Source organism: Chelonia mydas, chromosome 4 (assembly GCF_015237465.2).
Source record: "Chelonia mydas isolate rCheMyd1 chromosome 4, rCheMyd1.pri.v2, whole genome shotgun sequence".
In the NCBI taxonomy this organism is placed as follows: Eukaryota; Metazoa; Chordata; order Testudines; family Cheloniidae; genus Chelonia; species Chelonia mydas.
In genome coordinates this window covers 55,362,913-55,484,808 of record NC_057852.1, presented here as the reverse complement: position 1 = coordinate 55,484,808, position 121,896 = coordinate 55,362,913, and the positions used below count along the sequence as shown (strand labels likewise).

General features: G+C 42.3%; 2 protein-coding genes across 7 annotated transcripts in view; one reads left to right on the top strand and one right to left on the bottom strand.

Moving 5' to 3' along the window:
* Window positions 1-289: 289 nt before the first annotated feature.
* On the bottom strand, window positions 290-70,902 carry SMAD1 (SMAD family member 1). 6 transcript variants are annotated; one of them, XM_043545766.1, is made up of 9 exons: window positions 70,745-70,902; window positions 41,649-41,919; window positions 41,369-41,454; window positions 38,682-39,296; window positions 17,452-17,709; window positions 14,779-14,895; window positions 10,779-11,000; window positions 5,792-6,048; window positions 290-1,689 (listed from the first exon to the last, which is right to left on the bottom strand). In XM_043545766.1, the coding sequence occupies exons 4-9, from the start codon at window positions 39,079-39,081 to the stop codon at window positions 1,546-1,548; spliced, it is 1,398 nt and encodes a 465-aa protein (XP_043401701.1). In that variant the 5' UTR covers window positions 39,082-39,296; window positions 41,369-41,454; window positions 41,649-41,919; window positions 70,745-70,902; the 3' UTR covers window positions 290-1,545. The 6 variants fall into 6 exon arrangements, with proteins under 6 accessions (XP_043401701.1, XP_027688146.1, XP_037753272.1 ...); XM_027832345.3 differs by lacking the exon at window positions 70,745-70,902 and adding an exon at window positions 70,548-70,729; XM_037897344.2 differs by lacking the exon at window positions 41,649-41,919 and having other exon boundaries at window positions 70,548-70,812.
* A 40,737-nt stretch (window positions 70,903-111,639) lies between these two features.
* Window positions 111,640-121,896, top strand: part of LOC122465470 — a 13,370-nt gene continuing 3,113 nt past the window's right edge. The window contains exons 1-2 of the mRNA XM_043545323.1: window positions 111,640-111,943; window positions 112,615-112,916. Of these exons, the coding sequence (XP_043401258.1) occupies window positions 111,763-111,943; window positions 112,615-112,916 (483 nt within the window). The 5' untranslated portion in view covers window positions 111,640-111,762. The remainder of the gene's footprint in view (window positions 111,944-112,614; window positions 112,917-121,896) is intronic.

The following is a 121,896-nucleotide window of genomic DNA, read 5'->3' as shown; positions in this document are numbered from 1 at the left end:
TATTCCATACTTGGGGAAGGGGGGGGCAAAGGGAAATCAGTGAAAGTCTATTAAGTTATATGGGCACATTAGTTCTACTGAATCTATTCTATTCTCACCTAATGAAGAAATCCATCTCCCCCACAAAAATCTCTCATCACCAGTACTGACTTAACATTGCTACCAAGCTGCATCAGAAGTTAAAACGCAGAGTAAATTTTTTTTTCCATTTGAAGCAGTATTATCCAAGAGAATCTTTTTTTCTGGGTTGTTATAAAGCTGCCAAGAAGTAGACAAGACAAGGCATTAATCAAAGTAAGCAATAACAATGGTTTTATTTAAAACTTCCAGTAAAGAAGACCCACTAGTTTTGGAATAAAAGTACTTAAAGTACTACAGAGTAAGTGAATATAAAAGATTAGCAGAAAACAAAAACAAAACAAAAAAAATCAGTAAAAAAATTAAAAATATTTTTTTAAAAAAAGTTTGAAATAGATCCAAACAGGGTTTTTAAATCCTCCAAACATTTAACAGTTACTAGGTTTGGCAAAACAAAATTCTTTTACACAATTAAAAGTCTACTTCTTTTATGTAAACTGCCTAAAATTGCTCAATAATTCAAGAACAGACTGTACAATTTGTCTTGAAATATACAGAGCTGCAGTCTCAGGACCGCAGGAATGATTAATTTTGCCTTCTTCTCAACTATATGAATTAACCAGCTACATAAACTGTTTTTGGGGGGAGGGAGGAGGCAAAAATAATCAGAGTTAACAAGATAAAGCCACTATAAAAAAAATTAATGAAATGCACAGCAAAGTTCAGACCTCTGTTTCATTTCTTTAAACTAACAAGCTACGTTTACAGTATATTCTGCATGTCAATTGCCATTTCCCCCTCCCCTTTTCCCCACTCAAATATTCCTAAATCCTCTAGTCCAAGCGAATTAATTCTAAACTTTCAAATACACTGTACATACATTTAGCAAAGAGCATACCTAACATTATTCTTACAGCAGTATGGTCAGTACACAATTTCATAAAGATTATTACACATGACCATGATTAAACCTCCCACCCCATTATTTCTTTCTTTCAAGAGAACAGCAAACTATTACTAGACAAATGGTTTTAAAATATTTTGTAGAAAGCCTGTGGAAAGCAGACTTCATCAATATGGGCTATCAACCCCAGAGAACATAATGAATGCTGAACATATAAAAGAAAGGTAACCTCAGAGTGCCAAGGAAGATCCCTTGGGAACACTGTCTAAAAGATTATTAGCTTGGTCATCCCTAACTATTACACAAAGTCCTGCTAAACAATTTGCATGTATCAATTTTACAAGAGACGGGTACAATGTAAACTGAAATTTTTGACACCAACAGTGTGTTAAAGGCTTTTTTTTTTTTGCGCTTTTTCCCTGAATCCAAAAGTTGGTCACAGAGGTCAAGTATTATCAAGGCTCTTATTCAGCTGCTGCCAGTTCATAAATGTGTCTGACTCATACATCCTTCAAGTACATGCAAGGCTCAATAGTTTCCAAACTGCAGAAGCTTGGGACCCTTTAAGACACAGAGGAAATAGGATTATGAGGTGAGCCCATCTGAGTAAGAACTTTATCCAGCCACTGAAGGGGACCATGCAGGTGTATCTCAATCCAGCATGGAGTGCTCGTTACATCCTGGCGATGATATTCGGCTCCCCAACCCTACAAACAAAAATCACATAGAAAAGTTATTACTTTTACCTTATTTTACCATGTCAAGGAAGTGGAAAATGCTTCTCTCTCATTTTATATAGTACAAAGGCAACAGATATAATCTAGCCTCACAGGTGGAGGTTACCACGGTTGAGGAACCATTTTTGCATGAGTTATGTTACCACATTTCCCCATGTGAATCTGAAGCAGATTTAAGAGAATCTGGGTTAGGTGACAGACAGACACTTGAAAACTGAAGTCTCACTTCAAATTTGGCAATGGTAATGCATGCTTCCCCATATCGCCCAGCCAGTATGCCCCTGTGTTGCCCTTGAGACACCACTCTTCCGGATTCCATCTACACTAGGGAAGCGACCTATGAACAATCTCTCCCCACTCCCCCGCCAATGACCTTGGTACTGAACAGTTCAGGTACCACTGCATGTGGGGACCAGAACATTTTTGAACACCATGGCAGAAAGCGTTCTGTAATGAAAGTGGTGCACACCTTCTGACATGGGTGTTAAAAATGGTTTGGCCTTACAGGCAGACAATCTGACTATTAGAGTATGTGGGGCCAAACCATTTTTAATACCATGGCAGAAAGTGTGCACTACTTTCATAATAGAATGTTAGAATGCTATAGCATTAAAAACAGTTTGGCTCAACATATACTAGTAGTCAAACTGTTTTCAACACCTGTCGAGGAGCTAGGGGCCCTTTGGGGGGTTTGTTGACCAAGTTACCAACCTGAGGTTATTTTCCTAGGGCAAACAAACAGGGTGAGTGGACAGCTCAGTCCCCATGCCTTTTTGGTCCTTGCCTTCTCTAGTGTGACTGCCACAAGGGTGTAATTAGTGCAAAGTCTGAGGCTGGATTTTTTTTTTTGATTTTTTTTTTTAACTAATGGACATCTGTGCACTAGGAACTGGATTAAGCCCACAAACTCAGGTCCATCAGCCAGTGAACATCATCTTCAGCTTTCACTCAGTACTGACCTGGGCTGAATAGGAAATAGTAACCTAGAAGAGGAAAGGCTCCATGTGTCCCACTATGAATCCCAAAGCAAATATTGCTTTTGATTTTTTCACAAGGTGACATTCATTTTCACACCTGTTTATACTGACTCAAAGGGGAGTCCTATAGCAGATTCATATAGCAATGCATTTTGCAGAACTAACATTAAAATGCAAGGAAGCTCTTTGACTCCCAAACCCATGGCTCTTGTGTTGCCCATGGTAGTCCTAGTCCTACTGAAGATTCCCCGCAAGTCTCTCCTCTTTCAGAGGACATGGAGGGAGGCAGGATGCAGTATTCTCTTGGAGGAGAGGGAAGTATAACTGATTAAAAACAATGAAATACAAACAGGATTGAGGCTACCACGTTTGTGTATTTTTGCACTTCTGGAGAGGTACAGGTAAAAGGATTGAAGATAAGGGCTACTGGAATCCCATAAAGCCTCTAGAAAAAAAGACTGAAGAAACCTCATGTACTAAGGCTAAAAAGAGTGAGATGGGAAGATACACTGCCAAACAAATTAATAGGCATAAAAACAAGACATCATGGATCAACATTAAGGTGGGAACTCTACTCCATGCAGCTAGGGCCAAGGTTTCTTTACAGGAAGGATGGGAGTACTGAAACAGATAAAGCTTCCCAAAACATCTCGGGCACTCTTGTAGCTATAAAAACAGCCAATGGAAGAAAGTAGTGTACACAAGAAGAAGGTGTTGTTAAACTGGACAATTTTGGGGGAGAGAGGTGGCACTGGTCATATCCTAGACGGGCTGATGATATTTCCTAAATTAACAGGTCGAGCACCGATGGGTTCTCTTTTAGCTAAAACTGAGTCAGCTATAAGATTTACTAATTATCTGGAAAGAAATCTAACAAAGTTCATTGTGTAGTTTGATAAAGTAAATTATCTTTTTTGGGACGGGCTGTGGGGCAGTAGATGGACCACAGGAATCAAGAGTAAAAAAAATATTTTGTATTAACCTCAGATTAACCCATAAGGCATGTGCACAAAGAAGTCACCTTATCCCTTTAAGCCACCATTTTAGGATACTGCACAATTAATTTGGCAGTCTTGAAATATTTGACTGATCCACATTTCTGTCCCTCACACCACTGATCCTTTTATCCCGATCCACATTTCTGTCCCTCACATCATTGCTACAATCCTTACACGTACCCTGAGAACAGAACGGTATGCACTTTGTTTATAGAATTTCTAATCACCAGACAGACCCCAGGGAACAAAGCTACCCATCTTCCCAATCACTAACATGACAGTCCCAGCTATTCTGTGCAAGAAATGCCCACTACTTCACAATTTTGATCCTTCGGACAGTAGGAGATTGTTACTGAATACAATGTGGTTATTTGAAGGGCATGGAAAAGACAAAGCCTGGAAAAGTTGCTTGTTAATTACCAAACTTTAACTTGACCCACTGTGCATCAACTCTGTTCATAAATACTCTTGGAGAAGTGGACTAAACACTGGGTAAATGGAGAGGAGCGCCACAAAAATGCTAAAAATTCAGAAAACCTGACCAATGAGAAAAGGTTAAAAAACTGTGCATGTTTAGTGTTGTGTAAAAAGACAACTGAGGGGGACCTGATAACTATTTTCAAATATGTTAAAGGCTGTTAGATGACAGATCAATTGTTCTCCACATCCACTGACAGTAGGACAAATAGCAAGGGGCTTAATCTGCTGCAAAGGAGATTTAGGTTAGACATTAGGAAAAACTTTCTAACCATAAGGGTAGTTAAGCACTGGAATAGTCCTCCAAGGGAAGCTGTGGAATCCGCATCCTTGGGAGGTTTTTAAGAAGTCAGAGGAACCTGTTTAAGAACCTGTCACAGACATTTAGGTTTAGCTGGTCCTGCCTCAGTGCAGGGGGCTGAAGTGATGACCTCTCAGGGTCCCTTCTCACCCCTACATTTCTATGATTCTAATGCAGGGGTGGGCAAACTGTGGCCCATGGGCTGGATCCGGCCCGTCAGGGCTTTGGATCTGGCCCACGGGATTGCCACCCCCGTGGCGCTGCGGGGCTAAGGCAGGCTCCCTGCCTGCCCTGGCCCCGTGCCGCTCCCGGAAGCGGCTGGCACTATGTCCCTATGGGCCCTGGAGGAGGCGGCGGGGGAGGCAGAGGGTTCTGTGCACTGCCCTTGCCTGCAGGCGCCGCCCCCCACAGCTCCCATTGGCCAGGAACAGGGAACCATGGGCAATGGGAGCTTCGGGGGTGGTACCCACAGGCAAGGGCAGGGAGGAGCCGCCTGCCCCGCCCCATCCCCAGGAACCACTGCCGGACAAGCTGGCCACTTCTGGGAGCAGCGTGGGACCAGGGCAGGCAGGGAGACTGCCTTAGCCCTGCTGCGTGCTGCTGCCACCCTGGAGCCACTCAAGGTAAGTGGCACCGGGCCGGAGCCCGCACCCCAAATCCCACACCCAGAATCCCTCCTGCACCCCAACCCCCTACCCTGAGCCCCCTTCCACACTCTCTCCTGCGCCCCAACCCCCTGCCCTGAGCCCCCTTGTACACCCCGCACCCCTCCTGTGCCCCAACCCCTTGTCCTGAGCCCCTTCCTGCACACCGCACCCCCTCCCACACCCCAACCCCCTGCCCCAGCCCTACATTCATGGCCCTGCATGCAATTTCCCCATCCAGATGTGGCCCTCAGGCCAAAAAGTTTGCCCACCCCTCTTTTAATGTAACATTCTATTGAGGCAGTAAGAATAGTTGCTAGGTATGATGGAAACTACTTAACTGTGCCATTATCAAACCTACAAAAAAATGTAATGGGGAGAAATCTGAAACCAAGAACCTACAGAATGTACCTTTGATTTTAAAATTCTGTACACCAACAAAATGATGTTTGTCCAAACGGATAGCTTTGTATGTTTAAGGACATGCATACAGCTTTTGTTTTATAGAAAAAGTGTTTATCAAATATAACACACATTTACAATCAATGTAATTGTTGATAGGGGAACTTCTCCAATATAAGGCATGGAGCTGTTTGCACTAGGATTATTGAATAAAATTCAAAAGGGAATATTCTTTTGCTTACAAAACACAAGCCCAATTGAACTCTTACCTACCTTTACAAAACTCATACGGATAGTGCACATCTTAGTAAGCTCGTACACTGTTTCAAAGCCATGGTTCACTGATTGAGCCAGAAGCTGCGCAAACTCTTGGTTGTTGAAAATTTTCAAACTGCAGCCACTGGGAATTTTACAAACTGTGGTTGGATGGAACCCATGGTGGTAGTTGCAGTTTCGACTTTGAACAAAAATACTGCTGTCACTAAGGCATTCAGCATACACTTCTCCCCCAACATAATAGAGGTGAACTCCTAAGAGGAAAAAGTATTTGTTACGGAGAGGTCAAATGAATTCATATCACATGCACAGTCTGGCACACATCTTTGTGGAGATGCTTTTGTGCTTCTCCAGTTTAAAGAGAAACATTATATTTCACTCACTAGTAGGACTCTCTTAAAGCTTTGTTGTACCTGTCCCTCCAGATTCCACGAAAGTTTGTTTTTCAAATCAACCGTTCATTAGAGTTTTACTTCTTGTAAACTGCACAGAAGAAAACTACTGTAACAGTACAAGATGACAGATTTACAGGGCCAGAACATCTGCTCAGATCCCATGGGTTCATATTTGGGGGACAGAAGATTGACTGGGCCCAGGGTAGGGAGAACAGACATTGTTCCCCTTCCAGCAGCACAAAGAATCCTCAGAAAATAGTAATACAGCTCCAAGACAGATTCTCCTCCAGCATGTACTAGCTAGGATGAGTCTCGGTTAGGATAGCTTCAACAGATGTGCACTTCCAGGGAGCCGGAGCACAGTGCTGTGTCCAGAGGAACAGCTTAACGCCGCATGAATCCAATGGTTTCTCATGGACCACTCAAGACCTGAGCCCATGCCTTCAGCGTTTTCTATAGGGGACAGCAAACCCCTCTGGGATATTGGTGGGGGGTGGGGAATCTCCAGAGATCTCTCCCCCCAGAACCCTATACACAGGCTTTTAAACTTTACGAACTTTGGGGTTCAAGTTCTCCACTGTTGGAATAATCAGTGTGAAATAGCAAAACCAGAAAAAACACACAGAAGGTATTAAAGTAAATCAAATTCCGAGAAAGAAAATCTTGATGGCATTTAATAGTATGGTCCATGTAAAATTTTGCTGAGGACATAACTCCCATATCATCTTAACAACAAAACAATCTGTGGCCACGTCTTCAAGCTGTGAATCTGTTCTTCTTACAAAGGGGGAGATTTAAATGGCGTTTCTATGTAAGAACATGAAAACAGAAGAATGGCCATACTGGGTCAGATCAATGGTCCATCTCACCCAGCATCCTGTCTCCAACAGTGGCTAATACAGAGCTTCAGGGGAACGGTCTTAAACAGGGCAGTTGGAGTGATCCTTCCCTATGTTCCCCCTCCTGGTTTCTGGCAATCAGAGGTTTAGGGTCACCCTAAGCCTGGGGTTGCATCCTTGACTATCTTGGCTAATAGCCATCAACAGACCTATCCTCAGTGAACTTATTTAACTCTTTTTTTTAACCCAGCTATACTTTTGCCATTACAACATTCCATGGCAATGAGTTCCACAGGTTAATTGTGCGTTGTGTGGAAAAAGTACTTCATCTTGTTTGTACTAAACCTGCTCCCTATTAATTTCATTGGGTGACCCTGATTTTTGCATTGTGGGAAAGGTTAAATGCTTCTCTATTCAGTTTTTCCACAGCATTCATGTTTTTATAGAGCTCTATCATAGCCTCCCTTCGTCATATAGTTTCTAAAACTGAACAGCCCTAATCTTTTTAGTCCCTCCTCGTAGGGAAGCCATTCCATACTCTTATCTTAGTTGCCCTTTTCTGAATCTTTCCAGTTCCACTATATCCTTTTTGAGATGGGTGACTATAATTGGACACAATATTCAAGGTATGGGCACCCCAGGGATTTATATAGTGGACTTATATTTTCAGTCTTATTTTCTATCCCTTCCTAAATAGTTCCTAACATTCCATTAGCCTTTTTGACTGCTGCTGTGCAGTGAGCTGAAATTTTCAGAGAATTATCCACGGTGACTCCAAGATCTCTTTACTGAGTGGTAACAGCTAATTTAGAACCCATCCTTGTATATGTGTAGTTGGGATTTTTTTCCCCAGCATTCATTACTTTGTACTTCTCAACCTAGAATTTCACGTGCCATTATGTTGTTCAGTTACCCAGTATTGTGATATCCCTTTGCAACTCTTCCCAGTCAGCTTTGGATTTAACTACCTTGAATAATTTTTCATCATTTGCAAACTTTGCCACATCACTGTTCTCTCCCTTTTCCAGGTCATTAATGAATATGCTGAACAGCACAGGTTCTAGTACAGATCCTTGGGGGACCCTGCTGTTTACCTCTTCATTCGTAAAACTATTTATTCCTACTCTTTGTTTCCCATCTTTCAACCAGTATGAGAGGCGCTTTCCTGTTAGGCCATAACTACTTAGTTTTCTTAGGAGCCTTTGGTGAGGGATCTTGTCAAAGGCTTTCTGAAAATCCAAGTACACTATATCAACTTGATCACCCTTACCCACAGGCTTGCTGACACACTCAAAGAATTCTAGTAGACTGGTGAGGCATAACTTCTCTTTACAAAAGCCATGTTGACTTTTCCCAACAAATCATGTTTATCTCTTGATAAGTTTATGGAGGAGATGGTATGATGGGATAACATGGTTTTGGTAATTAAATATTCATGGTAAATAGGCCCAATGGCCTGTGATGGGATATTAGATGGGGTGGGATCTGAGTTACTACAGAAAATTCTTTCCTGGGTATCTGGCTGATGAACCTTGCCCATATGCTCAGGGTTTAGCTGATCGCCATATTTGGGGTCGGGAAGGAACTTTCCTCCAGGGCAGATTGGAAGAGGCCCTGGAGGTTTTTCGCTTTCCTCTGTAGCATGGGGCACGGGTCACTTGCTGGAGGATTCTCTGCACCTTGAAGTCTTTAAACCACGATTTGAGGACTTCAATAGCACAGACATAGGTGAGAGGTTTCTCGCAGGAGTGGTGGGTGAAATTCTGTGGCCTGCGTTGTGCAGGAGGTCAGACTAGATGATCATAATGGTCTCTTCTGACCTAAATATCTATGAATCTATGAATCCCTGTGTCTGATAGAAACTATAGTAAATAACTGAACTACCAATTTGCGCAGTACTAAAGTTAGGTTTACCAGCCTGCAATTGCCAGACTCACCTCTGGAGCCCTTTTTTAAAAAACAGGTGTTACACTCACTACCTTCTAGTCATCTGGTTGAGAGGTTTTATTTCCAGCAATAGGTTACATACTGCAGTTAGTAGTTCTGCAATTTCATTTGAGTTCCTTCAGAACTCTGGGTGAATACCATCTGGTCCTGGTAACTTATTACAGTTCAATTTATCAGTTTGTTCTAAAACATTCTCTATGGACACATTGATGTGGGACAGTACTTCAGATGTGTCACCCAAAAAGGATAATTCTGATGTGAGATCTCACCCACATCCTGTGCAGTGAAGACCAATGCAAATAATTCACTTAGCTTCTGTGCAATGGCCTCGTCTTCCTAGCATGCTCCTTTAACACCTTAGTTGTTTAGTGGCACCTGTTTGGCAAACTTCCTGTTTCTGATGTAAATATCTTACTGTTAGAACTTGTTAAAGAGACAAAAACTTTCCTGGCCTGCCTTATTATACTTTTACACTTAAGTTGTAAAAGAGTTTGTGTACCTTCTTATTATCCTCACTAGGATCTGACTTCCAATTTTTGAAGGATTGGTATCTGGTACAGTTAATGTTATAGCACCTCTGGTATCTGTACAGTTAATGTTTCAGTAGAACTTTGCTTGCAACGAGGCTGCTTTTAAAAGTTTACTTTTATAGTTTTAAATGGAAAATGAACAAAGTGTTATATAAAGTACATAGATACTTTCTGGGGTGGGGGAAAAAAAAAAAGAAGGAACAAGACTTAGTGGCACAACCTCTGAGTATGAACCTGGGAGCAGCACAGGTACTGGCATGGAAAAAGCTTCTCTTAGCTAAAGGTTGCTTTTCAGAATAATAAACTGTATGAAAACTAATCTCCCTGAGGCTCCAGATCAGTTTCAAAACTGTTTCCTGTGAGATCCAGAACAACATCACTGTAAGAAACTGATCTCCAAGCATAAAAAAAAGAGTAGGGAGACATTCAAAGACAGCTTTCCCTCTAAACCCATTTCATAGGGCATCAATATAAAAAAGGCAATATAACCCTTCCCCTGAAATACATTTTTTTGGTTACAAAGCTCTAAGGACCTCTCTCTGGGAAAAAAAAAAAAAAAAATCTTCAGAATTTTTTCCCTGCCTAAAGATGGGAACAAAGTACTTTTACAATACCACTGCTAGGTGCTGTACAAACACAACATTTGCTACCACAAAAATTAAAATAAAGTTAATCTGGATTTAATTTACATGACAACATTCCCCTCAAAATGGACTATTATGAAGCTAAATTAAAAACATAACGATCAATTCTTTTGGGAGAAGACTGTCAAAGGCACGAAAACAGGAATACCATGAACTATCCTTTGGACTTCTGAAAATCCCTTCTTTAAACTGTATTTGGAATATTACTTTAGCAGGCCTATACTCCTTTAAGGGAGTTTAAGGGCCAGACAATTTAGATCTCTTTAATCAAGAAAAAAAAAGATTTTGTTCAGAGAGCTGTCTGCAGTTATATAGTTCAGCTTTCCAGAATCATCAACAGCCAGGCTGTGTGTGAGAAAGCAACTGCCTTAAACTGTTGTGCTAATTAAAATTAAAATTGATGAGAGTCTGCAGACAATCAAAAAAACTGGTTAGAAGATAGAAAGCTTCCTGCAATTATACAACAGGTGAGAACGTACAAGAGTACAGGACTTGACAAAGAAATTATGTATTTGCCAGTGTTCATTAGAACATGACTTCATAACGTATATGATAGTCTGTCCTTGAGGCAAGAAGCCCAGATTGCCGCGTTTAGCTAGAAAGCAAAACAAGAGAAAAACTAAATGCACCTTTGCCAATATGCCGCCTGGTGTTCTCAATGGTGGAATTCCGGTTAACATTAGAGAGCAGCCCAAGGCAAAATCTGTTCTTGTTGTTTGAAGGATCAGTAAAACCATCTACCAATACGCTGGTGGAGGAGGCATGAAATGCTTCCCCAACACGATTGTTCAGCTCATAGTAGACAATAGAACACCAGTGTTTTGGCTCTTCATAAGCAACTGCCTGAACATCTGGAAAGAAACAAAGAAAAGGTTACAATCAATGGCACTGCAACTAATATGTTACTGAACTTTAAAGATCTGCAACCTGTAGGCTTTGGCTTAAGATCACAGAGAGAAATTCTGGATAAATAACTGCTAATTAAGTGCCATCTTCTATGGAGTTCATTTATCATTTAATTATTAAAAAAAGAACAAAAAAAACACTTTTCAGAGCCAAAGAAAGAATTTGGACAAATACAAGTTAAGATAAAATTACTCGCAAAACTTCAGACATAGGAAAAAAAATATCAGAGCTGGCAACAGGTACTTAAGTAAGAGAACATGTTATGGGCTCAACTACCACACCTATCAAGCACCCCTGCGTTCTTTGCAACATATGACCTAGATCAGCACTACCTTGAGTGTTGACAAATCAGTGAAGTACTCCCTCAGTTTATTTTACAGAGCTACCAACTTCTAAAATATTATACGTTACAAAATTCTTTATTAACAATGAGAAATCACATAGCAGAAATTGTCAGAACAGCTGGAGGTTTTCACAACTGCCTAGGAGACAGCGGGGATTTTGGCCATGCAGGCAGGAGTGACACATGGCTTGGGTTTTTGGTATCCAGATGGCAGATTAATCTTTTGTATATGGGAAGGCAATGCATCTCTCCCCCCCCCCCCCCCCCCTCACCTACTGGGCAGGTGCAGAAATTACTTTAAAATTTGGGAAGGGGATGTTTGAGTTCTTCATTTCCCTGCCCTACAGACCACAGGGTTGGTTCACAGCGACCTTCCCCAGTATCAGCCACTACATCCAACAACAAAAAATATGTACATTACAGTTGACGGTTCTATTAAAGTGATCAGCAATGAAATAGTCAGCGTGCATGTAGTTGCTAGATTTCAGGGTTAACACCCTAATGAGATGCATAAACAAATTTCACATCTCAGAGCATTTGTTTCATACTCTTTGCAAACTCAAGCAGACCGTACTGCTTCAGTTTAGATTCTGCAGATTTGTTCCCCCACAATCAGAAGGCTAGGAGGCTTTTCTAAAAAGAAAAAATAAATGAAAGCTTAGACTTTGGACCATAATTATGCAACAATTTAAAAATAATATGGAATCGGGAATTTACAAGGCTATGAGATTACATTATACACAGGAAGTGGAATATAGGAGGTTTATAGGAATAAAAGAGGTTGAAGAGGAGATAGGATGTGGCTGTTCTGTGTATGAGGGTTTTAAAGTGAAGAGGATGACTATTTATGTGCTTAGTACACAGTTTAGGAATCTGAGATAGCAGCTCTGCAGATCACAGCTCTAAATGCAAGTCGAAGTGCTAAAATGACAATGACGTTGCAGGAATTTGTTTCTCCTTTCAGCGCATTCTCAATGCCAACATTAACTTTAAGACCAACATTCTATACTTTCCTTTGCTTAGAAAAATGTTTCTCATACACCGATTTTTTTCTGATAAAAAGGGACATGAGCAGAATTTAAAAAATTTAAAACGTGATTATCTAGCTGATATAAATAGTAGGAAAGTATGTAGCCTACGCAACGGCAACGACGAAAACGGTGTGAGACAAAAATCTTGGTGCAGGGTTTTTCTAGTGTGATGTCCATTGCTGACCAAGAATATGCTGGGAAATGCTCATGAAAAGGGGTTTAACTTCTGTAAAGCCACAGTATTGTTAAGCCTTTTCAAATCATTGTAAAGAAAAGAAGCCTTTAATTATTAGTAAGGGGTTACTACACTTTGCTTTCAAATTAAGTTGCCAGTAACTACCAAAGCTACTGCTTTGCCCCAGTTCTCAAACTCAGGAAGAAATCTTGCCAGCTGGCCATTCTTACAGAATGAATCATATCTCTCTCACACAGATTTCATACTAACTTCCTTACGTTTGCTTTAAGTCATGCAGAGCAGGTGCGTTTTGTCTCTCCATTCCCAGCATGGGCCAACAATGGAAATTACCCAGCTTCAGTGACAGGATGCAGCTTGTTAAGTCAAATCTCTTAAGACTAACAAATCTCCATAAAGAACATGCTTCTAAACATTTGCAACTAAAATGTTTAACATAAAAGTTTATTGAAACAACTGTTTTTATACAACTACAGCAGACCTTTTAGGAGGGCAATTAGACACTGGATAGTCACAGCAAACAGACAGGAGCTCAAAGAATGAGCAGACAGATATAAGCATAAGCAAAGAAATAACTGTCTTTTTCCCCTCACTCAAGAAACAGTGAATTAAAAGAGACTATTCAACTTACTAGCAAGAAAAAAAGATTTAAAAAACAAACACAAAGTAGAAAGCTCTTTTAAGATGAAAAGAAAAACGCAAGCCATTCCCTCTGGTTGTTACGGGTCTCAGATGTGATGCAAAAATTCCGCAGCAGAGATAGAGCATATTTACAAGGGGAAAAAATGTGCAGAAGTCTGCAGAGTTAGGTATAAACACTGATAAATGCACTTTGGGCCTTCATCAGCTGCAGAGGCCAGTACGCAGTCGTGTACAGATCAGCAAAACAACAGACAATGCCAAAGATGGTGCTGATCAAATGCAAGCTCACTCTGAAGGAGGAAAATAAGTGAACACAGAACCGATATAAATTATATTAGAAGAGCAGATATATTTGTGAGCCCAGACATTTTAAGCTTAACAACAAAACTCAAATGAAATTAAACAATAGCTGAAGTGTTCATATGCTTGTAATCTTTATAATCATTCTGGCACAGCGTTCAACTTGCTACTCTCTCTCCTGGCTGGATGCACGGCACTGTGAGCCTAAGTGTTCTCAGAGGGGGCTATTTCTCACCATGTGTTGAATGCACTAAATCCTTTACTCAGCAGTTTATATTTGCAATGTGTTTAAAAAGCTGCATATAAAAAGTTGTCTGTGCCATAAGATGTAAAACAAAATGAAAAGAATTTAACACATCTTCCCTGCAGCAATACCACCTCACGCTGCAATCTCACGAGCTAAGCAGGGTCATGCCAGGTCACTACTTACATGGGAAAGGAAACATTCCTACCCCAAGCTCCCAGGAAAAACCCAAGGTGCTGCAGGAAGGAGTGCTGGCAATTCAGTGTCATGCTCTTCTCTAGAAATCAGAGCTAAGCCAGTGCAATATCATGGTGGTTAAGAGGCACTTCGGTTGGATATGCTGTGTTTCAGAAGACAAAGCATACTGAGACCCTGACCATTTTTATTAAAGTATTCATAGTACTTTTCACAAGTGTAAAGATGTTAGTGCCAGTGTCCTGACCAAATCTCAGTTTAGGCAGCTATATTCCCTGCTCTAAATTCACCCACCCACCAATTGGATATCAACCATACAACATCAAGCACTGTCTCAATAGTCACTATAATCATAATAGATACCTTTCACTGCCTGTTAACAGGTGTGCTTGTGCCATTACACACAATTACTATGCTTTACCATAAGAACAGTTTAACTTCAGTGATTGTTACAGATGAGAGTTTGTAATATGCTTTTGGATTCTTCTGATTGGAAGTCAACATTTAAAACATGGCGATGCCTTAATTTAGTCATGTACGGTCACTTAGACTTTTTTAGACCCAGAGGCTCATAAGAGTGTATAATTTCACCCCCAGCGGGGGTGGGGGAAAAGGAAACCACATTCCCTGTAGTTTTTCTTATTGTCTACAGTTACATATTTCCATTAAATAATATGAATCCAGATCAATATTCAGCTTAAAAAAAAATTATGAGACTCTTTGCACTTTAGAAACCAAGCAGAAAAAAAAAAAAACACATATAGAAGCCTTTTACCTCCTCTGTTTATTTCTGGGGGAATTGAGGGTGCCATCATGTTGGTGTCCATTGGCTGTGAGCCATCCTGTGTCATCTGATCTTCCGGAGGCAGGTAAGCAGGAGGGGGAGTATCAGCTAAATATAGAGAAGGCAGAGATACAATTCCTTCCCTCTCTTTAAAATGTACATATATATCCACAAACACTTCAGCGTTAACTTGGAAATACTTTCAGCCTGACTCAGCCATAACTTCCACCCACTCATCAGAATATCTGAGAAAGCAATCATGGACCTTGATTCAGGGAAGCAGAGGATTATTGTGTATGAAATAGTAGTAATTTTTATTGTAGTTATAACTATCAATCCACAAGCAAAAGCTTGACTGCATTTCTGTCAGTGCTTCACAAGTTCAAGGCACTGGATATACATTAATGTCTCCATGCTCAGCACCATCAGCCCTACATTCATATAGAACATGAACAGACCACGAGCCCAGGATTTGGAGTCTAGAGGTTCTAATCTCATTGATGTTGTTTCCAATGTGGCCCTCCATCAGTGTAGCATCTGAACGTACCGCAAGTGTTAATGAATTTCTCCTCAGCATCCCGGTGAAATATCACCACCAGTTTATAAATGGGGAACTGAAGGACAGAGATTTAGGCCCAGATTTTTAAAAGGTATTTAGGCATTGCTGTGCTCACTGTTGCAGTGCTTAAAATGATTTAACAGCATAAGTCTCATGGTCTAAAGGGATTTAGGCTCTTAGGAGTGCTTAAAAAAAAGTCTTCCTGACCCCCACAGACTTTTTGCCCTGGTGCATGAGATTTGATTACTACCATTCTACACCAGAGAGCAAGCAGGCAGCCTATGTAGCACTGTTATCTCCATCAACAAGTGAGTCATCAACTATTATGACAAGTAACCAAAAGGCAAACAGGCCAATAACTACACCATGTCTTTCATGCAACTTTCTGGTCTTCAAAATCTCAAGCTAGTTAAAGTTAGCAATACAAAGCTCTCAACTAAAGCATTACAGTAATACTACAGCTATGTTTTTCCAATTGTCACTATCCTTTTCCACTTGACCTTACAAACAGTCCCCTTTATGGAGGGTGGGCAGGCATGCACCATGGAATAAGTTTGTGGGGTGAGGATCAAAATTTTGATTCCTTATTAGGCCTCTAATGAGCTATGAGACATTTGTGTAATTGAAATTGTTATGCTACTGTCATGCATATGAGAAAGTACTGTGGGAAGGCCAGCACATGTAAAATTTTCACATTTCTAGATATAGTACTGCTCCCCTTTATATTTTCACAACTGGGTCTCCTTCTGCCCTACTAACTCAAAATGGGTGTCTGCCAAGAGACCTATCTCAAGGCAATGACTCAGAATACTGAGTCAGGGCTAAGAGGGCCTCAAGATGGATGCCTTTTCATCTTTTCCACCACAACGCCCTCTAATTCAGTTTCTCCACTGCAGCTGCTGACTCTGCTTTACCTCTAGCCAGGAATGCAAGCAAAAATAGGACTCCTCAGAAACCAAATCCAATGACCTACCATAAAACATCTGGCATGGGGATACTGTAGGAGACCTTTCCCATTACAGACCAAGCATAGGACCTCTGTGACCTGATCTGTATCCACTGGGACAGGGAGCCCCAGAGCCTAAAGTCATAATCAGCAGTCTCTCAAGCTTTTATTCTATAGTTTCTTAAATAAAATGTGTGTATGTGTGTGGGGGAGACAGGACCATAAAATTTACTGATTTCTCAGAAGAAATTACAAAACACATGCACGCAGCGCATACAGTTCAGTAGTCTTTACCCACCAAGGGAAATTTTCGAAGACAGACAGCTATCAGTAGCTAACTTCAGTGAACACCCCCTTGACACAAGAAATTACATGTATATTTTTGCAAATCTCTCTCCCCCTTCCCTCCTCCAGCCCCAAAGGAAGGAAGGCAGCACGCCATTTGCCCAGGCTCCTTCTCCCCGCAGCAGAAAGTTAAATCAAAAACATCTTTCAGAGGCTGCTTTCTTCACGATACTTAGTCATGGACAAACCAGGAAAAAAGATGACATTTCTGTAAAAACCTTATAGCCAACCATCAAAACAGAAATAAAAGGCAATTGTTCCACTGTCTTTAAGACAGACATGCTGAAGGTTTCTTTCCAGGGCCTCTGCTGAGAGACTGTTTTGCAGCTGAAGCGTTTGTTTCTTGGGATTACATCACCATTTGAATGAATTTAATCAAGTGGTGGTAGTGTGATCCCCTTGGGAAACATCTTTTATAGAACCATAACCTAATGCTGAATTTAAGAGTAGGTCTCTTTCCTGAACAAGGACATTCTGTAGCAATATTTGTTTGTCACAACATTAGCTGTGCATAACACCCCTCTGCCCCCACACTATACCAGGACTCAATGCTGCAATAATACACTATTCCCCCCACCCCTTGAAATGCAGCTGATTTGTAAAACAAAAACAAAGCATTTTACCTGCATTAGAAAGAATACTGTACTAAAAATTGAACATTATTGCTAGGCAGCCTGATTTAGTCACCATGTTACCTAACATCTCTTCAACTGGCTACTGAATATACTTAAGTGCTGGCTGATGACGCTTTTGCTTAACGATACTTGCAATATCTAGCTATACTCTCCTTAACTCTTACAGAAGGTGAACTTACCTGGCATCTGGAAAGGACTTCCTGGGTCTGAGCTAGCAGGAGAGTGTGGATAGGTGCTACTGCTGCTTCCAGGAGAGTTGGGATAACTACTGTTAGGGGAATGGGGGAATGGATGACTGTTGGGTTGCTGGAAAGAGTCCGGGAAAGTGGCATTATGTGGCATGTGAGGCTCATTTTGTCCCAAGTTGCGGAATTGAGCCAAGAGACTGTGCTGAGGGTTGTATTCACTGTGTCTTGGAACCAGCACTGGAGGAAGAACTAGAAGGGGAAAAAAAAAGAAAAACAACATTGAAGATCTGATCCTTAAGGGTTACATTATGCAGAGACATTTATACTTGGATGAAGTAAAAAGGAGTTCTTCAGAGTCCCTTATGCCATATAGAGGTGTGTCAGAAATGAGGTAGTCACATTCTAGGAACATATGTCTAGGCAAGAACCCTTTCCTTGTATCCTGTTACTGCATAATTTAAATTCACAATGATCACACTAGTTGTCTGGATCCCCCGCCATAAGCTTGTTTTTATGGAGGGCCAGTGTAGAAGAATAAAGGGACAAGCTATAACAACCTTTTCTTTTTTAATTAAATAAATTATCACAGAGATGCAATGTAACAGCATTTCACAACTTAATGCTGACATGTAGTTCATGTCAGTGCACTTGGTTCCCATGCTAATCGTTTAATGGTCTGTAACCCAAAACCCTGCTAATAAGGACAGATTTTTTTGAACACAATGTTAATACTACACGGGCCTTGAACTAATCCTGATTCCAACAGCTGTAATTTTATTTTTAGCCTATGCAACGTACTTACGGGTTAATTAAAAAAAGGTTATAGTTTAACCCTCTATGCCAATTTTACCATCAAATGCCTAATTTAGATAGGGTTATATAATATAATTAAAACAGAGCAATCTGGCAAACTAAAATCCTACCCTGTGTTGTTATGGGACAAGCGAGATACAGGTCAGAACTTGCTAGATCACACTCCCAAGATCCATACACTCCAGGGAAACAAATTTCTTTTTAATTCATTTTTACGGAGGAAATGAACAGGACACCAGATGTGTTAAAGTATAATAATCTTAGTCAGCTCTTTCAGCCCAGCATCTTTGCCTCCAAACTCCTTATAGCAGAGGCTGAACCGCTCAGATCATCATCCAGCTCTTTTAAAAGCACAGCTGTAGGTTTTTATTTTGGGAAGGGGTGGAAGGAAGAGAACCGTGGGGGAAAGGCACACACAACAGTGGGAGACACATGAAACATGATTCCTTTTGTTCCACCCCACTTCACTCCCTGGCTAAGGAAAACTGGAAAAAAAAATCCCTTTTGGAGCCTGCCGAGAAAGGAGGAGAATGGTGGGAGGGAAGGGAAGAAACTACAGTGTCTTACCCCAGAGGCTTAGTTGCTGCCTCTCAAGTCAGTTTGGCCACGTGAGGAACCGTCTAAGACCCAGATGCAAATTATGTATGTGGCACTTTGAACAAAGGCCTTCTCATTCCTGTGTTTAGAACTCTCTCTCTGTGATGAAAGCAGCTCAGCTGTTTACCTCAACTGCAGGAGATGCCACAAGAGTGTTTGCAGTGTTTCTTGACTTTGATATATCCAGGAGAGGTTTTATTTAGAAAAGCTAGCCTAAACCTGCAACTCTTCACTCACTCAAGCAGTCCTGACAACATGGGGAATTTATACTTCGAGAAAGGGTTGCAGGATCAGACCCTTGGACTTTAAGGTCAAGCTGCAAGTCAAATCAGTACCAATTTTACATATACATCCAATTTCACCGACAGCAGCTTGAGCAGAGTTTTCATTATATTTACAATCCTTAAGCCAGGGTGTCATTACTTAAATGGACTGCTTCATAGTTAACTGTGTTCATTTTATGAGTGGAATGTCACACTAGAGGATGAATGTATGCTATGAGATGAGGTATCTTCATCTTCCACATGCTGGAAGTTCTTGCTCTTTGGCCTAATACATCACCAGGCAAATGAGTAGGAGAAACATGTTCATTCTATCATGCATATTCCTTGCTTCTAAGGAACTATTTCAATAATTAACTGGAGAAAGTCATTTAGATTTACCCCAACATTCACCTCAATGTTTCAAATCTTACCAGTTGCAATACAGCACACGTCAAATTCCAATTCCTCTGAATATTAGGATTCCTCTTTTCATTAAAATTTGCTCTGAAAAACTTTTGGGTTTTTGAGCACTTCTTATTCAATAAAGTTCAAATAGTGTATTACTTGCCATAGCAAACATGCCATAGCAAACATAAATAAGAAGTGAAAAGGGTAACAATGAGAGCCTATGTTTAAAGATATTTTTCCCTTTCCTGTCTTTATAATTCTTCCTTACTTTTCTGGGCATTAAAACACTGCTTCCCTGTATCTCTATTTCCTGCAGATGAAGGTCAAACTTTTCTAAGTTAATTTCTGAAAAACAAAGTACATCATCTACCTTTCCCACCCCTACAATGACATACATGACATCACAGGAAGCCATGTGATTTATAGCATTTTTTAAAATAGCTGGAGGAACAGGATATTTTCAATATGGTTTTAGCAATTAAAAAAAAGCAGTATCAGATTTTCCCAAGGAGTGCACACTATCTCCAGTTGGAACTGAGCCCTTCATAAAGAAACAGGAATATGTATGGATGTAAATTCTACATTTCTCCCTACATGTCTTCCCTTTCTCTTGCACCCAAACCATTCCCAGGTACAGAATATGGCTTTGGCGGGTGGAGAAGAGAAAAGATCTCGCAAAAAATATTATTATATTACACCATAATTTAAGCGTTTTTCTAAATTGTAAAAGAGTTTGGAAGATGTAAAACATTACTGTGAAGAAGCACAGAAACTGACGCCTGGCACAGCACGGGTTAAAGAAAACCTGTGGCCTCAGCTAGTCCCACCCTGCTATATCTGCAGCCAATGCCAGGCCAAGAAGGGCACGGAAAGAAGGGAGCCAGGCTCAGTTGGGGGCTGACTGGCAGGAGTTTTCGCAGCTACAGGAGATAAATCAGCCTTGCCCTGCCAAGGGGAGCCTGCAACTCAGCCCCAACTGTGGGATAATTGAACTAGAAGGGCCCGGCCACAGATTAGAGAGACTTTAATAGGAAGTAGCCCAGGGAAACAGGTCTTGAAAGCCACCCCAGCAGACAGGCAGAGCCATCAATCCCTGTTTAGGGGTCAAACTACACCAGGTCCGGGGGAGGGTCTGGGTCCCCCTCCAAACCCTCTGACCAACAATCTAGCCACTAGGCCACCTGGCCACCAAAGGCTCTATCACAAGTGGTAGAGAATGCAGGCAATGCCCTAGTCCCTGCCGAAGGGAATTTAAAAACAAAACAAAACCCAAAACAAAAAGAAAGCTCTTGAATGGAGACAGAACAGATGCTGAAATGGATGGCTGAGCAAAACACCCACCATCAACAGCAGCAATTCCTGCAGCAGACAGCCATGCAGCAGCAAATCCACGAATTGGCAGCCCAGCAGCAGCAGCTGGCCTCCATACTGCGACCCAGTGCTCCAGCAGAATCGACTAATGTGCCCCATCAGGCTTACCAAGTTGGGGCCTGATGATGATCCTAAGCTTTCTTAGAAACTTTTGAGAGGGTAGCCACAGTAGCCCTGAGACCAACTGGCTGCAGTGCCGGCCCCATACTTAATCAGAGTAGCACACACCACATATCATGCTTTAGACGCTGCAGCCACCAAGGAACATGCCCGGCTTAAGGCAGCGATACTCGATGCCCTAGACATGTCGGAGGGGACATTCTGTCAGTGCTTCCAGGGGGAGCGGTATCCACCGGGAACCTGACCCCATCTGGTCACCCAGAAGCTTGAGATGGCTCAAGCCCGAGGCAAAGTCGGGAGCGCAGGTCGTTGAACTGGTCCTGTTAGAGCAGTTTGTCCAGATCCTGCCCCTTGGGGGAAGAGAGTGGATGTTGCTGTACCATCTGGAGACTATGACAGATGCCATCCAGCTCACTGAGAATTACCTAGCTGCCAAGTCCCCCATGACGACATCCCCCCAGGGACTGGCCGGGACCAAGAGCCCCATACTACCAAAGGATGGAACCTTCCATGGACTCCGGTCCCTTGAGCGGCATAGACATGCTCCCCCTCTTTCCAGAGCCCCAGGGGGCCCAAGGACCAAAATGCCCAGAGGTTCCCCAAACGAGAGCCCCAGAACCATTTGCTCACACCCCAAGTCAAGGAACCACTGGCCCATTGGAGGTTCAGAAGGTGGTCCAGAACTCAGGGAGGCCCATTGGGAAGAGACCACCCAGATACCCAGACAGGGAGCCACTCGCACCACCCAAGATCCAGATCAGTATTTCACATATGGCTGTTCTGGGCATTGATCCAGAGATTGTCCTTATATGGAATGCAGCTTTCAGAAGATCTGGACCCCACAGACCCAAGCACGTCAAGGCAACCCAACTAAACTGACCATCCCGGTGTGGGTAAATGGGAGAGAAGTAGTGGGGCTGGTGGATTCGGGGTGTGCCCAGACCCTTGTACCGAAGCACGGTGGTTATTAACTCAGGGCACCATCATGCTACAGTGTGTTCATGGGGACATGAGGGCCCCCACACGGAAGTAACATTGACGGTGGGGAGACAGGAGGAGTCCATGATGGTCGGTCTGGCCCCGACGCTCACCTACCCACTGATTCTAGGCAGAGATCGCAGCTATTCTGGGGAGTTGTTAACAGAGCTGGTAAGACCCACTTCTGACGGACAGAACGCCCTTCCTCTGGCCACAGGCTGGCCTAAAGCCGCAACCCTTGTGGGCACGGAGGAGGCTGCAGACCCTGGTGAGGGGATCTCTCAGTCTTCAGTACCAACCTAGCCAGACTAGGGATGTAAATACCATTTAAAAAGTTAACCATTTAAACAATAATGTTTGTTTAAGCGGTTAACCAATTAAAGGGTCGGCTGGTGCAGGGCTGCTGGGGCAGGGCAGGGCAGGACGGCCTGGGGGCTAATAGTTAAGGCGGGTTAACCAGTAAGACTAATGCTTACCAGTTAACAGTCAACATTTTATACCCCTAAACCAGACTAGCCCCACTCCCAGCCAGCTAAGGAACTGTTCCCACTACCCAAGTCTGAGATTCTGACGCACCTCTCTGACTTTGTGGAAGGGCAACGGGCTGACGACACACTGAGCCAAGCATATGCCCAGGTGGTAGCAATAAATGGGGAAACCGTTAAGCCCCATCAAGCAGGACAGTTTCCCCACTTTAAGATTCAGGGTAACTGTCTATACTGCTTAGAGAAAGACCAGCAGACCAAAGAGGTTCGACATCAGCTCTCGGTGCCCCGCCCTTAGCTGAAGGAGGTTATGCGACTCACCCATGCCATATCTGCTGCTGGGCACCTGGGAAGGGAAAAGACGCTAACCCAGGTTCTGGCCCGGATCTTTTGGCCAGGGGTCTACAGAAACATGGTGGATTTCTGTGTCTCCTGCCCAGAGTGCCAGCTCACCACACCTCAGCCAGCTGAGAAAGCACCACTGATCTCCCTCCCACTCATAAGTGTGCCTTTTGACTGAACTGGAGTCAACATAGTCAGCCCTCTGGACACCGGTTTATTCTTGTTGTAGTAAACTATGCAACCCAGTACCTGGAAGCTGTGCCATTACGCTCCATGAATGCAAAAACAGTGGCTACAGAGCTTATGAGTATCTTTGCTTGAGTCAGGGTGCCCTGGGAGATCTTGACAGACCAAAAAACAAATTTTATGTCTCAGACGACGAAACAACGCTGCCATTTACTAAAAATCAAGACTCTACAAACATCCATATACCACCCCCAAACAGACGGCCTGGTGGAGTGCTGTCACAGAACCCTAAAAACAATGTCCCAAAGGTTTGTCCTGATGGATGTCTGACATTGGGACCAACTACACCCTCCTCTTCTATTCACGGTCCGAGAAGTTCCCCAGTCTTCCACTGGCTTCTTGCTATTCAAGCTTTTCTATGGAAAGCATCCCCAAGGAATTTTAGACCTTGTTCGGGAAATGTGGGAAAAGCAGCCATCTTGAGCCGACAACATAGTTTGGTATGTCTTAAGCCTGTGGAAGAAACTTGAGGCTTTAGGTTCATTTGCCAGAGAGAACCTCTTAGGTTATGTCTACATTACATGAATAATGTAGCTGGAGTTGACATACCTTAGGTCGAGTTACTGCGGGGGTCGACGGGAGAAAAATCTCCTGTTGACTTACCTTACTCTTCTCATCAGGGGTAGAGCACAGGGGTCGACTGCAGACTGATCTGCAGTCGATCTGGCAGGTCTTTATTAGACTCGCTGGAGCGATCTCAGAGTGTCAATCCTGGCTGTAGTGTAGACCTGCCCTTACATGCCCAAGACACCCAGGAAGCTGCGTACAATAAACTAGCATGCCTCCGGGAGTTTCAGTCCGTTGATTGGGTACTGTTGTTATTGCCCAGCTTGGAGTCGAAGCTCCTAGCCTGCTGGCAGGGAGCTCTATGAGGTGAACAGGTGAACTAAGAAATCAGGCAACCTGACAAGCATAAGGTACAACAAATCTACCATGTGAACTTTTAAAACGTGGAAAGCCCAAGAAAGCTTATTAATAAACTTCCTACCCACCAGAGCCTGAATGAGGCCCTTGGGCTGCAGAGGTCTCAATGTCAAGTGTGGTCAAGACTGGGGACAACCTTACCCCTGAGCAGAGAGACCAGGCATAACAACTGATCACTGCCTTCTCTTCTGTGTTCTCTACCTGACCAGGGCGGACTCACCTGATAACTCATCAGATTCAGATGGAACCGGGAGTTAAGGTCAGGGAAAACCCTCGGTCCCGGCCCAAGAAGTTAAGGGCGATCGTGAAACAGGAATTCCACTCGATGCTAGCGTTGGGAGTGATCGAGGAGTCTTTCAGTGACTGGAGAAGCCCTGTGGTACTGGTACCTAAATCCAATGGGACCACTCAATTTTGGATCAACTTCTGCAAGGTCAATGCAGTATCAAAATTCTACACATACCTGATGCCACACAGATGAGCCACTCTGGACTTACAGGGATATTGGCAGATCCCCCTCACATCTGAGTCCAGGGAAAAGACAGCTTTCTTCACCCCCTTCCGGCTCTTTCAATTCCAGACCATGCCCTTGAGATTGCACGGGGTCCCAGGCACATTTCAGCAACTAATGGACCCAGTCCTTCGCCCCCATAGCCGGTATGCAGCTGCATACCTAGATGATGTGGTGATCTATAGTCACTACTGGTAGACAGTCTCTTGAGGCTAGCCTGAAAGCGAGCCCCACTAAATGTCACCTCGGTAAGGATGAGACCACCTATCTCGGGTACACCTTGGGAAAGGGCACAAACTGACCCTTGATTAGCAAGGTCCAGGCCCTCCAGATATACTCCCCACTTTCCTCGAAGAAGCAAGTACGCCAGTTTCTAGGTCTGGCCCGATACTACCACGGCTTTATTCCAGGGTTCTCATCCACTGCAGCCCCTCTTTCTGATCTACTCAAGAATGAGAGCCCCAAAAAGGATCCAGTGGACCAGAGTCCTGTCAGGAGACTTTTCAAACCCTGAAAGCCCAGCTTTGTTGAGTCTTTTATAGCCCCAACTTCACCAAGGAGTTTTGTTACAGGAGCCATGGGGCTGTTTTATCCGCATCTTATACATTAGCCGGAAGTTGGTCTCGAAGGAGGAGCCCCACTCTCTAATCGAGAAAGAAGTCTTAGCAGTAAAGTGGGCTGTGGATTCACTCTTATTACCTTCGGGGTGCACCCTTCAGACTAGTCACTGGCCATATCCCTCTCCGCTGGTCACATGCCATGAAGGATACAAACCCCCAAATTATGAGCTGGTACCTCTCCCTCCAGCCCTTCTCCTTCTGCATTCAGCACCGAGCTGGAAGAGCCCATCTGAATACCAACTTCTTCTCACAGGATAGTGAAGAGCAGTTGAGGGAGGGGAGGCAGAGCCCAAATGGTGTCCTAAGGGGGAAGGGATGTGTGAAGGAGCAGAGTATGTGCCGCCTTGCGCAGCAAGGGTTAAAGAAAACCTGTGGGCTCAGCTAGCCCTGCCCCTCTATACCTGCAGCCAATGCCAGGCCTGAAGGGGGAAGAAAAGAAGGGAGCCTGGTTCAGTTAGGGGCTGACTGGCGAGGAGGCTGGAGCTCTCTGTTTGGCTGCCTTAAAGTAAGCCTTCCCCTGCCAAGGGGAGCCTGCAGCTAAGCCCCAAACTGTGGGGTAACTGAACTAGAAGGGCCCTTCCCCAGATTAAAGAAACTTAAATAGGAAGTTACCAGGGAAACAGGTCTTGAAAGCCACCCCGGCAGAGAGGCAGACCCATCAACCCCAGTTTAGAGATCAAACTATACAGGGCTCCGGGGAGCATCCAGCTCCCCCTCCAACCCTTCTGACCAATGATCTAGCCACTAGGCCGCCTGTCTACCAAAGGCTCCATTACAACAACATAAAGGCCAATTATTTCTTCAGAATGTTTTAAAAATTCAGTCTAAAGGGTAGACAAAAGCAAAGCAAAGCAGGTCCATCTAACTGCAAAGTTAGAGTTATAACTCAGTGTTATCCCTAATTCAAGTCCCCCCGCCCCATACCCTTCACCCCAAAATCCCTTAAGTCAAGTGGTGCTTTTAATGGGAGTCGGCTGGCCCATCAGGCTACAGCTTGAGTTAGCACAACCTAGCAGCTCCTAACACACACTATACAGTTGGAGTGTTATTTCACAGTGAGAGCTGCCAACTCAAAAGAGGAGTTAACTCCAGTTATCTGCACTCAAGTTAACTGTGCAGGGAAGACATGGCCAGAGATTGTTCAGAAGTATGGAGGAATGGGTAACAGTTCAAAATGTTACTGTGAACACAAACTATTCTTACTCCCCAGTTTAAGTCTGTGAGCTTCTGGTCACGCTGAAGACCTGAACCATATGGAACAACAAATTACCGAGGCTCAGTGCAGCAGAAGAGGAGGTTGATCTCTGTAGCAGCCGCTAGCCCCCGAAAGAAGTAATTGAAGGGGAGAAAGCATGTGAGAGTGTGTTATTCAGTGTTAAGCCAGCACAAATGTTGCTATAAAATAATCAAGTAGGGCACATCTTTGCTGTGGAGAACCCTGAAGGACACTGCTCTAGGTGATAGCTTGTGGAAGAAATGTCTCCCTTCTCCTTTCTCAGTGAAGAACAGATACAGTGAGAAGCAATAATATTAATTTTACCTGAGACAATTTTAACTTGTCTCTTTTTAATACAGATATCACTATTTAATGAGGGAAATATGTATTCATTAAGTGCTTTTCAGAAAAATGACTAACAAAAGATACCATCTAAACTCAACAGATCTGAGAGTTACATCTATCTGCTTCATTAAAGTAAGGGTTTTAACCATCAATTAGAGCAATAGCTCAACAAAGCAACAAAACAAAAGCTAGATTCTATACCTTCTCAAACACCAGATTTTATTTTTTTATTTTTTATTTTTTTTTAAACTCCAGGTCTAAAATTTGGTCCTTAGTTAATCTACGCAACCCCACTGAAAACTGCGGACAGTTTCTGGAGTCTGGGGGTTGTACATGTCTAATTAAGGACATAAAATATAGGTTCTACAGGCCAAATTATTACCACTCAATGCATAAAAAAAGGAGTTAGAGGGGGGACTGACTTGACTTTCAGATTTCAGTTTAAGTTTGCAGAGCTGCAGCTAGAAAAACATCTTATTCGTAAATGGTAAATTTGCATCTGGAGCCAGACACTGATATTTACATATTGATTTACAGAGACGCTATTCAGAGTAAATAAGTGTTATGACCACATTCAGTTGCAAGTGTGAGCTTGGTGCTGTACAAAGTGCAGCGACAGGGCCATTTCATCAAAGAGCCTACAGCACCAACACACAAAATCTAACAAGCAAGATGCCATAAATGGCCAGATGAAATTTCTAATTACAGAGTATTTTTTACTTCATTAGTAATGGTAGTCTTTGTGGAAGTAGTTTAGGGGAAACCTATGAGTCCCTATTCTTTGTGCCCTGTTTTTCTGTATGTTAAGTCTCCCCATTACTTGATTCTGTTGTCCAACCAATAGCAGTGGAATAATCTGGAAGCAGCGCATACTTCTAACACCCAGAGGAGAGTGATATATGTATGCAATTCTAATCAGTTTCAACTTTATTTCTGAAACACAAAACCGAACAAAATGGGTGGAGTAAGCAAAAAATCTTCATGTTTAGAAGTGTAAAAATTAATCCAATTGAAGGACTTGTAACATTTTCAAGTTAGGGCATGTTTTCTCCCTCATTTGGTTTCGCCATCATCCTACATGAGCGCAGATTAAACGGTTTAGTTCCCTTGCCACCCGTAGTTTTGTATTTATCTCCACCTGCTAGCAACTAAAGTTTAGTAAACTTCTCTCTTCTGTTTGAGACAGAATCTCAGAAGCCAGGAAGAACTGAGTGGAGGAGACGGGAGGAAGGGAGAAGTGGAAGAGGAAGGAGTGATACTTCGATCATCCTTCCTCCAGGATGTTAAACTACTTCTTGAAATCCAGGTACATATGCAAATTCCAATTTTTCCATAAAAATTATGAATAAGATGAACTGCTGTTGCATTTTCACTATTGACTCCGGGTGGAATTCTGTGCCAAAAAATTAAATTCTGCGCACTATATTTTCAAATTCTGCAAAATCTGTATACTTTGTCAAAACAACACAATATAATCACACCAGTTTCAATTGTTTTGGGTAATTTATTTCAAAATACCTGTCAGCAAGTATGTCTGTAACAATACAGACAACAAAAAAGATTCAGTAAATATTTTTTGACAAAGATTCCTTACTAGGCATGTTAATACAGAGCTCTGAGTAATAATTCATTTAAACTACAATAGAGAACCATATTTCACTCATCCCCCAGAAACAGTGCAACGGCTGGGGGAAAGTCAGGTAATGGAGGAGCTGAGGGAGAGGGAAATAATTGCTGGGTGTGAACTTGGAAGGTTGTTGGGTATGGATGGGAAAAGTATGGAACAGGTTTTTTGGGGGGTGGGGAGGGACTGTTAGAGAGCTTCCCCCATGCAGACCCTGGCTGACCCCTAGCCTCTCCCATTCAGTCAGGCACATATGTTTCTCCATCCCTACTCAGACACACACTCCCCCCAGCCCCATGTGGCCCTGCACCCCTCCCTGTCCCCATGTGTCTCTGTGCCCCCACTCGGCCACTCCCCCATCTCTACGTGGCTCTGTGTCTCCACTCCCATTCTGTCCTTGCCCACTAGCCCTTATGAGCCTTTCTGACCAGCCAGCAGCCCCACACTGTCCATCTCCCCATAGCCCCTGTCTCCTGACCTGGCCCTAAAGGTGCTGTGAAGGCAGCTCTGCAGGCTCTCTCTTCCCTAGCTGGCTGGGAGTGGCTGCTTTGTTCTATTGCCACAGTGCCCTCTGGTGGGCAAGAGGTAGAACTGCAGCGCCTTTTCAACAGAAGCTTTTTCTGCTCAAAAAATTAAAAATGTGCACAGCTCATTAATTATGCGCACTCACAGTGGCACAGAATTTCCCCAGGAGTAACTATTAAGATTGACTGTACCAGGACTTGACAGACGCACACTACAAAGGAGCATTTGTGCAATTCCTGCCACATTGGGGCCCCCATCCCAAATCGGGGTCTCTGGGCAGTACCATATATTTTTTTTATATATATAAAAACATACATACACACACACACGCTTTCAAGAGCATTTACCCACAGTCACTTGCTGTTATATTTGAAAGGTTCAATTAAAAATTAAACTGTAGGTTTTGTTCCAAACAAAGAGAAATATCAATAGCTAAGGGAAAATAGAAATGTGGGGCTTGCGTTCAGAATTCAAGATGGAAAATCTTGTATGGATGAAGTGGCAAAAGAAAGATCTGGAATGAGAAGGAAATCCATATGGTAACAGTTTTAGCCTATAAAACTCTAAAAGGGTTTAGGTCTTAGATTAAAAACCCCCCACATCTCCCTCCTATTTGATTCCTCAGCAGTTGAAATCAGCTGTGATATACTGGCTAGCAGCCCCCCAGTTTAAATAGAGATGGGTTTAGTGCATTTTAAGTTGAGGACTCAAGTTGAATTTGCTTGACTCTCTTTGACAACTGTAGTGTTAAAACAGTTGATGTGAGTGTACTGGTTGGAACCTTTTGCCAGGAACCCTCTTCTCCTTGCAAAGGTTAAACATTGAGTGGAAAGTAAGTTTTGATGCACTTATGTTTCAGATAGTGCAAGAGAACAAGACTCTCCTTGGCAAGCATAAGTAGTCTTTAACCACAGGACATGTTCCCAAATACAAAGACACTTACATTTCTACACTGTGGATTAAGTTGCTCTTAACAATAACTAATATTGTTATGTCCAAAGCTGGTCTCAGAGGACCTAGCTACATTATGCTGTTCTACCACCACCTGGTTCAAACAAGGTTTTTCTATGCCATGTGGTGGTGAAACTTTGCTTTACTGTTTCTCAGAAGCAGAAGTGCCAAGATTTTAGCTGTTTGCTTCAATAGGACTTAAGTTACAGTAACTGTAAATGGAAAGGCTCAATAATAGCCATCCAGCAGTCTGTTCTGGGTGACTATGATCAGACAGGCAAACATTCCAGGCTATTCATTCAAGAGACAGCTGAGAGTCTGGTTTTCTTAACTTTATTTCTCAATTTCAGTAGACCTCACAGCTTGATTTGTATTTTGTATATTTGCTACTGAAGACTTTATTTAAAAACATTTGTTGCTTCATTTACTGTAATTTTAAAATCAGACATCTGGCATAACACATTTGGCAAGTAATATTAGTAAGTTTCCTGCATTATAATGCTCAGCTAACATTAGAAGCTTTACTTGGATGCCCACTGATTCATGAAATTGACATTTGTTCCAAGTGCCTCCAGAATTCAGCACTAATTACATGCCTACGATTAAAGCAACACTTACTAGTTTATGGCAAAAGTAATTTTGACAGTTCTGCAGAGGATAGCTAATAGTTTGACAGTGCATTTTAACTTGAGGACATTTGAAGTGATCAAACTTCTCATTACACCTGTAAGCAGCACTACCATGTTGCCATATAGGAGAAAAGATTTGCAACTTCAAGTCTGGAGTGACATTTGACAGGAATTTGGTTAATTTTTAAAAGGATTTAGTCTCATTGACAAATCCATCAATAATGGGATCCCCTTCTCCGGTTCACACTGGAGAAGGGCAAAAATATTCCCCCAAATTGTGTTCTCTTCCAATTGTTTTCCGTGGTGCATTTTAGTGGTGCACTGAAATTGGCAAAAATTAGATGAAGAAAGCTCAATACCACTTGCCAAACAAACTGACAGTTGTCTGCTATTTTGGGGAAACATCCTAGAATTGTACACACCTGTTGTAGCATGCTATTTTTAAAGCTACGCCCAACAGTAACATTATGAAGCAATATGACAAATCCTCTCACCAGTGACACTTTGCAGTCTCCCATCCCTGAACTTGCAGAGCTATAGGATGCCTAATAGAAAAACAAAGTCTAGAAACAAGAATTTCACTAACACAATTCAGACAGTTTTTTCCTTTCCTTGTTTAAGTCAGCGAGTGACTAACTCCCTGTCTCCAACCCCCCTTTCCATCCCTTTCTTCTTCCACCTCTAATTCATCCAGTCTCCATTTTCTTGTCTCCTCTTGGATGATTTCCACTCAATTTATCTTCGCTGTCTTTGAAAAGGACACTTCATTTTTTTTCCTCTCCATTCTCCAGACTGGAGCAGCAACAGCTTCTCCTTTGCCCTTGTTCTTTTATAGTCTCTCCCCATTGCTTTCCTCCCCCTCCTCTAATTCTATTACTGTCTAATGTTCCCCTCAAAAAGTGCTGGCAGTATGGGAGTATTGCACACAGCTGTTCCACTCTGCTCCCTCTAGTCTTCCTGATCAAAGCTTTCCCATCTGGCCGGAAACAGACCAGAGAACTGAGTGCTGATCAGAGTTCTCCCAGGTGTTGGATGGAGGACAGAGTTACTGATCAGTCCTGGAATCCTTACACTAGCCAGATAGGTCACAAGATAGTAGTGTTTAAGAGTAAGTTTGCCAATTATTATAACTCCTGTCTTAGTCCCAAATTCAATTCTGAAACGATTTAGCAGCTGTTACCTTGAGAACCACTAGAAAAACCACACTAACAAAAACTGCATACCAAGTATGGAACCCAAGGTTCAAATGATAAAGCACTAATTTTAGTGATCTAATTTAAGTTTGGCTAAAACTGTATCAGAATTGAAGTGCCGTGAAAAAAGCAAGATGATAGGTAAGAATGAAATGATATTTAAAGGGCCAGAAACAGTTTCAGGACCAGTAAAGTTTTCTAAATACTGGTACAAAGGACCAGAGAGAAAACGTTTCAAATCCCCATAAGGTGGATGGGGAAAAAATGTAATCCAGTTTGGGTACAAATTTCAGAGGCACAGCACAAGTTTCTTTCATTCTTTTTAACACATACATAAACAAGTTTTTAATGAAACATGATACGAAATGCAAGCTAGGGACACATTTTAAAGGGGATTTATCTTAGGACAGCATGGATCTCAAAGTGGCTTGGCCAAGACTGTTATCACTTAAGGGTTTTCTCCTCTGGTGAATCGCAGGGTTGCCTTTGTGATCAGAAAAATATACTTTTTCACTCTAACACAACACACCCCGCATCTGTGTCTGATTATACAGGCTCGATTTAGACAGCAAGTTACTCAAGAAAATGATCAAGCCAAATCTGAAAAACCATGCTGAGGGCATGAGAGGAGTCCATGCTGGGGATGAAGACAGCATGACATGGCTACTGTTTCTCAGAGTCAGACCTCTGCTGCTTAGGCAGCAAGAAGCCTCCTATACATTTAGTGTGTTACTTCCTACACTCAACTGACCTGCACTTTGAATCCCAGGCGTGCTAACTGACTGGAACATCAGTCTTCAGACTGAAAATAAAAACTGGCCTCTTACTTCAGTTTCCCAGTAAATGCCACTGAATGGCAGTTGTGCTTCATATGGCAATTTGGGCACAGCACGTGCACTACTAGTCATATCAGCTCTCCTCAGCGTAAGGCATAGGCCATAACTGGCTGCACAGACTCCGTCCACTTGTTATTGGTAATTACAAGGAAACTGGAGCAGGAGCAGACCAGTTATTTTCAGCCTCAGATTGGATGCAACAGTGAGCCAGTCAATGCCTATAGGATTTTTGAAGTTCAGATCAGCAATTTGTGCAACTAATTGCGAGTAATTATATTTTATACCACCCTTTCACTATGTGTGCATCAACAGTGCCTAATTCAACAGGGCATCAACTGCTTTTGCAAACTACTGCAATAAAATATCACCGCCACCAACTACCACATCATTCAGAGCAGGAACTGAGTTTGCTTGGATTACTGGACAATACGTTTTTTCCTAGCCTGACTGCATGTTAAATTCTCAACAGTCCTTAGAATTTGATGGTCACCTCAGGTTTGGAGAAAGCCTGATGTGCAAGGGATCGCCAAAAAGGAAGACTGTGTATTGTACATTACCACCCTACTTCACATGAGTAAATATCAGAAAAAAGTTAAATTGTAAAATTATGGATTAGAAATTTCTGCTAGCAAATTAATTAGCTTGGATTCTCAAACTCATTCAGCTGTTTTACTTTCCATTCCTGTTCCCATTCACGTAATTAGACATTCTAGTTATACTCATGGTATAGAATAACCATGAGACATGACTACAGTTTTTAAAATTTCAGAATGATGTATAAAGACAACCTAAAGTTTGTTTTTTTAAACCATTCTTTCTGCTTGTTTTTAAAATACATTAGAAATTCAGGTTCTGTCTAGCTTGGATGACTATGATGACCAAAAAACTAGTGAAATGAAAATGCAAGAGACAAGATAGTAAAAGTGATTTTCGGTCCAACTGTTTCCAGTTTAAAAAACCAAAAAGTTTTAAAACCCCATATAACTCAGAAGACTAAGTAACAATTGGGAAAAATGAAGCTTTGGTTAAAGATTCATTACGCCGCTCCTCCTTCAGTTAAGGCAAGAGAGTTGACAACAGGCTCCAAGATCCCACAAACAAGTTCCCCAAGCAAAACTTGAGATGTCATTCCTGATATTTCCAAGGGAAGGAAAAAATAAACCCGTGACCTTCTCTCTCCCCTTCCTGCCACATAAAAAACCATGCATAATCCCAGTTTTTAGAACAGCCTTTGGATCACCTTTAAATTTCACTCCTTGATTAAGTTAAAAGAGGCAAACAGACTGAGTCATACTAAATATGCCAGCCAGATTTTTTCAAAAAGTTCTTAAATAAAAGTTCTGTGCAAGTTTTAAAAGCTTTGCCTTGCCCTGCCAAAAGCAGCCAGTCAGATTTGATATAGCCATTAACGAGACCATTGTCTTCACTAGCAAATGTGCAGCATACAAATGACTCTGCATAAAACAGTTGAGCTATTCCAACATGTTTGTAGAAGGTACTTCTTTCCGACTATATCTGTTTGCCAGATGACAAGCTTCCCTCAGCATTTTCTTCCATATACCACCATATGTATTCAGCAGTTTATGAAGCAGCATGCTTTCAACAAAGCCTAGATTCTCCAGGCTTGAAATTCCCAGGAGCCTCCTCTCCTGCCCTTCCCCCAGCATCTCATTACAGCTAACTTATGTTTTCAGCCTCCTGTGTATTGCTAATAAATAAATAAATAAAATTTGAATGTGATTTTTTAATTTTAAAAAGTAAAAAAATTAGATCTGGAATTAGAATTGAGATTTTCTAAAATCTCTGCGTTCATCTTGTGTACAAGAGATGAGTATCACTTTAGCACCACAAGTTTTAAAAAGCAGACGTGTCCAAAAAAAAAAAAAAAAGTGTGGCCTTCGTTCCCCAGTGTAGAGTGCTATGTGATTTTACATATCAAGGGTAGATTTTTTTTTTTTTTTTATTATGAACCAGCTTTTCAAAAAACCCCAAACAGAATAGCGAAATGGAAAATGTAACAAAACATATATACCCACTTTGCATCTTGTCCATATGAGTAAAAGCCTCCACAGTCATTTTAGAGGAAGGGTATCAAAACATATGACCCAGCGGCCAGATCAGCTCACAAGAGGTAGTGAAATTTTGATCCAGCTTACATTTCATCGTCAACTATTAATTCCTGAGAATTTTAGCAGATGAAACAGGGAAAATGAGAGTGAAAACTTTAAAGGAGTAGGAACTGAAGATAGCTACAGGGAAGAAAATGAAGAGGGAACAACTGAGGAAACCTTACAGACAGAAGAGGACAGAAATAGAGAAAGGAAAGGAAACAAAGGTTCAGACAAAAAACAACCAAACCACTGAGAGTACTGAATGTGCCAATAAGATACTGAATAAAATACAACTTCAATTGATACAGAAAAGCTGCATTCTCCCTTAGATCTCTGTGCAAACATCCCACAAACATTAGTGGGACATCAACTGTGGATTGAGGAGAGTACAACCGCCCACCAACTGTAATAAAACATGAAATCTGTCCCTCTGCCTCCTGACACCCCAGTGCTAGAGTTTTTATACTAGCATGTCTAGACATTGCACAGGTCTCAGAACAGTGCTCTATTTTAATTATAAACTGCCAGTTCTCCCACTCCCATTCTCTTCACCTCTACTTAACTCCATTCCTGTCTGTCCTTACCCTCTCCTCCCCTGCACTGCTCCCCTCACTCCCACTTCCCTTGGCTTTCCATTTAACTGATCCCCTCCTAAGTCCTCCACCCCCAAAAACAGTGGAACTAACATACCATTTATCACCATTACATTGCTCACTCAGCTAGTGTATTTTACACCTTCCCCCACCCCATGGCCGTCTTGAATGTTTAGACAACATTGTCTCATTGTTTCATTGTACTCTCCCATCTCTCTGTATCCATCTGTTGTCTCTTGTCTTTTACTTGGATTGTAAGCTCTTTGGGGCAAGGACTGTATTTTTGTTCTACTGTGTTGGTACAGAGCTGAGCTCAAAGGGGTCTTGGTCCATGAGTAGGCGTCTTCGGTGCTACTGTAATATTACTACTCCTGATGACAATGATAATAAAATGCTTAGTTTCCTCGTGTCCATCATAATTTTATTTCCTTTTATAACTGGGGAAGAGTGGAAGGGACATCTGCCCATTTTACAGATGGGAAACTGAAGCTCAGGGAGAAGAAGGGCCTGATCCAAATTCCACCAAAGACTAAGGATATATCTAAACAATGATTAAACAGCCGCAGCTGGCCCAGGTCAGCTGACTTGGGCTTGCGGGGCTCGGGCTGTAGGTCTGTAAAACTGAAGGGTAGATGTTTGGGCTCAGACTTCAGCCCAAGCCCCGCAGCCCAAGCCCCACAAACCAAAGTCAGCTGACCCAGGCCTGCCATGGGTGAGTAATTGCTACGTAGACATATGCTAATTCAGTGGCTCTCAACCTTTCCAGAGTACTGTACACCTTTCAGGAGTCTGATTTGTCTTGTGTACATGCAAGTATCACCTCACTTAAAAACTAACTGCTTACAAAAACCAGACATTAAAAATATAAGTGTGTCAGCAAACTATTACTGAAAAATTGCTTAACTTTCTTATTTTTACCATATCAATTATAAAATAGACTGGAATATAAATATTGTACTTACATTTCAGCGTATAGTATACAGAGCAGTATAAACAAGTCATTGTCTGTATGAAATTTTAGTTTGTACTGACTTTGCTAGTGCTTTTTATGTAGCGTGTTGTAAAACTAGGCAGAATATCTAGATGCATTGATGTACCTCCTGGGAGACCTCTGCGTACCCCCAGGGGTATGTATACCCTTGTTTGAGAACCACTGCCCTAGCTGACTTCGGTGGCCTTTAGATCAGGCCCTAAAGCCTCAACTCAGCAAAACATTTAAGCACAAGTTCAAGTCAAAACTACACTCTGTTCAGCAGTTATTTCCAGAATATTTTGATTGAGAGGACTGCACTAGACTTTTGTGAACTTTTGAACATTTCCAAGGCCTCCTCAGTATTTGAATATATTCTGTCCTCCCTTTAGCTGTGAAAATGCCCTAAAAAACTGGAGCCTACCAGGTGATTCAATAAGAGTGTAGTTTTTCCTCAGGATGAGAACTCTAGAAAAGTAAAATGGGTTTTTTTTTTCCTTTCTTTCTTCTTTTTACTGCTCAACTAAAATCTTTGCATTCAAATATTTAATTGTACCTGGATAGCTTCTCTTTAAATGAGTATCCAGGAGTCAGAATGTGTAATATTAGCTTTATTTCCTTAAGACACTATTTAAAACAACAAAACTGAATAAAAGTGACAATGACACTAAATCCAGGAAGATAAGTAAATGGATGGTTTACAAGCTACCAGATACAACCGTGATGACATATTTTAGATGTTAAAATATACAGTAAGCCCTCTAATGTATTTGCCTATCTTGCTGCAGCATCATGAAGTTTTTGTAGTTTTTTTTAAAATACCGTGCAACAAGATGAGAACATTCTCAAACACCAAACCAGTAAGCTGCTGCCAAGATTAAATCAAGAAGAGTTAGCACAACGTTAAGTAACATGTTCTAATAGCAAATGTCTTATTGTTGCTCAATGACTTAAGATTTTTTTTTTTTTTTTTTTTTAAAGGAATCCAAGCCTTCAGCACATTCGGATACACCTGATCCAGCTGTCTATGCATAAAGGACAGAGTCAGAGACAACTGCTCATTTTAATGTCTCACATCTAAAGAACAGGAAACTGTGAAGAGGACATTCCTTTAAGCTTCTGCTGCACAAAATGTGCATGTTGTGGTATTAGTTTAGCTGTTTGGATTGTTTCCAAATTAATACTTAAATGATGAAAGGAAATATTATATAGCACCATAAATATGCATTGCACGTTACAAAACAGAGCTGCAAAAAACCGTGAACTATAAGGCCTTGTCTACAGTGTAGTTTTTAGCTATCTATGTAGCTATGCAAGTATAATTGCTCCGTTACAAATCCCTAGTATAGATGCACTGCACAAATATAAGCCATGATGAACTAGTGCATGGCAGCCACACTAGGGATTGTCACTGGTGCAACTACATCTGTACAGCTACACCAGTGGTGACTAAAGCCTCCTGTGTAGACAAGCCCCAAATAATTAAGCATATGCATAACTGAATTCATGTGAATATTTCCAGTGAACTGAATTGGACTACTCACACAAGCAAATAAAGCCTGTGCGTAAGAAGTGTTCGCAGGATTAGTGCCTTAAGAAGGCAAGAAGAGAAGGAGGTGGTGCCAAACAAGGATTTTACATTTTAAGAGTGGAAAAATGGGGGGAAAAAACCAACATCTGTAAAGTGCATGAAATGGATTTTAAAATTCTGTATGTGTATTTAGAAAGTAACAGACTATTGGTCACTAAAGCAGTATAAGCCAAATTGTGAACCTTTCTAGAAAGAATACAGAAATGCAACTACAGAACTATAGTAAAGTCTGTGCCAGTAGCTAGAATTCAACTCTGATCTGGAAGGTCCAAATCACTGCTGTGAAGTTTGTACACGTATATGCCACATCTTCCCACAGCACTACATTGTACAAAAAGACACTTTGCTGCCCTAAAGTGCTATTCCACTGATAAATATAACGATTATTTTGTGGAATCACCTAGTAATAGCCACATACCATCCTCCTAATTGGTTATCCCACTTCTAAACCTCAAGGATATAAAGATGAAAGGATCTCTTTGAGAATGAAAATTCTGACTTGGCCAAATGGTTGCCTATATTTTAATTTTTTTGTGAAAATTACAAGTCTGCACATCCAGCCATATTTGCAAAAAAGAGTTACCTGACTGTAATTTTGACTTTCAGAGCACTTTATGATTCATTAATCTGCAAGTCTGTATAAAACTTGTATGGAGAGGGTGAATGACTTACCTAATATTACACTCAGTGGCCAAGCTAGGAGAAGCCAGGCCTCCTGACTCCCAGTCCTGTGTTCAGACCACCCTTCCCTATAGCCATAGAACACGTTTACACACATTTATAGTCCCCAGCATGTGAAAGAGCAAGCTACTGTATCATCACTTCTCTTTGAAATTATGAGGAGTCTGAGATGTGACATTCATATTTGCTTAAGTTTAAGAGGATACCAGCCATCTGATCACTTTAATTACTAGACTTGTATGTTACTGTCTAGATAAGATTTGAGAGAGGGAACTTACCAGGACTCTCCACTCGTTTGTAGTGGTAGGGATTGATGCAAACCTCCTTCTGTTTTGAACCGAAGGGAAACTCACAGCATTCCAGTGGTTTCAGTTCATGATGGCTCTGGAGGTCTGGCCAGCGCCACACTCTACAGTAAATTACATGTGGTAGCCCTTTCCGGTGCGAAACCTGAAGCCTGCCATCCAGGGAACGAGGAATTGTAACACAGTTGCTGGGCTGACCTGGACAGCTTAATGCTTTTTCCAGTTCCTCCATAGCACCTTTTTTCTTCTTTAATTTTTTAACTAATGCATCAACAGCTTTCTCTGCCCATTTTTCTTCTTCATCCCCCTGCTTCCATCCCAGCAGCCTCTTAACTGCTGGGCTTGTGAAGGAGAATAAGCTTGTCACATTCATGGTGATCAACTCAGTCACACTGGATACTGAAGAAACCAGAAAAGATTGCCCCCTGAAAAATGGACACAGCAGATCCTGTATGTAAATGGACACCAAAGGTTTGCCTGAATTTATACTGTTCCCTTTGGCTTTCTGATTCTGAAGTCTTGAGAAACTGAAACTAACATTCCAGCTTGACAGAAGGGATCTTTGTGTTCCAAACTGAAGTCCAGCACCTAGAGGGAGGGGGAGGGGGGAAGGAGGGGAAGAGAAGAGAAACAATTTGTTTTTAGTAAGTGACAACAAATAAACATGTCTAGATGTGAAAGTGGAATGATAAAACACAAACAAAAAACCCCACATATCCAAGCGCTGACAGCCTTCAGAATCTGACTAAACTGGCAGCATCCAAATTATTACAGATCACAGATCCATCGATTTGTGCACATGATGCTGGAAGAGGGGTTCTCAAATACTTGAGCGTGAACCACATCTTGACAGGGAGTGAGTTTCACAGACCACTTCTCTTACCATTTACAATTGCACACGTTTCCCTTTTTAAAATAAATCTAAATAAAATTAAATCTGAAATTATGACAACTTGTGTTAAGGCCTAAACTCACTATGATTATCAGTTACATTAAATTTAATACTGCACTGTACATGTGTGCTGCTGAAGTTTTTTAGAAAGTCAAATCACTGAACCAGTAGGAGTCACTGGATAAGCACTAGGACCCAGAGTTTGCTGAAGTTCTAAACCAGCTTAAAAATTATTATTAATAATAGCAGCAGCCGCCTGTTTTGCAGGTCCAAAAGAATATTTTCTTCATTTTAGTTTATTCAACTAGTTCAGTTCAATGACTACTTCATTCAAAAATTAAGAAAATCAAATGGGAGTTTGAGAAAGCAGGAAAGTTTTTCTTCTTCTTATGTCGAAGGAAAAAAAAAAAAACAACCTGGTGTGCGCTGATGAGATTTACTAGTTCTAAAAAATCTTGAAGGACATAGTAACCAGAAACAATCAGTTCAATTCACTACCTACAGATATCTCCTCCGTTTATTAAAATCAGTTTTAAATTAAAAAAAACATGTTTTGATTAGCTTTTGCCCCCTTTTGTGTATCCAGCATATTTAAAGTGATTTTACTGAATACAAAAAATAAAAAATGTTGCATTTTAGTGCATTTTAAAAGAATTCCTATTTCCACCCAAACAGCATGTTGCAAATCAAATCACAAGTAAAAAATTAATCTAGTAAATTAATCATTCACCATTTTCTAACATAGTAAAAATATAAACGATAAGAACCTGAATAAATCTGTTAAACTATATAACTGCTTAAATAAATGTGTATAGATACAGTATATCTTCCTGGTTAGCAAAAAAGTACCAAATTTAGTGTAAAGGCTATGTTTAGTTGCAAATCAATGTTTTAATGTTACCAGCCAATGAGAATCAACCTTTCTTTATAAAACAAAAAAAGTGAAAATGCAAAACACAACTACAATACATTATTTAAATCAAGGTTTCCTTCTTGCTGATTTACATCATGATTAAAATGATTTAAATCAACCCAGCCTGCCTTCCATTCACAAATTTAACAGCCCTATGGAATTTATAGCAAATGGTTAGGTGGAAAAAGTATTTTTAGCGGTCTTCAGTTTAGCAGCTGATAACAAGGAGAGTCAGTAGCACATGACCATCCAGCATTCTGCAGACCACCAGCAATACAGGGACCAGTTTGAAAACCACTGCAACTAGAGTTTGTGAATACTGTGACCTGAAATAAATTAGGTCAGCTTGTTCATCTCAATACGTTATTTTTCGTTTAAAAAACTAACTAAAACCTTAACAAAAGATTTAAAACCAAGGATCTCTTTGTCAAGACCCATGTCACATTTAAAAAAAAAATGCAAGCCACACACGCAGGCTATAGGAAGTAGCCATCATGACTTCATATGGACCCCCTCCCAGGGGCCACATGACAGTTTCAGGTTCTTATTTTAAATCATGAAGTTCAGCAGAAAAGTTATGATGAAAAGACAATTTTAGATAACTGGGGTAACCTGTTGCGATCCAGAAAAAAAAAGAAACAAAATTAAAAGCAACAAGATGTAATCACATGCAGTTTTGAACAGAATCATACACCGAGTCTTCAACATTAATTTGTAGTATCTAACAAGAGATATCTTTAAAGTGACAGAAGCGATGTGTTACCAGATATATTTTTACATTTATTTTCTGGACTCTGCCAGAATGAGGATTTGTCACCAGTTTATTCAGTGGTTTTGCCATATCTATCAACATACCTGGAGTACTTTCAATTAAAATGAAACACCGTAAAGTATTTTGTCATGAAAATGTTATCAGATAACAATGTTGCTCTTGAAGTTATCTGAAATACAAAAAATGGAAAAAAATTATGTCAACACCGTTTATAACTAATCCATGTCTGTTTATACTTGGTGCTAGTTTATCCCACTCTTAAGAAAACTTTAAGAATTCAAGTAATCAAATTTTGTACAATATTGTCAATGAAATGGAAGATTTTCATGAGCCTGGAGCAAATTTAAGAATATATTCAGTTACCTGGACATTTGCTGTATTATTTCATGAACTCAAACTCAATTACCACCACTGAATGTGCTCTGGATATGATTTATCCTTATGTGTACTGTGAAGTGCTCCATTAAGTGCTGTGGTGAGTTAAGAACCTCATCAGTAGAGCGCCACGTGTGGTTAGAGTATAACGGGCAAGTCATGGAAGTCAGTCTTGACTCTCAGAATACTCTCCAATATGTAAAAATAAGTGTTATATTGCTCTGATCAGATTTCCAAAACTCCACAGACTAAAGCTTTCCTTAAAAAAAGAAACATAACAGGTTAAAAGTTTCAATTTAAAAAAAGCCTTCTCTATGTTACTACAAGCTTAGTTTATTCCTCATGAAATAATTTTAAAAGTTAATATTCCACTCTTTGTGTCAATCCTTCCAGATTGGACAATGAAAACACACATCAATTTCACTTTTATTTATAGTCTGCTTTCAGAGTCACATCCACTAGCACAATACTACAAGTTTCAAATGGCTAAATAAATAAAAATAAAAGAAATTGTTTTTAATTTATTTAGGTAACTGTTTCCATTAGAATGGAAAGATTTTAAGCTATACAATTTTATTTTTACAAGTCCTAAATCTTGGGCCTACATGTAAGCGGGGGAATAGTCCCGCTGTTGTGGGGAACTTTCCTGGCTTCTGCACTACCCCGGTGAAGTGGGCTAGTGGAATTGGGAGCGAGGACTCAGATCCTCTCTTTACCCAGTGGCCTCCCTGCCCTTGAGGACTCCCCGTCCACTCTCCTGTCTGGCAGAGTCCTCATAACCCCAACAAGGCTGGGCCCAGGATTCCTGGGGGGCTCAACCCCCAACCCTGCTGTGGTCACCTAGGACAGGGGCTAGGGTGTCCCCGCTCTGGGGTACTCTCTCTGCACTGGGCAATTCTCTGACCCACTGACCATTACATACAAGTTAAAGCAAATGCAAGTTATTTAATCAACAATTAATTTTAAAAAGAATAAGGAAAAATGGGAAAGGTTAAAGGAAACACATCAACCCGCTCTATGGCAGGGAACATCACAAATAGTGTCTCTGGAACGTCAGGGCAGTTCACAGTCTGTTCCTTGTAAGTCCCAGGCCGCCTTCTCAGGCCCTGGCTGTGCTGTAGGGATGCTGTCGTGCTCTGGTGGCGGCCACACGCTCTCAGGCTCTAAGTGGTAGGACCCTTCTTCCCAGTGTCACCCCCGCCCTGTCGGGGTCATGATCCAAGCCTGACCTGCAAAGCCTCTTGGCTGAGGTGTCTCCCTGTGCTGGGCCCGCTGCCCAGGGTCCCCCTTGGTTTCCTCAGCTGCTCACCGCACCCAGCTCTAGACTGCTCCAGCCCAGCTCCAGCACTCTGTCTCAGCACTGCTGCTCTGCCTTCAGCTCCCTGGGCTGCTTCTTTGGCCCCTCTGCCTCTGGTTGCTACAGCTCTGCTCCCAGGGCAAGTCTGCTCTCTCTGGGCTGTGCCTCTGGCTTTGGGGCTGCAGCTCTGCTCCCAGGACAGGGTCTGCTCTCTCCGGATCTGGCACAGCTCTGCTCCCTAGCTTAGCCTGGGCCCCTGCTTTCTCCTTAGTTCAGCCCCACTCTGTCTGACCCAGGCAAATCCAGCTCACGGGACCTCCCTGGCCTCCTGACTCCCTGATTAACCTGCCCGCCCTGTCATTCAGGCTGACCTGGAGCATTGGCCTCTCCCCATTGTTCCTGGGGACTGTCAGTCTCAGGGTCCCGATTTCCCATCGACCCTTCCCCCTTTTTAGTACTGGGAACTAGCAACTAAAACACCCCCACTGAATGTTAGTAAGGGGGCAACAGTCCCCTTACGTACATAATGGTGTCCTTTTAATGTCAGTTGCTGAACATTAACTAGCTGTGGGTATCTTTTCATTTGGGCTTCATTTATTGTTATTGAACTGCTTTAACACAATAGGTCAAATCCTGTTTGCCTTTCACAAACTAGTAGTCTCACTGATTCTAATGGGACTAATGTGGAAGGCGAACAAGATTTGCAATTTTTTCTTGTTTTCAAAAATAACTCCATCATGGTTTTAAAAGGTAAGTGTCATATCAAGGTATTCTGTACATTTAGTTGTGGCTAAAGACAAATACTTTATAGAAGCAAGGACTTATACACTAGTTCTACAAGACTCAACAGGACTTTCAAAAACATCCAGATGTGGCCTAGCCCAGCACCATGCGCAGAAATAGGTTAGTGCTAAGAACTCTTGAAAATCCCACATTTATATTTCACCCATCTATGCTACACTGCATAACAGCACAGTCTAGAGCAGGGTTTTATGAACCACATTTCTACCCCTTCAAAATTCCTTTACGTCCCTGTGGCAACTGCACAGAAAAATATTAGAAAAGCCTGTATTTTTAGCCATCATTGAAGTGCATGAAATTTAGCAGCTGGAAATGCCAGCATCATATGACTAGCCAGCTCTCTATGGACATGCACCATAGTTGGCTTTAGTATTGCTTTTTTTAAAGTTACTTACATTTTGCTACGCTGGATAATCTATTCAAAATAAATGGGACAAAGACAACACACATTTCTAAATTAATTGTGTTGAAACTGCTATACACCAAAGTCTGCTATGAACTGCTCTAACGCAGAATTCCAATGTCAAGACAGTATTAAACTAAAAAAAGATAGCGTAGGTGGAGTTTTTTCATTTCCAAGAATTATAAAGTGTATCCATGGTTCTGAGCTTTTGCCAGTACATTCCGTTTTCCTTTCTGCCACTTTTGGTTTTTGCAATGCATCATTTCCTGTATTGCTTTTACACAAAGTGGTCTTATCAGTTTAAAGTGCAAAATAAAGATTAACACATGAGTCAGCAGATGACAGATTTTCTCCTCTCTTCCGCAGAAAATACACATGCCCTTCTGGGGGAAAAAAAAAAAAAAAAGGGTATGCGCTCCTAGTAGCTAAGTCACTACCAGTCCTTGAAGATAAATATGTTTATCCACAAGGTATTGTACAATCAGAAAAATAAGATGATCTCCATGTGATCTTGACCCTGGTTTAAAGGAAATCTAGTTCCTGGCCAGTTAGCAACCACTCCTTATGTCAAACCACACATACCTTTATTGTGTATTCTGAAGCTGAAATCAAACTTATTTCAAATGCAACTACCTCTCTGTATTTTTTTTCTTCACTTTAGCTAGCTTTAGTGTTTAGTCTTTGGACCTTACAGAAATACTTAAAAAACAAACAGTTTAAAACAAAACTGCCACAAACAGCTGTGTTACTTGCTTTGTATTTAAACAAAACTCAGCTAGGCAGCTTCCCGAACAATGAGATTATTTTTCTTTCTAGCCTCCAATGAAGAGACAATTATAACTAAAAATCTGTCAGCAACACTGAGTGGCTAGTTTGATGGTGAATATTTTACTGCCTTCAAATGCCCACAAGACAGTCTGTAGGAATCTATCCTCATTTGGATAAGAGGTTGTTTTTTGGCAGGTGGGGAGAGGGGTCAGGACAATCAAATTACCACCACTGATGGAGGAAGGGAACCAACTCCTAGCCCCAGGTTCAAACAAACAAGGAGGTAGCTTTGACTCTTGTACTGACTTTAGTGTTTACTTTAATGCTCAGTGGGGCAGACAAAATAAAGAATTCCAGTAAAAAGGTTTTAAAATGTGTACAACTCAAAAAAAAATAAAAAAAATTCAGGCATAAAAATTGTGAGAGTGCCAAGGGGGAATGGAAATCAAGAGAATCCACACAACTGCTAAGAGAGGTTTTTTTCCATTCATTTTTCCACACTTAGTTCCATGGTTCTTTTCTCAATCTTCATTAGTTATTAATGGCATAAAGAAATAATAGGACAAGGGATTTTAATTTGCTTCTTAGAAAATAGTAATTTGATTCACTTCTCTGAAAGAAGCTCACATCTTCACAGCAATTCATTTCTTTCAATACAATATTTAGCGCTTGCAACAGAAATCAGAGTGGCTCCTCCCTGCTTTTGGTTCCCACTTTGCTCCCTGCAAAAATATTTTCCCACACAAGACTATGCCCTGGTCTACATTTAAAATTTAGAGCGACCTAGTTACAGCACTCAAGGGGGTGAAAAATTCATACACCACGCTGAGTGCTGTAGTTAAGTAGGCCGAACCCCAGGTAATGTAGACCTGGCTAGGTCAACAAAAGAATTCTTCTTTTGCCCCCCATTCTTGCAGCAACCAGTGAAAAGATTTGTTTTTTCATGTTGGAACTAGGTCATGGGAGAATTGAATGTCACTGATTCAATTATAACTGTAGTATAGATGGGGTATAAACTATTATTACAAGTACCATGGATCAGAGTATTGCACTATAATGGACCACAGAATTTCTCCCAGTAAGTTTTACCAATTTGTATATTAATTTTTGTTTGGAACCTTACAGAAAACAGACCAATTTTCACACCTTTAAGTATGACCAACTATGCATATCCAATCTTCCTTCAGTGGGAGCTGAGAGAAGTCCTCAAAGTGGGCAACAAGAGATTTTATTGTTGGTAACACCAGTTTACCCTTCTGAACTACAGATTCTGATAACTTTACTTACACTAAAGAGCAACTTCACAAGTGCTCCTGGTGAAGTCACTGAGATTACTCAGGGAGTGAAGTACCATCCAATGGGCTCAAATTAATAGCAAACACAAGCTAAGTCCTGAAAGAACAGAAAAGCCTCTAAACCAAATAATTTGGACTACAGCCTATCTTTTTTACATAGTTCAGATAAACTCCATTTATGACCATTTTATAATTTAAAAAAAAAAAAGTCAGCTTCTAACAAGCTTGTAAATCACAAGATAAGCATTTTAGATGCCAAATTCAGTACTAAAAAAATAAAAAAAAATCAAGAGGTAAAAAGGGGGAAATGTGTCTTTCCTTTTTATCATAAAGCCCCGATGTGATTTTTTTAAGTAAACACAGAGCATTCCCTTTCCTGACAGTATGAACTGTCTTTAAAAAACAGGTGTTGTTTACAACAAACACCACCACACACACACACAATCTGTGTGGGTGTGTTAATACACACAAAGGCAGGATAGCTGAAACCTCTTCCTATATTTAGATCTGTCTGGTCAGCTGTAATTGCATAATTTAATCAGGACCCTCTACAGCGGAAATACATCCATATTCATCACAGGCATCAAAGGAAACATCTTTACAACTATATCCTTTTACAAACCAATGCATGGTCCCACGCCATTCTCCCAATTGTTGAATTCCTCCTTTGGGAAGAGCATGGAATTTTATTTCTTTTGATCAGTTGAAAAAAATCACTTCCCTCTAATTCTGCACAGTAGGGCAGGAGGGGTTTCCTTCACAGGTGAGCTGTTGATTTGTCTCTTTCAGGAATTTTTATTTTTTAATGGTTAAAATGCACATTTAAAATGCAAAGGAAAATTTGAGAAGCTAGATCATCATATGTTAAAATCAAGTTTGTAAGACAAAATTTATTTTGTCTTTTATTCCGGAAGGCAGCACAGTCCAGTGCATATGACATGGGACTGGGAGATAGAATAGAACCATAATCTGCTGGTCTATTTTAGGATTTGCCTACAATGGGGTATTTTGCATCAGAATAGCTATATCAAATGCAAACCCAGTGAAGCTGCAATGACACAAGTGTCTTCACGAAGGGTTTGCACTCATGCCTCTATACAGGTAGCAAAAACAAAGAGAGAGTGTAGAAAAGCCCTAGAATTAAAGTCTGATCCTGATCTCATGTATCTGAGATTAAGTCATTTATCTCTGCATCTCAGCCTCCTCATCTCTAAAATGTGGATAGACAATGCTTTACCAAAGTACACAAGACAAAATCTGAAGGAAAAAATAAAATTTATACAGTAAGATATGTTTTAATCAAAGCTCAGCAACACAGAAACTGGCTCCTCAAAACCAAGCCAATATTATTTTAAATAATCATTTAAAATATCTGCTTTTAATAATTATCTTTACAAACTCTTGAAATAGCTCCTTCCCTTTCATTTTACTACTAAAAAAAATTTCCACAGCTACATGCATAACATTTACCTCCAAAGCATTTCTTGGCAAGAAAATTCTCTAATTTTTTTTTTCAATTTATAGAATCAATTTTATAAAACTTTAAATCACCTTTATATTAAATACAATATAGACCAATCATTACTTTATCTCCTCAGCTACTTCATTTTAAAGAAAGATCTGAGTTTTATTAAATTCTTTGGTTAAAATTGTCCAGCAGTCCCTTTAAGTGTTGTAATAAGAACCCATCTGACCCACAAATGTAGCATTCTGAACAAAGAAAGTGTTTAAAGACAATATAGCTTCAAAAGCCAAGTTTATACAACCACTGAAATAAACATCAAGATCTGCCAGATTTCCACCCTCCAATGAAAGTCTGTTTAACTACTGCATGCCATTAGTGGTCTCTTGAAAACCAGGTCTGGACTTCCACATTACATTAGACCAGCTCAGTCTGGGCTTACAGAATAATCAGTGACCAGCAGCTACACTTTCAAATTGCAGGAAGTGCTCTTTGGCGCTCTCTTTTATTCAATATTTGTCAACCCACCTGAGTATGCCATACTCTTAAACAAAAGAGGCAAAGATGGGAAAGTCTGGAATTTCTTTATAGCTCACAAACTGAAGATTTTTTTTTTAATTGGAGATTTACAGGAGAAAGAGCATATCTATGCATCCTACAGTGGTTGGTAGACTCAGGAAAGACCAGATCAGAAAGCTTAGCTATTCATATTCAGATTGTTTATAAACAAACAAAATCTCAAAAAAACAAAAACAAAAAACTAATAATCACAAAACCAAACAAACCAGCCTACTCGATCCCAGGTGGTAGTGACCAAAACTCATGTTGTGTGATGTGAGAACAAACACGTTGGGCTTGTCTACACTAGAAAGTTACATCGTTTTAACTATACCAGCATAATCCCCCTAATATAGATGCTGTTTGTCAGTATAAAGTGCCTTACACCATGTGGAAGGGGAAATAAATATACTTGATATAAGCCACCTTTATACCAGTATAAATGCAGAAACACTAGGGCTTTTACCAGTATAAATACTGGTTTCACACACACACACACACACACACATACACAACCTGAACCAAAACAGTTATACTGGTTAAACTGAAGTATAGATCACTGTTATCAGTTTATCCCCAAACTGGCAAATGACCCCCGGACACAAAGACACCATTTGAGACTGGTACCCTTGTTGATATCAAGGACAAAGACTGAATAGGTGGGAAAAATCAAGACAGTCTCATTCCTTGAGGTGGTCCCTCCACATAAGTTTAATGCCTTAACTCTCAGGTCTGGTCTATACTTAACTGTTTTACTAGCATAGTTATGCAGGTTAGGAAAACAATTTTTTTACATTTACATAGTTATGCCAGTAAAAGCCCTAGACTAGATGCAGTGATAGAGGCAGTGTTACCTAATGGCTAAGAACTTGGAAGACCTGGGTTCTATTCCCAGCTCTGCCAAAGACCTGCTGGGTGACCTTCGGCAAATGATTTCACCCGTGCCTCAGTTTACCCACCTTTAAAATAGGGATAGTGATACTTTATAAAGTGCTATGAGATCTACTGATGAAAAACGCTATACAAAAGCTAGATATTATTATACCTTATGCTGGTGCCCTGAAATGGCATAAGCTATCCCTGCATAAACACTTGCATACTGCTATAATTGCATCCACACTAGAGGCTTCTATCAGTAGAGCTATACAAGTAAAATTACACCAGCAAAACCCTTACTATTGCCCCAACCAACTGTCCCACACCATGCAGGGGGGTGGCAACACAGCTATAGGCAATTTGGCATGGACAAGAATCATGCTGCTATTGCTGCAGGGCCCAAGGGCAAGCACTCTCAGGCTGAAACCCGCAGCACAAGCCCATACTACTCTCACTGATCTCAACCAGTCCTATGACAAATGGAGACTTCGTAATCACTGCCTCCAAGGAATGATACAGCAAGGATCCAGGAACCTTGGATGTGCTCCTCCTTTTTAAAAATCACAAAAAAGAAAGACATGGGCCTAAATTTGAGGAATAAAATAAAGCTAGAAAATTGATGAATGAAGCAAAAATAGCTAGCACACCTTGAAATCAAGGTATTTATACACAATTGCATGCCTACTGTTTTCTTCTGTCCCGAACATTAAGGCCTTGGAGGATTTTGCTCCAAGGGTTGGAGGCACTGAAATACAGACAGTAGCGAACAGATCACACAGCACACTATAACAGGATAATTTTAAAGGAAGTGAAAAAACATGACCCTACTATGCTTACAGGAAATACAGATGTTTTATAATAAAAGGAAACTGTTACAGTATATTCTCCTGGTCTTCTGGTTGCTTCTGTGGGTTATTTTGTTTATGCCCTAGAACAGAAATCAAGACAAGTAAAAGTCACTAGGTATCATTTTCTTATCTGAGCTTCTCCATTATTAATGTGCCCTACATTATTCTAAACCAAGAAATATTACTTGGGGTGATGGGTGCATTTGCACCTTTTTCACACTAATTGACTGAGAGCAGATAATCAGTTCTCCAGGACAACTGCAGAACTTCAGTGAGCTCCACTAACATGTAATTAGTTACTGACATTTTCTAACTTAGCTAGGAATAGTCACATGCCAAATCAGGTCCTCTCTCCTTTGCAGATAGACCATATAAAGCTAAGGACAAGAACTGAACTGCATGAGTTTTTGGTAACTGGTCATGCCAATATCTTTTCTGCGCCACCACCACCACACATGCTGACAACTTGTGCTTAAAAAATAAATAAATGAACAAAACAAAAACACTTTTATAGTAAACAGGTGGTGTTCAAGAGGATGTACTCTGTGCGGATCCCACTGTAGGTGTACATACACCCCGCATGCGCAAGATCACAGACTTGTGACCAGCAGTGTCTGTTGAGGCCATGCAACGCCCCCTCATTCTCCTCTCTCATACAAGAGCATAAAGGACGGGGCAGTTGCAACAATCTCTCAGGGTAGTTAAGAACTGCAAAATAAACAAGTGTGGCGATAGCCTGGTCCTATCTACACAAGAAAACAACCTCCTGAAGCATGTGTAGTAGTTTCTTCTTCTGGTGGTGGTTTCAGCAAGAGGACAGGAAGCTTGATCGACAGTTTAGATAAAAACTGAGAACACTTTAGGAAAGAACTTCAGGTGAGGTCTTGGCACGACCTTGTTCCTGTGGAGAGTTGTAATGGAGATTTAGCCATAAGCATTTGAAGCTCGCTCACTCACTCGGCTGAAGTCAGAGCCCACCAATAAAAACAAGCTTCAGAGCGAGGTCGTGTGTGGAACATTCTGAGAAGGACCACACTGAAGTCCCAGGTTCTCTGATTGGTGATGTAAAAGTTCCTTGATAAACTTTAATACCATGGAGTGAGACACAACCAAACAACTATACAGGCTGGTGGCAAGGTGAAATTGCCGTGAGGTAGCCCAAATAGAGCTGAGTGGAAGCGCAGCCTGTTTCAAGCATAAGAGGTAGTCATGGGTGTTAGGTACTAAGGTCTGAGCAGGGTCCAGACCATGCTTGGCCACCTGTATGGAGAATCTCTTCCATGACTACGTCCATCTGATAAATATTTCCCTATTCTGAACAACAATTTCCTGGACCTGGAGGGAGTAGACAGTATCTGTGGTACTCAGCCAACCAACAGCTGTACTGTCAGATGCAGTGACCCCGGGTCTGGATACAGTATTAGGCAGTGGTGCTGTGAGATCAGGTCCAGATGGCCCAGAAGCTGGCTTGGTGACTGAATGGATATTTAAGAGATCTGTCAGCCAAAATTGTCTTGGCCAATAGAGAGGCAATCAGAATGACATGACCTTATCTCTGCTGATGTTGGAGATCACACTGGGAATTAGGTGAACAGGTAGAAAGGCATGGAGCAAACCTCCATCCCACTGTAGGAATGGGCTTATTCCACATATGGAACAAAATTTCTAATATATGACATTGTCCTTGCTGGCAAACAAGTCTATCAGGAAAATCCTCAAAGACAGAATATCAGCTCCACTATCGATCTGTGCAACGACCATTCATGGTTGGTCACAGATTGACTGCTCAGGACATCCACTAGGTTGTTGTTGACTCTCAGGAGGTGAAGGGCCATTGGTGTCACCTTGTTCTGGTGACATCAAGTCCGAAACTAGATGGCCTCCCAGACCACAGGGGTGAGAAGAAGGTGCCCTTTTTTTGTATGTAGTGCATATCTGTGTTGTCCATGAAGATCTGCACTACCAAATTCCAGAAGACATGCTGGAGCTCCACACAGGCCAGCCTGATAGCTCTGTGCTCCAGGACAGTCATCTGTCTCCAGAAAAGTCTATGGATCAGGTCCTTTGAATTTGTAGATGGTCCAATGAGCTCCCCAGCCTGCCCCGACACCTCCATGATCAGGGTCTTTGTCAGGGAGGCGACTGAAAAGGATACTTCTCTTAGTGTGTTTGTTGGGTCCACCCGCCAAGCCAGCTCTGCAATGACATGCTGGGAGCACTGAAACCATCCTGTCTAATATCTTGCTGGGGAACAGACTGACCTGGAGGGGCCACAGATGAAGTCCAGTAAGCTGTGGTGTCATGTATGTGCATGCTGACATGTGGCTAACATTGCGAGACAAGTCCATGCTGTTGTAGTCTGTTTTAATGTCAGCTGAAGATTGAATGGCTGTAACGTCTGGAACCTGTCCTCCTAAGGCAGATATGCATTTTCAGATCTGGAGTTCATCATGGTTCCTATGAGGGAGCAAGAGATGATTTTCATTATTCACTAGCAGGCCCAACTGAGCGAACAGGCATATAGCGCATTCCAAACTTGCTGCAGTCTCCTGCTGTGATCTCCCTCTGAGCAGCTGGTCATCCGGATAGGGGTAGAAGTGGGCCTTCTCAGGTGGGCCACTATCACCAGCAGGCATTTTGTGAAGATTCTTGGTGCTGTGGAGAGCTTGAATGACAGTATCTTGTACAGGTAATGAGTTTGGTCCCCCCACAATGTGGTTCCCCAGTGATCTCAGGGTGGCCCTAGCATCCTTTAAGGAGTGGAGCGATCATCAGTTCTTTTATTAAAGATCTCCACCTCCCTCAAATGGGAGGTCTTGTATGGTGTCCTGGATCTTTTCTGATATTCCTGATGCTAAAAGCCAGGAGGCCCGCCTCATGGGTATAGCCAGTGCCATCAGTCTGACCACCACATCAGCAGCATCGATGGCTGCCTGTAAGGCTGTTCTGGCAAGCATCTGGCTTTCTCTAATGATCTCCTTTAAACTCCTCCCCAGCATCCTGCGGCACTTGCTCCAAGAAGAGAGGGATCTCTGGCAAGCTCTAGGGTCACTCAAAGAATAGCGAGGTAGTATCCCTGCTTGATGCTGGGAGGAAGGTATAGTGTGATGGTGGTGGTGAGGAGTAGTATTCTTTAAACACTGGAGCTGAGGGGTGATTTCTCTGCTTCAGAGCCCAGTGCTGTTAAGGTGCCAATGATGCCCCCACACAGGATCTTGATGACTCTGGGGGGGGGGGGGGGGGGGGTGGACCTTGGTCCCATAATTATCACCACAGTAAATACTTCATCCGTGCCACCCTCCAGGCACAGATTTAGGCATCCTGTCCTTGGAAGAGTGATTTATTTTCTCCTTTCTCTGGGCAGTGCCTCTCTATGCTGGGAGCTGTGTCTGGCTCTGCTTGGCCCTTCTTTTCAGCCTTACCTTTGTGTTGAGGCACCAGTGCAAGACCCAACAATAGCTGTGCTGTTGACTGAGGAGCCAGTGCAGAGGCCGAGGCCAGTGCTGAGTTATTGGCACTGATGTCAGAATGGTAACAGTGTTGGGGTTGAGATAGCAGCAGTTGGTAGAGAACCACTGGCATCGGCTATGCCCATTGACAAGGGATATAAGTCCATAAAAGGTAAGAAAGGGCTTCAAATCTTTGAAAGCTGAGAGTCCAACATGGCAGTTCGCTCAAGACACGTCACCCAGTTGTACCGGAGGAAATGGGGAAAATCCTCCTGTTTGTTGGGTGGTTTTTGTTTGTTTTATTCTTTGTTTTTTGTCAGAAATTTCCAAACAATACAGTTAATCAGAGATAAGGGTGAATAAGTATTTCTTCAAACTACGCATAAAAGAGGAGTCTGAAGTAAAAGAAGGGTAGCAGGTCAAACAGTCACCAGGTTCCATCTTGCTGCCATGGGCAGTAAGGGGGAACTGCAGTAGGGTCGAGGCTGCTCTACCCTTTATCCCCTTGAACAGGAGCATGAGGTGGCACAGGTCACATTCATGGTGCTGACAGCAACACCTAGTTAAAAAAAAAAAATTCCAATCTTTGGGCACCTAAATACTCAAAGAGCCACCTAAGCTTTCATTTACACAAAACAAATAACTCCCTCACCCAACAGTTCAGTCCCCATATGCACAAAGATGGCTTTAGATAATAAAATCGAAGGTTTGGTCTACATTAGATAACTAGTTTGTTCCCCCTCAATCACTTGAAATAAATGTACTTTACATTCATACAAAGTGCTTCTTCCTGCAATAATCGGGGCTCTAAGCAGTGATGAGCTGCCAAAAGCTTAACAACCGGTTCCCTCCTCACCCCACGAGGGGGTCGTGGCCCGCCCCCACCCCTGCCTCATCCAACCTCCTCCCCTGTTCCCTGACTGCTCCTGGAACCGAGCAGGAGGGTCTCGTGGGCCACTACGTTACCCTGCCCCTAAGAGAGGTGGGGAGTCCTGGCGGTGCTTACCTGGGGTGGCTCCTGGGAAGCATCCAGCAGGTCCCTCTGGCTTCTAGGGGCAGGAAGCGGCCGCTCCCCCCACTGATCACATCAAAAGTGGCGCCTTAGGCACCGACTCCGTGGGGGCTCCGGGTCTGGAACACCCACGGGAAAAATTTGGTGGGTGCAGAGCTGACTATGGGTGCCGCTCCCCGCCCCATGCCCAGCCCCAGCTCACCTCCGCTCTGCCTCCGCCTCCTCCCCACTCTGCTTCTCTGCCCCCCACCCCCGGCTTCCCACGAATCATTTGTTTGTGAGGGAAGTCCTGGGAGGGCTGAGAAGCAGGCGGTGGCTTCACGCTCAGGCCCAGGGAGGCAGAGGCGAGCTGGGGCAGGGAGCGGTTCCCCTGCGCGCCTCCCGCCCTCCTCTCCCCCAGTTACCTGCTGCGGTGTAGGTGGCCCTCCTCGCGCCCCCCGCCCCAGCTCGCCTCCGCCTCCTGTGCCTGAGCGCAAAGCCGCTGCCTGCTTCTCAGCCCTCCCCGGCTTCCCGCACGAACACCTGATTCGCAGGAAGCCGGGGGGGGGAGGGAGGGAGGGCCGGGCGTGGAGAAGCAGAGCGGGGCGGAGCGTAACTCAGGGGCAAAGGCGAGCTGGGGCCAGGGCAGGGAGCTGCCGGTGGGTGCTCTGCACCCACCAAATTTTCCCCGTTGGTGCTCCAACCCCGGAGCACCCACAGAGTCAGTGCCTAAGGCGCCACTTTTGGCCGGTTCTAAAAGGGCGTCTAAATTTAACAATCGGTTCCAGTGAACCGGCTCCAGCTCGCCACTGGCTCTAAGGGATGTTCCAAACAGGCCTTGATTTTTAGGGATAAACAACTGAGTCTGAATCATTTCAATGCCCATGCAGATCAAGCTGCTTGATAAAGTGTTTAAAATAGTTCTCCCACCATTGGGGGGCAGGGAATGCTGGGAATAGAGCTATCAGCTGAAGCTCACAGCTGCCTCTGCCAACAAACCTTCTGCAGTTCACCAGCTCAACACTCCTGCCATTCCACTCTCCACCTATTGAAATACTAGCCACTCCATAGGTCTCTTCAGCTCTTCCTCCAACCCCCAAACTCGTGTCCACGGCTGTTCAGCCACCTGTGGTTTGGTGACCGCAAGCCCCATTCTGACGGTTCACTTGGGGTTGATCAAATTGTGACCTGTAGTTACTAAGCCAGGGGTAGTCTATTTTTTTGTCAATGTCCAAGATCTCTTGATCAAGGTATAGTCAAGGTCCAGAAAAAAATAATAAAACAACAAAAATAATAAATAATAAGTAAATAAAAAGATTTTGGGGTCCATTCAAAAACAACTGGCAGTCTGGATTTGGCCCCCAGTCTGCCTATGACTACCCCTGTACTAAGCCAGCTGTGGTTTGCCAGCTGGTGATAGCATTAGCATGATGATAAAGGTCAATTCTAGGAGATATCAGTCCAAGATGGCTCCACTGTCCCTTGCCCCATTACTGACTCCCAGCCTCAGGAAGGTGCCCACCCTCCCTGCTACAGCTCTGTTCTATTAAAGAGGGCAAGCACTAATTGAACAACATCCTGCCACCCAAAAAAAGGCAGAGACCCCAGTCTTCCCACCTGCCAGTTAGCCAGGAGATTGAGAAGGGGGAATGCTGGTGGAGAAATAGGGCCTTTTCTGTGGGAACATTATGAGGGGCTTAGGTGCTCCTCCCCTCACCTTCCCCCACTGCTCTCCGTCCACATGCCACAGGTCATCTGCCAGATGAGGACACAAATGGGTAGCATTTCTGGTTGGGAGAATGGGAAGAAGTGGAAGTGGGTGAATGGTCAGGAAGGGACTCTCAGCCAGTAAGCTATGGGAAATTCACTGGCAGATTTGTCTGAGGTTTTAGGACAGTTACATCAAGGCTAGGTTCTAGGTGCGCTACAAATGTTAATGATGGTGTACCCAACTATGTCACGTACCCGATTACATCTGACAGGGCTTTATGCAGTTCTATATACACAGCAGGATATATAAGCCAGGGACATACTTATGAACCATCTGTTAACAATAAGAACGGATTGGAAGAAAAGGAAAAAAAACTGAAAATTTTCAAAAGTCAATACTTTTTCCATTGGAAATAAAGGACATATTTTCCAGTCAGCTCAACTGACTGTTACATGGAAAATAGCTGTGTGTGGATTCAGCCATATTATTACCTTCTTACAAATTCAATAAGAAAAAAAGTGGTTCAGCCATTTTACAGCTACTTGTGAACAAAAGCAGTTAATTCAATTTTTTTTCTCAAAACTATCTTGAACAAGTTATTCACCTCAAACAAACAAGTCAATAGGTCTGAAACTGAACTGATAGGGGACTAGAGAAGTTCTGTGATGCTTCTAAGACTGTCTAGTCCAACAATTCAATTCATCAGGATAGTAACTGTACTGGTTACCCTAAAACTACATCCAAACAAAACACATAGCCAGTTTAAAATACAAGTAGACGTTTTTCCTAATCACTGACACAATTACCTTTTGCAACACTTAAATGGCAAGCACTTGTAGACGTGTAGAATGACTATTACAATAAGACAGCACTGCAATACAATTGTGTATTTATATACAAAAACGTTTCAGTCATCAAAATACATGGTCCACATCCATATTTTAATAATAATTATAGGCGAACATGATTTCTCTGAAATGATTCAGAGGGACTAGTAGTGGCAAATCCTGTCATATAAAGATGGCTTCACTGTGTAGAGAGAAAAATGGGGAGGGAAGTCACACCTTTCTGGGGGGTTTTTTGTTTTGTGTTTTTATTTATTTTAATATCTAATCTCAGGTTCTCCCTTCTCTCTCTTAGCTAGAAACTCTGGCATATTCGGTACTGTAACAAAGATCTCCCTTCCAGCAAATAGAGGTATAAAAAGTATTCTTTTTAAACTGGCGGTTCATTCAAATGCCCCAATCAGGATCAGGATCCTGTGTTAGGAGAGGTGCAAATACACGGGATGACACTACATCTGGCCTAAAGAGTTTACAATTGCAAATTATTAGACAAAATTTCAAGGAAGCAGAAAATATATTTAAATAAATTTGAGGCCATTTTCACAGATAACAAGTGGCAAAAAAGTGTTACTTTAAAGGTGACCTAAAAAGCAAGAGTGATTGCTTCCTAAATTTCCTTATGAGAAAAATCTAAAAGGCCTTGAAAAAGGTAGGTGGTGGTTTATCAATTCCCTGGACTCTGCAGTACTTGATAGTCATTAGCTTACAGTGGTATATCATCATCAAACGTCTTACTCCTCCCTCTTTCCTTCATTAGCAGATGTTTGTAGTAAAGCCAGCCTTTGTTTTTAAGAGGACTCTGAAATGGATTCTTAAAAGTTCTGCCAGCAACTTTAAAATTAGTTTCCCCTTTCTTTTAAGTAGCAAGAGAAAAGCTTTTCTACCAATCACAAGTCATCAAATAAATGTAACAGTATTATTCTGAAAAAAGAGTAAATATGTTCTACTTTAGTCTAGGTCCACACATGGAAGCTTCTTGTAGCAAAACTGCACTTTTACCAGTACAGTTATATCAGTTCCATTTAGGCTATGTCTACACTGCGCTTTCATCACTATAAGTTTTGTTGCTCAAGGGTGTGAAACCGCCCCCCCCCGAACAACAAAAGTTGACACGAAAAGCACCAGTGTGGACAGCGCTTTGCGGGCGGGAGACACTCTCCTGGTGACGAAGCTACCATCTCTCATTCAGGGTGGTCATTTTGTCGCCGGGAGAGCACAGCTGCACCATTGGAAGGTGCGCAGCATAGACATAGCACTACACCTCGTCATATCTCGGATAGACGTAGCTATGCCAGCAGAAGTCTGCAGTATTGACCTGCCTCAGTAGATGTTTTAAGGAGCTGCAGTACTCCTGACTGAAATATTCATCTCTGACTAGATAATTCCTGTAGCTGTATCCAAATATGACAGAGTGCTAGCAGCAGCACCCTGATCACCCTGATGGTGCTGCAGCATGAAATAGGCTGCAGGCTCAGCTATGAACAATTAAATACTTTCTACTGCAGGAATGTGAGCACCTGGGTGGTAATTACCGGGCTCATGATGAAATTAGGAGGCTACAGGTAGAAGGAAGAGGCAGCAAGGGGGAGCTTTCTACAGCGTTAAATCTGTCCGCAGAAATGATATTCTTAACGAAATATTACAGCTAGCCACAGAACTTGTGCAATTGGCTATAGCTACTGTAATAGTAGGGATGCTGGTGCATATAGAGATAGCAGGCAACAAATTGGTGGACAAAGGCAAAAGGTAACATTAATCATGAACAAGTTGACCTAGTAATCCCCTTAGCAAACTGGAATTTAAACACCTAATCAAAAATGAGCTAAGGAAGGAACGTCAAGAACATTGGGCAAATTAAACAAAAAGGGATAAATTCCGAGAAGTATGTCCTACATTTGACAATGTTGACATAATCAAAGGCCCTGAGAGGAAGAACAAAGTGGTTCTATTTAGAATTATATCAGGGCATTGTAGTAATTTATTTCTAATTAACATGCACAAAAAATAAATTATGTATGACATGTAAAGGTCCAGGAAACAATAGATCCTTTTGGATTGTAAAGACCACACCAATGATAGGAGGTGTTTATATAGAAAAATAAAAAGCCTTAAAGTAACAACATTTTCCTTGCAACATTTATGAAAAATACAAGGAAAATGGGGCTCAATAGTAAAAGCTTTTCTGCAATTCTTTAAGAACACCAGGAAAGGCGTGAGAACCTAAGTCATGAAAAAGATATAAAAGTACAGTGCATTCGGGGATCGAGAACGAAGTCTGCTACTCCATAAAACCAAAGTAGCAGCTCAGACAGGAAGCTTAGCTTGTCTACATTACCAGCTGGATCACGGGCAGCGATCAATCCAGCGGGGGTCGATTTATCGTGTCTGGTCTAGACACGATAAATCGACCGCCACGCACGCTCCCGTCGACTCCGGAACTCCACCGGAGCGAGAGGCACAGGCGGAGTACACAGGGGAGCGTCAGCTGTCAACTTACTGCAGTGAAGACACCACAGTAAATACGTAAATCTAAGTACGATTGATTGATTCCCCTCCCCGTGTAGGCCAGGCCTCAGAAAGTGAGCTGTACTGAAGAGGGAGGCTGCATGGAAAAAAGCTCTTCCTCCAAGATGCCTGTGTTATGTTTGGTTTCAGAGTAGCAGCCGTGTTAGTTTGTATTCGCAAAACGAAAAGGAGTACTTGTGGCACCTTAGAGACTAACCAATTTATTTGAGCATAAGCTTTCGTGAGCTACAGCTCACTTCATCGGATGCATGTTTAGCAAACAGTTTAGCAAACACCTGAGCCCTCCTAAGCTACTATTGTTTTTTGATCTGGGTTACTAAAGGTTAAACTTTTGTTTTTGTAAGTGATCTCTCACCTATCTGTCCAGAAAGCATGCTTCAAGGCTTGAAACTAATATCAGTTTTAAATGTTTCAAAAGAGACTTCTCTAGATTAAGTCTAATGCTAGAAGTTACACAACCTATAACTTACATGCTTCAGGTAATACAGACAAAAGACTTTTCCTCTGCCTCCTACATCCCAAATGGAAGGACTGAACACACCAACACCAACAGGAATAATAAAGGGCCTATTAAGGATGCTATGCTGCAAAACCAGCAATGGGCAAAATTCAAAACAAGAAGCTGTAATCGCTGAGACGGTAATCTACACATAACTAGATTTCCTGAGGTATTCAATAAAGTCAAAATTTACACCTTTTAGAAAAAAGTACAGTTCTTCATTGTATTCACCAAGTCTTCATTCTACATAGTTCTACTAAACAGGTCACTGATATAGTAATATCCTCTATGAACCAACGTAGGTCCCATCCTCATTAGCAAAAAGCTAATGGAGTTAGATGTCTAGAGATCAGAGAAGGAGACCGCAAATCAGGAAACCCTCATCCAATGTAAATCGACATCAACTTCAATGGCATTCATCTATGCAAGCTGAAGAGCTGGTTACACAACTCTGATTTTAAAGTTGATTTAGCTAAACTGTTGGTCTTGAATCCAGTGAGAAAGTTTCTCCAGCATAGACAGGCCCTAGGCATTATCTTTCCATCTAGGACAACAGAAGCACAATACAGAAAACCAAAGAAAGTGAGCTAATAAATACAAGGACTTCAGGCTCGTTGTATATCAAAAACAGTAAGACCCAAAGACCTTCGAAGAATATGGTGTTTTCACAAGTAAGACAAACCCCATAGTTCACAGAGATTTTGAACTGTTAATCATTTAAGAATTCAAACTGCTTTACAAGAACAGGTTCTCTCTCTGTTTCCTAGTTTTGATCAAGTCAAAAAATATCATTAGAATGGCCCTTCACCTTACTCGGCTTCTTGCCAAAAATGAGGAGGAGCACAAAAAATAACCAAAACTTCTTAAGGCTGTAAAAGTTGAACGGGCTTGCTCATCCCATCTCTTCATTCTTTATGTTCTCGACGTTTCTCTGAGATGTCTGTGCTTAAGGGAACAAAGCTGTCATTTGCCATCATTTTCCCTCCTCGCATCATATACATCCCTGTGAGGAAACCCTCATTTTCTAACTGTCCTACCGCTTTGGTGAGTGACTGAAGGACCAGATAAGAAGAGAGAGACTATTACACTGTACCTGTAATTGTACTATCTTAGAAAGAGAAAGTATTAAAAAAAAAATCTACCAGCTCTCCACACTAAACTACATTCCCGTTCAAAAAAAAAAAAAAAAAAGCTACAGAAGTGACAAACAATGTATACAAACTTTGCAACAAAAAATGAAGTCTTTAGTCTCAAAAGAGAAAAAAAACACTGTTTATGCATTTGTCTTATCTTCTTTGGTGTACAACTCCACACACCCCATAATAGTAGGAATGGGACCAGAATCTTTCCTAATTTAAGATAATGGTCTAGCAGAAGACTAGCTAACACCTTTCTTGTCTCTCACAAAACTGCTCAGCAACTTTAAAAGCACAATTGAGCAAAGAATAAGCAAAAAAATTGTTTTGCAAGCCATTTTTCTTTGTAAAGAAACATGAATGCAAATGTGTTTTGTGATTCTCTGGTATGCCGGGGACAGTGGCGGATTAAAGATTTTGCCGCCCCTAGGCCCTGAAATAATTGCATCCCCCCACCCCAACTCACCTCCGCACCGCCTCCTCCCCTGAGCGCGCCGCCAGGTCCTGCTTCTCCCTGCTCCCTGCCAGTGTTTGTGTGCGAAACAGCTTTGCAACTGATGGGGGAAGTGGGGGTAACAGGGCACGCTCAGGAGAGGAGGCGGGGCCAGGGCGGGGATTTGGGGAATGGGTGGAGTTGCGGTGGGGCCGGGGGCCCATGAACCAGCACCAGGGGAAGCAGCCTCTGGCTGCTATTATAAATTTGTCGGCCTAGGCATCAATACGCCGCTGGCTGGGGATGGCCAGTGGAAAGGGGAGTGAGAAAAAGCCTTTTACTCTTCACTATCTTTGTGTGTCATACCTAGAGAGACTGATAGAAACTCAGTCTTGCCCCCAAGTTTACAGAAAATTACTAAAAAAAAAAAGATCAGGAAGAACAGCAAGAGATTTAACAGTTTCAGCCAGTCCTAGATTCACTTCTTGCTCACCTATGCTTTGGAAACAAATATGAGAGCCTCCTTTCCACTGTATCTAGGAAATAAGCAAGTTGCAACCTGTATATTTTTTATCCATTAATCAAAGCTGCTTTACATGAGAGTCTTTAGCCATGGGTGCATGCAAGGTAGGAAGCTTTCAATTTTAACTACTTTCCACCTCAAGCCACACTGAAACCTAATTACATAAAGAGTGCAATGTATTGGTAGAATAAAGATAAATATGCAGTTCATTAACACATGAATGTGAACAAACAGCAAATGTTTCCCCTCCTCCCCCAAACACGTTTACATGTGGAAACCACAACAGGATTCTTCAGACACATTTTACATCTAAGCGAACTTTTCTGCTTTAAAAAAAAAATGGCTAGGTACTACAGTTAGTTTACTTCGATTCGTTTATATATAAATGATTCTCTACCTAAATAATTTCATTGAGTCACCTTTCTATTTGACCCAATTAATTACAGCAGGTTTAACATTGAACACTGCAGATTTTAAGCAGACAATTCATGTACATGCACACTAACATGGCACATTTAAGAAGTACAAGAAACTCAAAGATTTACTATAACCTAACGTAGTGAATTTAATATAAGCCTCTACTGTAGAATATGCTACATATGCAATGTGCTGCAAATACTGCTTATTTAATGTCTTATACAAAATGTTTAAAATATTCGTATTATACAAGTTTGAAATGACATTAGTATTTGATTCTTCAATGTGCCTAATTCTGTGTCCATAAATAAGACTATAATCACATAACAGTAGCTAGTACCAGCTCTATCTGTCCCTCCCCAATTTATCTATATTTTTTCCTATAATTAAAATGGCCACAGTAGTCCTAACAATATACTGTGGCCTCATCCACACACAGAAATTGCATTGCTTTAATGAGTTAAAAAACCCCAATTCAGCTAAATCAGTGCAAAGCCCATATATTAGTGTAAGCTAACCTGATATAACCCAGTTGAAAAGTATGCCTATGCAGGGCTTGCACTGGTTTAACTAAATAAGTTTCTAAACAGAGTTTAGTTAAATTGGTTCAATTTATAGGATTAGAGAATGCATTACAAAAGTTGGCTATAAATTCTGAAACTCAATTTATACTTTTATCTGTTAAAAAAATAAAAAACATCAAATACTGCATTTGGACTTTCCTTATCACAAACGTTTTGTACCCAGAGGTAAGGTCTGTCAGCTTGAAGCTGTTCACAATCACCCCCCTATTCAACCATGTTATTGAGTGAGGAGCGGGAAAACAAATGAGGCACTATCAAATTATCAAGATAAATGTTTTTAAACGCATACCCATTTCTAAGTTATGCAATACTATTCTGATCACTTTGGTGTAACATTTTTAATAATGTCAATGACAAAACTTGCAAGTTAAATAAATATTTTAATTTATAATTTAGACTATCTGTGTTAGACAGTTCTAATTAAGACTGTCTGCATTAACATATTTAGATAATCACATCTGTTGCCATGTAGGAAAAAAGTCCCTCTTCTAAGCATAAAAATATGAAATAATGCTTTAGAAATTACTGGTGAACCACATTAATGATTTACTCATACGCCGAGTCAGCAGTAACACTTGCCTTTGGATAATACTGCTCTGAACAGTACCTAAATATAATTTTATAAACGCATGTTTAAAAATAATTTTCTTTTCTCCTTGTATGCCAGACAAGGCCATGTCTACATGAGGAAATTGACCAGAACAGCTCCAGTATAATTTAGGGGTTCTGGAATAACTCCCCATGTGGACACTCGATTCCTGAATAAAAGCAATTTTATTCTGTAATAGTAACTTCACTTTCAAGATGGAGTAGTTATTCCATAATAAAGTCACTTTTATTTCAGAACAGAGCGTCCACACGGCGGGCAGGGGTCATTCTGGAATAGCTAAATAAGAATAGGTTTCAGAGTAGCAGCCGTGTTAGTCTGTATTCGCAAAAAGAAAAGGAGTACTCGTGGCACCTTAGAGACTAACAAATTTGTGCCACAAGTACTCCTTTAAATAAGAATAGTTGTTCTAGAATAAATGCCAGTCAATTTCCCCATAAATCTACAAAAGAAATTTAACTGAACAAACACACACTTTCCTACCACTGATCTAGGATCTTAATTATCTTGCAACTGTTTACCATGCCAGGTATTTCATGCACAATATTGCTACACTAGGCAGCCCGGGAGTCATATCACCACAATGTTAAACTGTCATTTCAATGGAAGACAAGTACAGAGGTGGTGCACCAGTGGCCACATTGTTAATATTAAAAGATCCCAGGCACAAAAGGCATGGCTGTGCAATTAAGTATGTAGTTCAATGCTCTGTACTATGAGCAAAGGCTAAAGGAAGTGGTAATGTTTAGTTTGGAAGAGGAGATCGGGGGGTGGGGGGGGATGATATCCATCTTGAAAGGCTGCCATTAAAAAAAAAATGGAGAAAAGTTGTTCTCTTTTGCCACAAAGGACAGGACAAGAGGCAATGGGTTCAAACTACAGCATAGCAGATTTAGATTAAATCTCAGAAGAAACTTCCTAACTGTAAGAACAGTAGGACAATGGAACAGACTGCCTAGGGAGGTTGTGGAAGCTTCTTCACTGGAGGTTTTCAAAAGGAGGCTGGATCTGTCTTGGATGGTTTAGACAAAACAAATCCTGCATCTTGGCAGGGGGTTAGACTAGACCAGTGGTTCTCAACTGGGGCACTCCAAGCAGGTTTTACGGGGTGCGCCAAGCAGGACCAGCATTAGACTCGCTGGAACCCAGGGCAGAAAGCCACAGCCCCACCGCAGGGGGCTGAAGCCCAGGGCCCTGAGCCGCAACACCTGAGGTGGAAACAGAAGCCTGAGCAACTTCGGTTTGCGGTGCCCCGTGGCGTGGAGCCCCTGGCAATTGTCCTGCTTGCTACCCCTTAACACAAGCCGTGGCTTTTATATGCAGAAAACCAGTTATGGTGGCAGAGCTGGGCTGTGAAGTTTTTATAGCATGTCTGGGGGACCTCAGAAAGAAAAAGGTCGAGAACCCCGGGACTAGACGACCATTGCAGTCCCTTCTAATCCTTTGTTCCCCCCTAAGACTAGTTATGAGAACTACACTTCATCATCTGCCTTTGATCCAATTCAACTACGCGGCACATTTTAGAGCAAACAGAAATGTGCAAAAACCTGAAGTCACACTGCGTAAGTCTACACTGCATCTGGGAGTGCATCTCCCAGCCCAGCTCCACAGACTTGTGCTAGCAAAGCTCACACTAGCACATTAAAAATTGCTGTGCAGCTGGGGCTGGAGCTCAGGTTCTCAAGCCTGGAGTTGGGACCACTGCCTGAGCGGCTACATCAAAGCAACATCTGTCTACACAGCTATTTTTAGTGTGCTAGCACAAGCCCCAATACCACATGTCTGTGGATCCAGTCTGTGAGGCTCATTCCCAGATGCTGTGTAGACGTACCCTTAAATTCTGTTAATCTGGGCTCTTTTGCGTTCCTTGGAATTGGACTGTTTATTTTATGAAGCGTTTGGCTTTTCTTCCCTAAAAGACAGCTTCCTTTATGCAAATGAACATTTGTTCTCCATTGAGATTGTAAAAAGAAAAGGAGTACTTGTGGCACCTTAGAGACTAAACCAGTAAAATTCTGTCCCTCTTCCCCCTCCATACTTCACCCTACAAGGGAGTATTATCTTTAAAACCAGAGGCCTGTTCTACACACAGTTCTTGTGCTGGTATAACTATTTCAGTTTGGGATGTAATTTTTTTTACCAAGGTATTTATAACAATACAACCCTTTATGTAGGTAAGTTATATCAATACAAAAGGGGCCTTATACCCATGTAGCTTATGCCCCTTCCCATATACTGTCATAACTGTGTCCACACCAGGGAGGTTACACTGCTTTAACTATAGTGGTTTCAACTTGTGTGTAGATGAGCTCTAAGACACTGACATCTTAACAAATCAACAAAGTTTTTGTTTTAAAATGTACTTTTGTTTTTCTTTAAAAAAAAAAGCCCAACACATTTAGAAACTCAGGAACAGGAATCAGAAAATCTTTATAAAGAACTGGGTGGTTCCAATTATTTCAGATATCCTTACACACACACAGAAAGTAAAAGGGCTATCTGAAAATTAATATTCAGAATAATTCTTCAGGAACTGGAATGGAAAAAGACAGTATAACTGGGCAAGTTAGTCATAAAAAAAAAAACCACAAATAAAAAGAACATTAGAAGAGTCACTTCATTAACCACAAGGCAGTCTTTGTGACCTCATGTCCATTTTCACAGGTTTTACAGTTCTCCTTTCAATAAGGTTATTTCATTAGTCTGTTTCACCACAGCACAAGAGAGCTCCTTATCCACATTTTACAAATATTTCTCTGAAAAATGGGTTTCAGTGCTTTACTTCCAGCTCAGAAAGAAGCTTACCTAAAAGGGCATCTTGTTTTGATCGGACTGAACCTGTAGTCTAGTCTCTTCAATCTTCCCGTAATATTCTATTGATTTTCTAGTGCTTTCCATAGCCTCTCACAAATCCATTTTAATCTGTAGTTATCACAGATAAATACAGATGGATGCAAAAATACCTAGTTTCTCTCAATTAGAGATCATATATGATTCAATGATGTTCACACAAGTCAAACCAGACAAAGCATTTAAGTCTACCACCACGAAAATACCAAACCAAAGGACACAGATAAGAGCCACAAGCAGGATTTGCCATGTGTGCATTGTGAAGCTTTTACTATCAGTACAAATAGCAAGAAGATTTAAGATGCTTAACATACAAAACAGTTAGTTTATGCCATTAGAAACTAGTATGCCACAGATAAAACAGATTTTTTTCCTGTAAATAGTTTAAAAATCACAGTTGCCTTAACTAAGGAAAGTAGTGAGCTATTGACAAGCAGGATTTAAAATCAGATTAGTTTTAAAATAGGTTTGGTCATATAATTCAACATATACCACTCAGTTCTACAGAAGCATTTCAACAGAGATACATTCAGAGTCACTACTTCTAGTAGAAAGAAAAGGAGTACTAGTGGCACCTTAGAGACTAACCAATTTATTTGAGCCTAAGCTTTCGTGAGCTACAGCTCACTTCATCGGATGCATCCGATGAAAAAGCTTAGGCTCAAATAAATTGGTTAGTCTCTAAGGTGCCACTAGTACTCCTTTTCTTTTTGCGAATACAGACTAATATGGCTGCTACTCTGAAACCTACTTCTAGTAGGATAAAGATCACTAGTAGACTGGACAGAGTGTTAAACCATTTGCCCGCTTTCACCACTTCGCTGTTGGATTAAAGCCTGATCATTTTTGAACCTCAGGAACTGTATAAAATTCAGCTTTTCCCCCACCCAATAAGAGAGATATGGTCATTCTCTATTTCAATTGTTAATGACTGGGAGAAGGAGGTTAATAGTCAGGGTACCTCTACACATATTGCTCTTCATAATTTCAAATTCTCTTTATATAAAATGTTTTAAGTTATACACATGGTGCTCTCCGCATCCCCATTTTTGAAGCATAACAGGCCATGCCACACATGCTTGCTTTGGTGCCCCCATAATGTGGTTTAATTATGATGACTGAACTAATAGGCTCATATCACAGACTTTTACAGGTTGACCCCATGTCATTCTGATGTATCATTTTGCACCAGTTCAGTGCTGTAAATCAATTTAAGATCTCCAGCAGGCTGAAAAGGCTGGTAATGATGCTTTCTCTGCAGTCTCTGGGGACTCCACATTATACACAACTTACATTATTTATAAAGCTGAGAGGATGCCTCCATTAGCCTTGTAAGACTACAGAAATGAAGGCTTTTGTATACACACAACTTGGACTGGGTAGTGCACACTATTGTATTTTAAATATGACAACATTCAAACTTATTATTTCCTATTTTTTTTTAAAAACAAACAAACATGGCTTCAGTCTTTAACTTGCACCCATAAAGTGGCTCAGAATTTAAGGAGGGTCTATAAAAATCACTCCAGTATACACAAAAAAGGCGTAGCAATGTTATTAACCACTGTATCACTTTTCTTTACATTTCATCCCTTTAGGTACTAGTTTGAACTCAAAACTATATTTATCAACTTCCAAACACTTGAATTGGTAGACACTGCTTATACAGAAACTGAAGGATCTCAAGCTGTTTATCTAGTCTTTTTCCTACACTGTACTGGATCAAAGAGTACACAAAATGAAAAGTAGACAGGATAGCATAAGGAAAAAAGTGTATTTGATTACATACCAAGGGAATGGAAGGGTCAAAACTAAAGCAAGGACAAATGCCTACCTTTAGGGTAACCTGATCTTGCCTTGAACTGATCCTTTCTGGAGACCGTGTAAGGGTCCTGGATCACCCAACTCCAGCAAAATCTTTGTCAAGCCCCAAGTTACAGTGTGAAATGAATTACAGAGGAGAGTCTGAACAACAACCCATATATTTGATGATCCTGTGCTAAGTATTATTCATCTTAACATTAAAAAACCCTAAAGATAGCCACTGTAAAGGAGTCACAAAAATGAAGTATTTAATATTTAAACAAGGAGCAATGAGAATCTTCTACCAACTGCCCTGCACAGAACTCCTGTCCAGACTGATATATTTTACCCTGTGAGTTGCAATTGGAAGCAAGTCGCCAATAAATTTAATGTAGTACTTAGAGACAAGATTAAAATCAGTTTTAACACAGCAAGTTCCTTTATAGGATTCACTCACTGTTTGACACACTGAGGTGTGGGCACGTGACCACATGAAGACTAGCAGAATTTGAGGTGTCTGCTTATAAAGAAAAATAATCTCTGTGGGTTCTTAGCCTCAGTTTTGAGCTTCATGTTGTGTAATGTGCAAAATCACAAACAAGCTAAGTCTTACCGGGAAGGAGAAATCAGAAGAGGCAAGAGTTGACAGTTTTTATGTAAAAAGAAAACGAGTACTTGTGGCACCTTAGAGACTAACCAATTTATTTGAGCATAAAATTTCGTGAGCTACAGCTCAATTTATTTGAGCATAAGCTTTCGTGAGCTACAGCTCACTTCGCTGGATGAAGTGAACTATAGCTCATGAAAGCTTATGCTCAAATAAATTGGTTAGTCTCTAAGGTGCCACAAGTACTCCTTTTCTTTTTGCAGATCCAAAGTAACACGGTTGCTACTCTGAAACCGGTTTTTATGTATAGAGCGGTCTGAAACATAACCTTACCTAAAATGCTAATTTCTAGAAACATAATATCCTACTATGTCTGCCATAAACTAAGGATGGGCATATATTTGCTTCTATTTGAAATGTACACCAATGAAAAAAAAAGTAGAATTTGATGTTTCTGACAATCCAATATTCCACCCAAGAGAAGGGTTGCGCCAATTCTTAGATGCAATGAACATCCGTTCTTTTTCCCTAAATATATCTTCCAAAAACTAAACTACAAATAAGCATACGCTCTACAAGCAAACTGCAAAACCGGCCTGTACATCTTCTGTAATTTTATAAACTGCTAACAAAGAGACAAATATTGTGGTTCTTACTCCATCAAAGCTCCCACTGGCTTCATTAAAAATGATAGGGTCTGGCCCAGCTACTTTAGAAAGCATGATTGAACACTTGCGCATGGACATATCTTAATAAAATTTAAAGGTACATCTCGAGCTGGATAATCTCATTCTGTACAGCAGAAGTAAATTGAAAATCACATTGAGAGAAGGAAAATCACGTGCATCCAAACCTCCTAATAATCAGAAGAATTTTAAGTGAACTTTCCTTGACCTCTAAACCAATCTTGTTGCAAAAAGCAAATCCATTCGGAGGGACAAAGATTTGGAGTAGCCAAGTCATTAGAGAAATGACTTTCCCAAATAAAAACAAAAGGGCATTTGCCTTGTGCTAGCCAGAGCTTTACAGGAACCGTTGCAAGTTTCTCCCACTTGGCTGTGAACACAATGGGGCCAGGACAAGAGTCTTTGAGGCAGCAGAAGCCCCAGGAATAGGGTTTTCTCATGAGAGGGGGGAAAGGGAGAAAGGAAGAGGGAAGGAGAGCGCTCTTGGCGGCTCTATTTTTAATTCCTCCAGCCCAACAAAGAAATCTGCCCAGAAACTTTAAACCAAAGAAGGCAGCAACGCTGAAAGCACAGAAGTCACAGGTTTCTCTCCGGGCACCCGCAGAGACGCCATCATGCTGGAGAAAAACCCTGTCCCCCTCCAAAAAAATAAAAATAAAAAAAATCCGTCCCTCCTTACCCCAAATGGTGGCGAACAGAAGAAGCCCGGACCCGAGCCCGAGGTTGGAAATAACCGGGGGAAGGGGAAGCAACAAGGCAAAGCGCAGCCACCATTCAAACCACTTCCCCGGCGGCAGCAAGCCCTGCCCGGCCCCGGCCAGCCAGCAAGCCCCAGGACGTGGGGGGTTGGAGGGCCCCGGGCCAGGCACAGGAGCCGGCTGAGGAGAGGGCAAAGAAGCGCAAAGTTGTTACCGGCTGCTGGGCGGCGAAGCGGGCAGAGGAGGCACCGAACGCCGCGGCCGCTCGCTGGCTGGCTCCCTCCGTCCTCCCCTGGCTGCTGCTGTTGCGGCTCCAGCCGCCAAGCAGCCCCGCACTCGCTCTGCCTCTGCGCCTAGATTGATCTGGTCTCACTGGCGTCAGGCAGTCGGAGCCGCCCAGCCTCCACTTACCCCACTGCCAATATAACACACACACCAGGCCGGCGAGGGATCCTCTCCAAATTCCCACCCCCGCCAGCAGCTGCAGCTGCTTGGGGCCCCTCTACAAAGTACTGGGTCGTGCTCCCCTTGCATTGCCGGCTTAGTTTGGTTTGTTAGCGCCGGCCTCCAGCGTTCAAAAGTCACGAAAGTGACTTAAAAAGCACGGTTTAAAAAAAAACAAACAGGAATATATTTGGGCTACTTTTTATTTTCCATCTGGTTTCGCAGTCTATAGGGTACACTTGCTTCACGTTTTCAAATGTGTCCCTGCAAACATGAGGGCTAGTAAAAATATATATAGCTTTAATAAAATTAAATTATTATTGCAGCTGATATTCTCACAACAGTCTCGTGTTTCCAGGAGTTGTGGCCCTGATTCTGCAGTGTAGTCCATGCTTGGGCAGAGATTCGCCACCGCGGAACTCGTGCTGGGCGCAGAACAAAGTTGGTGAGGAAGGAGACTGAGAGTTTGTCTATACAGTGAAATTGCCTGGCATAACTTAACCTGTATAATTATATTGCTATGGTAAAGCCAGTAAATTTCCCCATGGGCAGCACAGCATAGGGAGGAGGTGACCAGCCCTCTGTGGAGAAAGAAGTGGTTCGGGACTATTTAGAAAAGCTGGACGAGCACAAGTCCATGGGGCCGGATGCGCTGCATCCGAGAGTGCTAAAGGAGTTGGTGGATGTGATTGCAGAGCCATTGGCCATTATCTTTGAAAACTCATGGCGATCGGGGGAGGTCCCGGATGACTGGAAAAAGGCTAATGTAGTGCCCATCTTTAAAAAAGGGAAGAAGGAGGATCCTGGGAACTGCAGGCCAGTCAGCCTCACCTCAGTCCCTGGAAAAATCATGGAGCGGGTCCTCAAGGAATCAATTCTGAAGCACTTAAAGGAGAGGAAAGTCATCAGGAACAGTCAGCATGGATTCACCAAGGGCAAGTCATGCCTGACTAATCTAATTGCCTTCTCTGACGAGATAACTGGCTCTGTGGATGAGGGGAAAGCAGTGGACGTGGTGTTCCTTGACTTTAGCAAAGCTTTTGATATGGTCTCCCACAGTATTCTTGCCAGCAAGTTAAAGAAGTATGGGCTGGATGAATGGACGATAAGGTGGATAGAAAGTTGGCTAGATTGTCGGGCTCAATGGGTAGTGATCAATGGCTCCATGTCTAGTTGGCAGCCGGTATCAAGTGGAGTGCCCAAAGGGTCGGTCCTGGGCCGGTTTTGTTCAATATCTTCATTAATGATCTGGAGGATGGTGTGGGATTGCACCCTCAGCAAGTTTGCAGATGACACTAAACTGGGAGGAGAGGTAGATATGCTGGAGGGTAGGGATAGGATACAGAGGGCCCTAGACAAATTAGAAGATTGGGCCAAAAGAAATCTGATGAGGTTCAACAGGGACAAGTGCAGAGTCCTGCACTTAGGACGGAAGAATCCCATGCACCGCTACAGACTAGGGACTGTATGGCTCGGCAGCAGTTCTGCAGAAAAGGACCCTAGGGGTTACAGTGGATGAGAAGCTAGATCTGAGTCAACAGTGTGCTGTTGTTGCCAGGAAGGCCAATGGCATTTTGGGATGTATAAGTAGGGGCATTGCCAGCAGATCGAGGGACGTGATCGTTCCCCTCTATTTGACATTGGTGTGGCCTCATCTGGAGTACTGTGTCCAGTTTTGGGCCCCACACTACAAGAAGAATGTGGAAAAATTGGAAAACGTCCAGCGGAGGGCAACAAAAATGATTAGGGGACTGGAACACATGACTTATGAGGAGAGACTGTGGGAACTGGGATTATTTAGTCTGCAGAAGAGAAGAATGAGGGGGGATTTGATAGCTGCTTTCAACTACCTGAAAGGAGGTTCCAAAGAGGATGGATCTAGACTGTTCTCAGTGGTAGCAGATGACAGAACAAGGAGTAATGGTCTCAAGTTGCAGTGGGGGAGGTTTAGGTTGGATATTAGGAAAAACTTTTTCACTAGGAGGGTGGTGAAACACTGGAATGCGTTACCTAGGGAGGTGGTGGAATCTCCTTCCTTAGAAGTTTTTAAGGTCAGGCTTGACAAAGCCTTGTCTGGGATGATTTAGTTGGGGATTGGTCCTGCTTTGAGCAGGGGGTTGGACTACATGACCTCCTGAGGTCCCTTCCAACCCTGATATTCTATGATCTAAGTATTATATTAACCTAATTTTAAAAGACAAAGAAATTGAAACACAGAGAGGTTACAAGGCCCTGATGCTGCTAACACTTTTGCACAGGAGTAATTTTACACATGTGAGTAGTAGTCCTGGATTACTCACACATATAAAGTTACTCCTGGGTGTCAGGCCCTGTCAACATTTTGGGCGCTACAGAGGCATCCCTAAAGTGCCATAGCTAGACTACTGTAAGCCCACAGTATAGAGACAGCCTACAGCAAGGGAAGGGATTTTTCCTTCACTGTAGGAACACCACCTCCCTGAGCAAGAGTAGTTAGGTTGACAGAAACATTCTTACATCCTTCTACACCAGGAATTATGTCAGCATTGCTACCAATGGTCAGGTGTATGTAGATTTTTCACACCTGTGAGTGCTATAGCTATGTCAACTTAAATTTTGAGACCAGGCCTCAGTATCTTCAGGAACCTCACCTAAATGACTTGCCCAAGATGACAAAAGAAACCCGTGGGAGTAGAACCTAAATTGTCTGGCTCTCAGGCCTCTGCCACAAGATCACTTTTACGCCCATACAGATTAATAATGGAAATTCAGTCACCTGTCTGGTAAATAAACATACAACCAGTGTAATAAACACAACATTGGCAGACGTGGGAACTTCGGTAAAAGACATTGGGGTGCCCCTCCCCGCAACGCAAGAAAAGTATCATGGGTTCTTTAAGGTCCACACAAAGCGGCCAGGACCTTCCTTTTAAAAAAAGGGATCATCTTGGATTAAATTTTGTATTTTAAATAAACAAGTCCCTATACCTGTTACCACTTGCACCTTCTATTATTAAAGATGAATGGATTCTAATAATCCAGTTTACTCTGACCCATTTATGCTGTGTTTACTTTTTATACTTTATTCAATTTGGACAATTAAATTAAACCCCTCAGGTTTCCCTTTCTGGTCCTCATGCATCAGCAGAATGCTGCAATGTATGAGTCGAAAATACTACTGTGAAATGCTTACATCCAAACAAAATAAAATGTTTCAAATTATTTTTCAGTGTAATGAAAACATTTATGAATAGAGAAGTGCAGAAGAAGGATAAGCTAATTAGTCTATATTATTTGCATTGTGGTAAAACCTATAGACCCAAACAGGGGTCAGGACCCTATTGTGCTAGGCATATACGCACAGTGATAAGATAGTCCCTGCCTCAAAGGTTTAACAATCTAAGAACACCATGACCAGATCCTTGAACCCAGGTGTTGTCCCACTGACTTCAGTGGGCCCCAATGGGCAGAAGAATCTGCCCATACAGTCCTCACTGTAGGACTGGATCCGAAGGAGATGTGACAAGAAGCTAATTAGGGACTAAGCAGCGAAGTTTGTCAGGTGTCTTGTTAAAACCACAATTTTTGCTATTTTGTGAGGGGGAAGCTTGGGGTTTGTTTGTTTTTTGTGAGGGGGAGGCATGTGGTGTGATGCAAAGGCGTTATAGTGCATTCTATTATTTAGTTAACACTTCTTTGAGGGATAGGGAAGGTCTAGGTCAGGGGTGGCCAACCTGAGCCTCAAGAAGGAGCCAGAATTTACCAATGTACATTGCCAAAGAGCCACAGTAATACGTCAGCAGCCCCTCCTCCCCCCAGCTCGGCCCCCCTCCTGTCCCCCCCAGCTCCCAGTGCCTTCTGCCCACCAGCAGCCCCGCCAATCAGCGCCTCCCCCTCCCTCCCTGCACCTCCCGATCAGCCGTTTTGTGGCATGCAGGAGGCTTGGGGGGGAGGGGGAGGAGCGAGGGCATGGCAGGCTCAGGGGAGGGGGCGGGAACGGGTGGAGTGGGGGCAGGGCCTGGGGCAGAGCCAGGGGTTGAGAAGTGAGCACCCCTGGCACATTGGAAAGTTGGCACCTGTAGCTCCAGCCCCGAAGTCGGTGCCTATACAAGGAGCCGCATATTAACTTCTGAAGAGCCGCATGTGGCTCCGGAGCCACAGGTTGGCCACCCGTGGTCTAGGTTTTATAGGCTACCTATCCCTAAAAAGTGTGTTGTAAAGAGGTAATTAATTGGAGGAGGAGTGTGTAGAGGCATGGGAAAAGTCAGTCATATGGCATAGGGCCAGATTTTTAAAGGTAAAGACAGATAGGTATCCAGTGGGATTTTCAAAAGTGATTTTAATTTCTTTGGTGCTTTTGAAAATCCCGCTAGGTGCCCATCTGCATCTTTAGGCACCTAAATAACTTTGAAAATCTAGCCCAAAGAGGCTGCATGAAAGAAGGCAGAGAATGAGGGTGGGAGACAGATGCAAAATGAGAATTTATATAGGCAGAATTTACTTAATTGTTTCTTCTTTACCATTCAAATTAAAAACATCCACGCCAGTATTATGATTCATTGTTATCTTGTCTTATTTAATACACAAAATAACAACTGTAACAAATGCCTAAAGAAATGTCACTTTCTGAACAGGGTAATTGCTCTCAGTCTGTGGGATTCTTACGCTGAGATGTGAGATCAGAATTTACATGCAGATTATGACAGATGATTTCTAGTTAAAATCAGCCTGGCAGCAGAAGTTTCATTTGGCTTGTTCCCTGGGCTTCTGTTACAGATAGTGGCTTCTGTTGGTGACAATGCTGTGCTGAACTCCCTAGTTTTGCTTCATGTTATGTTCACCAAATTTTTGCCAGGCGGATAGCCAATAATCCAATAAAGCCAGTATTTTCATGAAATGTTGTTCAATATTGATCAATGTGCAACTTTTTACCTTTCAAAGCTGGGGGGGCAGGGTGGCAACAAAGGGTTCTCTCTGTCTGTGTGTGTGTTGCTTTTGCCAGGACCAGAGCAGGAATGCAGGTCAGAACTCCTGTAAAAAGTCAGTAAGCAATCTAGTTAGAGATGCGTTAGCTTCTGTTTTGTTTAAATGGCTGATAAAATAAGCTGTGCTGAATGGGATGTATATTCCTGTTTTTGTGTCTTTTTATAACTTAAGGTTTTGCCTAGAGGGATTCTCTGTGTTTTGAATCTGATTACCTTGTAAGGTATTTACCATCCTGATTTTACAGAGGTGATTCTTTTACTTTTTCTTCTGTTAAAATTCTTCTTTTAAGAACCTGATTGCTTTTTCATTGTTCTTAAGATCCAAGGGTTTGGGTCTGTGTTCACCTATGCAAATTGGTGAGGATTTTTATCAAGCCTTCCCCAAGAAAGAGGGTGTAGGGCTTGGGGGGATTTTTGGGGGAAAAGACGTTTCCAAGTGGGCTCTTTCACTGTTATATTTGTTAGATGCTTGGTGGTGGCAGCAATAAAGTCCAGGGACAAAAAGGTAAAATATTTTGTACCTTGGGGAAATTTTAACCTAAGCTGGTAAAAATAAGCTTAGGGGGTTTTTCATACAGGTCCCCACATCTGTACCCTAGAGTTCAGAGTGGGGAAGGAACCTTGACAGCTTGTAAGATGCTACCATAACTGGGAGAGCTAAAGGCCAGAAGAGACTGGTTAAGTAAGGTGGAGCTAAACTATGAAGAGCCTTGAAAGTAAGGACCATATATGGTCCTAAGACTGACCAACTTCTACCAGAAAACTTTTGATCATAGTATGGAAGTCCATCTGCATGGATCCGGTTGCTATCTTTGTTGCCATATTTGCTACCATACACAAAAAAAGACAAGGACCCTAAAGAAGCCTATTTAATTTCTTAACATACAATTTCTTCCTGAATTAGCCCACCATGATTAAGATTTATACAGAATAAACATTGAACTGATAACTTTATAAGATTATTAAACACATTTCTCTGTTATATTAAATAATACTTCTGTAGCAAATCTATCTGAAGATGACGAAGAGGTCTTTGATCAGGTTGCATAATCATTCTTCTTTTCTACTGATGGGATTTGGACCAAAATTCATTACTTGGATAAGATTAATGTACCCAACTACAGCAGCCAAGATCCTTATTAATGGTTATGATTCCAAAAGCCTGCAGCTGAAACATAGTACTACACAGAGCTCAGCCTTATCTCTCTTACTGTTTGCATTTATTATGGAATCTCTGATGCAAAGAATTCATTCCAGCAACGATATTTTTGGAGTAGGAATAAGCAATATTGAACAGCAGATTGCATTACATATGTTGAGGATACAATAATTTTTGCCAGTAACCTTATAGTGTCCCTAGACAATATATTGAAGCAATGTAACATTTCTGGAGAATTTTCTAGATTCAAAATGAATTACAATAAATCAGAGCCTCTCCCTCTAGACTTTGCCCAGGGCCATTCAGAGGCCTTTGAAGATAATTTAACTGTGTCTTGTGCACCACTTTAATTAGGGATATTGGAGTCCATGTAGCCAAAAATTCTTTGGAGCTTTTTAAATTAAATAATCTCCCTTTAACGACTTAACTTAAAAGATTTACATAACTGGAATAACCTCAGCCTATTACTGGTTTCTTAGAAGACACCACTAGGATTAAACTTCACTCCATCTTAATTACCATTTTCAAGTTTTTACACTCCCTGGCCAATTTACATCTCATTAAAAAACTACAGAGCAGTATGTTAAAATGTATGTACACAGGTGTCAAATACAAAATTAGAGCTTATTTTCTTTATCAGAAAAAAATCAACAGTGATTTGACATTTTCAAACCTAGCTCTTTACTGTTTGGCAACACAGTTAGGTCCACTAGCTGACAGGTATAGAAATGGCTCCCAATATATCCCATATCAATATATCTCTTTCCTTCTACAGTTTATTTATATCTTCACTAATATAATTAACCTATTTGTCAACTGATGAAGAGCACTGTGTAAGAGCTAGGTATTATTATTTATTACTATTAATATTACTCACCATGCAGTGGTTATTGGTTTTCTAAGCAAAGGGTTTTTTCATTTTGGAATGTATGTATGAATTATATTTATACATCAGGCATAAGAGCAGAATTACATGTTTAGTAGTGGAAGGCTACCTGAAAGAGTTCTAAAGTGGAATGTGGAGATTAGTAAAGTTATTCTGAGCATTGGATAAAGGAGGCTGCTCCAGGCATAGGGTACTACATAGAAAAAAAAGCAACAAATGGGACATTTCTCTCTTGTAGGGCAAGAGACCAGGAAAGACATTGTGCTTCTGTTATTCATGGCCCAACTGGATGTACATAGGATTCCTGGCAAAGCACTCATAATTAAGTTTTTCAAAGATATAATTGTGCCTAATTGACATAGAACAGCTTTATGCCAATGCAAATAGCATGTCCACTCATTATTGTGATGAAGTGAGCTGTAAATTTGTTAGTCTCTAAGGTGCCACAAGTCCTCCTTTTCTTTTTGCAGATACAGACTAATACGGCTGCTACTCTGAAACTCTATACTGTGTTCACCAATTATAGAAGGCTTCTTGGCTCTGTACTTAAAACATGTAGGCAACCAAACCTTAAACAGAAGGTAAAATCTGCAGAGCCATGCAAAACAATTTTTGCGGATTGGATGCAGATACAAATTTTGTATCCACACAGGGGTGTAATAAGTTGGACTGCCTACCTTGATGGCCTGGGGCAATGTGTTCTTGTCTAGTACTTGACAACAGATGGTCTTGAAACAAATGTATATATATTATTTTCCATTTGCACTTCCTGGCGCAAATTATGTTGCAGGTCTCAAACATCCTGACTGTAACACACGATCATACAAGTTGTTGAAAACATGTACATATAACAGGAATCATAGAAATGTAGGACTGGAAGGAACCTCAGTAGGTCATCTAGTCCAGTCCCCTGCACTGAGGCAGGACTAAGGGTATGTCCACACTTACAGTGCTGCGAGAGAGAGCTCCTAATGGCATATAAAAAAAAAACACCCGTGCTCTCCGCCAACATAGTGCTATGCACACTAGTGCTTATGCCGGCATAATTTATGTCTTTCAGAGGGGTAGAATATTCACATCACTGAGCGACATAAGTTTTGCTGATATAAGTGGTAGTGTAGACATAGCCTAAGTATTATCTAAACTGTCCCTCACACGTATTTGTCTAACCTATTGTAGAAGGAAAGCCCTAAAAGAATAAAACTAATTTCAAACTCCATGCCTCTTCCACTCTTCAAGTTTTTTTTCCCTCTGAGATAAAATAGCTAAACTGTTGACAGGCAAGTAGAGTAATACTAAATACAAATCTCATCTATACATTATGTACTATTATACACACACACACAAAAACCCAACTATGATTAAATAACTTTATTAAGGTTACAAGGTCAACCACTCAACAGTTAAAAAAAATGCTAGAGCAGCCTTAATTGGGGAGCCCTTGCGTATATGCACTATAATACAATCTTTAATGACATGATTACATACTATATTTTCCACAGGACCCTTGCCTCAGGCAGTGCACAGGATGGATGGAACTCAAATAATTAGCAGCTATTCAATATTTTGCTTTCTTCTTGTTCAATGTGTGGCCCTCGTCCTTATTTATTACATACTATTCAAACCCTGCTCTGAAAACAGAATTATTAATTTCTTCATGGGTTTTCTATGGCACTCATCACTGTAGTATCTGAGTGGTTTCACAAACATTGATTAATTTATCTTTGCAAAACCCCAGTGAGGGGGCGAGATGCTATTATCCCCATTTTACAGTTGGGGAGCTGGGGCACAGATAGATTACGGTCCAAAGTTTCCACAAATTTTGGGAGCCCAATCTGAGACACCTAAGACCAGCATTATGTATCTCTTTTAAGTGTTCAGAGGTCAGCTCCCATTCATTTCAGTTGCAGCTGAGAATGTAGCACTTCTGCAAATCAGACTCCAGGGTCTCAAGTCAGGTACCCAGAAAATGAGGGAACACACAATTAGTGACCACCTACAGAAAGTATGGGGGAAGTGACTTATCTAGCATCACACAGGAACTCTGTGGCAGAGGCAGGGATAGAATTCAATTCTCCAAGGCAGCATTCACCTGCTTAACTGTGAGACCATCCTTCCGCATCCTATAATCCGCTGCCTCATTCCCAGTGCATCTGTGGCTCTGTGGGCAGGACTTGCTATTGCTGTCGCTGCACTGGAGGAAGTGGCTCCTGCTGCACTACCCCTGCTTTGCTGCCTGCTGGGGAGGGGGGAATAGCATGGAGCCTTCCCTTGTCGCTCCTGCTGCTGACGACCATCTGCTGACCTGCCTGCCTCCACTTACCCACCCTGGGACTAGTGCAGCAGAGACTATGATCACATGCCCCCCTTGAAATTTCCCTTCCCCACAGTTTGCTTTGGGCTGGTGGGCCTTCTCTTCCCCATGCCTGCCCATCAGCTCCTCCCCCTCACGGTATCCCACCCTCCCCACTGTCTCCCGTGGTCCTCCTCCCTTGTAGTTCACTGCTCCCCACATCTTGTGTGGTCCCCTTCTGCTTGCAGTTTGCTCGCCGCCTGTGTATGCTCTCTCTCTCTCCTTGTAGTTCATTGCTCCCTCCCCACCTCCTTCCCTTTGTTACCTGCCTTCCCTGCCCAGCCCAGCCCACCTCATCCCTTGTTATTTTGTTATCTGTCCTGCCCAGAGCTCCCTGGTCCTATTGCTGTTTGGTACCTGCTCCACCCCAGAGGCCCCCCCCCTCCCCCCGGTACTTGACTTCCCAGCCCAGTCCCACCCTTCACTCTTTGTTCCTCTCTAGGCCCCTTCCGTATCCCCTTACTGTTTATTTCCCTGTCTCCCTTATCCTGCCCAGAGCTTGCTTAGAAACCAGATGTGTCCATCATAAGATCCTTTAATGCTCTGCCAGGTCTGGAAAAAGTTCATTTAAAAGAGGTATTTTATACATGGTGCCACCTAGTGGTGGAACAATATAATACAGTTTAGCATTCCACTACATCTCCCCCTTTACCTTCTACATTCCTACCATTTACACTATCACTAAGGTGACCAGATGTCCCATTTTTAAAGGGACAGTTCCATTTTTGGGGATTTTTTCTTATATAGGCACCTATTACTCCCCACCCCCGTCCTGTTTTTTCCCCACAGTTGCTATCTGGTCACCCTAACTATCACGCTATCTTTGAAGTTCAGTATGGATCAGTCCATTATGCATCTCTGAATTGTACTGGTTTTCTCATTACACAACCCCAATTTGTTATAACTTGGTCATCAGGCTGTCCATTAGTTGCAATGCTTGGCTGTGGTTTGTTTGGAATCCTTGAGTCTTCTTCTTGTTCTGCATCTGCCATCTGTCGAGTTTGCTCTGTTGATAGCTTGTTCCTCAGAAAGAACAAGCTATAGATGAAGATGGTTTCTCTTGAACTCTCCACTGTTGGTCTCAATCACATGTGATCTGGGAGCTGAATTACTTTTCCTTATGATTGCTGGAGTTGTCCATCTTTTTTCTCCATCCAATTTGACGTGAACACGGACACAAGGTTCTATACCTGGCAGTTCTCTGAGTGATGTCTGGTGTAAAAGTGTTCATAGGCTCTTTTAGCCTTTTTATCTGAGTTGGCTACTCTTCATGTCTGGCCACTTTGGAGATAGATTCTTTTCCAAAGCTGGAACAGTAGTTTGATTTGTCTTCCCATCAGTTGTTGTCCTGGATTATATCCAGTAGTTGCTATTGGTGTTGATCTGTAACTCAGGAAAGCAAGGAATGGATTTTCCTGCTGTAGGATTTTCTTGGCTGTCTGTACAGCTCTCTTAGCCGCTCAATTTGCTTCTGCGACGGCCATTGAATGTGGGCTGCTAGCAATAGGATCAAAATCATATTTTGTTTGAAAGGTTTTTAATTCTGCTGCAGTGAATTATGGTCCGTTGTCCTTCACTAGTTGTTCTGGAATACTGAAGTGAGCAAAAGTGTACTTCATTTTCTCAACAACACTGACATGTTATGGCTTTCAACTACATTATTTCTAAATACCTGGAAAAACAGTCCACAATGATCAGGTAATGATGTTCTATGAATTCACATAAATCTGCAGCTTGTCTCTTCCAAGGTCTGTCTGGTAGAGGTGTTGTTATTAAAGGTTCTTTGTGTTATGTTGGTCTGTTAGTTCTGCAATGTTCACATGCTGATAAAGAATAAAGTATGTTTTTGCTGACGGCTGGCCACCCCACCGGCTTGTTGGCCCATTCATGGCATTTAGTTAATCCTTGATGTCCTTCATGGATGAGGTTTAGGATTTCTCCTTTCATTTAGTTTGGAATGGCAATTCAGTCACCTTTATTCATGAGTCCACTGGACTTGCTTAGTTATCCACACACGACAAAGTAGTCTCTTGTCACTTCCTTAGGATCCTTTAGACATTTGGGCCAGTCAGCCCTAATGTAATTTAGAACTTCCTGAAGTTGGAGTATGTTGAGGTTGCTTTTTCTAGCTTGTGTAGTCTCTTTTCTGACACTGATCTGTATGTGTCCACAGCATCCACATATGCCTTTACACAGTGATGAGCTGCCAAAATCATAACAACCTGTTCCCTCCTCACCCCACGAGGGGGTCATGGACTGCCCCCGCCACCCGGGACTCCTGCCCCATCCAACCCCCCATGTGCCTTGACACCCCCCAGGACCTCTGCCCCATCCACCCCCCTCCCCTGTCCCCTGACTGCCCCCAGAACCAGGCAGGAGGGTCTCGTGGGCCACCCTAGTGGGTGCCCACCATGCGCCGCCCCTAAGAGCCAGAGGGACCTGCTGGGGGGCGAGGTGGGGAGTCCCGGCAGTGCTTACCTGAGACAGCTCCCAGGAAGCAGCCGGCCGGTCCCTCTGGCTCCTAGAGGTGGGGTAGCATAGCTGGGGGGGAGCTGGGGGAGCACCTGCTCCCCACACCGATCCCATCAAAAGTGGCGCCTTAGGCACCGACTCCCTGGGTGCTCCGGGAATGGAGCACCCACAGGGAAAATTTGGTGGGTGCAGAGCCCCCACTGGCAGCTCCCCACCCCACACCCAGCCCCAGCTCACCTCCGCTCAGCCTCTGCCTCCTCCCCTGAATGTGCCGCCCCGCTCTGCTTCTCCGCCCCCCACCCTGGCTTCCCGCGAATCAGCTGTTCGCGCGGGAAGCCTGGGAGGGCTGAGAAGCAGGTGGCAGCTTCACGCTCAGGCCCTGGGAGGCGAAGGTGAGCTGGGGTGGGGAGCGGTTCCCCTGCGCACCCCTCCCCCCACCCGGGTTACCTGCTGTGGCATGGGCAGCCCTCCTAGTGCACCCCCCACCCCAGCTCACCTCCGCTCCGCCTCCACGGGCCTGAGCGTGAAGCCGCCACCTGCTTCTCAACCCTCCCAGGCTTCCCGCGTGAACAGCTGATTCACAGGAAGCTGGGGGGTGGAGAAGCAGAGTGGGGCGGTGTGTTCAGGGGCGGAGGCGGGGTGGAGGTGAGGTGAGCTGGGGCCGGGTGAGGAGCTGCCTGTGGGTGCTCTGCACCCACCAAAATTTTCCCCGTGGGTGCTCCAGCCCTGGAGCACCCACGGAGTTGGCACCTAAGGTGCCACTTTTGGCCAGTTAAGTTTAGAAGCCCTTTTAAAACCGGTTGTCCCTTGTGGGACAACCGGTTCTAAGAAGGGCTTCTAAATTTAACAACCGGTTCCAGGGAACCGGTGCGAACCAGCTCCAGCTCACCACTGCCTTTACATCTTCATGCTCACGGGTAGTTGAGTGCAATGCTGGGCTCTGTGACAGTGTTTGCTACTACCAGATTTTTCCCAGAACATATTTAGCAATTGGATTAAATCAAATTAACCTTAGCAATAGATATTGGCATCTCAGCAGTGCTTGATCCAGGTCTTTTCTGTTGATGAGAGTTACAAGCGATTTATGGTCTGTTATCCGTGTAAGTGAATCCAGTCCATACAGATATTTGTAAAAGTCCTCACATTCCCATATACTTGCCAGGTACTCCTTTTCAATTTATCCATATAGGTTCTGTTTCTGTGAGGGTGTGAGAGCAAAATTCAACTGGCTTCCACTCAGAGCCATGTTGTTGCAACAGTATACTACCTATGCCATATCTGCTTGTATCCACACTGACCATTATGGGTTTGTTCACATCCTAGTACTTGAAAACTGGAACTGTTGAGATAATGTCTTTTACCATTTTTTGAAGGCACTCTTTTGATTTGGCCTCCATAGCCAAGATGTGTTGGACATTGATAGTTCCTTCAGAGGTTCAGTTATTATAGAAAGGTCTTGTAGGTATCAACCAAAGTAATTTACCATCCCCAGTATGTGTCTCAGTTCTGGTACATTAGTTGGTGCATTCAATTCTCAAATTGCTTTTACCTTCTCAGGACTAGGACTGATTCCATCTTTGTTTATTGTCTGTCCCAAAAACTTGATTTGAGGTGGTGAAAAAACAACACATTTTTCCTTGTTTAGCTTCTTTCTGAACTGACTGATTAGGTTTAGCATTTTGTTAGGGTTTTGTTGTGTTTGTCCATCAAAGAGCCACATATCAGAATACTGCCCAGGAAAATGACAACTCCATTTGTGTTGGTTTAACAGTTCTGCCATCTTTCTTTGGAAAATTTCAGGTTCACTGGTAATTCCAAAATTTAATCTTCAAAAGCAAAGTCTCCCAAAGGATGTGATAAATGTAGTCAGTTTAGCACTTTCTGTGGGTAAAGGAATTTGCCAGAATCTGCTTGAGGCATCCTGCTTTGTGAATGTTGAAGCTTCTTTCACTTTGGGGAGGAAGTTATCCAGTGATGAGAGGATATATTTTTATCTCACAACTGCTGCATTAAGTCTTTTAAGATCCACACAGATTTGTATTTTTCCATGTTTTCTTTATAACTGGTACCAAGGGGGCACACTGTGCTGATGACTCAGAGATTTTTCTGGATTATGCCAATCTATTCCATTCTCTTTAACTCAATTTCCACTTTATGAAGTAATGGAATAGGAATCCTGCAAGGCGCAGGTACACTATATGGGTCAGCATGATCTCTTACGGTTATTTGTACTGCATCTCCCTTCACAATTCCACTATCACCAAATAGTCCATCAAATTCTTCCACCTTTCTCACTAGGCCCATCATGGCTGCTATGCTGCATCTGAGAAGGCTGTTGGTCTGTGGTCCTTTGACCACAGACACTCTGGATACATAGCTTTTGTCTCTTTCTCTGTAAGTTGTTTTTGTGGTGAACTGGCCCATGCAGTTCAGAGCACTTCTGGGGCTAATTAGAGCTTTGCCGCGTGACTTCAGCTCTGGGAAGTGTTGAAGGTGATTGTCAGTTCCTTCTGAGATGGACTGTGACATCAGCTCTTGAGTCAATTGTAAAGTCAATAGTCACTCCATGAATATTCAATTTCATTCGCTAGGCAGGCTCTATGTCATCACATGTAATAGATCCCAGAAGCAATCGATCTTGATTATCTGTCATATGAGTCAACTCCCTGACTGCTTTGGAGCAGAAAACAGTTGCAAAATGTCCATATTTCATGCATTTATTACACCGGGTACTTCTAGCTGGACACAATCTCCTGGAATATCACTTTTCCCACATATTGTGCATGCAGGCCGGAATTTGTCCCTCTCAGCCTGGTAGTTCACTCTCCTTGCCTCAGGGGTTTTATGATAGTGACGACTTACTCTCAAGTGTCTGTTCATAGTTTCAAAGCTAATTTCAGGTTTTTCAAGTTGCTCCTGCTGTTTGTTCTTTTTGACTAATTCTGACTATTTTGCTATCTATATACCTGTGGCAGGGGTTCAATCTCTCTTCAGTTGTAGCTTCTGTGAAAGGTTTTTATCTGTTAATCCAATAACCAGCCTGTCTCTGATATTTTTACATTTTACATTCCCAAAATCAGTTTTCAGGCAATGTTTGTAGAGCTCTTATAAAACATTCAACATTTCTCCCTAGTTCTTGAATTGTCTGGTGGAAACACTCTCATAAATCATATTTCACTGAGGTATAAAGTATGTATCAAACATAGCCAGAGCCCTTTCATGGTCAGCTTTGTGAGTGTCTTAAGGAAAGTCAAAGGATTTAAAGATATGCTCTGCCTGCTTCCCCATAGCATAAATTAAAGATGATAGCAGTATCTCCAGTTTCTTTGTGCAACTTGGTAGCAATGCACAATCTTGCAAAATATTGTTTCCAGTCTGTCCACGCTGAAGCTCTCTGGGGCATTGAAGAGTGGCATGTTGATGCAACTTTTGTAGCTTTCAGAGTAGCAGCCATGTTAGTCTGTATTCGCAAAAAGAAAAGGGGTACTTGTGGCACCTTAGAGACTAACCAATTTATTTGAGCATAAGCTTTCGTGAGCTACAGCTCACTTCATCGGATGCATAAAACATCCGATGAAGTGAGCTGTAGCTCACGAAAGCTTATGCTCAAATAAATTGGTTAGTCTCTAAGGTGCCACAAGTACCCCTTTTCTTTTTGTAGCTTTGTTCCTTCTATTTGCCTTTGAGGAACAGTGAGCACTATCAGGGGCTCTCCGCTTGATTTTCCCTTCTAGTTTCCTGATTTTTAACCTCTTTCTTCACTTGTTGTCCCCAGTATTTATGAGGGGGAGGGCTTATAGCTTTGGGCAAGTTTAGGCTCACCATCTCCCAGCAACCACAATAGATACACACCTTCCAACTTCCACAACAAATGAAGCAGGATCCTATAGACAGTTTCATTCACTACTTATCCCTGATTCTTCCACAAAGCAGATCCATGCCATGCACTGGATGAGATGGGAAAAATAGCATGTGGTCATATAATTAAGGGCTGTACCATATTGCATAAATATAAGAGGGCCAAATTAAGGTTGCAGAGACAATCTTACTTCTGCTGTCTCCTAACTTTGGGTGCTAGACTTTGCAATCTTAATAATGTTCTTTTGACGTAATTCTTCTCTGCATAGTTTCCTAGGTTTTTTTTTAAAAAGCAAACTGAAAAAACAGAAATTCCATTATGTGGCATCACAATGATACCCATCTGGGACATCAGCTGGATTGGAATCTTTAGATCCATCACAACATACCTCTCCACTTGAGCTAATGGAGTAACTGACAGCAGTTGGTTGTCATCCCTCTGTGGACCAGCAGTAGAGGGCGATGAGATATTGTGCCAGTGGGTTTCTCAGCTATTTTCTGACAGCTAAGGAATGGTGAAACACAGGAACTTTGAATTCCATCCCAGGCTTTGTTCTCTAGTGGTCATAGACCCTTCTTCCGATTCTCCCCAAGCTTGACCCTGTTCACTGCATCCTGTTCTTGCACCATACCTGTCTTTTCCCACCCCATCTTCTCCGCCCAGTCCTGTTCTCCTCACCCAGCCAGCCCAACCCTCCAATTCATGCCAAATTTAAAGTCCCTCCGCCAGAGTATGCAAGGTGCAAGAGCTTATCAAAGAAAAGGTTGCCAGAATTCAACATGAGCAAAACATTTTTTTCTAACCTTGTTCCTTAGAAATGACTGAACTATTCTGGCTGAAATTTAAAATCAGTCAGTTCAGATTTAGGCAAACAACTTGCATAGAAAATTTCAGCTCGAATGGTTTGTCTGGCAAAGTTACAACCAACTGAAAAATGGTCTTATAATGGGAAGTGTTATGCATCCTTAATAATAGGTGGCACTACCAGCCCTGCCTATAATAGTTTGAAGGGTCAGAGCACGATAAACACATGTGCAGATCGTGCTTTTGGTGGAAGTGAGAGGGAAAGAATGTGCTACACAGCTGATCAACACCTACAAAATCATCTTTCCTTCATACCTTTATCAAGAATCCCTGAATATGGCAAAATGTCAAATACAAAAACATAAAACATTTGCCTCCTTAAGCAGTTTGGACTGAAGTAGTTTACTATGAAATGCATGAAGGACACTTGTGATAGCTATAATATTGCGTAAATGAACATATATTAATCATTCTGTATGGAAACAAAGGACAACATGTGATAAAGTATAGCAATAGAGTACCTCAGCACTCATGAAATACAATATACCGTTGTCAGAGAGCAACCAGCTGAAGGGGCATAACTCAGATTTATGACCTGCGCTTGTACCATCTTACACTGTGATCTCATCAAATCTCAAGTTAAGCAGGTCAGGCCTGGTCAGCGCTTGGCTGGGATATGCTTAAAGAAAAACACAGCTATTGCAGGAAATGATGGTGATGATTCAGCTGCTGATTCTTCCTGCTGAGTCACTTTTGAAACTTTGCCCTGCCACCGATCAGATCCTTTGGTGTCCAAATTACAGGAGCAGAGAATCCGACCCAATGTGTCTGAGGGAGGAGCGATCTTTTAGATGGAAAATGAAATAAAAATCCTGGCTTGTGATTAACTAACGGTCTCAATGATTTTTATGTTGGAGTACAGGAGTCATAGGAAAATTCCAATGTAGGCAATACATTTTGCCTCTCTGCATTTCTCTCCCCCTGCCCCCACAGCATAGATGCCACATTTTATTTTTAAATGGATGTTGTACACTTACTTCAAGATATTCACCTGACAGGCTTTGTAAAACAAGTATGTTTTCAGAGGGAATTTCAATGAAGTAAGGAAGGTTGTTTAATCCTTCCCTTCTTTTGTTCAAATTCCTCCACAACACACAGTTTTCCGTGTAACCTTTCTACTGTAATGCATCACAAAGAAGAAACTGAAATTGTTTAAAAACTGTAATAATCATAAAATGTATCTAATAGCTATCTATTCTTTGTAGGGGGAAAAACAATGCCCTTAGAGAGAAGTATTCCCTTTCTTTTCATCCCAACCACATCCCATAAGTCATGTTCACCAATATCTTTTGTCACATAAGATACGTTTTACATTTAATTTTGATAAGTTTCTTGGTGCAAATACCATATCTTTATATTTGACTTCAAAGCATTATACACACCCATTGCATCATATACAATTGTCATGTTTAAAAAAAAAAAGAGCATTACATAAAAAAATTAAAGAAAGTGACATCTACACTTCTGGGAAAATTTAAGTAGGTAGAATGTAATTACCCTAACTAGAATTTGGTCAAGACGTTAGGTTAACACCACTAAGCTCACATGAAAAGTGCTTGTGGAATCTTTGGCAACTGAAAGTGGTGAAAACATTGGTTTCAGATCTCTTTCAAAAAACATAGCATCTTCAGCTCATTAAAGCTTAAAATAATTCACAAACTGATAACACTATGCATATCTCCATAGGATTTGAATATACATTGGTCTATCTAGTCTATACATATGTACATGCATACATTTCTGGATTCTTCAGGATGAAAAGCACTCAAATACATGTTATTTCAGCTGTGTGTCCTTTTATCTTTGGCAAAAGCAAATCAGAGAGGCAGTACCTGTTTGTTCTGTCAGAGGAATAACTTTGATTTGTGGGGTATAATCACATTAAAGATAGCTCATCGGTCTCCTAGGTACTGCAGTGCCATTTATAACAGACAATTATCCCTGCTTGGAGCAGCTCTCATGATCTAGTGATTGTAAGTGTCTGTTATCAAAGGAAAGCTAGCTAAATGCTACATGTTTCTCTTTAAAGCTGATTTGATCCTCTGGTGCTGTCCGTCATCCTCAGAGTTTTCCCTAGAGTCTGGATATCAGTTTTCAGTGTAGTCATGCTCAGTGCTGACTTTTTGATGTGATCTATCTGGGCCAGTTTCAGAGTAAGTACATGGCTTACTGTTCCACTCTTCTGTGGGCAGGGACTAGACAGTATTGTACAGAGAACAAGCAGAGCAACATGCCTGTGTCAACACTAGCATACTTCAGGAAATCTTCCACTTTTGCACTACCCAGATGCAGCTCCACTTGAGGCAGCAATGGTTAGAGGCTAGAGTAGACATAGCAAATGTGTTTTTCACACTGTGGCCTGGTCTACACAGGGCAAGATAGCCAAAACATTCAAATTGGTTTTAAAATTAGTTGGAGCTGCAGAGAATACAAGGCTCCAGGAGCAAAAGCTGCTCTTATAATTGATTTAGTTAAACTTCCTGAATAAAATAAAAATAGTTAGTTGAACTGATATTAGCAATGTTTGGAACCCTAGTATAGACAGCCCACCAGATGTTAAGACCGTTTTCAGCACTACTTCTTCTAACTGCTGGGGGTAAGTAATTGACTCTGTGCTGAAAACAATGCTGGCAGCTGGCAGGCTGTCTACGCTCCTGCTCTTAACATCAGAAATGTCCCTATTAAAACAATTTTGTCCCATCTATACAAATACACTGTCAACAACAGGTCATTTTCCTAGCATAGAGGACTAAGGCCCTGAGATTTGAGCAGGCAGTGTATGGGCCCACTGATGTCAGTGCAGCGGGGATCTCATTACAAGACTGGACCCTTAAATTGACCGTTTCTGGTCCAATCCTCCAATCATTACCATGCATAGTACTGGCTAACATGAATAGATTCAATGCAGGTTTGGACCTTTTGTTAGTGAATTGTACAGCACCAGTAACATCATTGGCACTTAAATATATTTTTAACAACATTCGTTATAAATTGAGTGTTTTATCACTAATTCTTATGAATGGGCTTTACTATAAATATCCTTCAAGAAGCTTGAAAATAATTTCTAATTTTGCTTATTTTCATCTGACACATTGTTTATTCCCTTATATTACCAATAAAGCTAATGACATTGTTTCCTTGTTCGCATATTGGCATCAGCAAATGGTTTGACATTGTTCTGGTCACCATGTTTGTTCACTTTTGCTGCACAAGCAAGAGGAATAATTCATGGGTGAAATACTGGCCTCTTTCAAGTCAATAGCAAAACTCCCACTGAATTCAAAAGGGCCAGGGTTTCACCCCATATGTTCTGGAAGAAATCTACAAAAAATTGTGGCTGTTTTTCATTTATAAAAATACCAGAAACAACCACAATCCAAATGACAATATTTTGATAAAACATTAGATTTTATTTTAAAAAGTTCGTATTCACCCTAAACTCCTTTAGAAGGATTTTTTCCTGACAAATCAATCAACTGTAGTTAAAAATTCAGTTTTATTATCTAAATAATTTAAATGCTCAAGAGAAACAGGACACAAAAATGTTTGACAGCTTTCACTTGCCTTTTAGAAGCTTGTGGAGTTCCACAGCTGTTTGTTTCTTGTTATCCTTCCAGTGCTATAAGTCTGGTCTATACTAGGACATTTATCTGTTCATGACTATCAATGTCAGTAATTGGTGTGCTGAACCAAAGCTGAAAATAGTTTAACTTCCAGTCTAGATGATGTTGCCAGCTCTTATGATTTTTATCATGAGTTTTGTGATATCTAGTGTTTTTCTCAAAGCCCCATCTCCTGGAGTCCTGGGATTACATGAGAACCTCAACTTTCATTACAAAAGTAAGGTTCTAGCCCTCATGGTTGCAAGACAAAGCTTGAAAACATGACCTAGGCATACCCTAAAGACTCAAAAAAACAGAAGGCAAAGAAAAAGAACCTCAAATATATTATTATTATTAAATAATTGGGCTCTATAAGTTTTATGCCACTAGAGATCTACTTAAAAATAATTTTGGAACAACTGAAAGACTTCTTGGATGTTCACATATTGGATAACTCATGATGCCTCACTTCTGGTTAATTTCATCCTATTTATTTCAGACCATTTTTCCAGTTTTCAAGATCATTTTGAATTCTAACTCTGTCCTCCAAAGCGCTTGCAGCCCCTCCCAGCTTGATATTGTCTGCAAACTTTATAAGTGTACTCTCTCTGCTATTATCCCAATCATTTATGAAGACAGCTAGGACAGATCCCTTCAGGACCCCACTCAATATGCCCTTGCAGCTTGACTGTGAACCATGGATAACTACTCTAGGAGTACACTTTTCCAACCAGTTGTGTACTTACCTTATAGTAGGTTCACGTAGGCTAGATTTCCCTAGTTTGCTTATAAAAAGGTTATGTGAGACAGTTTCAAAAGCCTTACTAAAGTCAAGATATATCACATCTACCCTTATCCACAAGGCTTGTCAAAGAAGGATATTATATTGGTTTAACAAGATTTGTTCTTGACAGATCCATGATGACTGTTACTTATCACTTTATCTTTTAGGTGCTTACAAACTGATTGTTTGATTATTTGCTCCGTTATCTTTAGGATACTAAAGCTAACGTGACTGGTTTATAATTCCCTGGGTTGTTCTTATTCCCTTTTTATACATAGGTACTACGTTTGCCCTTTTCTAGTCCTCCGAGTTCTCTCCCCGAGTTCTCAAAGATAATTGCTATTGGCTCAGTGATCTCATCAGCCAGTTCCTTAAGTAAATTTTTTCAGCCCCTACCAACTTGAAGTCATCTAATTTGTCTAAGGGTATGTCTGCACTGTAATTAGACACCCGTGCCTGGCCCTTGTCAGCTGACTCAGGCTCTCAGGGCTTGGGCTGGGAGGTTGTAAAATTGTAGATGTTCTAGCTCGAGCTGGAGCCTGGGCTCTGGCATCCTCCCCCCTCATCTCTTCCACTCTGCAAACACACATTATAAGCAATATCCTCACCAGCAATTATTAATTTATGCAAGTGCTCAAAACAATCATACCTGCCAGGTACACAGGTGTTGTTTATGCAAAGGTAGGGCACAGCCCCACAATAATATTTAGAAGGGACTTCAAAGCTTTTAGTGGAACCATGCTCTTCTAAATAAAGAAGCAAAAACAATTTTTAAACAATAATTTGGGGGTTTTCCATTATATTTGTGACTAGGTTTGTCATAAATAGGTATGCTGCAGGATCTTTCTGAGTTCACACGACCATTCTGTATTTCTTTCACAATAAGTACTATAATTGTAGTTCTAGAATGGGCTAAAACAAAAGAAATACAGCTTAATTTTTTGGAATGTGGTGTCACAGAGTCCACTCACTGCTAACAGTGCCTCACGCTGGCCATCCTGGGAATTAGCTCCACCAGGCTTGCACACTCCCTCCAGTGGTGTCTCCCACCATCCTGTCTTGCTCTGTGGCCAGGCTCACTCTCGGATCTGCAGTCTCCTTTTTGTGGCTTGGCCCTCCAGCCAGGTCACTAAGATCCTCCCCTTCTGGGGAATTCAAAGTCCTTCCAGACCCACTGTCTGTCTGGCATCTCCAATGCCTTTGCCACTTCGCAGCAGGGAACCCAGGCCCGCCCTCTAAACTGGGTTCCAATCCAGGCACCCTATAACAAGCAGCCAAGGTCTCTTTACAGTCTGGCCCCTTGCCATAGTTTCCCTGAGCTTCTTTCTACTCATCTACCTTCCCAACTCCCTCTACTCAGAGCAGCCTACTTCCCTGCCTTCCTGCAGCCCTCTTGCTGCTCACTGCTCCTGAGCTTTATACAGGCCCCACCTGTTCCTGCCCAGCTGAGCTTACTTCTAATTAGTGCCATGCTCCCTGGTTCCTCCTCCAGGTGCACACAGTGGAGTTGATTGGCCTGCCAGGCCAGCTTAGCTCCTTTCAACCCTGTGTGGGGCGGACACCACATCACACGTGGTCTCCATAGTCAATAGCTTGACAGTAGGAACTGCTTCCTCTTTGCTGTACCCAGAGAGAGGGGAGCCTTCTCGTCCTCTCAGGTAAAACACAGTTCCTGGTTGGTCTCGTGAGCAACCTGGAACACTTTCAACAAAGTGGAAATAGAAGAATTAAAATCTCTCTTCAATAACTTTATGAATAATTTAGGAATTCCCCCCTCCTCCTGTTTTTTTCTTGTCTCCATTGATTATTAGACAATACTCTTTACATCTAGACCAGGGATAGGCAACCTTTGGCACGTGGCCCATCAGGGAAATCCGCTGGCAGGCCGGGACGGTTTGTTTACCTGCAGCGTCCGCAGGTTCGGCCGATTGCAGCTCCCACTGGCCGTGGTTCGCCATTCCAGGCCAATGGGGGCTGCGGGAAGCAGCTGTTATGTAAAGCCTCCGCTCAAATGCAATTGTAAGATCTGTAATTTGTATCATTAAGTTCTGCAACTTTTTGCAGACTTTGTAATTTCAGTTATTGTTAGCATAGCCTTTTAAGTTTTGTAACATTTTCAGTTACACTCCTCCTCTCTTTTTTGTCTCCTCTCCCTCTTTGAATACCTGTGAAGTGGCTTTACCTCTTCCCCTCCCTCCTGGAATGCTTGTGGGATGAATGGGCTGGTTGAACAGCTGGAAGATCAGAAGAGCTCCCACGTAGACAAGGTGTCTGGGACTCTAATTAGGCAGGAGTCAGACACCCAATGCATGGACCCTGCATGGACACTGGCCGAGGTGGAGTGTGACCAACCAGATGCGGCCAAGTCATCTCTAGTTGCAGATCATGACTCTCTGATTAGGCAGTGTTCACACCCCCCAATGCATGGGCACTGCATGGACACTGTCTGAGGTGGAGTGTGACCAACCAGATGCAGCCAAGTTATCTCTAGTTGCAGGCCATGAGGAGCAGGTCCTTAAAAGGGAAAGGGGCCATGTGCTCAGGAATGCACTCAAAAGCTTGTACCTCCCGTGAAGGCCCTTCGCCCGGACTGCCTGGCCAGTGGTTCGCCGCGTTGCATTCCATTGTGCCTCGGGAAGACTTCCCTTCATCACACCATCCATCACTGTGCTGTGGAACACTTACCTTGAAGGATCCTGACATCTCCAGTGCCGTGCCTGTCCTGGGAGCGTGAGTATGCGAGTGTGAGTGTGACCTCCCCACCCCTCCTCCAACAGTGGCATTGTAATAAAACAATCTAAGTGTAACCCTGGGTTGGTTTCTAGGGAAATTCAGGTAACAGCAGCGGCCAGCACATCCCTCGGCCCACGCTGCTTCCCGCTACCTGTGTGCTAATCTAGCCCTTAATCCCGTAAGGATAACCAAGGTCAAATTTTATTCACTTTAGTCATATGTCCAGGCCCATTGACTTCACTGGGTCCTAGTAAGCAAAATCTGACCCAAAAAATGAGGTGGTTGGGTAGATTTGAAAATTGTTTTGTTCAGGGATATTGCCCTTGCCCTGATACTGCCCATTAAATCCAAGGTACAGGACATTTGTATACCACATACAAGATACACAAGATAACCAAAGCATGGTGTTCTAGCACCTAGAAAGCACTGCTGCAGGATTGTCTATTCCTGACCCTGTACTAGTATTTTGTTGTTCCATTCCTGAAGTTATGACCCTGTATCTAGATAAGGAAACAATAGACTCCACTTTAGCTTTCTTTCCAAAGCAGGTATATGACTCCACAACTGGAAAAATATGGTAAGTATTTATTAAGTGGACTCACTATTAAACACAGAATAAAACATTTAATGGATCATTCTGAAACTTTACTGGAATTTTCTCACCATTTCTGAGAGATGATCTGCACATTACTTCAGACTGGTATTATATCTATACTGTAGGTAAAAAACAAGAGTGATTTTTAGGGGACCATGAAAATGTACCCAGTGACATCTCTAAGAATGGAATTCCAACCCTAGTGTAAAGAACAGAGCCACGTTATAAAAACTCAACAGGAGCTAGGGAATATTAAAATCTTAAAAGCATTTTTAAAAGCAAACTTCCAAAAATTTGAACAATGAAGTCTCAAATAATATAAAATGGCACAAGAACATTAAATACAACTCAATTAACTTGGAAGTCTACTGAATCTAAAGATCACCACTTTGCTTAAATAACCTGAATCTATTATCTGTTCAATACATCAAAAAGTGTTGAGGGGAGGGGGGGATATTTACATTGTTGCTAAATTAGGCTTTTCCTTATGGGCCTGATACAAAGCTCATGGAAGTCAATGAGTCTTTTTATTGACTGCTATGAGCTTTGGATCAGGGCTTGTGGCATTTTTTGGATAACAGACACTGTTCAGTAGTTAAAGTTACATACAGACTTTCATTATAAAGTGGGGAGGATGTGAGGAAATCAGGTCAATGTATAGTGAAAAAAAATGGCTTTTTAAACTTCCAGCTGTACCTGGGATCCTCAAGCATTTGCAAAAAGTTGAAAGCATTATGCAAGGACGTGGAACCCCATAGTGAATGAGCACACACCATACCCATGGAACTACCAAGCAACACTACTGTGTGTGCATTTTACACTATCTGTTTATGTTACACAGAGCTGGTCTTTGGGCTCTGCAAAACCTGTGGTCATAGGACAAGAAAAACCTGGTCAGAGTTTCAAGCAGAACAGGGACAGATGGTGTGGAGAACAAGAGGAAAGGGCTTTGGGCTTTTGTGAAAACAGAATCTGGCCAACAACAGGAGCTAAATGGAATATTTTTCAAATGAACAGCAGAACACCGTGTTATTTCTTCCTAGAAAGGCATTAAAAGGATGGGACAGAAGATAAAAGTTGCCTTCCAGCCATGTGCTTTGTGGATCCCTAAAGTTTGGCTTTATTAATACATTTAGTGATTCGCTGTTGCTTCTGCACCTACATGGAGATCTGCTAGCATGTGCCGCTCCTGCAGGAAAGGCAGCGCTTGAAATCTGAATGCCTTATGTCTTTGTGGTGGAAGAGGCCACAAATGGGGATGAAGTTTGATCAAAGTGCATGGAATCAGCCCAAAATAACACTAAGTTGTATTCTGTCATCAGAAAATGCAGGTCTGGAAGGAAAGGTCTGAGCATAAATTAATGCTGACCTTAGCCAGGGTAACTTGCTCTCTTCAGTGTCTGCAGCTGTGTAGTTACTAGGGAGTTCTCTGGCTCCATGTGCTTTTTCACATCTGTCAGCTCAATCAGAGATACAATTTACTGCAAAAATCTAGCACTCAGGGACATTGTGTGGATTTGTGACACTCCCTGAAGGACTTAGAATCTTTAAACTAACAGATTATAGCAAAACACAATATAATATTCTGTGATAGTTATAGTATTGCTCCAAAACTCTGCATGTCACAGAATGTAATGGAAAATGATATCCATTTTCCTTTGGTCAGCTCCCTGAAAATCCCAAACATGGGTAAACAGAGCTACAGCATATGAGACAATAAGTTTGGCACACATTTTTGAAACTTCATACTTATGGGATGAGCAAAATGAGTAAACTTTTGTTTTAATTGCCTTACAACACCATGTGCAAGCAAACACAATGGAAAGGGAACAGATTGCAAAGGGGTTATAAGAGACTTTTCCAGATGTTGCTTATACAGCAGCCTAGTGACTCTTCATCATTTTCAACATCAGATGGATAGGTCGCTTCCACACACTGAATTTTATAGCCTAGCAATATGCTATTCTTGACAAGCATGCATGTTAAGGTTATCCAACAGGAGTGTTAACATTTTGTAGCATGTGGCATGCATGTCAGTGAAGTGAGAGATATGTCACATTTGGTTTTGTCTGCACTTAAGATGTGCATTGCCACAAGTTAGCATGTGTCATGGTATAGTCTAGATCAGTAGTTCTCAACCAGGGGCACATGTACCCCTGTGGGCGGGGAAGAGGTCTTCCAGGGGGTACATCAACTTATCTAGCTATTTGCCTGGTTTTACAACAGGCTACATAAAAAGCACCAGTGAAGTCAGTACAAACTAAAATTTCATACAGACAATGACTTGTTTATTCTGCTCTATATACTATACACTGAAATGTAAGTACAATATTTATATTCTAATTGATTTATTTAATAATTATGTGGTAAAAATGAGAAAGCAAGCAATTTATCAGTAATCGCGTGCTGTCACACTTCTGTATTTTTATGTCTGATTTTGTAAGCAAGTAGTTTTTAAGTGAGGTGAAACCTGGGAGTATGCAAGACAAATCAGACCCTGAAAGGGGTTCAGTAGTCTGGAAAGGTTGAGAGCCACTGGTCTAGATGGCAGGGTGACTATAGCCTCAATGTTGTGTGTGACATGCTTCTACTTCAACGGTACGCATGCTCAAAAATGCTGCCATCCTTAATGTATAATATTGCCTTGTGCAATGCTGTTCTTAATTTTATGCAGCCTTTGGTAGAGTGTGATATATTGTTGGTCCATAATTGTGGAAGATGACATGTTTTCTAAATATTATTAAAGATACCTTCAAAATTATATACTGAGATTTCTGTAAAAAAACAACTTACTTGCTCCCCTTCTTTCTCCCTCCAAATGTGATCCTGCTATGTGAACTTTTAATTAAAATAAGAAATTGCATAGGAACTTCTTCTCAAACTATATTTTAGGTAAAGAAAATACAGATGGAGTTACAAAGGTAATTGCAAGCAAACAAAATTTTAATTAATCTAGAATGACTAAGAACATCCTGTCCATAGGCAATAAAATAGCTTATTGTCATTTGCACATTATTATCTCTGTATGTTCATTGTTGTGACTTGGTGTATTACTTAAAGTAACTAAAATTTAAGTAAGAGAGATGCGAGAGGAGATAGAGTAATGGAAGAAGACAAGCAGAGGGCAGAAACATGGTAAGCAGAGGTATAGATGTCTGGTATGAGAAGTGATGTTAATACTCCTGGGTACGTTAGGTCAGATAATGTATAATATCCATACCTCCTTGACTGCCATCTCCCAAAGGCAGTGGTACTCACTGTACTACCCCACAAGCCTACAAGCTCCAGGTGGTCTGATTATAGCTCAGGGGTAGGCTGGTGACGCTCCACCTTGCCAAGCATATGGATGATGAATGTGCACTACAGAGTGAAGAAGACCATAGCACTTGCCCCTCACAATGCATGAATCCTCATGCATGACAGAACCATTCAAGGGAGGCAATGGAACAAATCAAATACTGTATCTGAAGAGGCGCTAATAAGATTTTATATACCTTCGACATGATGGCAACTACTTCAGGGAGTTGTAGTATCTGTAAGGAGTGTTGTGGTGTGGATATGGTATAATATGTGAACCCAAAAGAGGATTGCTACTGTGGGCACACTGGTACAAACTGTAATGGTACAGTTAAGTTCTCTAATGTAGACTGGGCTTTACTTTAGTTTAGCAGCCGGGAGGCAATTAGCTGGTTTTTCCATTTTGATTGAAGATCTGCTCTCCAAATGGTTGTAATATCTGGTAATAGGGGAGATGGGAGTCTGAGACTTGATATTTCCTTCATTTGTGAGGAAGCTCCTCGCTCTCCTCTCTTCTTGCTTCACTCTTGCTTATTATTATAGAGTGGTCCCCTTACCTAAAGTTGAGTGGATGTTTTTGTTTCTTATTTTTCAAAGTGCTTTGAAACCCATATACGCAGTCAGATTGGACTGAAAATTGCCATGATGGTTGAGGGCCTGGGCTATAATTAGCAATGCAAATTTTGGGTCATTTGGCCAAAGGGTCTGAGGCACAGTACCCCCCAAAATGCTCTGCCTGCTATGATTTTCTGCACAACTCTAGAGGTAAATCTATGACTGTTCTCCTTATAAAACATATCAGTGGGATGTCCTGTGCTCATCTAGTCAGTGGTGCCAGGGATCAGGTTGGAAATCTAATATTTCAAAAGTCTATCTTTAGTAAGGCAGGTAACTTAATGTAAGTCAGATCAGAGGTAGGTGAATATGGGAACAAAAATAAAACAAACACACAACGCCACCTACAACAATTAAAGAAAATCTACTAATATTAATTAAGATTCTTAACAAAGTTTATTCATCCTTGTTCATGCCCCTTTTGTGTTTGTTTTCCAGGAACATATCCATTAAAGTTGTTCTTGCACAGATGTTCAAAAAATAAATTCTAGTCATCTGCATGAATATTCACAGAAATTGAATTTTATTTCCACACTCAAAAGTATTTGTGACATAGAAGTGATGGCATGTTCATTGAATCAGAACACAGACTATAACACATGACTTATCTGTAGGGCCATGAAAAACACGTTAAGGACTGTGAAATCTGGTCTCCTCCTGTGAAATCTGGTCTTTTGTGTGCTTTTACCCTATACTATACAGATTTCACGGGGGAGACCAGCGTTTCGCAAATTGGAGTTCCTGACCCAAAAGGAAGTTGCAGGGGGATCACAAGGTTATTTTAGGGGTGGTCACGGTATTGCCACCCTTACTTTGTGCTGCCTTCAGAACTGGGTGGCTGAAGAGCAGCGGCTCTTAGCCGGGTGCCCAGCTCTGAAGGCAGCAGTCCTCCAGCAGCAGCACAGAAGTAAGGGTGGCAATACCAGACCATGCCACCCTTACTTCTGCGCTGCTGCCTGCAGAGCTGGGCAACCAGAGAGTTTTGGCTGCTGACTGAGGGCCCAGCTCTGCAGGCAACAGCGCAGAAGTAAGAGTGGCAATACCATACCATGCCCTCCTTACTTCTGCACTGCTGCTGGCGGTGGCTCTGCCTTCAGAGCTGGGCTCTTGGCCAGCAACTGCTGCTCTCCAGCTGCCCAGCAACCTCCCCGCCCCCCAACTCCTTTTTGAGTCAGGGCCCCTACAATTACAACACTGTGAAATTTCAGATTTAAATAGCTGAAATCATGAAATTTATGATTTTAAAAATCCTATGACCATGAAATTGACCATAAAGGACCGTGAATTTGGTAGGGCCCTAAGCATAGGGAAGGATCTTCAAACTGTTTCTCACATGATTTGTCTGCTCAGTGCAGATAAGGCCAAACCACTGTTAAACTGAGCTCCAGACTAGGTCCCTGACTTTTTTGTTACATTGTATAGGAAGGAAGTGACTTTTTCTCTACATTTTCATCCTTGGAACTCTCTACTGGCGGAAGAACTGAGGTGGATTTATCATAGCTGCATCTTATCTCTGGCAATGTGGCAATACTTTCGTAATGGCTTTCTGTACAGGGCTTGCATTTTGGAACCACGTTTAAAGTGACATGACAAGAAGAGCTCACACACCACACTTGTGCTACAACCCCTTTTTTCCACACAGATATCTGTATCCCGCAACTCTACAGTTCCTCCACTCCAGGCATGTCTCTCTTAGCAGCTCCCTGTTGGCTGTTATGCCACTCTTCAGCTCATCACAGCTGATAGGCAGCTGTAGTTTCTTTCCTAAGCTGGTACTACTGCAGCTGTTAAATATATGTTGTCTGGTTATCCAGTCCTCAGGGTCCTCCTGCCCACCTGGCTCCCTTTGCTGCCACAGTCTTTGCTCTCCTGGCTGCATCTCCAAAATGGTGTTCCTCTAATTGTGGTGGCATCTGAGTCTCTGAGGTTGGGCAACCAAAGACTGAGGCATCTAAAATTAAGAGACACTTTAAAAAATATAGGCTGTGAAATCCAGTCCACAGGTGAAATCCTGGCCCCACTGAAGTCTTTGGGAATTTGGCCAATGACTTCAGAAGAGACCAGGATTTCACCACAAGCCTTCTTACCAACCACAACGGCTCCTGCAGTGCTCATAGCTTATCCCAGCCCAGCTATTTTGTGCTGTTGGCAATTTCCCCTTCCTGGCCATTTCTTGTTATTTATTTGACATATGTATGTCATTATGGATCGTTTTTGTTGTGGCTCTGTCAGTCACTCTTGGTGAAGCCATTTTACTGTTAATGTGGCAGTCGGATGTGTATTGCTGCCTGCCTTGGATCCGAGAGATACAGCAACATGGAGTTCCAGCTGAACATCTGCTCTGCTGGTGACTGACTAACATTAACCAGAGCAGCAGCAATGGTACTGCCTGTGTGAAATAAATCGTTTAAAACTACTAATGGAGGCTGCACTGAAGGCATCATCTGGGGCCTGACTTAAAGCCCACTGAAGTCAATTGCCGGGAGGAAGGTGCAGCAGGTGAATAGGCCTCCTGCATCCAAGACAACAGCTGCATTTATGGCATATCTGTAAAGGGAGTGGGGTGCTGGGGGACAGAGGATCATGTGGGGGGGGGGACCATAATTACTGACAATTGTGATTTATATTAAAAATCATGTAAAAGTCAGTTGGGTATGCACACAGCTCTCTGGCCACTAGGAGCTCGGATCCCAGTTTTTTGTTGGGGGGTAGGGAAGGCTGGGAGAATTGTGCCTTGAAAACATTGTAAATGCCAGCAACTACACCATACTGTTCAGTGAGCCTAAAACAGCTAGCCAAAGTGATGCATCACTGACAGAGTACTCAGTAGATCAGCTAAACTCCACGGGCCCTATTTGCCCACTGCAAGGGTATGAGTAACACTAAAAAGTGGTCTACACTGGGAAAAATTTCCCTGTGGATTCTAAGCATTGATGAACCTGTTTGACTAAAAGGATTTTAAAGCTAACTGGAGCTGCAGTTTTGAGCAGACTCCAGAGGCCGGGACCCACAGTATGGGTCCAACTGCTTTTAAAAACTGATTCAAATTTTTTGGAGATATTTCCCTAGTTTAGAAAATGCACTATTTCCCCCACTCATTCTCTGCCTGTGTTTACAGTAGGGTTTTCTTTAGGCAACAGTTGCAAAGACACTTAACTCAATCTGAGCCTTGTCTACATTACAGCTTCCACAGGTACTACCATGAGTATAGCTGTACTCATTTGGAATTATGGGTCCAAAAAATCTCTGTGTGGACAAAGTCTTATTGACTTCAATGTGAGTTACTCATATTCCACAGAGGAAAATAGCATTAAGGATTCAGTTTCAATATGAATTTATACAAATCAGGAGTTATATTTTTAACAATATTTTTCCTCACCGGTTCTAGAGAGATCTGTATGGCAATGAAAGGAAAAGTCAGAAGAAATTTTGTGATTTACTGCCACTAATATGTTGATCAGATTGGCAAAACAGTACAATTTACCACCCAAGTTTCTTTCTTCCTTTGATACCTTTGAAATAAACTCAGTGCAGGTTTCCTTTGCACTCCTTGTAAATTGATTAGCCATTGTTCATTGTTTGCAGATTTATAGTTTCCACTTCCTGAAAGGCACCTAATGTAAGGCACCTTTATAGTGCTGGAGATTTGTATTTACGTGCAAAAGCCACAAGGATTACTGTTACACTTACATGTGAAAAGTCACCTTCTATGCAAAATGTTCAGCCTTCTGTCTTTGTTCTGATGCAGGTGTGGGTTAAGTATTTAACAAATAGGTGTAAATAAAATTTCACACTATTCAGTGCTTTTGTGAAGACTGGTCAAATCCAGTTTAGATACAAGCTATCAAATAAAAATAAGTTCCGGTTCAATCCTTCTTACTATGTTTAATTAAGCTTATATTGGCATGTCATTATATAAATCACTGGAATCCTACGTTCAGTTCTTCTGGTCACCCTATGTCAGAAGAGCTGTAGCAGAAATAGGAGGGGTATGGAGAGGGGTATGGAGAGACTTCTGTATGAGAGACTGAAAAGACTGGGGCCTGGTCTATATTTAAAATTTAGATTGACCTAGCTATGTCGCTCAGGGGTGTGAAAAATTCAATCCCCTGAGCGTTATAGTTAAGATGACCTAACCCCTAATGTAGACGCAGCTAACTTCCATTGACCTAGCTACCACCTCTTGGAGAGGTTCCTGAACTACAGTGACAGAAAAAACCCTTCCATCACTGTAGGAAGTGTCTACACTATGGCACTACAGCAGCATAGCTGTCTAGGATAGTTTAGTTTAAAGAGGGAATGAATGCATGATAGAGGTATACAACATACTGAATGACATAGAGAAGGTAAACTGAAAAGGCCTACTTACCATATCTCATAATGACAGAAAAAGGGGACACTCAATGAAATGGAAAAGCAACAAATTAAAATATTTTCTGTTCTGGAACAAACCCTTGTTCCAATGTCCTTAGTTGGGCAAATCACACTTTCTTTTATGCCCATACTTTGAACATGTTTCCTTAGGCTTGGAATCACACCCTCAGCTCAACGTGTAGACATATTCTGTGTCTGTTTCCCCTCTGTAAAATAGGAATAGTATATCTCCAGGGGCTGTGTGCAAGAGTTAATGTTTGTACAGTTCTTTGAAGTTTTAAACCAGTACTTGAGTGACAATGTGGAATGTACTAGTTTTCAGTGTCTGTCCTAAGGTCTCAGGTGGTGCTTTGTGCTGATTTTTCTAAACTCCTCTAGGGGAGTATGAGTATGTCACAAAGGGAAGACTGTTTCTGTGGGAGAAGGGAGAGAGAGGGCTGAGAGTGAATAGGGAAATTTACTCTAAAAATTCTGACCAGTTTAAAAAGCAGTTCAGCTAAACTAATTTAAAACTGATTGGACTTCTAATGTAAGCCAGGCTCCAGGTCACCAGAACTGGTTTTACTGAACCAGTTTCAGAACCACTTTAAGAACATTTTACATTTACTTTGCACAGGTATAAATAGTAAGCAAGATAAACAGCAGGGAACCAGGCTCTTCCTCTTTCTGCCACACTCAAATCCCTCCTCTCATACCTAGGTCTGTTCTATACCATGAAAATGCCTCCTGCCAATTCTAACCCGCTCATCTAAACTGAGTTCAGAACCATTTGGAACAGTACTGCAGACCAGGCTCCAGCTTCCCTGAACATTTTTACTACCATCCACCCTTTTTTAAACAAAGCACTTTTCCTCTCTGTTCTCCCAAAAAGTCCTCCTAGTCAATGTATTTCAGTGGAGGTTAAAGGTAAATCCTTATTTTTCATCTAAAATGTCCTTGTCTATTATTACACATGTGGACAGGCATGAGTATGGAGGAATAGCTGCCACATCTTGTCCTGGTCTTAGGAAAATAGGCATAGAAGGGATATTCAAAAGGAACTCATGCAGCCTGTACAGGGCTTGTAAATGAATTGTACAGCTTACCCCCTACTGGTATAGCTTACCCCCAGAGGTTGTCCATGCCCGCTATGTATGAACTCAGTCCATGCCAGCCAGTTTCTGCTCAGCACAATGTCTGTCTGGCTCCTGACCTGCTAGGTTCCGAGTTCTTGCAATAAATAGTCCCGGGGGAATACTGCACCATTGCGCAATGCAGAATTTCGCAGAAATTAACATGGTGCATGGAGAATTTGCATTCCCCCCACAGAAATGGACTGCAGTGCTGCGGCTGCTGGACCCAGCAGAGCCCAGCTCGCACATAGAAGACACTGCTGAGGGAAGGGGAGGGAGCTAGAGGGTTCCTAGCATGCCCTGAGGGAAGGAGATGGCACCATGCAGGAAACTCCACACAAGCCTGGGACCAAGCATCAGGCTGTTTTTCCCTCTGGATTCCTGGGTTCTGGGGGAAGAAGGGGGTGGGTGGCTGTTCTGGGAGGCCACGGCTGGGCTCGGGGTGGGGGGGTGGGGAGGGGAAGCAGGAATCTGGGCTGGGGGGGGCCCCTGTGGCTGGGCTCTGGGGAAGAGGGGTTTGGGTGTATTGGCTGGGGGGGTCTCCACGGCGGGGCTCTGGGGGAGAGGGGTTGTGCGTGTCTGCTCCCTCCCCACCCTCACCTGGGCTCTGGGGAGGGGAAGGAGGCAGAGAAACAGGAACTGGGTTATCATAGGGGTTTCTTTAACTCTCTACTCCTGGGGGAATTTTTGTGTGTGTCTGTATTGTTACAGACATACTTGCTGATAATTTATTTCAAAATACCTATGAACATAATCGAAATTGGTGTGATTATATAGTGTTATTTTGACAAATAAAATTTGCAGAATGTTGCAGAATTTTAAAATATTGTGTGCAGAATGCTTAATGTTTTGGAACAGAATTTTTAATTTTTTGGTGCAGAATGCCCCCAGGAGTAAATAAAGCCTAATATTGCGTCAACTGCATCTGAGTCTGCTGGGCGCGTTATCTTGTTCCATGGCACAGAGTTGAAGTTCATGTCAGGTAACTGTCACAAGTAAGTTGCTGTGGGTCAGTTGTGAACCTTTAAATAAATGGGACTACTCCTGCAAGTAACTGTTCACCAATGAGAGTAATGGGATTACAGTCTAGCTCTATTTTTTAAAAGGAAGGCAATGCGGGCCAAATTGTGCTATCCTATTTGATGTCAATGAGACCAATGACTTGCATGAATAAGGGAAGCAAGATTTGGCCCTGAGAGGATAATTTTCAGTAGGATGCATCGGCATTCAGTCACATAGTTTCCATGAATGCTAGTGGCAGTCCTCCTGATAAATGTTAAACATAGAAAATATACCCCTGAGGCATATGAGCATTTTGATTAGAGGGATTTATGCAGTTAATACCATCCACACTCTTCTATGCATAATTCTTCTGCATTTAGATTCAAATATTCCCCATTTCCCCTACTGATTTATGCAGGTTTTACATATTTACCGTGCTAATCCTATACCCTTTAATTACACACCCTCACCATTGCAATTAGCATACCCTGTGGTTTTTAAAATGTTTCTTAGTTAATCCTAGTTAAGGCAAACACTCAAGCCATCTCCTAATTATTATGAATAACTATCTTTTAACAATGTTCTCAGGGAAAGTGGGACTCTTTATTAATGTTCTACAGGAAAATGTAACTGAAATCAGGGAAAAAGTTTGCCAGAGACATCTACACATATGAAGGTAGCTACCTCAGACTGTGAGGGGACGAGGTAAAACGCATGAAATGAGATTAAATACTGGTAAATCTAAAGACAAGGTGGACAAACGTCTGTTGGTGAGGGAGAGAAGCTTTTGAGCTAACACAGAGCTCTTCTGCAGGCCTGGGAAAAGTAGGGCGGGTCTACACGTAAAATGCTGCAGCAGTGCAGCTGCGCTGTTGTAGAGCTTCAGTGAAGATGCTGCTAGGTTAATCCTTCTCTGCGAGAGGCAGTAGCTACATGGACAGAAGGAGCCCCCCCCATGAACATAGTGCTGTCTACACCGAGGGTTAGGTCAGCAGGACACTGTCGCTCAGGGGTGTGGATTTTTCACAGCCCTGACCCTGAGCAGTGTAGTTACACCAATGTAAATGTATAGTGTATACCTGACTGTACACAGAGTGTCAGAGCTACATCCAAGTCAGAACAGCTTGTTTGGCATAAGTAGTTAACACCTATTTCAAGGGACCTTTCAAGGTGAAGTGGTCCATTAACACCCCTCCGGTCAGAGGGAGGGGGGAAGGACAGTGGAGAGGGGATGGTTAGCAGGTTATAGATTGTTGTAATAAGCCATAAAACCAGTATCTTTATTCAGTACATGATTTTTAGTGTCTAGCAAAGTAATGAATTTAAGCTTTCAGGCTCATCTTTTCAAAGCGTTGTGCAGGTTTCCTTTGAGGACAAGGACTGATAGGTCAGATATAGAGTGATTGCTGTGCTTTGCTAGACACTAAAAATGTCTAGCAAAATGAAATATACCTTAAGAGAAATGTACAGTATGAAAAGGGACTATGAAAGCTAACTAGATATAGTTTAGATAGAAACTAGACTATAGGTGCACTACAACTGCATGCTGCACAAGCTTCAGCCTACTTAAATCTCCTGCGTTCAACTCCAGCTAGCGCGAAAGTTGCAGTAGTCTAAGGGCTTGTCTACTCTGGCAACTTTCTGCGCAGTAAAGCAGCTTTTTGCGCTCAAACTGCAGACGTGTACACACTGCCAAGACACTCTGTGCGCAGAAACTCCTCAGATGCAGTGCTTCAAAGAAAACCACCTCGACGAGAGTCGTACGGCTATTCCCGCAGAGGCTCTAGCACTCTATTGCCAGTGTAGACACTTGATTGCTTTCTGCGCTGCCATTGGCCTCCAGAGCTGGCCCATAATGCTTCAAGTGACCGCTCTGCTCATTGTTCTGAGCTCGGCTGCCCTGGAGACATGCACCCCTCCCCTTTAAAAGCACCATTTCTGACAGCCGCTGCGTGCTGTGTTGATCTGCTCCGGGACACAAAGCAAAACATTAATGTGGAATGCTCGTGCTATTGAACACAGAGGAAGGTGTCTGTGTGAGAGAGAGAAAAAGATTGCTATGCAGAGAGCCCAGGAAGGGAGGCGGGGGCTGATGTCGGGGTTTTCCCCTACCCCAGGACTGGTTGCTTCCTTCTGCTGTCTGAACTTAGAAGACAGCATGCTGACACATTCTCTGTCCCGCAAAACATACTGTGTCTCTCCCACCCTCCATGCACACTCTCCTGTCACACACTCTTCCCCCCGCCCACTTCAGTTGAAAAGCAGCTGGCAATGTTGTAGGATGCTCAGGGAAGATTGGGATTGGGAAACCTGCATCATGTGCTGCTGTGCCTGCCCCATGAGGCATTGCAAACCCTTCCCAAAGCACCCTGTGGCCAGTTGCACAGCGGGATAGCTACCACAATGCACTGCTGTCTTTGCAGTTGCAAGAGCTGCTAATGTGGATGGGCTCCAGCGTCACGAGGAGCAGTGTGGACACGAAACAATGGTTTAATTCCAGCATTTTAATAAAAGTGGTATAACTTGTGGCACAGAAACTTGCCAGTGTACACATACTGTAACAGCGCACAGACTCACCCCTATGGCACCTCCTGCTGGTTGCTCCAGGAATTCGCTCTGTCCTAGCTGTGAAGCACCCTCTGAGGGTGGTGTCCCACCCACTGCCTGCTCTGCTGTCCAGGACCCGCGTTGCTCCTGGCTTGCAGTATCCTCTTCCAGCCACAGCCCTCTGGCTGTACCCCACTCAGTTCTCTCCCCTTCCGTGGGGGGGAGGGGGTGGTGGTAACAGCAGTCCTTCAGCTTGCACCTGCCTCAGTGGTCAACCACAACCCAAAGTCTAGCCCCTCACCTCAGGACAAGTTGCAGTCTGTATCAGCCACACTCCTCCTCAGCCAGGTGCAGTGCAAGGGAGGGGCAGACCCAGGCCCATCCACTACTCTGGGTCCCAACCCAGGGACCCTCTAGCAGCAGCCTCTCTCTGCCCTCCTTCTCTCCCCTTGTCCGCATATCTTCCCTGGGCTACTTCCCCTTTGGCCCCTTGTACCTTCTCAGCCCTTCTAGTCAGGGACTGCAGCCTAGCAGGTCACAGGCAGGAGCCTTCTCTCTGCTCCCCTGAGCCTGCCAAGCACTGCTCTGTCCAAGGTGTTACCTTCTTACCTCAGGAGCCAGTCCTTCTCCCTTGCTAGTCAGCAAGAGATTCCCCTCTCCTTTGGTAGGCAACCTTTATATAGGGCTCGGCCTGGCCCTGATTGGCTGCCTCTTTCTTTGCCCTGATTGGCTCTCCACAGGCCTTTGCTGACTGGCTGCCGGACTGCACAACCTCTCTGGCCTGTTCCAGCCCTTTTTCTCATGGCGTGGGGCAGCCACCCCACTACACATACCCTAAGATGGAAGTGGTGAAGGTGTTGAACACAATGGCTAACTCCTCATCTGAATGTTTTCTGGGAAGTTAAGAATGGAAGAAAGCATTCTCTGTATCTCAGATTCCCCAGATGGAAAAAGATGCATAGCCACCTCTAAAGGTGCTTTCGGAGCTATATTTGAAAAACGCTAATTAAGTAGTAGTAATATTCCCTCTTGCAACCTGCTTGCCCAAGAGCAATAAGGAATTTGGCATAATTCACAGTCAAGCTAGAAGGGCAAATTGAGTGAGTTCCTAAAGGGATCTGTCCTGAGTCCAGTTCTATTCAACATCTTCAAATATGATTTGAATTATGGCAGAGAGGGTACACTTATAAAGTCTGCGGACGATACCAAGCTCGTAGGGGTTGCAAGCGCTTTGGAGGACAGAGTTAGAATTCAAAATGACCTTGAAAAACTGGAATAAAACTGGTCTGAAATAAATAGGATAAAATTCAATAAGGACAAATGGAAAGAACTACACTTAAGAAGGAATAACCAACTGCACAAATACAAAATGGGAAATGACTGCCTAGGAAGGAATACTGCAGAAAATAATCTGGAGGTTATAGTGGACCACAAACTAAATATGAGTCAACAATGTAACACTGTTGCAAAAAAAGTGAACATCATTCTGGGATGTATTAGCAGAAGTGTTGTAAGCAAGACAAGAAATAATTCTTCCACTCTACTCAGCACTGATAAAGCCTCAACTGGAGTACTGTGTCCAGTTCTGGGCACCACACTTCAGGAAAGATGTGGACAAATTGGAGGAAGAGCAACAAAAATGATTAAAGGTCTAGAAAACATGACCTATGAGGGAAGATTGAAAAAAATGGATTTGTTTAGTCTGGAGAAGAGAAGCCTGGGGGTAGGGAAGAGGCATGGCGATAACAGTCTTCCAGTACATAAAAGGTTGTTATAAAGAGGAAGGTGATAAACTGTTCTCTGTATCCACTGAGGACAGGACAAGAAGCAATGGGCTTAAATTGCATCAAGAGAGGTTTAGGTTAGACATTAGGAAAAACTTCCTACCTGTCAGGGTAGTTAAGCACTCGAACAATTTACCTAGGGAGGTTGTGGAATCTCCATCATTGGAGGTTTTTAAGAACAGGTTAGACAAACACCTGTCAGTGATGGTTTAGACAATACTTTGTTCTGCCTCAGTTCAGGGGACTGGACTAGATGACCCCTCAAGGTCCCTTCTCGTCCTACATTTCTATGATTCTCTGATTTTAAGACTCTGCACTACCTTGACAATTTAAGTTTTGATGCCTTTCATCAGTGGTTAGGTTAGAGTATTTGCAAGTTCCTCAAAGTATTTCCCTCATCTTGCTAATATCATCCCTTATCTTTCTTTTTTGAGTTTGAGCCAATTGCTCTTCTTGCTGCTGACCTCTTTCAAGTACTGGGATATCTTGGTATCTAACATCTTATTTCTGTAATGGTGACACCCCATGCAGAGGACCAGCACAAAGATGCTTGAGTCCCATTTAACCCCTTCTATTATAGGGTTTTATACTGCTTTCCATCACCATAGTAACTGAGTGCCTATCTGTTCCCCACATATGGTGCCAACTGGCAGCAAACTGCCTTCTATTCTTTTGTTATTCCCAAAGTGGGAAAATGTAAAACAGTTCTAAATTATTGTTCCATTATGTAGAACTACTTTGAGGCAGCTTGGTCTGCGTTAGCTTTGATATTACTGAACAAAAAATGTTCTGTTACCTAACTCTCTTCTACAATAGAAGAAAACCCATCAGCTATCCAGGCCTGTAGCCATGGTGTAACTGTGTTTGGGACAAGGAAGTTTTGCTAGTGTAGAGATGGTCAATATTAATTAACCAAACACTCGAGAGAAAGAAAAATACTTTTCCAGCAATGTCTTGTCTGCTGAAGGAAAATATAAAACCGGGGGATCCTGTTCTTGCCCCGCAGCTGTTTCTGCCTCTCTCTCTGGAGGCTCCTTACTTACACTGAATACTGCTGTACTGCACTGGATGTAGGTGCCTAACTTTAGAGACCCAATTTTAAAAGTTCTGGCCTGTGTGACTTGGCACAAGCCAGAGAGGGAGTTTCTGTCAGAGCTCCTTACTCCCTTGGTTACTCCACTAGGCCATACTGCCTTGCATGCAGCTGAGATGTCTCTTCTTGCTGGCCAAAGGTTCCACTGGCTGCTCACTCGGGAGCCTGCGGTAACCTAGTGCACAGTGGTAGCCTGTGGCCTTGGCTACACTTGCGAGTTACAGCGCAATAAAGCCACCCAGAGCGCTGTACCTCACTCCCCGTCCACACTGGCAAGGCACGTACAGCGCTGTGTCTCCGCGGCCACAGCGCTGCTGGTCCTCCACCTCCCCCCGAGGAATAAACTTTGTGCGCTGCGGCGCCAGTGTGGCCGCCCAGTGCGCTCTGATTGGCCTCCAGAATATCCCACAATGCCTGTTCTAGCCACTCTGGTCATCAGTTCGAACTCTACTGCCCTGGCCTCAGGTGACCAACCATCAGACCCCCGCCCTTTAAATTCTCTGGGAATTTTGAAAATCACCTTCCTGTTTGCTCAACAAGGCGTGGAGTGCTCTCAGCGAATCTTTCCAGGTGACCATGCCTCCACGCGCCAGGCGAGCCCCAGTATGGAGCAATGGAGAATTGTTGGACCTCATCAGTGTTTGGGGGGAGGAAGCTGTCCAGTCCCAGCTGCGCTCCAGCCATAGGAATTATGATACCTTCGGGCAGATATCAAGGGGCACGACCGGGACGCACTGCAGCACAGAATTAAAGTGAAGGAGCTGCGGAATGCCTACCAGAAAGCCCGCGAGGCAGACGGCCGCTCGGGTGCTTCCTCCGCGACCTGCCGATTCTACAAAGAGCTGGACGCGATACTTGGGGGTGACGCCACCTCCACTCCAAGCACCACCATGGACACTTCAGAGCGGGAGGAGGAGGAGCAGGAAAGTGGGAGTGAGGGTGCTGGGGCAGGGGGAGACACCCTGGAATCCCTGGAGGCATGCAGCCAGGAGCTCTTCTCGAGCCAGCAGGCAGGTAGCCAGTCGCAGTGGTCGGTACTTGGTGGAGGACAAACAGAAGAGCAGGTTCCCGGTAAGCGGCTTTTTTTTTTGGAAAGGAATTTTTTTGGTGCGGGCTCTTTGGGCGAGGCGGGTTAGGGCTGCATGCATGCCTAGATGCGAAATAGCACATTGATGTGGTCTATCACATCGCGGTAATCGACCTTGGATATCTCTTCAAAAGTCTCATCCAGAAAGTGGGCAATGCGCTTGCACAGGTTTATTGGGAGAACCACTGTGGTCCTTGCCCCAGTTAGGCTAACATGTCTGCGCCACTGTGCCGCGAGGGGCAGGAGGACCATTGCTGCACACAGGCAAGCTGCATATGGGCCAGAGCGGAAGCCGCATTGCAGTAGAAGATCCTCCCTTGCTTCCCAGGTCACCCTCAGCAGTGAGATATCTTCCAGGATGGACTCCTATGGAAAATGTTGGGACAGTGTTCAGTGTAGGTGCCCCCTGCAGCTATTGGCTCTCCCCAAGGCACAGAAACCCAGAGGACAGTACAGCCGTGAAACAGTCAGTCTCCCCTGACCCTGTGCTTACTCACCATTTTGGGGCTCCCATGGGTTATGTGCGCTCTCTTTGGGACGGGAAAATTATGCTATTGTGTAGACTGTGTGTGCCCTCCTTAAGTTCAGGGGAATCATTACTCTGTCTCATATAAACAATGCTGCCTCTGTTAAGTGTTGCATTTTGCCTTTACAGATGCAACCTTGAGATCTCAGCAATCCATGTTATCACCGGCCGAGAGACTGCAAAGTCTCAGGAAGAGGCCACGAAAAAGCGAAGGAGACATGCTGCAAGAAGTGATGCAGCAATCTCTTAAAGAGAATCAAAAAGCGCAGGAGTGGAGGGAGAGCAAAAGCAGGATCCACCAGGAAAACGCAGTGCACTGGCGGCAAAGCATGGCGCTCCGGCAGCAAAGCACCAATCAGCTGATAAGCATCATGGAGTGCCAAGCGGACTCTATCCAGGTGCTCGTAGCCATGCAGGCGGAGCACTACTGCGCCCGCCCCCCCCTGCAGCCATTGTCCCAAAACTCTTTCCCTTGTGCCCCCATGTCACCTCCAACCCACTTTCCCCAACATCCGGGTTCTTATCGCCAGCAGCTGCCTCCAACACCTGTAGCTTCACCATCCAGCCCTGAAAACTACGACCCTTGCCCACTGCACTCAACCCCCATCCTGAATTATAGCCATCCTGAAGTGCAGCACTCATTGCGCAGCACTCCAGACAGGAAGGCTGAGTATGAGAACAGGACATACGCAAATCTATGATTGAACCGTTCCCCAACCCACCCCACCCCTTGCCCTTTCTGTTTCCCAAGCAGTTGTGTTTCTTTTCAATAAATGAATTTTCTTTTCAATAAATGGATTTTTTGGCTTTGAAAACATTCTTTATTATTGCATAAAGTAAAAGATACCTTAGCCCACTAAAGAAATAGGCACTGCAAGTCAGCTTAGCAAACACAGATTTCCTACTAACATTGGAACCACTGCACTTCACTCTCATGCAGGGCACCAGACATTACTGGTGGTTTTCAGCCTCAAATTGTTCCCTCAAGGCATCTCTAATCCTTGCAGCCCCGCGCTGGGCCCCTCTAATAGCCCTGCTCTCTGGCTGTTCAAATTCAGCCTCCAGGTGTTGAACCTCAGAGGTCCATGCCTGAGTGAAGATCTCACCCTTCCCTTCACAAATATTATGGAGGGTACAGCATGCGGATATAACCGCAGGGATGCTGTGTTCGGCCAAGTCCAGCTGCCCATACAGAGATCGCCAGCGGCCCTTTAAACAGCCAAAAGCACACTCCACAGTCATTTGGCACTGGCTCAGCCTGTAGTTGAACCGTTCCCTGCTGCTGTCAAGGCTCCCTGTGTAAGGTTTTCTTGAGCCACGGCATTAACGGGTAAGTGGGGTCTGCAAGGATCACAATGGGCATTTCAACTTCCCCTACTGTGATCTTCCACTCTGGGAAAAAAGTCCCAGCCTGCAGCTTCCTGAACAGGGCAGTGTTCCGAAAGATGCATGCGTCATGCACCTTTCCGGGCCAGCCTGCGTTAATGTCAATGAAACGCCCATGGTGATCCATAAGCGCCTGGAGAACCGTAGAGAAATACCCCTTCCGATTAAGTACTCAGAGGCTAGGTGGGGTGGTGCCACAATAGGAATATGCGTCCCATCTATCACCCCTCCGCAGTTAGGGAAACCCATTTGTGCAAAGCCATCCACAATGCCCTGTACGTTACCCAGAGTCATGGTTCTTCTGAGCAGGATGTGATTAATGGCCCTGCAAACTTGCATCAACACGAGTCCAGCGGTCAACTTTCCCACTCCAAACTGGTTTGCGACCGATTGGTAGCTGTCAGCTTCCAGATTGCAATAGCCACCCGCTTTTCCACCGTCAGGGCAACTCTCAATCTCATGTACTTGTGCCGCAAGGTGGGGGCGAGCTCCTCACACGGTCCCATGAAAGTGGCTTTACTCATCCGAAAGTTCTGCAGCCACTGCTCCTCATCCCAGACTTGCATGACAATGTGATCCCACCACTCAGTGCTTGTTTCCCGAGCCCAAAAGCAGCGTTCCACGGTGCTGAGCATGTCCGTGAATGCCACAAGCAATCTCGTGTCGTACGCATTACGCGACTCAGTATCATCGTCAGACTCCTCACTGTCACTTTGGATCTTAAGGAATAGTTCGACTGCCAAACGTGATGTGCTGGCAAGACTCATCAGCATACTCCTCAGCAGTTCGGGCTCCATTTCCCACAGACCGAAACGGAACACAGATCGCGCTGCACAGAAACCGTTGAAAGGTGTTGCCAAATGTGGACAGAAACACAGTGATTGCTGGGATGCGAAGCGATGCATCACGGGGCATTGGGACAGGACCCAGAATGCCCTGCACCCAGTGCCCCCTTCCCACAACCCACGACCCCAGAATGGGAAGAGGTGCTCTGTGGGATACCTGCCCATAATGCACCACTCCCAATGCCGCTGCAAGTGCCGCAAATGTGGCCACAACAGTGCGCTGCCAGCTGTCAGTGTGGACAGACTGCAGCGCTTTCCCTACTCAGCTGTACGAAGGCAGGTTTAACTCACAGCGCTGTACACCTGCAAGTGTTGCCAAGGCCTGAGTACAAAATATGAACTGGATCTGTAGTCTTTGCAATAATCAAATGATATGTAGCTGGGTTGGTTTTTTTTGTTTTGTTTTGTTTTTTTCAGCCTAGAGACCAATCCTGGATGTCAGAGAGAGAACTATAAATAACCCATTAGCTATTGGAAAAATCAGTGACAAGCTTTCAACCTTAGTGATAGGCTTGCATCATGCTGTATTTTCAAGGTCCTTTTTCACAAGGAAAAGGGTTAGAAACATTCTAAAATTCTCTTTTATATTTCTTGGCCCCACATATTAGAGAGCAGCTGTGTAGCCATGGGCTTTCGGAAACTTCAAAGCCTGGCTCTGGGAACATCTCTAGGGGTTCAGCCTCTGTTTCCAGCCAATATTTTCTCTCTCTGCTACAACTACCAACAAAGGCATTAACTGTGATGGTAGTTTTTGTGGCTGGCAGAGTGTTACTGACAGTATGTCACTGTAACACTTGAAGTCTCCAAAAGCAGCCAATACAACCAGAGTTATAGATTAGTGCAATCAATATAAAATGAAAAAAATATTTACATGTCTCAGAAGAAGAATAAACAAATTAGTCTGGGAGACTGGGTATAATTTGAGTCTTACTTCAATGGAACTAACTGGATACATATTGGGTGGAGCTATGCCAGATCACCAAGCAGCTGGCCTCTGCTGTCTCTCACTTCAGCAATAATATGTATTTAATTTGCTAAATTGAATTTGTATTTAATTTGCTTGTGATTACAGAGCCCAAGGCATGGACTGAGAATCTGATCTTCTTTTACCTCACTGATGGAACTCCAGTTCTGAGGCTTTGCCACCACCATATTGCCACAGCGGCCATTATAGAGTGGCTAAGAGTGGGAAATGTGTCGGTATGTGGACAGCGTCAGTCAGTCCAGGTTCCCATTCCTAGTTCAGGTGGGTAGGGTGTGCTGCTTGAATGGAATCAAAGGAGGCTCCACATGGCCTCCACACTGGATAAAGTCCTGGGAGCTGGGGAATTCTGGCCAGTCAGCACCCCTGTCCCCCAGCTGGCCAATGGTGCCAGGGAGGAGCAGGGAGGAGCTACCAAATTATGTAATTACCAAATTACTATCTAACAAATTATGCTTAGATATTTCTGTACCATTATGAGTTAGAGAAAGCTGGGGAGTTAATGAAGTTAATAAACATTGGTAATAAAGTCTCCTTATTTGTGTCCCACATCTGTGTCTATTCATAACAGAGAGAGAAGGTGGGACCAACACAGCTACAGCAACACTGCAAACAACAATGGATTGGACGATATCTATTCGTAATAGACCAAGTTTATAGTTTGCTTCTGCACTGACTCAGCATGTGAGGTTTTCATTTTTCATTAATATTTTCATTCATGCATTTGGCTTGAATAGTCTAGTAGTTCTTTTTTTGACCTTTGGCCTGGAATGGTCAGATTTATCTGACTGGGTTCCCCGCTGCCCTGGCACTCCAGTTTTCTGACCTGAATCTCCAAAGTCAATATGTAATGATTCTGTTTGTACTGGCACATCAGATGATGACTTATGACTTGAATGCAGCAACACTGCTGAAATATTCAGAACTCTCTACCACAGTATTGCAAGGAAGGGTCACCCGAGGTTCCAGTCTGTTTTTCATTTGATCATAGAGGATTCTTAACTTAAAGAGTATTTTATAGGTCTTCATCAGCGTGGAACTTTAGTAGAGCCATCAGGAGTCTGTGCCATATGCTTCCCCTGGAGGTTTTATGTAGTGATGGCCTCCTCAAGTACTTCTCTGTTAATATGTAAAAAGCAGACTTTATATACTGAGGTAAACTGTCATGGAGTGCTGAGAGTTTTAAAAACATGAAATAATTTTTATAGCTTTTTGCCAGGATTTTTTGATTGAAGTAAATCCTGTCTGTCTAGCTTGTGGAATATCTTCTTTCTTCTGTTCACTGAATATGCAACTTGAGATGCATAATTGGTAAATATTAGAAAATTATATATGTTGGGTAGGGTCACCACGTTGAATCACAGAGATTAGGAGATATCTAATAGAAAGTATTTCAGAATGATAATCATATTTTAGTAAACTAGCTAATGTTAGAGAGCTTATTCCTTCACCCTCTCACTTCCCTGGTCCTTCTTGCATGAACAGAGAGCAACAATACCCGAAGCCCAGAGGTGCAAACAATTCGATGTTTATTGGGGTGAACTTCCAGCAAGCTTAAATCCAAGTTCCTTCTTCCTTATTTTCGAATCCCAACTTCCTTCCTGTTTGCCCCTAATTTATATAGTAATATTCTTAGCTATACCTTAACCAATCATTCTACTGAAATTTACCTAACCAATCCTAACATATTGTAACATGATTAGCTAACCAATTATATCCCACCACCTTAATTAGTTTACACCTAGCAAAATTAATTATACAGCAGACAGAAACAATCACAGAACCACACAGAGACCATGCAAATAAACAATAGCAAAGTGGGACAAAACAATACAGAAGTGAGGATTTCTGGCAGTCTGAGCATACTGAGTCAAACTGGCTAATATGTTTTGTTGAAATGTTGATATAATTTATCAAAATGTCAAAATATTGATATTAAAAAAGGGAAAGAAAATTGCAAAAATATATTTTAGCTAGCTATAGACCAGATGACATTTTTGATATAAAATGTATCAAATTTTCACATTAAAAAAAAGGGTATGTTGGGGAGGAATTTTCACAATAACTTCATGAATTTCCCCTCTGTTTTTCAACCAGCTCTTTTAATAGGCACAGAGACTAAAGTATGTTCTCTACTTTAGGGATGATCTCTTTATGTCAAGTATGAAGTCCGTGAGCAGGACTTCATGGAGAAGTTTGCTTATGTAGTACTATTTGTGTTCAATCTGAATTCTAATGATGACGATGTAAATTTCAATATTGTTAATTAGTTGATCATGAAAACAGTTACCTAATTCACTGCTGGATCATTTGAACACAAATATATTACTTATATGCTTATGTAGTACAATTGGACAGTATAGCATTTAATTTAAAGGACTTAACCCAAACATCAATGTCATATGATTTTTTAAAAAAATAGGCAGCTAGCTCAGCAAAGGGTCAGAATAGGGCAAATAATAATAAAACAAATTATCAACATCTCCTACTCAGAGACCACAACTGTATTTCTACCTGAATATATACTAAGAAAAACTAAAGGATTTTACCTCTTTTACAGGTTTCTCTTAATCAAAGAATATCAAGGTTGGAAAGGACCTCAGGAGATCATCTAGTCCAACCCCGTGCTCAAAGCAGGACCAATCTGCAATTTTTGCCCCAAATCCCTAAATGGCCTCCTCAAGGATTGAACTCACCATCCTGGGTTTAGCAAGCTAATGCTCAAACCACTGAGCTATACCTCCTCCCCAAGTCAGGAAAATAAATTAAGCAGATAGAAAAAGTAATTTTGAAATATCTAATGCTTAAGGTGAGAAAGCAGTAGCTAGCTATAAGCCCTCCTACAAGCGGGAACAAGTTCAAAAGTGGTAAGTCTCAATTTTCTGCATATAGTACATATATCTCTTCCAATCCCAGCAACACACAGCTAAACCTCAATAGTAAAGCTGGAATTCCGAATGCAAAGTAAAAATCCCAGTATTTTTATGTGCACAAATGCATTCAAAGAAGAGTCTGAACAAGTTTCCAAACCCAAGCCAAAAGAAAACAAAAACAAACTCAAAGAGAAATGAGAGGGCTAAAGATAGCTGTTGGCTGTGCAAGATTAAATGTGCCCAGAAAGCATACTAGGGGAAACCAGTTTAGTTCTAATGCAGCTGAGAACTCTGGCCTTCATTCAGCAAAGCACTTAAGTGGATGCTTAAGATCCATTGTAGTTAACGGGACTTAAGTAAGTAAACACATACTGAAGTGCTTTGCTGAATGGGGTCCTTGATAGCAAAGGAGCCTGCTACAGGAAAGGAAAGAAAGACACAATTCATACCATTCATGTGCATGCAGATCCAGTCTGCAGTTTACCTCTGATTAATCCATGTGGAATAAATCATAGCATAACCTGACTTTGATTCATACATTCACATGGAGTGGACTCTGGTACTAAGATATTTTATAACAGAAATTTACAGACAGAAATATCTATCAGGGCATTTAGTCCAATCATGCAGAACCCATGACCCACTGAAGTTATACTAATCTAATCTTACTTGCAGCCAGTTTATGGCATCTCAGTCACTATGGAGTAGGGGGGATAAAAACCAATAATTTAAAAACAAAAAAAAATCTGATTTTTGTTTATTTAAATTGGACTTTTTTGATAAAATGATTTTTGAGGAAAAAACCTATCTAAAGATGGTTTTAATTAAAATACATTATAGCTGAAAGATATCTCATCATGGAATAGGGATTATAAAATCCAATTCTATAGTGTAAGACAATATATTCATGTAATGTTTAAGAAAAGTTTTGTAAATGAGTTCCAATAGTTCATGGATTAGGGACCCAATTTTATGGAGTTTCAGGGGGTTCAGTATAGATTATTTAGGTTAATCTTTCTATCTACCCAATGGGACTCAGTGCTCAGTCTAGAAGAGACCATCAGAGACGCTTAGTTTTGTGGTTCTCAAACTATGGATTTGTGGCTCCAGAGGTAACATGCTTGTTAACAGCAAAATGTTTAGAAAGAAAGAAAGAAAGAAAGAAAGAAAGAAAGAAAGAAAGAAAGAAAGAAAGGTGAGACATAACAGACCTCAACCCTACTGTCCCTCTGCAAATTTGTGTACACAGAGTCAACCCCTTACCTCTCTCTAAAAGTGCAAAGTTTCAAAAAGTTCAATGAATAGAAGATTGTTGGGGGCAGAATAGATCTGGACAAAGAGAAGAAATCTGGAGATAAATGTGAAAAGGGAGGGACAGGCAGTAGAAACAAAAGTGAAACTGTTTGAGCAGCATATTCCAGAAGTCTTGAGGTCTTTCTGAGTGTAGCCTTCATTGATTTGAGATTGACCATACCATACCATTTTCTCACTAGAAGGGAAAACCTATAATGGCTGCAGGCTGTAAGAGAGATCCAGTTTGGGAATATTTTAACAAAGTTCCTCTACCTGTTTATAAAACAGGCATGCGTGAAAAATGCAAACAGTGCAACAAAGAAATGCAAGGCCTGGTCGCCCGAATGAAACAACATCAGGAGAAGTGCTCCTTCTCAGGAGGAAGCTGCGTTGAAGATGATGAAAGGAACATGTCTGAACATGCAGGACCTTCAGGTTGGTAAACGTTTTTCTTTCATATGTCTTTCTTAAGGACTGCCTGTCTTCCTTCTGGACTATTCTTGAATTCTCAAATTTGACCAAAAAATATAGTTGTTACTCTTTGGTACTATCATTTTAGATACAGTTGTGATAAAAAATAAATAGCTGAAATAGGCAGATCTTCCTTTTACAATTTCACCTTTAAAGTAGTACTGAGTGCCAGTGAATGCAATGAGTAATACTAAATGAGCAATATGGTAATAATAATTAAAATAATTGCATTGACTTATTTTGTTTAGGAGAATCCATCCTCAACATACAGGATTCTGAAGACTATCCACCTTCAAGATCACCATCATTTTCTACAGTTTCAGAGTTCTCTGCCAATGATAGTGTATCAATCACATCATGTATGTCACATAGCCCCAGTGTATCTCCTGTAGCAAAAAGAAAAAAATTCTCCATCATCCAGAAACAACCACAGATAAATTTGTGATAAGAACCAGCAGATTACAAAAAGAGGTAGTTGATGAAAAAATTGCGTGGTTTGTTTATGCAACAAATTTTCCTTTCTGTATGATTGAGAACCCACACTTCATTAGCATGGTTCGGTCATTAAGACCAGGATGCAGTCCACCCAACAGAGCAGATGTTGCAGGCAAATTACTGGATAAAGTGTATGAAAGAGAAATTGAGCAGTGTGCAAAATGTCTAGACTCTAGAAGGTGAAATTGTTAACCTGAGTCTTGATGGGTGGAGCAATGTCCACAATGATCCTGTTGTATGTGCTTGTGTGACAACTGAAGAAGGGAATGTCCTCCTTACAGAAACAATTGATACATCAGGAAATGCACACACAGCAGAATACTTACAAGAAGTAGCAGTAAAAGCTATAACAAACTGTGAAAAAAAATTCAAATGTCTAGTATGCAGCTTGGCTGCAGACAATGCTGCAAATGTATCCAAGATGAGAAGAAATTTAGAAGAGAGTCCCAAGCTAATAACATACGGTTGCAGTGCTCATTTGATGCACCTCCTGGCCAAAGATTTCAGTGTTCCAGAAATAAAGGCTAATGTTGTTGAAACTGCAAAATACTGTAACAACCACTTTTCAGCAGCTGCTCTGAAAAAAGTGGGAGGAACCAAGCTAACTCTCCCACAAGACATGCACTAGAACTCAGCAGTGGACTGGTTTGAGCACTATATCAAGAACTGGCCTTAGCTGATGACAGTTTGTGAACAAAATCGTGAAAAAATAGATGGCACTGTCACAGCCAAAGTTCTCAACATTGGGCTTAAGAGAAATGTTGAACACATGCTGAGTGCCCTGAAGCCTATTTCTGTAGCCTTGAACAAAATGCAGGGAAATAGCTGTTTTATTGCTGACACTGTTGAAATTTGGAAGGAACTGAGTGAGAACTTAAAAAGAGAAATATGCAATGACAGAGACTGTTGAAGTGATAATCTCACTTTTAACAGCAGTAGCCTCTTCTGCCAGTGTAGAAACAATATTTTCTTCCTTTGGACTAATTCATTCCAACTTGAGAAATCGTTTGGGACCTGAAAAAACAGGAAAGCTTGTTTTTCTTTTCCAGATTATGAACAAACAGGA

Excerpts from the sequence above, each read along its gene's own strand:
- SMAD1 (XM_043545766.1), bottom strand. The coding sequence starts at position 39,081 with ATGAATGTGACAAGCTTATTCTCCTTCACAAGCCCAGCAGTTAAGAGG. Across the intron at positions 14,896-17,451 it reads AAGTCCTTTCCAGATGCCAG|CTGATACTCCCCCTCCTGCT; the intron begins GTAAGTTCACCT and ends CTCTATATTTAG. Across the intron at positions 11,001-14,778 it reads CCCAGAAATAAACAGAGGAG|ATGTTCAGGCAGTTGCTTAT; the intron begins GTAAAAGGCTTC and ends GTTTCTTTCCAG.